General features: G+C 41.0%; 2 protein-coding genes and 2 long non-coding RNA genes across 9 annotated transcripts; 2 read left to right on the top strand and 2 right to left on the bottom strand.

The window, feature by feature from the left end:
* Window positions 1-11,614: 11,614 nt before the first annotated feature.
* Window positions 11,615-20,817, top strand: LOC141741777 (uncharacterized). Of its 2 annotated transcripts, none has more exons than XR_012586468.1 (3): window positions 11,615-12,302; window positions 13,905-14,002; window positions 18,382-20,817. It is a non-coding gene; the product is annotated as an uncharacterized LOC141741777 (long non-coding RNA). The 2 variants fall into 2 exon arrangements; XR_012586467.1 differs by having other exon boundaries at window positions 11,615-12,796.
* Window positions 20,818-26,906: 6,089 nt separating this feature from the next.
* On the bottom strand, window positions 26,907-29,366 carry HSBP1 (heat shock factor binding protein 1). The gene is made up of 4 exons (XM_074582818.1): window positions 29,259-29,366; window positions 28,355-28,421; window positions 28,044-28,163; window positions 26,907-27,167 (listed from the first exon to the last, which is right to left on the bottom strand). The coding sequence occupies exons 1-3, from the start codon at window positions 29,301-29,303 to the stop codon at window positions 28,045-28,047; spliced, it is 231 nt and encodes a 76-aa protein (XP_074438919.1). The 5' UTR covers window positions 29,304-29,366; the 3' UTR covers window positions 26,907-27,167; window position 28,044.
* LOC141741774 (uncharacterized) lies at window positions 28,815-124,678 on the top strand. 4 transcript variants are annotated; one of them, XR_012586458.1, is made up of 3 exons: window positions 28,815-28,889; window positions 57,607-57,686; window positions 124,562-124,678. It is a non-coding gene; the product is annotated as an uncharacterized LOC141741774 (long non-coding RNA). The 4 variants fall into 4 exon arrangements; XR_012586456.1 differs by lacking the exon at window positions 124,562-124,678 and adding an exon at window positions 65,103-65,227; XR_012586455.1 differs by lacking the exons at window positions 28,815-28,889; window positions 124,562-124,678 and adding exons at window positions 53,767-53,791; window positions 65,026-65,142.
* KCNG4 (potassium voltage-gated channel modifier subfamily G member 4) lies at window positions 64,149-84,226 on the bottom strand. 2 transcript variants are annotated; one of them, XM_074582815.1, is made up of 3 exons: window positions 83,848-84,226; window positions 82,162-82,961; window positions 64,149-65,694 (listed from the first exon to the last, which is right to left on the bottom strand). In XM_074582815.1, exons 2-3 carry the CDS (start codon window positions 82,909-82,911, stop codon window positions 64,909-64,911), a joined length of 1,536 nt encoding a protein of 511 aa, XP_074438916.1. In that variant the 5' UTR covers window positions 82,912-82,961; window positions 83,848-84,226; the 3' UTR covers window positions 64,149-64,908. The 2 variants fall into 2 exon arrangements, with proteins under 2 accessions (XP_074438916.1, XP_074438918.1); XM_074582817.1 differs by lacking the exon at window positions 83,848-84,226 and adding an exon at window positions 83,393-83,480.
* Window positions 124,679-144,179: the final 19,501 nt, after the last annotated feature.

The raw sequence follows: 144,179 nt of genomic DNA, 5'->3' as shown, positions 1-144,179 counted from the left end.
ATATTTCCAGCACGCTGAAAATGAATAGCAATACAGCTTGAAGTAACGAGAACTTGCATTTTTTTTGGGAAGGGGGGAATAATTATAGCAGAAATTGTGGAGGTTAATCTTTAAATAGAACCATCTTGCTACAGATCTGTGAGCAAGTGAGGGGCAATAGTATAGAAAAGGAGTGGTAAAAATCTGGGAAGATCTGTTTTTTCATCCAATTTGGTATTCTTAACAGTGACAGCTGATGTTTGAACGCATTTATATTGAGTATATCACTAATGTTCAGGATGTTACATGGGATAATAGATGGAGAAGGACCTGAGCAAAGTTGCACCCATGTGTACTCCCATTCTGAATGTGGAAAAATATTCCAGAAAAAATAGTGAAAGTTCAGGCAGATGTATACAAGAAAATTCACAGTAGATATGTGATGGCTCATAAGAGATGGAGCAGAAGTGCGATGAAAGAGGTGAAAATGAGAAGTATGGTTTTCAGCTTTCTAGTCAGGTTGTATGGCAGACGCTTTCTCTCTTTCCCCTTAATTAAGTACAAACAGGGTAGTATTTGTCCATCTCTTGCAGGTGAGAGATGCCTGTAAACAAACCAGAAGGGGGAAAGACAGTGAGATGTTCCTGCATTTAGAGTAGAATATCAGCAATAAGGACTGTGTATTTTTACAGTCCTTTAGGTAAGGAAAGATGATGGACAGCTGATAGTGATCTGTGATTCATTTTTTCCAGCAAGCTGCTTTTGTACTTCTGTATAACTTCTCCGCGGATTTCTATCTACCGAAATGGAGAAAAGACAAATTTAGTTCCAAATTCATATACTACTATATGGATTTTTCAAATATATATCAGATATCATTAATATATATGTTGGGGGTTTTTTTAATACTGGATATTTCCTATATGATCTATCTCTTTCAGCAGAAATACCAAGTTACTTAATAAATCTTATAGCTGTAGCAACTTGGTGTTTTGGCATCATGAGTTTGACAACAACAGATTTAATCTGTTGCACAACAACACTGTGAAGAAAAGAGAAAATCCAAAGAATAATGGGTTGATCTCGCTTTAAATGGTGATTTAAAATTCCTGAAATCGTTTAGGAACAAAGGAACTAAAAGTTATTACTGAGGCAAGTGTTCTCGTTTAAAAAGCAAGAACTTGCTTTGTCCGTGAAAGTGACTCATGCTTGTCATTGCTGTAGGAGCTGCAGGGCTGAGTGAAAGAAGATGACACCACCCAAGGCACTTAAATGTTGTCTTTCCAGGCTATTGAAGCGAACGTCTGAGAAAGATAAGAGTGATCCCAAGAATAAAGTACTGAACGGAGAGCCAAGGGGCATCACTTCATTTCCCAGCCCCGATACAGTTTTCCTCAAGTGTCTCACGCAAATCACTTAATGTCAGTATCTATTTCCCTCTCTGTAGATTTGCAATAGTACTTTTCCACCTTATTTTGGTGGTGGTTTAATTTCTGAAGATGTTAACTGTAGCAGGATAAAGCATACAATAGAGGAAAAATATTTTAATAAATGACAATTCACCACTAAGGGTCATGATGAAACATTATGGCCTTAAGGGATTTTCTGGGGGAAGAAGTACACTTTATTCTTCAAATCTTTAAGAATATGTTGACAAGTTTGAAACTGAAAGGTATAACTCAACTGAAATCAGGGGAGCTATACTAAGAATTGATTTATTCAAATTGTTTGAAAAATGAGATACTTCTGGAGTAGTGGCCGAAAGATTAGGAAATACTGCAAAATTCAGATCCAAGGCACATAGCACAGGAACAGTGAAATAATATTTGAGCTTACTGAAAGTGGGTGGTGAGATCCTCACCTAATAACCTGATAGGTGAAAGACTAAATTAGTTGGTTGATAATGACGTGAATTTGTGTTGAAAGGATATATGCCTTGTGGGCTGTGTAGGATTGTCCGGTGGTGAAAAATAGCCTGTTTCAGCTTTAATATGCTTTTGGATGTCTGGAAATCTGTGGTGTTAATGGGAACTGCTGAAGCAGAAAGCGTTATGTATTTGCTTTATTTTTCTACCTTTTGCTTATGTTTGAAGATTCACAAATTCATGGCCTTTAAGAATGCCTCTTTGGGGGGCAGGGGAAACAACTTATGTTTCCAAATATGCCATTTCTGTTTCTACCTTATCTCTTGAAATGTTGTCAGCATGCTTTCTTTCTCTTCTGTGGCCTCTCTGCTATTGTCATGTGGGGAGCAGAGACTGAATCGTGTGCCCGTGTTAAGCTGCAGGCAGAATACCTTTTGACAAAACCGCGTCCAGCAAACTTCACAGGCAGTTTTAACAAGGCTTCTGGAACTGATAGGACTGTGAAGTTAGCCACTGTGACAGCAATTTATAAGCTGTGAATAGAACACTGTGCTGATTATATTGATTTTGAAACCTACCACCAAGGCTGCTATTCATTGACGTTCTTGTTGGCAGTGTGTCATGGAAGCTCCATCTATGTTAAAAGTGAGATGTATTAATACTGGACTTGTCAGATTTGTCTGGACTCAAATCCAGACAGTGCAGGCTTCAAAGGTACCATCCAGAAGATGCCCTATGTCCTGGGCAGTTTGGACTTTTCTGAGTTGTTTTTACTGTAATCCGCATGCCTCCTCTAAAATATTTTCTCTCTGGGTCTTATCTGGAGTTTGCTAAATGCAGCTAGTAGAGGAGTCATAGAGTCTGATTAGTCATTTTCTTGCCTGTGAATATCCATTTTCTCCAGTTGACAGTTGTGTGTAGACTCTAGGATTGTTCTTTGCCCATGGAGGGTGTTCTTAAAATGTAATGGGGACAAAACGTTTGGGTTGAAGTCGGCTGTAAGCATCTGGCCTGTGTTTAGCACAAGTGATGGCAGCTACACTTGGGTTTGCAAAGTAGGGCACTCTGCAAGGCTCTGGGCCCTATGGCTTAAGTACTTCCCACAGCCCACCAGAAACTGCCAGCAACGACATAAAGATGAAATGAATTGAAAAGTCTTGACAAAAACCTTGGGGGGCTGGCACACTCCCTCGCCTCCCTGTAATAAGGAAAGTCTTTAAGTTTTTTAATTGCTTCTGTTTTTTTTTTCTCCTTGGTGGAGACATTTTTTTCCCCAAGTGACTACAATGGTAGTTCATTTGTCATTTTTCCTTTCCCAAACCCATGTGACTTTGTTGTCCTTAATTTTATTTAATTGATTATAACTAATTGACTCTCAGTTCAGGGAATAGAAGTTTCTGAGCCTGTTGGTCTGGTCTTAATTTATTTTTGGTGAAATTTTTTTCTTCCAGCCCAGGACTGAGGTACAAGGTTATTTCTTAACAAGAAAAAAAAAAAAAAAAAAAGGCAAAATTTTAGTAAGAAAGGCAGCCTGGGCTTCACTATATATCCACGATAAGGTTGGCTGAAGTGGTTGACAAAGGGCTTAAAGAAGGTGGCAATGAGGGTTCAGGTGAATGCAAGAGATGCCTCACTCTTGGCGCTGCCACAGATTCAGTCTCTGGCCTTGGAAGTCACTTGAAGCTTACCTTAATAGCCCTTAACATTTCTGTCTGCTTTTGATTTCACTACGCCTCAAATGCAAGCACAACGAGATCTCCTGCGAATCAAGCTTTTGGATATCTATCTCCATAAACATATATGTTCCCTTCTTTCTGCAGTGTGCGTATATTGTATTGAAATCTAGGAACAAGGCACAGTTGCGTATTCCAGTGCACAGTCTCCACAGTACGATGGTTGTTTTGCTCTTTTAAAAGGGAAGGAAAACAGATTTCCTTGGCAGTGAAAATAATTCCATTTCAATCTCTGTTATGTAGATAATGGTATTTATTTTCTTATATAAAATACTTGGAGATCCTTGAGAGAAAATGTTGCTTATTTGATAGATGCATTTAAAAATGAAACACTATCTGAATAATACTGATTCATGAGGCTTCATAATGCAGCTGCTTCCTTTCCTGGTTCCTTGGGAGTAATCCCGCCTTCTCCCTGGAGAATAGGCAGAGGTGGTGCTCTTTGCACACCAGAGTCCCTCATGAGTATCCCAGGAAAGATTATGTGATGACTGAGGGAATTGCTAAACATGGTCTTCATGTTTTTCTTTCCCTTCCCCACACAATTTCTGCCATATTTTCTGCTCTGGGTTTTAGAGAAGGACTCCAAGTAGTCCCTTGATCCTGAATAGATCTTGATCAAACTGCTGGCAAAATTGTTTATTTTTGCTATTTTATGGTTTGTGTGTATATACTCGCAAGGGGTGAGGGGCATTTCTCAATGGCACAGTGCTATTTCCATTAATCTGTCTGCCTCCTTATGCCTTCCTTGCTGCTGCTTCGTGATTATTACACGGGCTTCCTCTGTGAATTAAGAACAAAATGTGCAGGAATCCTTGCTCTACCATGAAAGCCAAAGGAATCTTAAAGAAACTTTTTTTTGGTCCAGAAGTTGTGCTTTACCCAAGAGCACCATCTTCTGGATGTCGTGTCTCTCCATTTCTGGGAGTACTGCGGTTGAGTTAAATTCTGCTTGAAGGGGAAGATCGCTATGGAGAAGCAAAAGCTTGTAAACCTCTGCCTAGTGGGAGACTCGCTGTCATTTTCTATTTAGCAAATGCAAATCTCTCTCTGGACTATTTTCACTTGCTTTCTTGCTTTTGCAGGCACGGCCTTCTGACCTGTTCCATTAGTGGCAGAGCTGGGGAGGGTCTTCAGAATTCCTTGCATTTCTTGTCCAGCTTTGGGTACTTCTCTGCGTGGTCCTGCTACTCATTATGTTCTTGCAGTGAGTTCCCTCTTCTGGGCTCTTATTTAGTTGTTCCGGCCTTAATTTCATTCTGGGATGCTTTCTGACCGTTAAAATCTCTGTATCTTGACCAAATGGCACGTCCCTCTGAAACACTCTGAACATCCGAAGAAGAAATTGTCTTAAGGACCTCATTTTGATCCAATATGAAATTATATCATTGACCTGAGATTTGGGAGAGATTTGTGGATGGAACCGATGCTGGTTTGGGTCAAAGAAAACCTTATGTAAAAGCCTGTCTTTAAAAACTAAGTGTATATAACCATGATTGACAAAAGAATCGCTTTCAATTCAATGCTCTCTTCTGCCTGTGCCTTAGCAAAAACAAGCGGAAACATAGTGAAGTCTTTAAATGTGAAAAGGGCCCAACTGACAATCAGATTAAGACCAAATTTAAATTCATTTCCGTTCATAGATGCACTCATTTTACAGGCACTACTTTAAACTTTTTTTCTACTGTTCCATTACAATTTGAAAGATAAAGTCATAACTGGGAAGAAGTTCATCACGACAATCCTATCACTTGGCTGGCATCTTGGACAGACAAGATACAGGGATCTATCACATACGTCGTGGCCATGTGCTCTGGCTAAAACAAAAATGAAAAAATCATTGCAATGAAATGTGCAAGATGGAGACAAGAAGATATCTCTGACCTCATTTTGCACTGTTTTGCTGTTTCATGAGTCACTTAAACCAGGGGAGATTTTACTTACTACGAGAAACTTTGGAATTGCAAGGGTGGTTAAGCATGGAAGAGATTTCCTTGGGGGTGGTGAAGTCCTTATCCTTAGAGGCTTTCAAGAACAGATTAGAGAAACGTCTGTCAAGAATAGTTTGTGTAGCTGAGCCTGCCTTAGGCAGGAAGATAGACTGAATGACCTTTGAGGTTCTCTTCCAGCCCTATTTTGATGATTAATCCTCAGAGGGAGTGCATATACTCAGTGCTACATTTGATCTGAGCTAGGATGTAAGCACACTGGTTGGTAGTGCGAAGCAAACGCTCTGGCTGAACATCACTCATAAATTTTGCTTCAAGTGTCTGTATTGCAGAATGGGGAGCTGGTTTTATTTGTCTGAATGGAAGAGCCTTACGGGTGAGGTGGCTGAACTCCCTGGGACGCTCTCTGTCATAATTGGATGGTGTTAACCTCTACCGGAGGCAGGAGTATGCCCCTTCTTCGTACCCTGATTGATCATGGGAGATTCTGCTAAACTCTCTCAGCTACTTGCTGTTTTAATCAAAAAGATGGTCAATTCATATTCATGCCAGTAAAATCTTTATTCACCCCGTGTTACTGATCCTGATACAGATACTGCATGTTGCACTAGCAAGGCTAAATAAGACTGAGCTCTTCAGGGCGTGTGTCTTACTAGGTAAATCTAGAAAATTTGGCATGGCAAGCCCTCCGGGCAGCTTTTTTGAAGCCTTTGGACACTATTACAAGCACATAATATCACACAGGAAGTGATAAAATGGAGAATTCCTTTTGGAAACACTTGGAGACCTCCATTGCTGCAGTTATCACTCCCTGTCACTGCTGACTGACGCAGCTGCAGAGACGGAGTTACAAGTAATCTCATCACATGAGAAACCCACTGAAGTATTTTCAAAGTGCCTTTTCAAAGCATACTGCTTTCCATCTTGCTCTTACTAAAAATGCTTCCACCAAAGTATCTGAATAAAGTCAATAAGAACGTAATGCATCCCTCCCTTTTGTATTTTTCCCTTGACAAACCAAGATTTCACTAGAATGAGTCTGGAAGAATAGTGCTCAAGTTTAACATGGAAAACATTGTTCAGTAGGACTCACTTTGGGTCTTACACATTGTAAATGAGGTCATGCATTCAAAAGGAAACAAAATGCTAAAGTTTACCAGGTAGGATTTGTATTACGCTCTTGACAGGCGCTATTTATGCCTCAGTAAAAAAGTTTCTTGCAGATTAAAGTTACAGTAACTGCTACAACCAGTCTCTGGATGTGTTTTTAAGCTGCATAAAGTACTGCTCAATATCCTTTAATTATAGCAGAGATTCAGATTTTATTTAAAGAACATGTCTGTATGTGAATGCGATGCAAGAGTTGCAAATCCATTATTTACACCAGGGACAGGGGTTTTCTGTCATTGCTTTTTAAGCCAATGTGGTCTGGTCCCTGAGTTGCAGCTCAGTAAGTGCAGCTGACACCATCTGGTAGCTCTGTGCCGATCCCAGACCTGCGTGAAAGCCACGAGCAGAGGTTTAAAATTGTGATGGTTTCATTTATTTTAGCAAATGCCCTTTTGAGACATTGAAGCTGCAGAGTGCAGTTTTCTGAGAAACCTCCTAATACGCTTCTGTTCAGTGCTTAGCAGCAGCTCTGTAGATCTATGCCCTACTCAACACTATATGCAAGTGCGAAAAAAAATGAAGATAATTCAAATTTGCAATATGTGGGTCTGAAGGTTGAGCACCCACCAGTAGGAGTGTCTGGGCTTAGATCATTAGAATAGCAGCATCTCAGTTTCATAATAATTGAAATGTATTCCAGTTTGAAAAGGCAGGAGTGACTGTTACTTAAATTCATGTTTGGATCCTGAACCTCTCGGAAGCCCTGGAGATATTTGGAGGTAGATTTAGCCTACACCAGACCTCTGAAGTGTTTGAAAATGGAAGTTTCAAGTCATCTTGAAATCTCTTTTCCCTAACCCTATTAATTTTCCTTTAGGGAGCAAAGAATTTGGAAAAATATGGAGTTACCAGAAGTCAGAGAGGATTGGTCAACTCTCAACCTGGCAAGGATTTTGTCTAAACATTGTGAAGCCTGGAGGTCTAAGGAAATGAAGTTATGACAGCAAGAAGTTTTCTGCCTTTCATTGACAAGCTATCCCTTGAGGGAAAAGGGTTAAGGACCATCAGGTGAACTTGTATCCTTAACAGATCTGTTGTCTGTGATGGTGTAAAGAAAGGGTGGAAACCTTCTTTGGGGCAAGAGGAGTGAACTACAGGAACGCCAAGTGTAAATGAGGGGCTACTTGCACTGATTTTGTTCTGTTGTGAGCAGAACTGAAGAGACACTGACCTGCCTTACTGCCATGTCTCCTTGGTGAGTCGGCAGAGGAGCTTCATTCTGTAGGCTGTCCAGACAGGACCTTTCATGAGTGCTAAATTTGCATTTCGTTACAAAATGTTCTCTCCATATTATTTTTGAGTATGCAATTACATGGCAAGCATACTTGTGTTTCTCTTGATGAGAGTGTTTACAAGACCAGCATTTGTGATGCTTTTAAATCTGAGACTATTTAGTCTTCTAATTTTAGAGCTGGTTCTCTCTTCTACGCAAACCTGGTGCTACCAATTGTAAATTGGCCTCAGCTTCAACTTACAGAATTTAAAACAAATTATGAGATCAATTTTAAAAAATAAGGAAATATTCTCTTCCCCTAAGTTATCTTTCTTGCACACCTGTTCTTCCCTGTAGACTCCCATTAGTAGTAAGCACATTGTAGATTAAAGCTCCTCACAAGGTCCCAGTTTCCCCTGAAGGATGTTATATATGGGAATGTACAAACAGTGTTCCCTCCAGTAAGGATTTCAATCAGCAGACCATAAAATTTTGCCCGTAAAAATGGGCACATTTTTGTGTGACTGATACCCTGTGAGAGTCTTGTACTGAATAACAAGGTTCAGTGGTCTGCAGACCTCAAACTTTGCTGCTGGCCCTCAACAGAAATGGTTGGCAGCACTGAAGAACGGGGAGCTCTCTGGTCATCAATAAGAAATAACAAGCCTTTGCACTTCTGGGCTGTGGCTGTGTCCACGGTGTGGTGAGGTGAACTTGCGTGTGGAAGCTGCTGTCAGGATTCACCTGATCTATTTCTGAACCACTCGATGTGCAGAAGCTGGGGACACAGAGAGAGAGGTTAAAGACTCGATGCAGAATGTCAGACCTTTTCTTTGTGTTTGTTCTTTTGCCAAAACAAATTTAGTGCTGGAGAAATCTGTCAGCTTCCAGTGCTGGAGAAATACGTCTTCTCTAGCTACAGCTGTTACGGGAGGATCTTCTTGCTCTCGTTTTCTTACCAGGTAGGTGTCTCTCTCAGGTCTTGGTTTTAATGAGGTTTCTTGCTCCAGAGAGATACCACGAAAGGCTATTGGGCTGAACCTCTTCACACCAGATTACACATGAGTAATTCACGCCCTGTAGCATTCATCCACATCCCCACCAAGGTTGTTGCCCAACTGAACTTTTTCCAAGCTAACTTTTTTCCCCCTCTTCTTGTTCTGTCTTCTCCTCTGTCTCACTCCCTTCTTGAAAAGTCACCTGTCTGTATGAACTGCCTCTTCCATTAAGTTCCATGGGGAACATTGACTGCTGCTGCGGACATCTTGTGTGATCCACTAATGAGAAGCAGGTTACTGCTGAACGTGCAAGCTTTGAATTCTGTTTTAGGGTCAGAAGCGATTTTGGCGAGGGAGAATTCTTAGCAGTATTGCTAATGCCTCTTAATCATAAACCTCACAGCAACAGGTCAGCGGGGACCAACTCTGGGACCTTCCATGCAGAAAGTGCTGGCTTCTATCAACTAAAATAGAAATATTTCTGGTAAAGGCCTACTGCTTCTGTTAGCTCTCCTCTGTTCTGGAACAAGAACATATAATATTGTAATCTTGAGCACAGCAGCTCTGAACGTGAGAGAGGCTGGTAATGGGAGACACGTCTTTGTTCATGTCAAATTTCTGAAGAGATAATTGGCAGATTATTGCTTTGCTCTGTCATCGTTCATTTCTTAGCAGTCTGCAGTGTTAAAAATATACTAAAGCCATTCCCGAGTTTCCTGTGAGGATGTTTCCATTTGTGACCTGTCACACCTCAGTGGAGGAGAATCTTTGGCTCTGTGTCTTTACTACCCACAATGCACCTCACCCTGCAGAAAATCTGTCTGCCCACGTGTTGCTTTTTCTCATTTTTAGATTAGTGTCTCAATATGGTGCATCTTCTTGAAACAAACCTTGCATGATTGTAAAGGTGAAGCATGTATAGGAACATAAAATTTTTTTAGAGTGGGTCAGTTTATGACGAGAAAATAGAGGCTTCCTATCCCTCCAGCACAGGACTAGCAGCAAAGCTAGCTCTTTTGACTTTGTCAGTGACCTGCTGAGTGACTTTATCCAGCAAGGACACCAATTAGCAGCAGTTTAGTCCAATGGGATTAGCTAGAGACTGCTAAATTCCTGTCATGTATGCCTCTGAAAGGCCAGCACCAGCCTGTCCTTGCTGGATTGGGTATGAACGGGTATATGAAAGGTGAACTATTCTATATTCTATTACTTATCCCCTTGGGCCACGCAGTCTTCCTCTGTAAAGCTGAACTTTAAATATGATAGTTATTAAGGCTTGTCCAGGCTTGAGATTTAGCTCATATAAATTCTGACAGGAACAAATGACTCTAAATTGTGACCAAACCTTTCCTTCTTCCCGTTCCCTTGCCCTTCCGTCTCTGCTGTTTGAAGAGGAAATGGACTCAGAATAGCTCAGGAAGACAAACACCTGCTTTAAAACAGAGTTTTCCAGTTCCCTTGTTAATTTAAAAATTTACTGCAAGGTGCTGTGCTACAGTTGAAAGCAACGTGGTTGTGACAGATACTTTTCTATTTTAAAATTGTCTTTTAGAGCAGGTAACAAGTGAAGGGGAGTGGAGCATGTCAAGCTGCATGCGGGGCTCAGTGGAGGAGACGACATGGTGGAATTCAGTTTCCTGGGTAAAAGCTCTATCAGATAACACAAGAAATTGTTGATGCAAAGCAGGTAGACTAAGACAAATCACTAATACATATTAGGAACCAGCTAGATCTGGGAGTTAGGACACTAGGCGCGAGGGACTTTGGGAATTATTTCTGACCATGCTAACAAAGGGCATATCACCTCCCCGCTTTGTCCCTGTTCTGCTCCGCCTTTTTTATTCCTGTTCATGTGGCAAGCATCAAAGAGCAGTGACTGTGAGTACTGCAAAATTGGATTAATGTAAGGTCTGACTTCAAATCAACCGATTGACTCAAACTCACGTCAGAGAGCTGCGATCTGTTCTTTCATTTTGAGTGAAACAATATATTCAGAATGGCAAAAGCAAGGGCAGGGGTGGGAGCCTGCTGACACTGGTTTTTGGAGTAGAAGGGGTCACTGACTAACACCCCAGCCCATCCCAACTCTTCTTTTGTAGGGAAGCAGCAATCACCAGTCAGACTTTTCATGGATCCGGCACAGGCGAAGTTGGCAGGAAGCCCATGGCCATTTTGTTCCTCACAGCAGTCTGCTGCTCAAGGCAACTGCCTGCTTTGCCTCTACCTAGAGCTGGCTGTGAAAATACACCGCTGTTAAAGACAGCCCGCATAGCACATTTGTCAGTTCAATTAAATTAGCTTAAAAAGATCTCTTATGTTAAATAGATGCAGCTTTCTTACATATTCAAGGACTGTGTTTCAAGGACTGTGTGTACAGCATGTAGCCTGCCAGGGCTCTGATCTCATTGGGGTTCTTGAAGCAGTATCGGGAGCTGACTACATACAGTCTTACTTAGGTTGAAACAACATGTCCTTTGACTTAAGATAATGGTACTCTGCAAAGCTGCATGAGCCTGCTATTAGTCGATGGTCCCTGTAAAAATACTCAGTGATGGTGCAGAGGGAAAGAGGATAAAACCAAACTGTCTTGTGCCAAGTGATAAAACCTTTTGCATATGGTTATACTACTATCCTTTGCCCTTATAATGCCTTTCACAGAAGGATCTTGAGACATTTTCCAGACGTTAGTTAATTAATCTCCATAACATCCCTGTGAATTAGGTGACTTATCTACTATTTTACAGACGGGTGAACTGAGGCGCATAGAGGTTAAGTGTCTTTCCTGAAGTTAAACAGTGAATTAGAGGGAAATGCTAGGATAAAAGGAGGGGCCACAATTCTGTTTAACAGCGCTGTTCTCTCACCAACACTGTGGTTACCCAAGAAAGCTACGTCTCTGTCTACACCGTGTCCTGCTTAAAAGGAAAGTGGTTAAGTTCAAATATTTCTGTGGGTGTTTGCAAAACATTAGCTCATTAGTAAGTATTTTACTTGTAATTTAAATACATGACATGGATTCTGGGGTACTAAGTGAAAGATCGTACTATGTAAAATAGTGGTTTCTTATTTGAAGCCAATTAAATGCTTCTCACAGGGGAATAAAATTGAGTTTAAAGACACCAACGGCATGTGTATGTTTTGCCAAAAAAGCACTAACACCTCAAAGTGAAATGTATATTTTTGAATGACTTCCAAGTTTGGCAATATAGGCTCTGTTGTACCTTAAAGAAATTGATTTTCTGCAAATGTTCAGCAGATATTTTTTTTTTATCTTACTTTTCTTTTTCTTCATCAGAAAAGGGAACTACTGAATTGCTTCATATTCAAGCAGACATTCTGGAAGTTTGAGAATACATCTTCTATGTTTGCAACTTTTGACAACCTGGGAAAAGGAGGTAGGTATTCAATACCTGTCCCACATGGTATAGCCTGTCCAAATCAATATATACAACAGTAAGGCCAGCAGTCTTGTAGAGCACTGCAGTTACAGTTGCCACCTGTTTTTTGGCAAGTACCATATTTGCTGGCATAAAGCCCATTCATCTTTGAAATGCTCCAGCTGCTGCTGATCTGTTCTATTTTAATAAGGTGTTTAAAAATCTCCAGCTGTTTATGAAGAACTAGCGCAAAGGAGATGATCTATTTGACAGGCAGAACGTGAGTATGGGCCTCACAAATACTCCGTTGTGACTTTGGTGATTAATATTGACATGTTGAATTTGGCAGCTCTTACCGAAGCAATCTACTGCCAGATGGTGAAAGAATGGAGGGAGGCTGGAAGGAGGCAGAGGGACTTTCCACCTGCTGCTGCGCAGTCAGTAGTCACAGTGGCTGGCACAACTAAGGATGAAGAGGAGCTGGAAGGCAGTACTGCTACATGATGAGATGGGTGGGATTCATGTTCTGGTCCTGCATCCCATCTTTTGTCCATGACGAACCTAGGATAGGTCATCAGTTCTTCTCCCACAAGGGAAACGAGCATCCGTGGCCTCATTCCAACCGCAACAAATTACCTTTGTTCTTCCAATTAATTTAGCCTTCTGCTTAGTGTGCAGCAAATGTATAATTAGCTCTAGAAAGACAGAAATGTTATTTCAAAAAACTGCTTGAAATATCCCAAAGAGGCATTCCAGCAGGCTTTACCCAGTGTTTCTTTATCTCCATTCCCACTTTAATTACCAATGAGACTCCTTGTTTAATACTCTTTTATGGAGCTCTTCTTTCCTTCTCTGCTGCTATCAGAAAGTTGCTGATGTGGAAAAAACATGGAAAGTGTCATGAGAAGAATCATGGCAGAATGAGTTCATTTTGAAAAATCACTATTCAAATCTAAAATTAGAACTTGGGGTTTTTTGGTCCGAAACACTAAAACACTGAAAGACGGGAATGAATTCTCAGCAGAAGGATGCCTAGTCTGCTGTTCTTTCCTCTTTTTGCTTGGGGAGATGGGAGAAGCATCATGGGTGGAACATAATTTCTCTTGACCATATATTCTCTTGTACAAGTGGAACATTGCAGGCATAAAAGTACAGCATAAATTTGACTTTCACTGTAATCAGAAATTGGGCTTATCCTGTGTTTGTCAAACAAGTGAATTCACTTGAAAACCAAGTGAATATATGAGGAGGGAAGGCTGTTATTTTTATCCAAAAGTGAGATAACAGTGTGATCTGTGGCTTTCATCTGTGGATTCCCTGTCGCACCATCCCTAAAGTCACGGGTCTTTAATATTCTGAACTGTCACCTGAGCTGGGGGGAGGAGGAGGAGGACATCAGTAATGCACCCATCCATCCCACCTCACTCAAGGTGCCAGCCCTCAGGAACAAAAAGATTTGTTTCCTCAAACCATTCTGATTCTGCCTCATTGAAGTGAGTTGTTTCTGACTTGTGCTGTGATAATGAAAGAGAATAAGGTTTTTGCAGAGAAAAACAGAGATGCTACAGGTTCTTGTTTTGCTTGGAAGAAGTTTGAAATCTTCTGTATCTATTTTTGTAGGAGAAAGTGGGACAGAAATGCTGCTTCCTATTTGGTAACCAACGGAATCTCATTGCTAAGTTTCTGACCCATTTCACTTTTCAGTCACCAAATTTACGGTAAGTAAAATACCTTCTGGTTATTGTACTGCTTGCGTTCAATTTTGCAGCACCATCCCACCCCCATTATATCCCTAAAATGCTGTACATATGTGTCCACATGGTTTTATCCGTAGTTGATATGCAGCCTTTGTACTGGGTTGGAATACTGTTATCAGCAGTGATTTAAGATGTGAAGTATACTGTTCTGTCCAGTTTTAACACCATGAGGAATTTGGTTGCAGTCTGACCCCGAACCAGAGGTCACGTTCACAGAGGTGCTACTATTGAAATGTGTCTGTCTATCTCTCTTAGACTGAGGTCAGCAAATTACTTCCCTTAGCAAAAAAAAGAGCTGCAAAAAAAAGGAAGCACACCATGAAGGAGACTGGCTGTGAAAAACTGCAGGGACTATGTTTTCATCTGCTTAATTATGTAACTTGTAAAGTGCCTCCCCTAAGCCTAAGCAAAATATCTTTGACATCTTTCAAGGTGTCTCTTCATGCCCAGTGGATTACCAAGTGTCATACTTACACATCCAGAAATCATCCAGCACAGCCTGGAATACAATTCACTGCTGGGCTGGGAAGCGGCACTGAAATGACCAAGGAGTTTAGGACAGGAAATGAATGATGCCATTATGCCCAATTTCAACTTCACGGGAATTTTGGGAGGCAGATTGTCAATACCCAATCTACAACTGGGTCATTGGGCTATCAAGCCTGGAGTTGAAAAGCACCCTGGATCCTGCCATCTGTTAAGGCCTATCAGTGGCACTTACTGCCACGGTATCTGAGCATCTAATGGCTACAAGGAGTAAGGATCTCAGCTGTACTTCTCCTCCAGAACCTGATTCTTTCCTTAACGCTGCGCTGAAGCGTGGCTTCATTACAGGGGGTAGAGTGCCATCTACTGAGTCAGGCTGACAATATGTTTTTGTACCTTCCTCAAAAAAGTGAAACGATCTTGTACATTTATCGATTTATCCTGGTGCTCTCTGCTGACTATTCATTTAAGATAGCACACTCTGCTCCTTCAGTTCGGTCTGAGTCCTCCTTATATGTTCTGTCTAGAGCTGAATACACTAACGATAAATAACAGACAATAACTTAGCATCAGTAGTACAGAATAGTCACACAAGCAATTTTGAAATCACATTATTCCAACCGCTTTCCTGTGTGGTTTTGTGTCATTTCGAAGGCTATTTGACAGGTTTCATAGAAATTGTCTAATCTTTATCCAAATCACATATAATTCCATCAGCTTTAAGCTCTTTTGTGGCTGTATAGCTCTTGAACTCTCAGCTGTTTTGGAACAATTATTGAACATGCCACTTACTCGAGAGCTTCCCAGTTATGCTGACAAACATACACAGAATGCGGCTCTTCTGAGAGAGGAAGGGAATATGGGATCTATTTGATGGGCCAGAATCCTACACTAAATAGAGATTGATTCTTAACTCAAACAAACGTTGAGGTTTTCTATAGCTAATGAGTTAAATTGTACTGTCCTGGGTGTTTTTAAAGGGTATACACATCTGTCATCTAAAGGGGAAAATGGATAAGATTTGCTCTTCTCATGTAACCTGGGAGGTTTGCTATCCCATGAGCTCTAGGTTCGACAGTTGTAAATGCTTTAGTGATGCTTCGCTCCTTCCCTTCAGGCAATAAATCTGTTCCTGCTCTTTGGAACAGGAAAACAGGGGATTGTTCTTGCTGTCATCATGAGGCTCTGACCCCAGTGTAACAACACAGATTTGTAGGTTGTTGAACTATCTTGCTAAAGGCTGTGGAGACAAGGAAGTTTGGCTCTGAAGCTTACCAAAATTCAGGGGCTAGGTTCGGTCTGGCCTTTGTGTTTGCTTACTGATGTGATCTCTTCAGAAGCTAATCAGTTCCAACAACTATACCTGAAAAGTGGAAGAATCAAAGCGGTGGCTGAAGTAGAAGATTTATGTATTTTCCATTCCAGCCAGCTACGTGGACTCTCAAAAACCTGGACTACTTCCACACTGAAGCAACACTTCAGCTGTAATAAGCTCCTGTAATGGAAATATAGCAACAGTCCGAAGACGTCCGCTCAGAAAAAAAACACGTTTCTGCTACTGAACCTATAAAGTATTTCCTCTCTTAGCAAGATTTTTGCCACTGAGTTGACAATTCAGCTCTACGCACTAGAGAACAGTGGGAATCTAATCAGTTGACATTACCATAAGACTAGGATTTAACAAATGGTCACTGTAGCAAGTAAGATGGGCTGAAGTTTAAATAGCAATAGATATTTGGTGAAGATTAGGTGATTTTTAGTCATGGATCCAAATTCCTTAGTTAAATAAAAATTCTAGTGACATTTGTGCAATAATTCTGAGGAATTATACTGTGTGTATTTAGTTTGTGATAAAGCTGAACCTGTAGGATCTCCTCCTACATAAGCAAAAAAGCCTTGTTTATCATAAAAAAGTTGACTTGCTTGACCTGTTCTCACTGTTTCTGGTCTTCCACCTTGGCGTGCATCATCCAAAGCCCAAAGAATTACAAGTTGAGCATCATCCTTGAGGCTGGTCTAAAAGTATGGTCAAGTGGGATTGCTCCAGATTCACAAAAACCTCACTGAAATTTCTACCACTGAGCATCTGTAAGAACAGTTAAACTAAATCTGTGGAGCAGACAGAGAGATAGCTGACTTCTCAAGGTACTTTCTACCATTTTCTCTGCTTCTAAAGACAGAGTCATAGAAAACAGAGCTAGAAAAACCTTGATATGGTACAACTGTAGTTAGCAGTTCCAATTTCCCATTTAACAGAAACAGTCTTTTAAGTCGACTTGTGTTGCGTGGCACATAGCCTTTCCCATCTTTAAAGTAAATTTCCAATAATTGTATATTTATGCTATGTTGTGAGTGTGTGTTCACCCATCACCTTGGAGTTGGAGATACTGTTCACAGTACCCTGAGGTGAAGCATATATCATTGGTGTCCTTGCGGTGAGGGCATGCGCCCTCGACCCTTTCTCCCTCTGAGAGCTGAAACTCCCTGTTTATCTCCAAATAACAATTTTTCTACTCCAACTCAGTTAATACATGCTAACCTTAGTGTAAACATTTTTTCATAGATAAATTCCCTGGGGAAAACTTTCTGCATGACTTTTGTGGAGTTACTTAGCTGTAATCATGCAGAATTCTCTGGGTTTCAAGCCGTGTGCCTCCTGCAGAGGTGTTCTGCCTGCTAATGATAGGCACTCAAGCTGTTCATTTTGTTTAGGCAAGGGCACTTGAAGGACAACTCTACTTTTACCATCCCTTCCTATCTTGTACAAGAGAAACTGCAGAACTTTTGCAAAGTGTCACAGTCCTTTGCTTGATGAACCTTCCTCAGAAAATATATGGGTATGGCTATCAAGACCGAGGCACTTGTTTCTGTGGTTTTTAAGAGGTTGCTATAGGGAGACATTTCCATCCTTTGCTGAGACAAGCTGTAAAACAGTAAGAAAAAGACCAACTGATACCAAAATGAAAGCTTTGTGTCCTCAGAATAAAGATTCATTACACAAACACCAGGCAGATCTTTAAGAACAAATTTGGAATGTGCAGTGAAAGTAACTGTTCACTTAGTTCCAGGCAAAGCTGTCTCTTTCATATTATTGGCTCCTTTTTATAGGAATCAGGCTTATTTAGCAGGGTTTTTGAGACAGCCCTGTTGCAGACATAGAAAAGGTTGCTACGGTTTTTGCTGTGCCACTATTGAAGCGTTGCACTACACTTCTGCCTTCTCCAAGGCAGGCACCAGCCCTGTAAATCCCAGTTCCAGTGCAATTCCCTCTGCTACCTGAAATGACAACTGCCCTGTGGGTAACTGGCACTGGATCGTATCTAGACGTTCATTTGAAGGGGCAGAGACCTGCATTTATGTCAGCTGGTTTTTGGGACATGGATACATGTGCTCTGACCTGCCCCCATCTCTCCGTGCCTTCTGCGAAGGGCGCAAGTACGTGTTATACCCTTCTGCTAGACAAACGCTTAGCCTGAGATGCTTGGGAATGCATATTCCAGTAGTGGACTATATTTATACACAATATGTCTTGAGCAAGAAAAGGTAATGAATCACTTTACCGGCTGCATGCATGCAATTAATAAAGCATTAATAATACAGGGGATGGTAGCCCCTGTGTTAACGTTGCCTGCTGGCTAAATTGCTATAAATAAGTTCCTCCTCAAATTTCACTCATGTCTTTGCCAATGCTCGGAATACAAAACCATTTATCCTGCAACAGTGACTCTGTCTCCTTGTTTGCCTGGCGTGTTGTTTCCTTTAGTAGGGAATGAATGGAACTCGCGGCCGTGTTAGAGGTTTCAAAACACACCGTGTGCTTCAGTGATCCAGAGCCCCTAATATCTTCATTGCAGGGTTGTACACAGTGAAACAAAGTCAGCGCAGAGAATAGAGGAAAGTTTGCAGAAGCTGGAGGTGCAGGTAATGCAAAGAGGAAAATGAGCAAATAGCTGCTGGCACCTTCAGACTCAGCTATCTGGATCCCGAGATTTCTGCAGCACGGTGTGAGGTAACTGCTTGCTCTCCCTGCCCGGAGAGGCAGGCTGTTTGTCTGTGTAACAGTTCAGTTTGAAAAGATTTAGTTGATGCCTGATAATTTTAGCATTCATGGCAGGAATGACTGCACCTCCGTACTCCCTGTAGAGCTCTGCATTCACCTGTTATTGATGTCAAATAATAATTCTGTCCAGGTATAAAACATGGGGTTCCAGTGAGGAAAACCTGCAGGAAAAGGCAGCGAGGTGAGTACGTTTGGGTGTTAAACATGGCTGAGAGAGATTTCAAATTCTAATCGTGACTTTTCCTGAAGTATTTGTTCTGCCCTATCAGCTAATACAGCAATGGTGCATGTATCAACATCCTGAAATTGAAACAGAGATCAAGGGTATAGGGTATAAATTGGTTTTACAGCATAACGTTAAATAATCAAACCATGCTGGAGCAGCCTCTGTGACAAAATGACTTACATTTTTGGTGCTGCTTTTTAAATGTGATTATGCATTTTAATTGTTTAACTTCAGTCTGTGGAGTAGTTTCAAAGATGTTTCAAAATAACCTATGGCATGAAAAGCCTCCTGATTTTTAAATACGCCTCAGGTTCAATAAATTTGTTTTTAATTTTGTGTGACGTGTGAAACAGCGACTTTGTTCAGTGCTTTCAGGGGGTGGAGCAGGATTTCCTAAAACACACTGGATCAACAAGGCTACAAATTTGTAAGGATGGTAGAAATTTCCATTCTCTTTGTTGTCTTGTATCAGTGGAAGAACACAGAGCTCCTATAAATTTCACGGTGTTTGGAAGAAGAGGACACTTCTCCTAGTCCAAGCCTTAGAAAGAACAACACTGGGACGTAAAGGGTCTCCAAATAAAGATTCAAAGGTGACTGGTTTGTCTTCCTCCTCTCCTTCTCAGCCATTCGTCTCGTTATCTGCATGAAGCAGAACCCATCCCCAGTTCCAGGTGGCGCAACCGAATGCAGAACCAGTTACAAACCTCCGTGAATGCACTTCAGCAGTGGCCGTGTCCCCTCCCATGGACAGGAGGCAGGAGCGGGTTAATCTGGAATCACGTCTCACAGGCTCAATGGTGTGTGAAAACTGAGATTTAAATCTGCACTTTATTTGTTTTTGCTCCCAACTACTCGGAGAGCAGAAAATCATAATTTATAGTGCCAGTTGTCAGTATTTATAACCAAATCCTTGCTTCAAACACTGGAAAGATGATTAAAAAAAAAAAAAAGCAGATGGTGTTATTCTGCTAAACATTGTTTACTGTTGCCTGTTGTTTTGGAAGTGCTCAAAATGGAATTTAAACAAAAGCTTTATTGTGCAAGTGACAGACCTTTCCTTCAAGAGCTTCAATTTAGTACATTTCTTGCTAATGAGTGACGCTAATAATCTAGCTCGTCAATCACCTTGGATCCCAAACAGTGTCTTTAGTGGAGATGTGGGGTGAAAAGCCTTGAGCATGTCTGGGATCTCTGTGAAGCAATTAAAACTTCATGGTCATATTCGTTTCCACAGTCCAGTAAAGTCTTAAACTGCTCTCTTGATTTGTATTTAATGGTCCTGAACTGAAAGAAAAACAATGTTAATGTGAAGACCTTGTATGAAAATAAAATTAAGAACATTTAAAACAAGATTATCAATGGTACCCCAATCGTGTCCTCCGCTGCCACCTGCAACACTCAAAGAATTGAAGAGCTCTTGCTTATGGATTCTGTACTGGTTCTGAATACATTTTTTATTAAAATGTTCAGTTAAAAAGGTGAGAATTGGGGCTACTCATGAAGAGCAGCACAATTCTGTACCTTCTCATACAACAGAGTAGCACTAATAATTTGGAAAAAGGACTTGCAAAAAAATTTCCAGAGCAGTGAATCCTGTTCAGGGATCTGTGGTTAATTGTCTTTTAAGATGCACCCAATTCTCAGTTGCATGGTACACTTGTCGAATTTATTAAAATGACACATCTATTTGTAACCCTCTGATAAGAACCTGATTAAATTTTTTGCCTGACTTGTCGGAGATCCCAATGATGTCCCTTCTAATAAATGTCGATTGCATTTGTCATTAATTTTAACATTTGCAGTCCCATTAATTTTCTAAGAAGATTTGGTCTGATTTATAATATGTTTTGTGTGTCAATAGCAGGAGGGCTGGCTTCAGTGAAAAAAGTGTAAGGTTTTTGTTTGTTTTTTCCCCCCTTGTGTCACATGAACGTTTATTAACAATCACTCTTTCGGCTGTTGGAACTAGGTATTTTTTTTTAAGATAATAACATGGCTGAGGTCCTGTAGTTGTGTTTCTCAGCATGAACTTAGGTGAGCAAGCACTCAGGTTGTTTTATCTTTGCTGACCAGTCATTAAAAATTTACTGCTCTATAGGGCCAGGAAAAAATTCAAATACTTTTTACTAAAAGATCTGGTGATGAGCCTTGAAGGGTCGTCTTTCTGGGACTTCACGAGTGAACAAAATCCTTACAGAATCAATTTGCCCTTCTGGGCCCCAGATACTTAACTATTGCAGAGCTCTTTGATTATTAGGTTTTTTTATTGCCTTCTAGCTCTAAAGAATAATTTTCAGAGTGAACATGTTTTGAAGAGAGGATTTGGCTGAGGTTCTGCCTTTTACAGCCTGAGTTGGGCACCTGTTGTATGATACAAAACTTCTGTTTGATAGTAGTTGGCAAACTAAGTGGATTGTTGTTCTGCTGTTGAGCAGCCTCTTGGGAAGCTGACGAATGCTCCTTCGTTATTGCCGCTGGGATGTGTTGTGTGTCAGGTCTTAAAGTTGGTCTCTTTTTCCTCTGTGTTACCAGTTGCTTTAATTTTCCCAAACTACACAATGTCTGTCCTGGATGTACTTGGCCTACAGACTTCTCAAAGTGCATGTAAAAATAAACAAACAAACAAAAACTTCCTGTAAACCTTCCTGCGTTGCTCCCGAGGAGCTGATGTTTCTGTGCCAGTGGATAGAGAACTGCTGAATTCAGGGATTTCCTCCAGTGTGCTGGTGCAGGCTGAAATGCAAAAAGCTTCCCTAGTACGCTTCAGAGACAGGGATCTGGTCTTCACAACCAAACAGGTCTGCAACACAAATAAGCAAAGTATTTATTAGAACTGCGTGGGAATCAGAAACTTTTATCCTTTGGGAAATTCATATTCTTAGAGAGGGAGGAATTGGAGTGAGGTGGAATGTTACAAGTGAAAACTGAAGTGCCCTGCAGGTGAATTACTTTAAGTAGGGCGACTGAAAATGTCAGTTGGCAGAATACCGGGCACGTCTTTTCAAGTAATCCACCTACTCTTGCGTGCCCATGAGATGGCATTTGGACAGACATTTCTCCCCTTGACCCCTACATGTAACAGAATGCTATGCTGCATCAAAACTTGGGACGCCTTTCTCTGAAGACAAGCACACTATGCAGCATGAGTTTTAAATGTGATCGAAACTCTAAAGGGAATTCAGGTGTGAAGAAGCAGATCCTTATTTTGCAAGTACACCTGCCTGCCTGTTTTGGGAGACGGGCAAGTGCTGCAGAGTCTGTCTCGAGTGTTTTTGCAGGTTGCTTAAGAAAGATTTAAATCTAAGGCCTGGCGTAGCCACTGATCTGCTGTGAAGCATGAAGTAATTTTTCTCACCTCTTTTGCCTCCACTTCTCAGGTAGCCCTTTGCCTGTTTTCTCCATTGTGGCCATAAAAGGATGGAATATTTTGCTGTATTTTCCATATCAGTATGGGGGCTTGCACAAAAGGGTCATGGGTCGTCCATCCAAACTTGTCATATGAACACCTATGAATCTAAAACTTGAGAAACACTTAACTCCATCACTTCTCCAGTTGCTATTTCGAACAGCATTTAATCTCTCGAGCAAGGATTGTATATGCTACAGCTTTGTAAACTGAAGAAATTTTTACACATGTATCTAACTCCAAGAGCTTCATAAATAAAATTGTCAGGTCTGTAGCAAAATGACATAAAAGAACACTTTCTATTAATAGATGTGCTTTTTCCAGAGAGACAATTCCGGTTTAACCTTCTCTCAGCGTGCTTCTGAGATGTAAAGTTTCTATTCCCATGCCTGGTTTTCCTAATGACCTAATTTCATTAACTCTCCATTGGAGTCAGAAAAAAAAATCTGCGCGAGCATCAGGTCTTTTCAAAACAGTGTGAGGCTTAAAGCTCAGGAAGGGATTTGCGCATCCTATTAACTTTCTTAATTGTAAACAAAGCTTCAGTGTCTTGTGTAATAACCACGTTTCAAAACAGCATGTGGCTCATTAAAGTCCTAACATCTGAACACGTATATTAAAGGTAACCAAATAATTAATCTGCGTAGTCTTCCTTCTATTAGTGAGAGTGTGCCCACTAGAAGGCAGTATCAGCTAGAGAGTTATAATCTTGAGAAAAAGTAAAAAGCTTCATTAAATAATTCCACGTGAATGCCTCCAGGGAATCTGCAGACCCCGGTGTCATTTTAAAGAAAGGATGGACAGTGTCTCTGGCCTCGGTTACAGGTATTTCACTGCAAAACCGTATGGAATCAAAATTATTTTCTTTTTGAAGGCACAGTGTCTGACTTTCTTGAGGTTTCAAGTTTGGAGGAAGAACGGCTGAGTGACTTCAGCACTCCCCCGGGGCTGGGTCTCTTACTGGTTTCCCCAGTAATCTCAGGCACACCAATTCCCAGTGCCTCATTCCATCTGAGGAAAGGAGCCAACGGTGCTTTATTGGGAGTGTTGAGATAATAAGTCTAGAGGAGGCCAGATAACATGAATTTGCACGAGTGTTCCCTGTCTCCACTGACAACAACAGAACGTGACAATTGCAAGACAGAGTCCAAGTAATCCCTCTGGAGCTCGGTCCCAAAGCAGGCAGCGACGCAAGCCGTGGTCTGAGCCAGGCGTCTGGGAGACCGGGGTTCACTGCAGGGAAGGGAGGGCTTCGAAACTACCTCTTGCAGAGAGCGAGTGTCGGAGTTTAGTGTGTCTCTGGCCTATAACCAGCTTCATTTAGAGCATGGACCAGGTGGTATTAGTTGAAGAGCTATCTGTGCGCAGTCTTATTTACCATACGTTGTCTTTAGGGCAGAGATTAAATGAAAAATCCTCTTAAGGATACCGTAATTCTGGATCACTTATCAGTGGGCCTAAGTGTTTCAAAACATGGGTTTATTGTAACACTATTCCTCTGTACTGAGAGAGCATCAGTCCTGCTATATAGGAATTAAGACACCAGATGAGATGAGACAGGAGTTTCAAATTTATTTCTGTTGCCCAGTGTGGAACGTGTAGGGCACACAGCTCCTGTCATCCTCAGCTTGTTTCTGGGTTCTCAGGTCTTAAGTCTGGCCTTCAGCAAACAATACTGCTATTAATGATTGGCTATGAAAACTGTGGCTGAAGACTTCATGGTGTCACTCAAAATTCCTGTCATAGACAAAAAAAATGTTTCTATTTGCTGTTCCTAATGTAGATCTTTTGCGAAAGAGCATCTAAACATAGCAGTTACATGGACAGTTTGGAAACAATGGCTTCTTCCTCAGGGAAGTTCCCTCAGGGGTTGAAAAGGATGGTGGTGATGGAAATTTGGAGTAGAAGTGGTGAGAGCAGAAACAATGGAGAGCTTTGAAGAACTTAGGAGCAGGGCGGGTGCTCTTTCTCCTCCATCCGCAGCTGTTCTTCCTTTTCCCCATAAATGCAGGACCCGCAGACTCTTCTTGTTCTGCGCAATTCCATACCTCGTGCTCACTTACAGAAAGTGGCTTTGCTGGCCCCTTACTCGCTGCTTGGGCTAGGACAGGAAAGAATGAAGGAAGCAGCAAGCTCAAGAGAGTGCGTTTTCCATCTGTCTCACCTCTTATTCTACCAGGAACCCTTTCCCCTCTTGCAGGTAGGCAGGAGGCAGAGAGCAGCCACCCACCCGCGCTCGCTCACGGGCAGAGCAGACCGTTTTGCTGTGCTGATGAATTACAGCAGGTCTGCTCCCAGTTACACCAGCTTTGAACTGCAAAGTGGAAAGTGCAGCGTCCACCACGCCTGCTCGTACAAGGAAATCAGAGTAGGGTGCATTTAATCCGTAACAGTTTGTGACAATAAACCGGAGGAGGCAAATACGTCAACGATGAAATCCGGGCGTATGTTTCCACGATGACAGGTAGCAGAAAATTTCTTAAAGCAGAAAGTGCTTCTATAGACTTTGGCACAAATAACTGAAAAATGCAAGCTGCAGCCCTTAACAAAACACAGCACTACAGTTTGATTTAAATGAATAAATGGCAGTTTTCTTTATATTCCAATATGGAAGTCAGTCCCTATTCATGAACTTGATCCTCACTTTTTTTTTTCTTTGCAAGTGAGGCAGCCCAGTGGAAAGGACAACTATTTGTCACATGTGAACCAGCAGATTCGGAAAAAAAACACCCCAAACCAAAAAAACCCACCCCTAATCTTTTGTAAAGTGTTATCAAATCCATATAAAGTAACACTTACGAAGAATCATCTTCTGCTTTGCCTTATGTATTAAACTAAGTGCACTTTAGGAAATTGTGGCCAGAAGGGATTCTACTTTGGCTTGCATGTGCTGTTTCTATGTAGAGTCTCTATCACTGGTTCAGAGTAGGAACAAAAAACGTTTCTCAAAAATATGGAGTATTTAAAGAGCTACAAGTAATTCCTCTCTCTCTGAAAGGCTTGTTTTGAATTGAATTGTTACTTTTCAAAATCAGTTAAGTGTTAAATTAACGAGGGAAAAACGATCCCTACTGAAAAGTGCTTAGAATCTTAAAGCCGAAATAATTTTCCATTAAGCTATCCTGACAAAATAAACTTCAGGAAAGCAGGCTGCTACTGCTGTATATAGGACAGTGCAAGCAAATTCAAGAACGACCATTTCTCCTACAGGAGGAAGACGACCATTTATAGTTGTATAAACATCACACAAAATGATCCTCCACTTCCATACGCTTTCCGATGGGATTTGGTCTATATTGTAATTACCTAGTAAAATACAGATTTGACAGGGCATGAATTGTGTTCACCCTCTTATTATACAAAACACACCTGTAATCTAGACTATATTCTATAAGCAGCAGCTGTGCTGAAGTCTTTCTACAACTTATAACTAAATACAATCTCACATACAATGATATACTTACGCTAGACTTTGCTTTAATATATATGACCTGACTATTTGTTACCACATAATAGTTTATTAGATTTTTTCAAAGTGACATTACAAAGAGCCTAAGGCTGGTGTTACAAGGTATATTGATACATCTCCTGTGTTCACAAAATTCCCCTATTATTATGAGCTTTTATTACAATTTCCCCATGGTGTTGAAAAATGACCTGTCATATTGCCTTCATAATACACAGGTGCTAATTTGGTGTCATTCAAAGAGCAGTCTTAAGTGTGGTCCACACAGAACTGCTGACTGCCACTACTCCTTTCGTAAATTTGTACTTCAAGGTGGAGGAGCATTGCAGTGATTGTCAGTAATATCCGACATGGGTCATTTTTCTTCACAAGGGACGTAGTACAGACTGTTCTAAATATACTTTTCATTGCCAAAATACTCTAATGTAACCCGTTAAACTCCAGGGCCATAAATGTGCATGTGATTATAAAAGCAAACATCTTTCTAAACCAAATACTTTGATGAGTTAGGGCTAGCTGTTATTCAAAGAGAAGCAAGGCTTTACAATTCTACCCGGGATCTCTCCGTTTGTGTTACTCGGTATATCACTGCTTTGTTAGCAAACTGTTCAGCACAATGAGCCAGGGATTTAAACAGAAAGACCACATTGACACAACCGCAATCCCATCCCTATTCTGTCCAGTATCACTATTTTAACCATAATTATTGTTCAAAGGTGATGCTAAATGACACATTGTCAGTTTCAAAGTAAAGTTTTACAGTATTAAAAAACTTAAATCCCATAGTGAGATTTTTCATAGTTAATAGTTCCTTGTCTGTCTAAATATAACAGATTTGAATGGCAGTGGTCGCTGACCTGTAGCACAGGTGTCTCTAATGTTAAATCTCTATTTCTGGTTTATGTTCTAGGAACACACAGGTGAGGTAATACCAAGAGTAGGAGATACGATTTTGACGTTCAGCGTCTTATGTTTCCAAAATCACCTTATTACATTCATAAGAAAACAACACATAGTCCTCAAATGGTCGAGTGACTGATGCTTAGAGCTAGGATTAATGCCAAGTTTCAATCTTGTGCTTCACTCCACAAAGTTACGTAGGACAAGTTAAGATTTCCATTGAATGGGAGTCACTAGATGTGTAGCTATCAAAAATGAAACGTCTGGAAAAAGTACAAGGAAGGGAAAAAAGTGACTTCACAAAAAAAATACACCCAGTTGTTGATATCTCTAAGATCTGTGTTTTAATAACACAACTAATTGATCCTCGTAACAAGAATTCAAAAAGTGAAATTACAGTACACAAATCAAAATATAAACTAACCTATTCCTAACTATACAATATACATTAGGAATGCAAGCTCTGTAACAATATAAAAATGCTTTTACACACAGTAGTTGCAAAAAGCTGTTATGTAATTCCAAGGATTTGTAGAAAAAAAAAAAATCTTCCAGGATTCATCTTAAGTTATTGGCAACCTGTTGTGGAAAAATAATTAGAACAAAAATGTTACTGAGAAGAATTAAGAGTATCATGCTCATCAGAAATTTTCATTTGTGGGGTTCACACTAAGGGAACTGACACAGGGGACAATGAAGCCCATAGTAATTTGTATTTCTGTCAAAGTATTGCAAAATATAGGTACCTTAACAAGCAAGACGTATACCCCTTTCAAACGCACATGCCTACTATACAGGCTGCATAGTATTCTAAACGTGAATTCTAGAGTTTCAAGCTTAAGAGAGGCTGAGACATATCTTACTTAAAAAAACCTAAACAAATTCAAAAATATTTTAAAAAAATATTTACTCTAACATGTTACATCTGGTAGTTTCTTTACCAGTTGCCTTCCATGGATTACAAAAATCAAATTCTACACAAACTGAAGCTATGGAAACCAGAGCAGACGTTGGTAACGTGCGTGAGGTTACAGTCCTTTTCAGAAGGTTCAAACACGGTAAGAGAAGGGAAGAGAAGAGCTCGCTTTGCTACTGCTTTTTTTCCCTATCTCTTCTCCTTCCCATACTGCAAAGACAGTCATTATTTCTGATCTCACTAAGAGTACCAGAGTGAGTAACAGAGGATGAATATAGCTATTGCACTTCCTCAAAGCTAACTAGACGTGAAGTAAATACCTCTCCTCCCAATATTGCTGAAGAAAACATCCTTGCTGAAGAGGCTAGTAGGAACCTGCTGAGGGGAGCTTTTAAAGCTTCTCGTATTATAATGTACACAGCTGCTCTGAATTAATTTCAGACTACCTCACAAATCAAAGGAAAAAGTCCATCTACTTAAAGTCAGTAATTTCAAGTGACCTCAGGATTTGTTTCAAGGCTAGCAAGCAATTGTCTCACTTTAACTCTTGTTAGTAGCAGGGGTCTTGTTCTCGCCTTCCAATTCTTCCACTCCCGCCTGCGTCATCAGGTCTGCTATGTTCTTCTCCAGGTCATCTATGCGACAGCTCATGTCATCAAGTTCACTGGAGTTAAGGAACATGACTGCAATCCAGTAGTGGCTGGGGTTTTTTCATTTGTTTTTCATTACATCTTTGCTCAAACTCTTATGGTCACTTTAAATTCAACTTACAAATCCCACTGGTAAACATACTTTAAAATCCTTATGATTCTGTAGCGTATAGCACCTATCTGACTTTAAAAAAGGATATTTCTTCCAATTATTTGGTCAGACATGGTTTGAAATTTGTCCTGCATTTGCTGAAGCAATGTCTGCACCTATTAGAAAGGAAAAAGAAAGAAGTCTGTTTTGTTTTCATTGAAGAGGTTGTTACAGTATTTAATCTCATGTAATGAGGTAAGTACAATGTTTTCTTTCATTGCTGAGCTCAACTGTGCACAAACTCTGCAGTGTAATTCCATATTTAAGTAACATATTTTCACATGTACATATATATGTACACACAAGAGAATTGAGGCTCACAGTAAACAATTTTAAGATCTAGAAAATGCCTGTGTTCCACAACCAGGACTAAACCCCCAACAGCTGCTTCCAGCATCCTACGCTAATCATGTGATAACACTTTTTTTCGATATCAGAACAACAGCTTTCCTCTCCGTGCTCCCAAACTCTTGCTCTTAACCGCATCCCTCCCAGAAGGACAACTCCTCCTTAGGCAGGGATACCCAGCTGCCCTGGCTGCCAGCACGGCCAGCCGGGGAGCCGGCGCTCGCTGAGCACTTCAGGTGAGTGAGCGGCCTTAGCGCTGCGATGGAACGCGGGGCTGGAACCGCGCTCCGACCCGAGCCGCCCCCGAGGGACCCGTCAAAAGCAGCTCCGCAGCGGGGGCTATTTATCGTGACACCGGGTGAAAAAGGCCGAGGCGACACCGCAAGCCCAGCAGCCCCTGCAGCAGCGGGTCACCCCGGCTCGGCCGCGCCGAGCCCCAGGAGGTAACGCCAGGGCCCGGGAACGGGGCGAGGCCGGAGGCTTTACCCGCTTCTGCCGGGCCTCTCCTTAGGGAGGCCGCGGCCCGCCCGCCCCGCGCTCTGCAGCCGCCCCGCTGGGCGCTCCCCGCTCCCCCTGAGGCGGTGGGCGCGGTGCCGGCGCCTCACCACGGCGGTGAGGTCCTGCACGGTCTTCGGGTCGGTCTCGGCCATGGCGGGCTCGGCTCTCAGCTCCCGGCTCCCCGGCAGCCCCGCTTCCGGGCCGCGCCCCGTCACTTCCACCGCCGCGCCTCTCGCGAGAGGAGACGGCCCCGGGGCATTCTGGGAAGCGTAGTCCGCGGCCCCTGAGGGGCCATGGCGGGCGGCGGGGAGCGATGGCAGGGAAATCGTCGCAGGCCCCGAGCGCGGGCTGCCCGCGCCCCTTCGCACCGCCGCGGGAGCCCACCCACACCTCGCCGCAGGCAGCTCACCCGGCTGCCGGCCTCTTCCCCCTCCGCTGCCCTCACGGGTGTTGTTGGCTCCCGCTGGCTGCGGGATGTGAAAAGTAAGGAGCTTGTGGGCCTCCCCTGTGCTTGCTAACCCAGTGTATGAGGTGAAGTCGCATATAAACTGAGCACTGGCACAGCTGTATGAGAGGGGAAGGCATTAAAACATATTTTTTGCCCCTGAGCATTAAGCTTGCATGTAATCTTACGCTTAGAATCGTAGAATGGTTTAGGTTGGAAGGGACCTTAAAGATCATCTACTTCCAACCCCCCTGCCCTGGGCAGGGACACCTCCCACCAGAGCAGGTTGCTCCAAGCCCCATCCAGCCTGGCCTTGAACACTTCCAGGGATGGGGCATCCACAGCTTCTCTGGGCAACTTGGGCCAGCATCTCACCACCCTCACAATGAAAAATTTCTTCCTAATATCTAATCTAAATCTTCCTCCTTCCTGTTTGAAGCCATTACCCCGTATTCTATCACTACGTGCCCTTGTAAAAAGTCCCTCCCCAGCTTTCATGTAGGCCCCCTTCAGATACTGGAAGGTTGCTATAAGGTCTCTCCGGAGCCTTGCCTTCTCCAGGCTGCACAACCCCAATTCTCTCAGCCTGTCCTCACAGGAGAGGTGCTCCAGCCTCTGATCACCTCCGCGGCCTCTGGACTCACTCCAACAGGTCCATGTCCTTCTGATGTTGGGGGCCCCAGAGCTGGACGCAGTACTCCAGGTGGGGTCTCATAAGAGCAGATAGAGGGGCAGAATCCCCTCCCTCACCCTGCTGGCCACGCTGCTTTTGATGCAGCCCAGGATGCGGTTGGCTTTTTGGGCTGCGAGTGCACATTGCTGGGTCATGTTGAGCTTCTCATCCACCAACACCTCCAAGTCCTTCTCCTCAGGGCTGCTCTCAATCCATTCTCTGCCCAGCCTGTACATGTGGTTGGCATTGCCCTGACCTACGTGCAGGAACAAAAGCTTTCCTCGCATAGAGATTTAATAGTTTTGCTGGTGCTCTTAAAAAATAATTTTGCAAGTTGGGGAGATTACAAATGTATTTTTCTAGCCTGAGAAGTGGTGCTGTCTGAAGAGGCCCTTTTTATGGTTTAATTTAGAAGGGAATGAGCAACTAAGCCCCACCAACAAACATTTGCAGGTCATCTGGCTTCAGCGAGGGGCTCGCTGTAGGAAGGGCAGCATTACGGATTAGCGCTGGGAGTTGGGAATGTTATATAAGTGGATTGATGATTAAAGGGAATACATTATTGTGGCATATTGTATTCATGAAAGAAAGTACCAATAACAAAGTTGCATGCATTAGATTAAATTCATGTCAGGCACAGATTAGTGACATGGTCTTTAAGATACTGTGAAGCTTCATAGACTGGATTTCTGTGCTGAGAATGGACGCAGCATAAGCATTTCCTAAGTGTAAGTTTGTAAGCTTTTTAGACCAAAACTACTCATTTGTAGTTTTTGTTTGTGAAGTGAGTTGATGTTTACACAGCTTGGTTATTGTATACTGAGATAAGATCTAAACTGAAGTTAGCAAAAACATTCATATATGAATTTGTAAACATAGAACGTTTCCCAATAGCAGCAGATGAGTCTCAAACATCTCATTTTGCCTGAAAGCTGATACAATGCGCTGCCACACTCTGCCTTATCCCATAACTAGTAACAAATGTGGGATGCAGGGTGGTTGCATTATTAATGTGCCTTTTGGAGCAATGCAGTAGTAATAAAAAAACTACTTAGTGCCAGTTTGTTGTCTGTTTGAAAGTAAATATGGCTTCTAGTTCTGAAAAATGCTAAGAAATTAACTCCCATTTGTTTGTTTGATGTGTTTACGAAAGGTGGTTGTTTTTATGACTGCTATTTGAATCACATAAACTGTTGTTTTGAAAATGTCATCGTATCTGGTCTCGTGGTGGATGTCAAAATGCAGATCTCTCAGCTCCCCTGAATGCTGGTGTGAGTCTCATGGCAGGTGATGGTGCTCACAGGGTCGGGCTGTGGCTGCTGCCTGCCTGCTCCAGACACCAAAGGATGTGGCATAGCAGTGTCCGCCGACTGTGCCATCCCTGGCATGCATTTGAACGTATGGCTGTACAGGGCGAGGACGCGGTGCTTGCTGACATGGACTATCTCCGGTGTGCACCATGCGTTGCTCGCTCAGGCAATTGCGGCTTTCTGCCTTCTCGCTCCGAGCTGAGGGTGATCTTTATTCTATTACGTCTATTTCTTCTGGTAAAACTAAATTGCTGTGTCCTGTTATCTTAGTATTTGCTGTTCTTAGGGAGTGCAGAAAAGAGGGGGAGCTCTCAGGAAGCTGCTTGACACGTGAAGCTATTGGAAGCCATTTCTGTCTCTTCTAGCCTGACCAGGGTGTCAAGGCTACAGCCCATAGGCTAGATGCCTGCCAGGAGAAGACATATGGTCCAAAGCCCTCTCTCTGCAGCAGCCCTCCAGGTTTCAGCAGGTGACAAGGCACATGCTTTTATTGGTTCTCCATCATTTAGTGAGAAAAAATGAGATTTGCCCGATTCCCCAGCTTTTTTCTTGTAGATGGTTTTGTTGCACCTTGACCTTGAGAATGAGACGTTACTGATTTGACTTCACCACTTTGTGACCGTACTGTTACCAACTGTGGCAAGTTTAGATAAGGCATTTTGTAGGTTCAGCTGGTGCCTCCCCTGACTCAGACATCCCAATACCGCGTTCCATCTTAGGGCATGGACAAGCCCTAGATGGTTTTGACATATCACTTAAAATGCGTGTCCACTAAAGTGGTGTAACAGTCCTTGTTATGCAGGGAGACAGATTAGACTAACAAAATGAATCCTTGGGCCATTAAGATTTTTAGCAAGTGTCAAATAGCTGCACACTTGTTCTCATAACTTCGGGAATTTTCTTTGATGGCAGGATAAAACATTTTCGTTATTCATTTGTTTCCTAGCATGGCATAGTTAAACAATGACTGACTTAAAATTTGCAGGGTTTTATCTCCTTTTTGAGACTGGACTGAAAGAAAATGCTATGCAAGGAGGACTGGTAGGATTAATGATCCTTTCACACTAATGTTCAGAGATTACTGAAATGGATGGAGCTGTAGAAAGCTGAATTCTCTTGCTAGCTTTTTACTGACAAAGTCTTAATTTAAAGTATACAGAGGAGGAGGACCTTAAAATTTGAAAAAGGGCCTTTTTCAAGGGAATTTCAAGGGAAATTTACAAAGGTTTATTTAAAAGCAGTTAGTGAAACTTCTTTATAATGCAGTGATGTGTAATTCCAAAGCAGAATAACTGGACCTCATATAGCAGTAAGTCATGGTCAGGCTTTGTACAAAGCAGGCACATTTTCAGTTTTCCAGAGAACTCAAAATGAACTTTGCATTTGTGAAAACATGATAGAGATTTCTGGTACCGGTGTCTCTTGATCTGATTCACTTCCTGTTTCCTTTAATGACGTAGGATTAGGGCTCAATTCTCATCAAGTAAACCACTTGAAAAAGAAGCTGTTAATTTAACAGCTTATTTTTTGTGCCGGTTAATGCCAAAATCACTGTAGGTAGTTAATGCTGCAGAATTAATTCTATATTTGTTGTTAGGCCTCCTTTCCAGTAATGATAATACAGGGATTGGGAGGCATCTAATGAAATGTAAGTTTAAAAAGGCAGAATAAAATTTCACAAAGGCGATTTTTGCAAGGACAATTGTTTTTACAAAAGACCCTGTTCTTACCAACAACACTGTTGTGGATTCTGTACTGACCTCAAAGAGTTGTGGTCCTATGTTTACATTTTTTATAAATAGCAGCTCTTCCAGAGCACCGTGTTCCTGGTAGAATTCCAGTGCATTAGCTCAGTGGTAACAGTTTAGAAAAGATTATAATATTATGTCTGTGTGTTCTGTGAGGCAATAAATAGCAACTGTACTTTAATTGCTTATTTGGGCTCCCTGATGACTTTCAGATAATTGCGGTAGTTCTGAATATTATTCGTACAATGACTGTGCACTCAAAACTGTTGCAACTGTTCTTGCCTGCTCCCTCATTTGAGTGTGCTGAATTTATGGATTTTGGGATATTCAGCACGTAAAATCACAGATACATTTTTTGTATCTGAGCCAAAGACTTACGATGAAATCTTGAGAATGACATTTTAATATCTCGGTTGCAGCCTGACTTGCTCGTGGCAGAAATTCTTGAGAAAATATAAAAATATAACAAATAGCACTCATTTATTACTTCCAGAGGAATAACACTCCTCAGAGGCTGTCAAATATACATGAGGTCAGGACATAATAAACAAAGAACTGTACTTAGAAAACAACTGTCAAGGGAAAAGTAAATGTTCAATATAATGACTCGTGAATATTTAACTGCGTAAAGCACAAATTATGGAAACAGCAAAACCAGGTCTAGAATAAATGTGAAAGTGATTTGTATCAAAACAGAAACAATTCACTGTGCTTTTTTTCAGATTATTCCTCAGCAACTAAAACAAATAGCGTTTGTATGAGTAGTTCTCACATGAAGTTAACTCCTGTTTCAAAATGAAATTATTTTTGTGGTAGTTATTCCCCTCTGGTAATTCATCCTATATTTTGCATTTTCAGTCCTTGATTAGCTTGCTGTGACCCGCCGTCGGAACTGATCAAGGAGTACTTCCCTGGGCGCTTCAGATATTTTGGGCCACATGAGGGAAGAGAAAGACAAGCAGGGATTCAGTAAGAGTAGACAGATTTCATTTTAGAAGGTTGGACCAGAGGAAGGTGAGAAAGGTAAGAGGTGGAGATACGAGGGATATTATCATCTTTCGTACATTATCCTTTCACTGTCTCCTTCTCACGCTCCTACTTCATTCTTGTACATAGACACTTCAGAATGTTGCTTCCTTAGCATTGATACTAAACCCTCTGTGACTGAGAGAAGAAAAGCTTTTGTAGCCTATACTTCCTGAAGGGAAAAGCTTGCTGATGGTCAATGACCATAAAGCCAGTAGCTGTTTCCAGTGGCCTGGTGCTAGCTGCTTTGTAATTGACAGTGATGTATGGTATTGCTTACTGGCAGCTCTGGGGCCAGGACAACAGGAACTGTGCTCAGGGACCAACCTATAAGAGGACAATGAAGGGACTGTAAGATTATACTTCATTATGTTTAGTGGAACCAGCGGTTCTGTAAGGAAAAGGACAAGTCATATGTACAAAGCCAGACATTTTACTAGTAGAAAAGTCAACTAAATAAAAATACTCTCATTGTTGACAGGTGAGCCTTAAAAGAAACTACTAAGATATGTTTTGCTTCACACAGCTAACTGTGCTCTGGTAGATTCAGCCTTTGGAGATGTTGGTCAGAGGCCACGATCAGCACGTGTACAAAAACATGTACATGGTCCATATGATCAGCATGTATACAGTTCATTTAGTAGCAGTCCATTAAATGCAATAATTAAATTCACTAAGAGAAATGTATGATTGTCCAAGAGCAAAGAAGTGTAGTAACTTTATAAAGCTATTTGAATTTTGGTATTTTATATGTGGGGACAATTTAAATTGTTGCCCACTTAGCGTGAAATACCAGCTAATTTTTCTGTGTAGAATCACAGAGTCTAACTTAAGTGGAAGGGAATGAGCTCTCTGGATGCCCAGGACCTTACAGGTAAAATGTTAATGTATAGATAAGAATCTTTCATCATAGCTATGTGCAGTGTGGACCGTGCACCAAAATGAAATATTTTCTTCTCACAAACATTGACATTTATGATCTATAAATGCAGGCCTTCCTTTTTAGAAACTTAAGTCCATTTTCACCTTCAATTATAAGCATTCCAGAGGGCATCTCATTAAGGCTTCTGAAAACAGCAAGCATCCCACAGATATGAGGAATAATGTCATTGTGCTAATTAAATGTAAGTGATTGGATATTTCAATCAATTAATTGGTAGGAACGTTGGCTGAAATTTTCTGTGCCAAAAGGAGATTTGCACTGCAGAAAGAGAGAAGTTCTTAATGGCCATTCAGTTTCTTCTCCAGGTAGTGATGCCAGTGAAGCGTTTTGTACCTTGCTGGGTCTAGCCGTGGTGCGGGTATTTGTTCGTGATGTTTTTTAGTACAGATCACTACCTCTCTTAAAGTCACTGGTGTGCTGCTTTCAGAGGTGCTTGAGTGGCTGTTGTCACTGTAACCTAGAAGTTGCAAGGCCCCAGCGAGGTATGAAACTTGCGTCCAGGATCGTTGGAAGGAGTCTTCCTTTGTCCTGAATTCTGGCATTTCCTGGTGATGCACCTTCAGCGCATAGACAGATGAAGCCGTTTTGTAGATTGTACTGCAGGGAGAAGAATTATCTTTTAACCACAAAGAGATAGATTTATGCATCAAGAGACATTTCGGTGCTTTATCCGCAAACATTGGATTTATATTACAGTGTTGCTGCTGAGTGCTCAAGGGTAGAGGTCAAACTATCATCTGACCCACTTCAGTGAAAATTTGTTGGTTTTGAAGATGTAGCCAAATTGTTTTGAACTTGACTTTGAGCATGCAGTCTTACTGTTCATGCTCCCAAATTAAGCAAAGGATAGTCAGTAAGTGCTAAATAATGTATTTAGTTTTGCAGTAGTGTTTCTGAGCTAGAGGAACTGGAATTACACTTGGGCAGCAGGCTAGTTTACTTCCAGCTTTAAATTGAAATCATATCAAGTAGAGCAACTGAATGCTGTTTTTGCAGTCTTTGCATTTTAAGTCTAATCAGTCAAGCCAGGGAATTACTCGAAGGTTCACAAGGGTATTGCACAATGAGGTTATTTTATGGTTTAACTCATAGACAGATAAGCCTGTGTCTTTACAGTTTTATTCTGTTAATTAGCCCTGTGTACTTTGCAAAAAAAAAGAATGTCTACTAAGAGTCTGATTCTGCAAGTTACTGATTATCCCCAGCTGTCACATGGAATTGTGGGTGCTGAGCACTCCAGGACATTGCAGGATTGAACCACGTTTCTTCTCCAGGGCTAGGTCATTGTCACACAGAAGGTGACAAAAACACAGCCTGCAAAACTGCAGTCATTTCCCTGGGGAAGACACTGTAGGTTATAGAGTTTGACAGACACTACTTACATGTTGGCCAGTTTCTGGTTTAAATACTAAAAGTGCTCTAAGAGACGTTTGGGCTACAAATGAGGTGATAATATTTAATCTCAGCTGGAAAGTTTCAAGAGAAAAAAATAAATTTAATACAATTTTATAACAGCGACCTCATTAAAGGACACAAAATATGTTGATTTGTGTAAAAATCCTGTGTGGGGCATGGGAAGATAATTGCTTTGGGGCTTACAGACTGCAGTGGTGTGAGGGGGGAATTTCCACCCAACGATTATTGAGGCTTGAGTGCTGTAAACTGTATCTGAACAATGACTATAATACATGGTAAGATTATTTCACTTTTTTTTCCTTGAAAATTGTTATCATTGTTAATTGTTAGAGTTTTCTGAGAGACATCAATAGTGTTATTCTCGTGTCTTCTAACTCCATTCATTACATTTGTCATTCTATTAAAAGAACTTCTCTGCTCTAATGATTATACATTTTTCTTTGAATTACAGCTGTTGTCTCTGTTTGATATATCTCCATGTACAACTGGTTTGCTGAAGTCGTCATTTCTTTCCACAAAGATAATATAATGATTTATTTCCCAGTTTTAGTTTTTTGTGCACAGCAATGAAATGTTCCTTTATTTTATTCCTTGCCTTCTTCTGGATGAGCGGTTAAGTTTGGGTCTTACCTTTTGAATGTTAACAATGTGCCCAGACTTAGTTGAAAATTTAAAGAATGACATTTCCTTTAATATTTTTTAAAGAATTCATTGGCATTTCTGTTGCTTTGAATAGACAAAGCTGGATATATTTAATTAAAAATATTTCATATGTGGAGGAGAATAGATAATTATTCTCAATGTCTGCTCCATTAAGATGTTTTTTTCTCTCTGTTATTGATCCAAAAGAAGTTTGGCAAATCAATCACAAATTTACAACTACATATCCTACACTAAAATTAAGGCCAGTTGAAATTTTTCCTCATTGAAATTTGAAATCTTTCCTTCCAACTCCAACTCTATAAAGCCAGGAGAAAGGCATCATTTGTAAATGGACAGCAGTGCCACCTGGAAAATAAATGGACAACCGTGGAAGCCAGCAGGGAAGCCAGACCAGAAAAGGGGGCAATTACATGGTTGTGCAGCCACTCTGAATAACGGCGTAATTATAAAGGCTTTGCAGAATATGTAAATCTATAACACTGCACATCTTGGGGCAGTGATAGCCAATTCCTGCTCTGGCTGAATCTGATGTTAAATTCCCATAGATTCCAGCATGACCACAATTAGGTCAATGCTGAGCTCTTTTGCAAAATCTACCCACCAAGGAATGAATAAAACCAGCATTTGTTTGTTCAGTATCATGATAGGAAAGGAACGGTTTTCAAACTGCAACATCCAGGCAAATATGGGTCTACATTTAGCTTCCCAAATTACCCATTAGAATGACTTCTTCATTTCCTGCCCAAACTGTGCACCAGTAATTCTCATCACACAAAAATCTGCATTTGTCTTATCTGTTGTGGGTAGGCTGTGATATTCCCCTGTTTGCCACATGAATATAACTGCTTTAGTATACACTGTTCTTTAAATGTTAGCAACCTTAAGAGTAATGCCTGCAGTTCTCTGCAATTGTCCATGTGCTAAAAGAGTTTTTGAGGATGGACAATAAAAAAGTTGTTGTTTATCATGTTTATCATCCTTTTCCTAATTTTGGGCCATGTTGTTAGCAATTCAGCGTGATGCATAAGCAATATCATCCTTTTCCTAATTTTGGGCCATGTTGTTAGCAATTCAGCGTGATGCATAAGCAATAAATACTATTCTGTGCCTCAGATCTAGACAGCTGGTTCCCCAGATTTTGGGCAGAACTGTTTTACAACCTGTTTGCTTGGCATACAGCAGTTCCCTGCTAAATTATTCACTTAGTTCTGTGGCCAACAAGACTGGATGCTTGTGACATGGCAAGTGAAATTCAATCACTACATCTGATGTAAACAAACTCTCAAGACTTGTCTCTTTCAGGAATAGCGCTTTTGATAACGTGATCATCTTCTCCCAGTCTGTCCTTAGCACTCCCAAGGGTGACATTAATAAAGTGAAGGCAAGATCCTCATCACTTAATGGTAGTGTGCTTCCTGCCCTTAGGCCAGTTTACATCAGATTGGGGTGAGAAGGAGTAGGAATGAGAAAAAGATAAGGCAGTTTGCTCACAGGAATCCACACCAGAAATCACTGAAGTAAAAGGGGTCTCTCCAGTAACCCTGGTGGGATTTGGGGCTCACAGGGATCCATTTCAACAGATGGTGGGGCAGAAGGACACAACACATTCATGCACATGAACATAATATTTTTTTAGTAAAATATGTCTTGTTTGGGGGAAATCACATAGGTTCTGGAGACTGATTTTGGATTTTTGAGTCCTCAGGTTGATGGCACTGGACACTAACCCTATCAGTTGCCCCAGTGTGGGAGATTGATTTATTTTTTCAGCTGTACAGAGGGAGGTTGAGGAATGGTGGAGTGTAAAAGACAGGCGTACTTCTGTTGCCCCTGACACAGGAAGGGAAGATTGTGTGTTTAAAAAATGGCAAAATGGTACTGTAAAATGTAAGCCTTGAGATTTAGATTTCCTGAAGTTCTAAATGTGGTGTGGAAGCCACAAATGTGCCACATTTGTTTACCACACAGCAAAAACTGATAGCACAAAGGAGACTGGATTTTTCTTTTCCCTTCTAATACTGGGGAAAAAAAGCATCATTTGTTTTAGTCCCTTCGCTTCTTCGGGAAAAGATTTAAGTGTCTTCAGTAGAAAAAATACAGAAAATTGTCACAGACAAACTCAAAACACCACTAGTGAAAAATAAGTACTTCTTCAAGCACATCATAACTGGCAATAGGAAGTGCTTAAAAGAAAAAAATAATTCTGCTTTAATTATAGGCGATATCTCATATCAGCATAACATTCCTAGATTGTCTCTTTTTTGGGCCCCTTGCCTTTATTTGCAGGAGAAATGAAAACTTGTCGCCATTTTCCTGAGCCTGCCTGTGACAATCCATATACTAGATCAGATGATGGAGGAGGGTTTGTAGGAAAGACTGCAGCTGGCAGATCTGTTCCCTTTAAAGGCGCTCCTTTGAGAACACGAGCTGGGCCGAAAGCGTGCACCCCTTGTTGCCATGCAACAGTCAGACAGAACCCCAGGTACCAGACACAGCTCATCCATCATTTCATGATTTTTCAATATCCTTTTCAAACGTGGCTACCAGAACTGCACGCAGTCTTGCAGTCTCTGCCTCAGCTGTGCTGTAAAATAACTTTCTTCCTCCTACTTATTAGTCCCACACGCATACATTTAAAGATCCTGTTAGCCTTTTATGCTACCACACCTCATCAATTTATCTCTTAGTTTCAGATTATGTCAATGTTGTCTGCCTCTGTTCATCATAATGCAACAAGGTCTCCTCATGTGAACATAACAGCAGATCAATCCTAACATTGGACTTATGTCTCTGCTAAGATAAATAAAGCTTTCGATGCAGGGAAAGCAGTTAACACGTGTCTGTGAATAAATGTCCACTGATCCAAATTCCGTCTGTTTCTAAGTGAGCATTTCCTATGGGAAGCTGTGTTCTTCATGCTGGATTCGGTGTGGTGTTGTATCTGGGACACAGTGCTAGGAATATGTTCTAGGGATATTTTGTTGCCAGATACAGTGGAGGCCAGATTTTAGCATCTTGATCTGTTTTCCTCTTATATCGGTAATTTGAGTGACTAATATTGAAAAGAACAAGTTCTTTCTTTATGTTGTTATAAACTGTGTAAAGATGTTCAGAGCATGTGATAAATGAGAGTTACACTTGACTGCATGTGAGAGAACATATCTGCTCTTGGGTCTCAAAATGCTGCCCATTTTTAGACTGCATTGTTAGTACGTGATGATTTTCAGTTCTTGGATGCAATACATTTCCATATATTTCCTTTCATATTCAATAGTGGGTGCTTATTTATGCAGTAAAATGCATAACAATATACAATATCAAGCTATAAAAGTGTATGCAGGACTACTGCTATAATTTCCTGTTGCGCGAATATACTTTTGTCTAGCTCTGTGCAAAAATGCAAAGCCTATGCCAAGCAAAAGGCTGTTGAAAGGATCATAGAGTCATAACCCATTTGGAAGATACAACCAGCAAGTTTAAGAACAAATGAAATTAAACTTTAACAGCACCCTAATTGCATGGCAGTAAAATTCAACTCTTATAATTCTGGTTGCATCATCTTAGAAATGCTTTAACTCTATGTTAAGCTGTAGAAGAAATCCATTAGAAGCATAACCTGAAAGGGACATGAGGAGGTCATCTTTCAGTTCCCTGCCCTAAGGCTACGCAGGCTGAAAAACTTCAAGCGATGTATTGTTTCAAAAATTGTATGTACATGCATGACTGCCAAGGGAAGAGTTAAGGTTATATACTATAAGTTTCCTACTTTCAGATGTCAAAATACATCTGGGTCAGTCACGCATAGTCATGTAAGTAAGAAAAGATGGAAACTGAGAGGAGTTATATTTTGAAAATAAATTGGAACTGGAAAACAATCCTAGAAAAAATGTGATAAATACTTATGAATCGATACTTGTCAACATGTTATTTGTGAACATTGTGATTTCATTATTCAGCCAGCCATGAATAAAACTCCATCTAAAGCTAGTGATTATTTTCCTGCACTTTCCATAATCAAAGACTGTTGAAATTAAACTAGTGCAGAGTTAATAATTTACGCTGGCTGTTTTAGCTATCACTTCTGTTCAGATCTGCACCTGTAGTGTCTAGGGAACACAAAGAGTAGTAGACTTGGAGCACCTGTAATTATGACTGCAAATTACTAAATTGACCTTGCCAGAAAAGAATGGAGCAAAAGTTCCCTTGTTAATTAATTTTCTCAAATTTTCTCAATACACTTTTGTAACTTGTGCGTATAGTTTGGAGGTAGACCAGATAAAGAAATGCAGGCACTTAAGATGTGCACTTAGGGTGGTAAATGATGGATAAAGTACTCTTAGCAATTTGGACATTGCATTTTTACATATACTAATCTGAGGAATACCACAATTATTAGGTGCTAATGTTTTAAGAAAATTGGCTAAAGTGTTCTCAAAATGTTAAAAAATGATGGCAATTAGAAAGGACTTACTTGCTCATTACAGTCTGCAAGTGAGGGTTCTGCTCCGGTGGCAAGGAACTTGTGGAATATTCTTGTTTGAGTTGGTTGATCTTGGAATAGAGCAATTGCCCTTACTTGCCACGGTCTTGCAGATCACAACGCAGGTTTGAAAGCAGCATCTGTGGATAATACCTGTACTTCTGTGGGAAGCTGCTACCCACAATCTTACAACATACCTGCAGCATGCATGCCTGCCAAAGGCAAGGGTAATCCATCAGTGCGTTGCCACCACTATTGATGTAGTCTGAGCTGCAGTTTGACTTGAAAGATGAAGAGGAAATTAAGCATAACAGAGTGATAATAGAATGATCAATGCTGCTTGCTGCAGACTTTGCATGTGCATTGAAAAGGAAGATATTTTGTCAATGCTAGCCACAGATGTGTAAATGAGGTGATAAGTCTTATCTGAAATACAAAGCTAAATAGAAGTGACTAGTATGGTAGAGTTAACATTGGCGCTTTACTAAGAAGGCAAGAAAAACAAGAAGGATGAAATGGTGTCCTAAACTCTCAAGAAAGCATAGATAGTTCTGGTGGTTGTCATGAAATTCCTTTTTTTTTCAGTATTTAAATCATGCTTCTGTTTTCTCTCATAAACATTGAGTGTAAAGAAGGAATTAGTGGAGAAGTCATTTTCCTCCAGCACTTGGGTAGCCTGGGTTGTGAAGCAGAAACCTGTTGTCATAAAAACTCTTTGTTGTTATTAAAAGACTGCTTTCAATGGCAATAAAGTCACCAGTCAGGGACAAAATTTTTCTCTTCAATGAAATATTCTATAGAAGGAGTCTTCATTCAACAGCGAAATTTGTGCTGAGTATCACGGGCCTCAGATTCATCGAATATGAAGCCTTTTGGTCACCAGAGTGTTCCTGAATATTTATCTGTAGAGGAATAAATTTGTGAGTGTCTCGCCTTAGGAATAGTCCACAGTAAATAGGATTGGTCCCTGTAGCAGGCGTATTTGCAAAATTCTGTTTGTGTAATGCCATTTTGAATTTTTTATCATGTTAATAGTTCCCATAAGGGAAAATGAGACTTCTGAATGTCTGGTTGCTTTTAGGATGTAGCATTTATTATTTATTCTACATGCCGTTATTGACGGTTGTTGCTAAAGAGATATCCTCATCCTCATGGGTTTCAGTGCTTTTATAGAATGTCAAGTTCTCAGGAAATCATTAAGGAAATCATTAGGGATCTTCTATTTCCTGTCCTTCCATGCATGTAAGAGTTTCAGGGTCACCCCAACTATGTTTTTTTCAGCATTCTGACTTGGGGCAAGGACTAAGGGCTGGATTTCCACACCCTGGCCTTTTTTCACAGCCATTGAGGTCCTTATTCACAGCATCCTAATCCACTCTGAAATGTTCTTAGCTACTTTCCTCAATAATATTAGATGATGAACCAGGTAATGGGATTGCCATATCCCAATCATATGCTTTAAAACCTATTGCAGGGTCAAAATTTCATTATTTTAATCTTCCATTGACCACTATATGAACTCTTTCAATTCGCTGTGGCTTTTCTACAAGATTATATTACCTAGCAGTGGCTTGTATGAAATCTTTTTTTAATATCCTCAAACAGTCAATAGCTTTTTAGTACAAGATTTTGTTCTAAAATTCCTTTTCCATGTAGTAAACTTGTATTTCTTGGCATTACTGTCCATTCGAATGCCATGTCATTTGCCTTTGTTTTTCATGTAATGTTAAGCTCAGGTTAAACCCGTTCACTTGTCAGTTGCCACTTAGCTTTAAATCTGTGTAGATACATTCTCACCTCTGCCTTGGTGAGGCCGCACCTGGAGTACTGTGTCCAGTTCTGGGCTCCCCGGTTCAAGAAGGACAGGGAACTGCTGGAGAGGGTGCAGCAAAGGGCTACCAAGATGATTAGGGGACTCGAACACCTCTCTTGTGAAGAAAGACTGAGGGATTTGGGTCTCTTCAGTCTGGAAAAAAGACAGCTGAGGGGGGACCTTATCGACATTTATAAATACTTAAATGGTGGGTGTCAGGAGGATGGGGCCAGGCTCTTCTCAGTGGTGCCCGGGGACAGGACAAGGGGTAACGGGCACAAACTTGAGCATAGGAAGTTCCACCTAAACATGAGGAGGAACTTCTTTGCTGTGAGGGTGGCAGAGCCCTGGCAGAGGCTGCCCAGAGAGGTGGTGGAGTCTCTGTCTCTGGAGACATTCCAAACCCGCCTGGACGCATTCCTGTGCCACCTGCTCTAGGTGACCCTGCTCTGGCAGGGGGGTTGGACTAGATGATCTCCAGAGGTCCCTTCCAACCCTATCATTCTATGATTCTATAGAACTTTTAATTAGTTGAATAGATATTCATAGCGAATCATAGCAGTCTTCTAATCCAGAATGACTGTAGCAGTCTGACCACCACCCGGGCAATTCTAGTTATGGTTTAGATGATGATAGTCATGGCATCATTGTTGGTGCTCTGAAATTGGTGATCTTTATCAAAACAGGAAGTTTTGAAGGAAGCAGAGAATCGAATTGATATTTGGTTAATCATTCGAATATGGAGGCCAATCGCCAGTTTCAGAGATCATTTGAGTTTTAAAAGCCTTGGATGAGTAGGAACTTTTCAGAGAGATTGTGCTTTTCCTAAACTTTTGGTCTTCCTTACAGGACATTCCAGTTGAGCCAATGCTAGTGCAGAGCAACATCTCTTGTCATGATCAGCATAATCTTGTTGATCTTGCCCACACCAGGTGATGTCTTCTGGTAAGTTCTAAGTGCAGCTAGAAATGAGACTCCCTGCCAGACTCCCTCCCAGAGTTCATCTTCTCTCCCACAATGATCATGCCAGTGTGCCCCTGCCTTGCATCAACTGAGATATTCAATCTCTTGTGTTTGTGAAGGATGCGGGCTCCATACCCCTAATTTTTAGCATAACTTCCCCTCTTGAAGCACTGATGGTAGGTAATAAAAATCTTGCAGAGCTGCTCTAACAGTCTCATATCTTAGAAATGAGCAAGAAATCAAGTACAGCAGGAATCACACTAGGTAGATGACATGCTTTAACTGAGCTGAATCCTTGAGGAATTAGTCTGGTGATTATGGGAAGACTACAGCTGAGTGTCTTTTTAAATCAGGTAATTTGAAATTAACTCTCTTTTCCTTATCTGGTTGCTACAGTCCATTGTTCTGAATTTATGGCTCAGGTTGTTATCTGATGTTTAAAACATAGCATTTCCCAGAGTGCGTCCTGATGAGTTTAATGTAATTTCAGACCCTTTCATTCTTGAATGCTACAATTGCAATCAGATTAGGAAGCACGGTGGTTAAAATGAGTTTCCATTGCTAAAAAAGATACTGGTAGATAATTCAGAACTTCTCAAAAGAGAAAAAATATTAAAAGACTAGAAGGCTGAAAGTAATGCATACTGAGAGACTTCCTGTTGTCCAGAGTAAGCATGAACTCCAGCTTCTTCAAGCTGCAGTTCCCTTTGCTTTCCGATAATGTGCCAGAAGTAACATGAATATCTCCCAGATGAAGTGTTGCTTGATAAAATGGATCATAGAAAAGAAATGCAGTGAGAGTTTGCCACTAGTTTGTTCTACTCTGTGCAACTCACCCTGCCTGCCAGGCAAACAGGCAGCAGAGCTATTATCATTCAAATAGCAATGAGATGTGTGATTTAGGTTTTTCAGGTCTCTGCCTTTTATACTCTCATAATAGAAATCATTAGGGATCCACTGAAATGTTTCGTTTTTCATCTTAAATTTAGATGGCTGATGACATTAAGCACTGTTACGGGTCATGATTACTGCCAAGCAGAGTCCTGTTCTGGCTGAGTGAGTATGCATTAACGCAAATAGCTAGATTATTATCCGTCATGGCTGTTGAATAAGGCCAAGTTTTTGTAGCAACAGGGTGGGTATAACAGTATCCAAGAGAAGTGTCTGCCTCTTGCGTCTGAGGATGAATTCAGGATCAAGTCTTCATGCTTTTGCTTGGGTAAACCAAAAGTGTTTGAGCTAATTCAGCCTTTCCAAATTGTACTTTACTGCTTCTGCGTGCTGACTGAGGCCAACTCCTATTTATGCACTGGAGCAGAGTTATTCCCTATGTACCTCAGAAAAGGAAACGGAGAGGCAGCCATCTCTGGAGCTAGACAGTGATGAGGTTACAATGAAATTACACTCCCAACTGCAAACATAGAGAATTATCACATATGATTAAGTGTTTTTCTCTTCCGTCACACAGTTTACGTCCAATCTGTCATGGCAGTCTTGCTTTGGAATTTGAGTGAATCTCAGCCTTTGACTTCCATCCTCACCAGATAGGTTTTTAGCTTGACAGCCAAAAATCAGGTAGCTTACAACATAATTTCACTGTCTTAAGTTCCAAACACAAGGCTTTACAAATTGCACTTTCATTATGTGAAATAAAGCAATTTTTATCCATTGACAGTAGATACAGTGCTTCAGTGCACACTGGATTGATGTATTTGATAGCTTGAAACTAGCTGACTTCAAAACGTACAAGTGCTTGTCCTGATGCATGGTCCTTGTGTCTTTAAGCACTAGCCTGCTCATCTTCCAGAATCACGTAGGTCGCTTTTAAATTCTGAGTTTAGCCATTTTAATCTGAAATGAAATGCACGGGTAGAAGAAGTTAATTTGTTTGTCTTGCTGGTAAACCTTAGGCTTCTGTTGTTATAAGACTGCTTATCAGAAATAATAAATTCATGCACTTTTTTCTTCTGAAACACTGGCAAGCTATAATTATATTATGATTTATTTTACAACCTCAAGACCAGAACCTGAAATATTTACTCAGGCAAAATTAGAAATCAAGGAGAGTAATCAATCATTCACAACTAGGGAACTGCAATTCTTTCTATGTCCGTTTAGTAGACTGAGTACAGAATAAGCCTGTTGTTAGGACCTCTGACAAATGCAAAGAATAGAAGTCAAGTTTCTTGATTTCTGATGCCGTTTCACTCTGAGCCTTATTAATGCACCTGACCCTGAATAACAGCCGTAAACAGTAGTTCAGCCTTTCTACTACCAAGGATACAAGGTATTAGTGGAAATGGTGATAATTTGGGACCCCAATTACCTAGCTAAATGGGAGCACTGGACCAGGCATCCTCCAACTTTACTGTTTCTTTCCATGTGGATATGGCATATTAGTGGGATTTCTCTCACTGGCCAGATCTACTCCAAATGCTACCAGTTGTGTAAGATTGCGTTTGGTTTTTGGGAGAGGGATGCGTTACTGGGTTTTGCCCATGATATTTTCCTCTTCTCCAGGCTATGCTAAGCATTCTTGATGGATAGCTGTCCTACTGTGTGTTTTAAGATCCCAACCAATCACTACAACCTTGGATATAAATAGAAAAACTTCTTATGGCATTTAACTGTATGGAGATACAAAAATAAATTACAAATCAGCAATGTGTTCAGGGTAAAAAACTGCCTACCAAGGAACTGCTAATGTATGGGGAAACAGGCTCATTGGGGGCAGAGCAATTAGTATGTCTCTGGAGATACTTTAAGAATTATCCCTATTTTCAAGCCTGAATCTTCAGGTAACTGTAAATCAGTATGTAGAAAATTATTTTTCATTTCTTGTTTATGTTTAGTAAAAAGATCATAAAAGTCTCCAGATTCTGCTTTCTTTTCATTTCCATCTGTCTCAGGAAAACTAAGAATTGTCAGTATAATGCTAATGTAATACGCAAAATGTAATGTGTAACACACATGACATTAATAGTCAATTTTGCAGCTTCTTTCTTCAATTTAGCCTAGAATAATAAAATACGATGGAATCGTCGACAACCAAAATAATTATTCAATGGAAATTTAAGTAACTGAGCAGGCAGGTAGCCGTACCCGAACTGCAGAATGAGGTCAGCTGCTGAGATATGTCATCACTGTTTAGTAATTTCGATAGGTGCTTCGGGTTCATTTTGTAGCCTGTTAAAAATGAGACATCATTGTGTCATCTTTCTTGTCCCTTAGAAATGAACTGCACAGAGGCAGTCTTACACAGTTCATTTAAGAAATTATTAGCTGAATCTGTTAGAGGTTGGTTTTATTTATTTCAGTAGAGTTATGCTGCTTTACATCAGCTGAGGATATGATAGTTATTTCCTTGGATCTCCCACAAATCATTACAAATACAGTATTTTGGGAATACATACCTGTGAATGGGAATAAAATTTTCCGACTGTGTGATTTTTGAGGTATGTTGTGTGTGGAAGGACTCTAGGTTCTGCCTGTCAAATATATGCAGGTGTGTTTTGGCCAAAACCCCCTGGAAATGATGCTGTTCGTATCTTTGGTTTCAAAGTAGAACATTCACTGAAATTAGAATGATGCTTGTAAAATTGATCAGATCTTCTGCTTTCTGATTTTGGGTCTGTTAGGAAATTTATTTTCCAGTGGGGAAAAAAAAACCAACTCAGCCATTATATTCAGGCTACAGGAGCTATTAATCCTCCAAAATGGCTGTTTGCAAACAGTAATATCTGGTAAGTTCTTCCTTACAGCTTTTTTCAGCTGACCTGCACAGAATACGGGTATAGATGCGCTCATCCCTTACGCTTTTACAGATGCTGCTCTGGCAAGCGTCAGTGCAGCAGTGGCCATCAAAAGAGGAAAATTTGCCAGATCTGCCTGCCAGTATGAGCTAAATCCTCTCACTGTGGATCTCGTGTAGTTCGTCCTTGCCTCTCTCTCTCTAAGATCATTAGGGAGCCATAGAAGAGCGGATAACTAGCCGTGAGTGACTTGCAGCAGATGTTAAATATTGTAATGCTGGTAGCAGTTAATTTTTTGCTGTGAGATCTGAAACTCTAGCAACTATTTTCATTACTGAATTACTGGTTATTCTAATTATAAGGGATTGGATAGAGAAACTTGTGGGAACAGAACAAGCTAGTAAGTGAATATATGATCTGATTAATAAACATTCCATACTAGCCCTTAGCCTGGAGTATCCTGAGTTTAAAGCTAGCTCGTCCTCTCACTTGTTTGTGCAATGATGCTTAACACACGGGCCTCGGTGAACCTATGAATCAGTAAGAGGCCTCCCATGTGTTCACTGAACGCTGATTTGGTTCATGTTTCCTGAGACAGGTACAAGGCAGCATTAAGTCAGGTACCATAAGTTGGGTAGGTAGGAGACGGAGAGCAAAACAAAAGTCCCAGTCTTGCTGCTGCCAATTCCTTAGCAGATCACTGCATCCATGTCAGAACTTCCTTGGAGGCAAAAAGTGCCCTCTACCAACTGCTGGGTCCAGACCTTGCCACGGGAAAGATCTGACCCTGGAGCAGATGAGCAGGAACTTCCTAGGTGACCTTTCCAGCTGTCTGGGAGTCACTCCCACTGAGGTGCCTTTGATCCCAAGGAGGGGCATGAACCGATGCATCACTGTTAAGATAACTAATTTTAGCGGCTTCATCTGTTTAATTGGGACTCTCAGCAGAACATGACTGCAGAGGGAGCCTGGAGGAAATTAAGAGATCACTCGAGTGTGAATTGCAAATGTTTTAAAGCTTCACTCTCCCCTGGATGAATCCTCCCAGGAGCTGCCATTCCTGGCCAGTCTCCTGCACTTGGATGGGAGGTTTCTTCCAGTGTAGGAGAATATTTAATAGAAGTATACACAAGATCTACTTAATATGTAGTGTTTCTCTGTCATACAGCACGATACTAAGTATTTTCCAAAGCTACTGAAGATAGTTGAACATTTCAAAGGCAATTTTAGACCATTTTCATAATTTTCTGCATGAGTGCTAAACTCCCAGATTTTTTGTTGATAGCTGTCAAAGTTCTCTTAAATATTAAAAATCTCTTTAAAATGTCCAGATACTAAGCCACCTTTGAAAATCTTAAGTATTGTGTAGGGGACATATCAGTTGCGCTGTTTGTGTCTTGTGTTACCAAGAACTGTATCTATTGTTGTTATCTTTTACCTGTTTATCAGAGTCCTGAATGCCACTGATACTTCCAGTGGAGAACTTGGTGACAGGGGCTACTGAAAATGTAATACTTAAATATACAACGAAAACCTAATGTAGAATTGTATTACGAAGTTGCTCTAAATTCACTGTCTTTCTCATATCAAAAATTAACATTATTTAAATATCACACTAAATGAAAATTTATCTGTTCTGTTGTTCTTTTGAAGAATGTGACATTGGTGCCCAGTCAAGAACTGGATATAACCTTTTCCAAGAACATGTCGTTAGTACATTGTTTCTACATTTAGAAACAGAGTGCCTGGAATATAGCCTGGAATAATTTGATTTCAGGTTTTGCATTATATAGCCTGAAATAATTTGTTTTCAGGTGTTGCATCCCAAACTTGGATTGTTATTCTCCTTTAAAATAATTAAAGGTTGGTAGCAGGCGCAGTTATGCGAGAGTGACAATATCCTTTGTGGTAAAGGATTTTTGGTAGAACACAATGCGTCAAACTGATCTCATTCTCTTACAAGATGATCCTACAGCTGATAAGTCAGTGACAAGAACCTGAAATATGCTTTATACTGTGCATTCGAGTTAAAATAAATGTTGAATTTGCCATCAGTTTTCTTTAAAATATGCATAAACACTTTTCACAGCATTTTGTTTGTCAGTGGTTTGCTGAATACCTCGTCAAACTTTGCGGCAGCCTGATGTGTCAGCCTTTCCCAGTTGTGCCGAACTGACCATCAGTGCAACAAAAGAGAAGAGAGTTGCCTGATTTATAGAAAAAATTAATTATTGTTAGTGCTAAGCTGTGAAAAAAATGAACAGCACTGGTGCTTCCTGATCCCTAATATTCTGTACTACACCGTTGTTGGAGGCTGCATTCCTCTGGGAGAGGTGGATGTTAAGAAAAACTTTGTCTATGAGACAGCAAGTGGGAAGCCAGCTTTTGAGAACCTGCAAGCTGTGAATTCTTTTTCCTGAGAAAGAAACAAAGGATTTTGTCCTACTTTTCTAGAGATTAGCTTTTGTTTAATCTTCCAATCTTCTGGCATACAGAATCACTGACTACTCTAATAACAACATACTAGTTAATCCTCATGAAACATGTAGTGATAATTCAGCCTAAGAAACAATTCATGTTTTACTGCTGCCAGCTAAAAGCTTATGTGAAAATTTCTGCTGTTACAGAAAAAAAAAAAAAGAAATGTAATTTTTTTTTCTTTAAGTGGACTCTCTAATCACAGTATTCTCAGCTATTTCAGGCAGCCTCATCATAGATGGTCAGTTCTTACCGGGTTTCATTTTATATTCTCCTAGAGCAGACCAAAGGTTCCACCCTTCCACTTTGTCAGTAAACAAGTAAGAAAAGAAAACCTGTTAATTACAGGTGGTGTTTATGCCTAAAGATCTGATCAAGCTTCACATAAATCAGCAATTTTGATTATCTTGGAAAGAAAAATAGCTGTTTGGTAAAAAAGAAAAAAATAATCTATAAATAGGAAAAATCTGCAAAATGTCATTAAGGTTTTTTGTGGATATGAGGAAGAAGTATTTTTTTGAAAAAAGGACAGTTTGAGACAAAAATATTATATAAACAATGTATCTTAAAGACATTTCAGCAGTATTATGCTAGTTCAAAAGATATATATTCCTAATCTGCCACTTTTTGCTTATTTTCTGCATAAAAAAGTCTTCCTAAAACTCCAGATTCCACAGCAGCAATCATACAAGCTGGCAAAAAGATAACTTTAAGTAAATTTAAAAACTATCATCAGCCCGACAGCAAAATGTCTGCTCAGGCTGAGATGTTCGCTTTCAGCTGCTCTTCGTGGACCTGCTGTGCTGCTTCGTGCTTAGTGTGTGAAACTTGAACAGCTGAGGGGCTTTTTCAGTTCATTAATATGGAAGGAGAAGAGAAGCAGAGAACTGGGTCAGGATTGAGCTTTGAAACTTTAAGTCAGTCAAGTCAGGTGTCAGCGTCAGTTATCAGCTGGAATTTGTGAAAATCTTGTGTGCCGCTCTCCCAGGATTTGAATCTTCACACCTTGTCAATAACATAATTAATGATTTTGCACTGTTCCTGAAGTGGGGAACATCTCCCTGTTAAATAGTACTATTGAACATGCTGCTTCTACTGTTCATCTTCCTGCGTATTTACTGCTGTCATGCGGGAGGGGAAATGGTCACTTTTTTAGTGGTGGGAACATGCCACACAAAATACAGGCTTGCCAGAACCCCACAGACAAGTCAGTAGTACAGTGAAAATCAGCGAGACCTAGTGGTGACAAGCTTTAGGACCACATGTAAACCACATTTCAAAATGTGTTTTTATGGCAGTGAGACAGCTCTCCTACATTGTACGTGTTCCAGCCCAGTTCCCTCTGCATGGACTTGCCTTCTTAGCCTTGTCCACTGTGCTTCATTTTTCTCTTCTTAATTTGCCTCCTTCAGATCTTCCCACTGACTCACTAGCACATCCTTCTCAGACATTTTAAAAATAGATGGCTGAAAATAAGAACATTACATAAAAATATGGAACCACTAAGACACGTGGAAAACGTTCGTAATAAATCACTTTCCCTCCTTTACCTTTTGCAAGGTGCCTTTCCTTTTATTTTTGGGAACTCTTGAGCAGACATCTAAATTCTCCCTACAGATAATACACTCAGTATGCAATGTTGCTGGACCGACAGACAATTGGCGATGGGTAACCCTGGGTCAGACTTTGATTCGATCATTTCAGTGGCTTGATGTGAAGGAAACGTGTATAGGCCAGACGGGATGATCAAAGTCATGGTTTTGGGCTTCCAGCTCAATGGAACCACATTTGTAGGTGGCATCAATATGACATGGTACAGTAATAATCACTGTTTTCAAGAATAATTGTTTTAAGAATTTTATGCTGTACTTCTAATAGCATTGGATATCACTACTCAGTGTAAAAGAAAAGTCAAAAATATAGCAATTACAGGTTAAATAAATTTAATGTAATATACAAACATGGTAAAGGAATTCAAATCTTTTAAACATGGCATTTAATCTTTTGCCAATATAAAGACGTGAGTTCATTTTCAATATTCCCTATTTTCCTATTGCTCTTACATTACTCACTTGAATTCTCTTTTGGTTTTGCTGTTCAATTTTTTAATCTGGCTTACTTGTGTTTAATTTCAACAGAGATTTACCTGCAGAGAAAAGGCTGAGGTCTAAAGATCAATTCATTTTGTTATGTTTTCTTCCCACCCACCTTTTCAAGTTTCAGAGGGATAAGGAGTAATTGGTTTGCCTTTCTGTGTGCTTGCACACATTGTATTTGCATTTGTAAATGACAAAATACTAGCTTGTTTTTTAATACTTCTGTAATTTGGTCCACTCGCTCTGATACATTAAAAAAAGAAGTAATTTGTTTCACCAGGAGCTCCCAGGTAGCTTTTGAGCTATTAGTTGGAGCTTCTATTCTGGAAAGGTGCACATCAGTAACCAACTCCATTTACTACTTGCAGTGTGAATCGGCTGGGAAGGAGGACTGGTCCTGAGACATCTCCGTGATGGATGCCTCTGAACTGTGAAAGCAGCTAGTATGAAGTCTGTGACAAAACCCACTGTCTTTTTTTAATAGGGGCAAAAAAGCTGAAAGTGAATTTCTCAGAGAGCGCATAACACAGCATTCCTTTGCTGCACGATGCCCTGGGAAGCTTATTCTGTCATTTTTCCTCTCTAAGGATATTATCTTCCACATAAAGATACGTGCTTGGATGAGTGCCAGCTACAGCTTTTCCCTTTCTCTTTTCCCGTTTGGTCACTTGCAGGACTTTACAAAGAGATGTAGAGCCACAGGAAGTGAAGAAACATCTCTCTGTTAATTAATCAGGCTGGGGGATGAGGGCCAGCTGGGGATCATTATAAATTGCTAGAAACAGCAGCAGTTTAGGCCTTATGGAAAAGCCTTATGGTCAGCCAGAAGGAAAGGTATCTTCTTTTCTGTAGAGAATTCAGGCTGGAAGAAATAAGGGGAGGGGTGCGTGTGCATGTTTCTCTATCAGTCTTTAAACTTTGAACTAGTTTCTCACGCATTACTTATTGGTTGTAGGGTTTCATGTATCCCTTCTGAGTGCTGGAGGAAAACATTACACGTAATTTCTCTATACGGCATCTCTGCTGACATAAACTGAGGGGTTTAATTAAGTTTGGGCTTGAATGTATTGAAGGTAGAGGAAAAGCAAGCTTGAAGTCCAGTATGCTGAGATCTGCCAATACCTTTATCTCTGTAGCAGACCAGAACTCATGTTCCTTCAAAGCCTATTTATAACACTTCTTTTTAGTAGGAGCCCTGGGCTGAGTAATTTGCCTGATGCCACTCGGGTGGTAGTGTGACTAGCTGCTGTATTCTGGGGTTAAATCATGCTTTTGGCAATGAGGTGTTCCCCTGAACCGTGTCACTCTATCTACTCTAAGCTAACCCCCTACATGTACAGTTAAGGCAAACACCAGAGGCAGCTGGTTTTCTTTGGGTTGCTTGTAATATATGGAATAATCATATCTGACTCTGAATACTCATGCTGACTCTTTAATTCCTTTTTTTCTTCCCTTAACACTAGAATACTTTCCTGCCCTCTGGGTAAACCTGAATAAAACTTAATGTCAATTTGCAGTCTTCTTGCCTTTATGCTAAGCTAGCCAAGATATTTTACTGTTAATGTCACAGCTCTCAGAACCTCAAGGCAATGCAGCACCTGTAGAGTCTCAAGCCTAGTGAATGATGTCTATAGTTAGGAATGACTGCAATGGTCTGCTGAGCTTAGAAATGTGTTCAGCATTACATGAATGTCTGTTATTTTCTCATGCAAAGTGTCTTGAAGATTTGTTGTAGCTGACACTGCTTCTGCTGGGGACAGTGCAGACCAAGGCTCGGTTAAAAGGAGATTACAGAAGGGGATACGTGAAGACAAAAGCATGGCAAAGATCCCTAGGGGATTCTGGGCAGGTGGTGTAAATCTGAGTATTTAGAACACAAAAGGATGGGATTAGTAACTGAGGAAGAAACTAGAAGAGCTCATGTTGTATTTGTTACAGTGGGCAGAAAGTCCTTCGAGTCAACTGGAAATTACTGTAGTAAGGAGATTAGTCTGCAGAAGGAATCTGACAGCTTTTGAGTTGCACGAGATGCACGCATGAAAGCAGGGGAGGGATAAGAAGGGCACTGAGGAGGAGTATGCAGCAGCTAAAGGCAGCCATAAGAGTCACTGCTGTGTGCGTTTCATAATGAAAACCTTTCAGCAAGGCTTCTAGAGAGGCTAGAGTGGTATCTTCAGTGTCTGTGTCCATGGGTGAACTGCTTGTATATGTCCTGGAGCAATCGTCTGTTGGGCAGCAGTGCAGGAAGAAGGAAGGAATACCCCATGCTTAGTTTTCCCCTAGGGAGGAAGAGAAGCCTGGCTGCAAGAAGGAGGGAGGTCTTGCACTGACGTTGGTTTGAATGAAGAAGCTGTGGTAGCCCTGTTTGTTATCTGTTATCATGACTCACCTCAGAGGCAGGATGCATTGGAGAGTACAGTTGGTAACCATAAAAAGCTGACAGCCACAAACAGCATTGTGGTGATGTGTCTAATGTATAGAGATACAGAGTAATTTTTTATACAATAGAAAATAAAGTAACATGGGTATAGATTATAAATTCCATCCTCCCAGAAGAGCTTCTAGCTCTATCAGGAGAGGACCCATCCACCTGAGCACTGAGTCAGGTGCTCCTTTACCTTGCTAAGTAGTGCAGGTGCCACTAGATGGGTGTCAGACAGAAGGCGTGAGGACCTCTGGGAGCGTGTCCACCGCAGATCAGGCTTCGATGCAGGGCCTTTACGAAGTGGATTTGGAGATGGGGAGAGACTTCATCATGCTGAATTGTGTTTTTGTACTGCAAGTTGTCATTGTTAATTATAAACAAACTGATGCTTTGGCTTGGAAAGCATAACTCAGGGGCAGGTTGCTCATGGTCTGCTATGGGGTTTCATAGGCTGGAGGCATCTCTATGAGCTGCCAGTGTTAGTGTGTCAGGTTAAATGAACTCTGATTTGGTAGTTCATATGTTTAGAAGACAGAAGGTCCCAGACAGAGAGAGCTGAATCACTGGAGAAATTTCCTTTTTTCAACTTAGTGTTACAATTTGTATAACGGCATTAGAAGTGTATCTTAAAGCTGCCTTGTGATACTACAAAGTGTTTGTCTCAGAAGGCAGCAACAAAATGGAGAAGATGTTAAATAAGAAGGGGACCAGCACAGTGACTTACTGTGAGGGTCCTGTTTGGCCCCTAGTCTTGGGCTCGAATCTGGCTGGAACAGAGCTGGAATGCAGCCCCTGAAGAGTGAACACATCATCCCTCCATGTGTGCTTCGCTTCCTTGATGGACTGGAACAGTGGGAGAAAATCCTGAATGCTGCTGTCTTAATATTGGCTCAGCACCAAATCGGTGTTCCTGCAGATTCAGTTACACTCATCTGGACGTTTGGTGCATATGTTGATAAGATTCTTCTTGAATAATTTCTTCATTCAGTAAAAGTACACCAAGTGACTGGGTTGGGAGGGAGGCCAATGCATTGTTACAAAGATACACTTCACTCCTCAGATGTGCAATTGCGGGTCACAGCTGGGGAGATGTTAGCTTAAAAACGGTCTGCCATGGCAGAGCATATTTACTGATTCTCCTAAAGCCTAGGAATAAAAATTGGATTGCCCCTGTGCAGCACAAAAGGCATGAACAGAAAGAAAGAGGAAACTGTATCTGTTGCAACCAGCGAGCTGTGGAAATTGGAGTCAATTCTTATGGTCAAACCCCCAGGTTTCCCATGGAAACCTCTATTAGTACTTGTTCCTCTAGACGTGCTTCCCTGCTATCTTATAAGACCCAGTCATGCAAGTTTCCCATGCGTAATTTTTGGCAGGGTTAAGCTCTGAGTGCAGTCTTCAGCTTAGAAGACACTTGACTTACCCACCACATCTTGGAAGAGGAAAACTTCTAAAACTAATATAAGCTTGATTATTCAACAGAAAAGCGGTTAGGAGAAATGAGTGCTATTGCTGTCTTGTTATGTTTAGGGTGCTCCAAGACATTTTGGCTGGTGGTTCTTGCTCTCTGAATAAAATGAGAGAATCACATAAATATTGGCAGTCTTCAGTGCTGCTTTTTAGCCAGAGTTGAGCAAGCAAGCAGCTATGGCTGTGCCAGCTTTTCTCTCACATGGGCATGCCCTTAAGGAGCAGGTTCAGCACCTCCTTGTAGTTATATTGGAGTATATTCTGTCCCATGCACAGAAACACAGCAGTTGTCTAATAGTGGTTTACAGGTTGGGACGTTCCCTGCTATTAGAGACCCTTTGGTAGCCCCTCTTCTCTGTTGGAAACAGAATGAATCAAGAATCACATCCCTGTTCTTCCAGTTTCCCACCCAGAATCAGCCATGCTGGAAATCTTTGAAGGTCTTATGAAACTCCCTCTCTTTTGGAAATGAAGGTGTTTGGGAGCGTTTGCTGTAGCCGTTTCAGAGAGTGTGTGGTCAGTGTTTTTTAGGAAGATCAACATGTGTGTAAAACTACAGCATGCGGTGGTAGGAGTGTAGATAAGGATGGAAATACAAAGGCTTGTGTTTGTGTCCGGGTTTGCAGTTCTTGTCAACAGGTTGCGGGGATCACAGTCCAACAAAATTTGTGAAGCCTGAAGCATTGATCAGAGTTGGTGGTAAAAGGAGGTTGATCTCTTCAGCTTTCTGATGAAGACTTTTTTTACATTTTAGAATCACTGGATGAAGGAAGAGAATGACAGTGGACATATTACAGCAATGTAGAAGTGCTTACAGCCTTATTCTCAAATGTGGTAAGTTGGATTAAGTCTATGGATTTTAAGAGTGATACTGATTTATACCACATCTAGGCTGCTTTTCTTTTCTATTTTTTGGGTTTTTTTTGGTATCCCAAGCTGAACCACAGAAGCAGGCAGCATGAAACGCAGAGGTCTTTTCTAAAACCAGTCAGAATCTGTATTACTTCAATGAAATAAAGTATAGTCAAGTATAAAATTTAACTACCTTATCGTAATATTTAGTTGCACTACTTAGAGTTTGCAGTATACTGGGTGATTCAGATTCTCTAGACTTTCACAAAGCCAGAGGCACTTAGCAGCTCACAGGAATTATCTGACAACCTGCAAAAATGGGCCTTTAATTTGCTGTTATTTCAACAAACAGTGATTAAGGACCAGCAAACATACTATTTTGTGCTGCTGACATATTTTGCGCTTTTGGGAGAAAATGTGAAATAGATTTATCTTTTGTTCTGTGTGAGGTTGCCTCCGATGTTCTTGCTCTTGAAATGTATTTCTGTGATTTTTTTTTTTTAATGCCACTTGCGTGATAACTCTGAGGAATGGATCATTGGTTACAGTTTTATTGAGAAATGCAAAATTCTGTAGACAAAATGCAGTTTTAAATTCTGTTAGAACGCTTCACAAGCTCTGAATGGCATAACTCTATTTGACCTTCAGTTTCCCTTAGGTATCTTTGTATCAGTATGAAATTAGTTTAATTTGTTTAAGCATGCACACTTACACCTTAATGAGCTGACAGAATTATCTTTATCGACTCTGGAAAGGACTGTACTAAATCCTACTGACTGCAAGCACCATTAAGGTATGAACCTATGTCTCAGAGTTGGAACTACAGATAGAGCTGGTTTCAACCTCTATGATTTCACTCTCTCTTTCCTAAAAATACCCTGTAAAAACATAGTAATTGTGCTGTATAAGTCTATTCATGGACCTTTGCGGAACTGCGTAATAATTTTTTTCTTTAATCATGAGTAGCTCATAGCTTTTTTGTCTCTGAAGCTTTGAAATTTCCCGGAGTTTCTTGTCTTTGAGCTGATATGATTTTTGTGAAGTTCTCATGTAAAAATCTTTCAGAGGTAGAACAGCTTTAACTAATTTGGTGCGGAACTAGGCAGTTAGGAAAGCTTCAGGATAGCAAGGTGAAAATAAAACATCAGGGTAACAAAAACTTACATAATTTGGAGAAGTAGATCCTCAAGACACAAAGTTTTACGATTGTTCTGGTGAGGATATTTCAAGAACAGTGATTTGCAAGTGAAATCTTAATTAGAAAATTTTAACAGGTATTTTCTTAAAAGACAGTGTAATACACTTCAAGGACAGTACAAGACCTGTTGATTGAAGGACATAAAGCGCTTCCTTTGTTTTATTAGTATGCACTGTTCACGTGTGCAATCCAGTTATCTTTAGTATTTGTCACACTGTACCTTTAAGGTTATGAATCTTAGTAAGAAAAATCTTTAACGAGATGGCTTTTTATATAGGAAATGAGCAATTTCTGATGTGAGGTTCCAAAGTGGTCAGGTGAAAACAAAAGAAACTGTGAAAATAGGAATGTACTTGGTCCGTGTCCTGTCTGTGTGGGAGGTGATGTGGACTTGGATGGGAGTTAAAGGCAAACGGGGGAACATCGGCAAATGGTCATGCTGTTTGTCTGAAATCAAGTGAAACATCATTGGATTATCACAGAGGCATTGTGAGGGCTTCTTTGCCTTTCATGGTCAATATAAATTGTACCTTATCTGCTTTAACTTTAAGCAGAAGAAAAACTCTGTATCGCTCCATTTGTTCTTACTGGGAATAGTCACATTTTCTTGAAAGCTGATGAAAAGAAATTATTTTGAAGAAGCCGAGATAAAACCTGTTGACTCGTAGTTAGTGTCTGACTGACTAATATTTGGCTGAATGCTAGAACTAGCAAGTGGGAAATTTGGGAAGATATTATGACTTTATTATATGCATGTATGGAGTTCTATGCGAATACATTAAGTCCTAAAGGTTTTTTTAAACAAAATTGTCAGGTATGAAGCAGTAGACCTTCTCATTTCAGATTTAAAATTTGAAGTGTTGTTTCAGGGTGATTAAGTTTTATTACTTACTTATGGGACTCACTAGTGGTGATATAACACACTATAACTTTCAGTCCTTCTCGTTTAGAAATATGCATGATTTTTACAGCTGGTGTAGTTATGGCAGGAATCAAATATGGAAATAATGGAATTCGAGTTGGATTTTTATCCCTCTTGCTGAATCTACTGTAATATTCTGCTAAGGTGCTCCTTAAACGCTTGGTGCTGGTGATCCAAGCCTGCAATTTTTACATGAGTTTTTTCCTTGGTACTATTCTGAATAGAGACCTCTCTTACAGTGAACTAGTTTTGGGACAGATTATTTTCAACTCTAAGTGACCTCATAGTGATCAGATGCTGGCATAAGGAAACTACTGGAACACTAAGCTTTGGGGAAAACAAGTTTTAGAGAACTAGCTTCTATTGGAAGTAAAATGGCAAAGGCAGGAGCACAGGGGGAAGGGAAGCACCTTAGTTCCTTCACTTCATCGTCTTTTCTTTGTATCATTTTAGTCATCCAGGGGAAAAAAAAAACCAAACCAATTAGAATAACCTACAGCATTAGGTTTTGTCTTAATATTGTAAATTTTCTCAAACTAGTCGGGGAGGTCTGCAGACCTTGAGCTGAATGGTGACATCCTGTAAGGAGAGAGGGAGTAATCAGCGCAGTCTCTGTGCTTTGCCTGCTGGGAAAATCCAGTTTAATAGCCCATGTCAGAGGCCAGCAGAGAATCCAGTGCATATTGAGTACCTGATATATTCCCAACCTTGTCCTGTTTTTTAGGGGTTTGCCAGGTATTGCGGCATGGCTAGGACTGGAGGAAGTGGGGAAAGCCCCATTTAGCTTGGATAAGCTGTTGCTACAGAAGCAAAATAGTTCACAGGAAGGAATTTAATACTTTCAGTAAAATGTCCTAGAATACCTAGCATTTTACCATGCAGTAATCAGATTCCATTTAGGAAACCTGAGTATTATATCAACCTTTTGTCAGGTTTAACTTTAACATGTGGCTAATAAATTATTACTCGCAGAAGTAAAAACTTTCTAACACTTCTTCAGGGAACGTGCTGTACTTTTCATTTCCTTGATCTTTTAGGTTTTCATCATTCTTTATCGATTACTGCAATGCATTAAAATAATCTTCTGAAAAAAAAAAAGGGGGAAAATATCTTTCATTAGAAATAAAATCAGAGGGGGCATGCTGAGTGTAATTTATATCAGCAGATATATACTTAATTGTTCAAAATAACTGCAGAATACTTGCTGGGTATGTTTGAAATAAAAATGTTGACCAATAAAAGTTTTAAGGAGTTCTTCTATAATTTATGCATAGGAAAAAAAAAGTGAACAGGATATTCACTTAGTGAATTCTTTTGCAATTTACCCCTAAAATAATGTACTAGTCCCCCCAATGAATTTATATGACTTAAATAATAAACTGCGTAACTTTAATTATATTATGAATGCTAGTGACTGGATGCAAACTTCAGATTTCCAAAGACAGGTGAAAAGCAAATTTCAGGAGATCTAACAGTAGGTTGAAATAATAAAATACTAAACCTATGAAGCTAATGAGAGTTCATTACTGAAATAATAATGTGTCCATTTTATGTAATGCTTCTCTACCAGCGGACCTAATGAAAGTCAACGAGGAGAAACAGCTGGAGAATAGCCAGCAGGTACGAGGGCTACAGTGAGACTTTGAAACAATCTGCAGAATCCCTGAAAGAATGAGATTTAGGTCAAAGCAGAGGTCTTAGCCCCTCAATACTATTTCAACATCATAGAAAATTTGCATTTAGGCTGTGATCAAAACCCATTCACTGTGTTTTGGTTCCAAGTCACACCAGTAATTGGAGTGGTCCTGTATTGCATTTCTGTGTGATTCTGTCACTTTGTCTGGTGTCCCTAGCTGGTTTGCAGAGTCAGGATGTCTATCAACTTCCCCAAACAAAATGGGGGGGAGTTTTGTGGGTCCCTTCATTATACAATAAAGTTGTTGCTATATCAGAGTAGCAATTAGAAGCTTAAAAAGAGATGTAATGCATTGGTGAGGGCTGAACAACATGGTTTCCCCTGGATAATGGGTGCTGTTCCTCTGATGATTCTAGGCTTTAGATTCAGGAAAGGGCTTTGAACTAAGAGAAGCTGAATGCCAGGCACCTAAACTGCTCTTTTAATTAAGTCTGGTTACCAAATGATATGATCTTGGCAACAACACTATCTGCTAATTGTAACTGCTTGTTCTGAATTTGTTACTCAGTTGAGTTACAGAGGAACTAAATGTTCCTCTCAACATATTTTTTTCCCTCCCTAGTAACACAATGAATCACGAAGGACATTTTCTATGAAAGCTGGTGCAGCCCAGACCCAGCTATACGAAGAGATTTTAGAAACAAATATATGTTGTAGTCCCGATTCTGCTGAAAGTGCAAGCACTTGCTTCACTGTTTAAACAGTGGTGATTTTTTTGTTTGTTTTATCTCCATGTTTCAGCACTTTCTTACATTGCATTTTGGAAGAACTTACGCTAGCTTAAATGCTTGACTGAGTCAAGGTTTGGATTGCTGTGAATTTGGAGGCATGTTATGTCCACAACCCCACCTACATCACAGAACCTGTTGGACGCTAAGCTGTTATAAGTACTTGGGTGGTAAAAGTGCCGATATTTTCCAGGTATCTACATGTTTAGAGCAATGTGGCTGGGCTAATTTTCTGTGCGACCATGTTAGAATCATAGAATCATTTAGATTGGAAAAGACCTTTAAGATTATCAAGTCCAACTGTGAACCTAGCACTAAGTCCACCACTGAACCATGTCCCTCAGCACCACATCTGCCTGTCTTTTACAGATCTCCAGGGATGGTGACTCAACCACTTCCCTGGGCAGCCTGTTCCAATGCTTGACAAACCTTTTGGTGAAGAAATATTTCCTAATATCCAATCTAAACCTCCCCTGGTGCAACTTGGGGCTGTTTCCTCTTGTGCTATTGCTTGTTACTCCTGAACTAGCAAGAAAACTGTTAATTAGAAAAAGCACTACCTAACTGTTTTTATTTCCAAAGAGTGTGTCAGTGGGGAGAAACACCTTTTTAAAGACGTGGCTAATCTGCATCAGGATGTTTTCTAGCAGGGATCAGCCAGCATGGAGCAAGCACTGTCTTTGACTCTGCCAGACCAGAGGGGCAGAAGCGGACTGTGCTGAGTATTGTTTTTCCTAAGAAACTGGGATAACTGTAAAGAAATACAGACTCTCCCAAAGAAATGCAGGTGGCATCACCATGTGTAGGACCCTGGAGAGGTCTGGGTCATGGTCCAGATTGGGGTTGGATTTTGTCTGGTTTACCATCTAAGTAGTCCTACTGTAGAGAATTGCTGGCAAAAAAAGAAATGCTAATTGCAAAAAATAAAAAATCATATGGACCTATCATAAGCCAGCAGAAGTTCCACCCTTTATTTGGCAAATATAAATGCCTGTCATCCAGTGTCGACTCGTTACAATTATGTTGGAACATCCCATCTATAATCCACTACAGTTTCTCTGGTTTAAATCATAGAGTCAATAGCAAGATAAATCCAAGAGATTAATTTGAGTTACGTGATCCACATTGTGCCAACAACTGTGTTTTTCTGTACTTAAGCTATGCAGTGCAGTGACGATAGTATCTAAAAACTGAAGCTCCCAAATGCCTGCATGAAGTTGCATAACCCTGCAAGTGCCTGTGTTTGTACGTCCACGTGGGAGACAGGTCACAATGCCTGGAAGCACCCTCGGGGCTCCAAGAATGGTGCCCACTGAAAACTGGAGCGAACGGTCAATTCACTGAGCTTTGCTCCATTACAAGGTCATGGGGACCTCAGTAGGATATAAGAAATGGAATACTGAAAGCTGCAAATCTGATTAAAAAAATAATTTAGGCCTTGATTAATCATAGTACTTGAATACGTGCCCAAAATTCAGCGTGTCAAAGTTCCGTGGGTATCAACAGGGCTGCTTACAAACTGAGGAGCTGTGTGCTGATGCAGGCCTTAAACACACAGGTGTTTGCACAGACCCGGCCTTCGTGTCTTGGTATCGGTTTTCACTAACTGTGTTCACAGCATCTAAAAGGTCAAATTGTGAAAGATCATCTAGACTATCCCATAAAGCAGCATTGTTGACTTCTGTGTAGTGCTATTGCTTTCTTCTGGCTATACTTTGATATCCCAAAAGGGACATCACTCCCACTGCCTCTCTGGCAATCATTTGCTTCATTCTTTACTATTTATATGTTTGGATACTTCTGAGCTCTCATCTCATTTTCAATAAGTCTGTTTTTTTAATCTCTCTTCCAGAGAAGCCATCACCATTCAGTAAAAAAGATAACACCAACTCTTTTTAATATGGTTGATAAGCTTGGGGTTTTTTATTCCTCATTTGTTATTTTAAATAAGTATATGAAAAAAGTTTGAAAACTTTTGCTGTCTAGTATGAAATGTTTACAGTTTGCAGGACGCAACTGCATTTCAAGCAAATTCTCTTGCAAACACTATTTTATACAATAACAGTGCAATTTGTTATTTATAGATCGATCATCTGGCTACGGGCAAACTTTGAAAGCTTTCACATACAATGCTTTTATTTTAAGCTTATTAGTGGCTTTAGATACAGAATCCAGATTTGTATCGAGGCTTCTTCTGTATGCCTGGTGGATGAGCATCGTATAAACAACACTGGTGCGTAGCCCTGAAAGAATCCATTCTAGTGCTTGGCTCAAGATGTTAATTGCAAGAACAGTGGAAACTCAAAGGCAAATAAAATAACAAGTGCATTTGTGCCAACAGAAGCTGGTTTTTTTGTTACTCATTCAATATTAGGTACTCAGCAAGATACATGACTGGCAGAGACAAAGTTTATTCTTATTAGTCGTAGAGAAGAATGAATATTTATTATTGAATAAACTCTGACTTTTGACATTCTCAAAACCTCCAGCTTCATAGTGATGTGTTGGAGCTAGCTGTGTTGGCTTGACTGCTTAGTATACCTATGCTGGCAGAGAAAAATAGCATCGTAACCTATGTTGTTGCTTTGCTTTGTGTATTATGGTGACATACGTATGTGTATATTTCTATTCCTGTTCTTGGGAACTTTTTACAACTAGGCTTAGTTCCCTGTGTAAATGTATTTGATTGGTGATGCTTGCTCCTCCAGGATCAAGCTGTCTGTCTCATTGAAGGTATCGCTTTCACCAGAGTGATTGGCATTTTTTGCTCTGTTTAGCCGAGACTGCAGTCGTTCATGTTCCTTTCTCAACTCTGAGTAGGAATGGGAGAAAGTGTGGAATATTGATGTTGCAGGAAAAGACATGATGAGAATCCCACTGAGGATGCTGCTCAAAGCCACCATCTGGCCTGGGACGCTCCGTGGTACCATATCTCCGTACCCCACAGTGGTCATTGAAATGATAGCCCACCAGTAAGAAGCAGGTATGCTTGTAAATTCAAGCACCTTCCCAGATTCGTTCTCGGCGAGATAGACCAAAGGAGAAAACAGAGTGACAGCCACACATAAGAAGAGTAAAAGCAGGCCAAATTCCCGTGTGCATCTCCGAACTGTGAGGCCCAAAGTCTGCAAGCCCAAGGAATGTCGGGCAAGGCGCATTACATACAAGATCCTCAAGGCACGTAAAACCCGTAGCACCAAACCAACCTTCTCCAAATATGTGTTGCTGCTTGGCCTGTCTTCCTCCTCATTTGAGTCATCCTCCGAGAAAATGAGGGAGACGTAATAGGGTGAAATAGCCAAGAAGTCAATGATATTTAGGGGTCCTTTGAAGAACTGACACTTGCTCCTTGCCTGAATGAATCGGAGGCAGAACTCCAGGGAAAACCAAGCCACACAGATGGTCTCTATGACGAAGATGTAATAGCACTTCTGGGAACACTCGCCCTGACACAAGACAAAAAGAGAATTAAATAAAAGAACAGTCTGTGAACCAGCATCCAAAAACACTAAGGAAAAGCAATATGTATCTGCTTGAGTCACTGGTATTGGACATGAAGAAATGCCAGCTAGCGAGTAGCCGTATGGCAGCCATCTTTCAGTGGTGTATAGATGATACTGAGCGCATGAAATATCTGAATGAACAGATACATCTACCTGCTTATTTTTATTACATTGCTTCTTCCAGTCTAAATGAATGAAACTCAGATCTGTATAAAGTCTTGGCATGCAGCCTGTAAGTCCCAAATAAGTCCCACTTTCTGCTCTCAAAAAGAAATTAATTTAAACTTGACTGGTTTATAAGCCTGTGCAAAAATCAGTTTCTCTTCAAAAGAAAGATTAATGTTTGAATGTCTCTGTAAACTTCTGGTGCTGTTCAATGTATGGTGCTTTCACAAATGCTGCTTACTCTGGTGTAATTAAAAGTGGTTCAGAGATACTCATTAAGTCATCTGGATCCTTAGCTCAGTTATGCCATATATCAATCTTGTTTCTTTCTGTGCATGCAAATGTTTTAATCTAAAGGAAAATAAATACCCTCTCAGTAGGTGAAACTTGCCTTGAAGAATCCTCTCCCAGTATAGAGGCCACATGCTACAAGCAATACCTTCTCGGTTTTGTTATCAAAGGAATTGCTTTAGTTGAACTACTTTGTATTCCCTTTTTTTTTTTTAATTTTCCTGAGCTAAGCTTAAAAATGAAACTTCTTTCGGCCTATTCCAGTGAAAAAAGGAGGCAAATGTAAATTAACGCATAATTATTTGGGTGAGCAAGAGACTACATTGAGCTTTGTCCTTTAGTGATGGGCAGCCACTAGGCTACGTCCATCCAAAGAGTGAGCTAACAGGTTTTAATGCTGGTTTTTTGCTTTTAAACATTGCGAGTAAGCCTATTGAAGAATGGCACCTAACAGGTACTTGTGTGGTATTTTCAGCGGCACACTGCTGTTTACATGAAGTTCTTGCATCAGCACAAATATTTGGATTACAGTTCTAATCCAAAACCAGGTCAAGTGAACTGGAGTCCTGCATGGACTTTGGCTGACTTTGAAGCAGCCTGGTGTGCTTTTCTTTGCTGAGCACATTATCAAAACACCGGTGCATATCAAGTGTACAGGGTTTGAATTTTTGGTAAAAATGAGAAATCTCAGCTGTAATTGGGAACCAGAGAAAGGGATTGACGACAAGTATTGCAACTCTCTGAAATTCCAGCCTGGACTCAGAATACGAGTTGTCACTGCATGTTCCAGAAAACCCAAATGTAGAAGACAGTAGTTTCATTTTAGATTTTTAAGCTGCTTGGAAATTAATATTTAGCAAATAGCTCTTTCCAGCAACAACTTTGGTACATGAAGGCTTAGCAAGGTTAAAGAGTCGTCTTCTCCTTGCTGAACATGGACTTGCATCTCTGAGATGTTCACAACTGCAGACAATCAAGCAGAATTAGGGACAATGAAGGAGGATCTGTGCAGAGAAAGAACCTCCTTTTGGGAGGAGAGAGTGTCCATGTGTAATTCAGGAATAACTGCAGACCCTTGATTCGTGAAAGGCTTTTTTTGTAACCTCTGCAGAATGAAGTCAAGGCTGCTGTATGTATCTTTCCTGATAGCCTGTCTCTGAAATTAAGCAATTTACAGGAACAGTTCCTGATACAGTGTTGTTCATTCTCAGCCAAATTTCACAAGCGATATTGATTAAAAACACCACAGGAAACACATATCCCTACTGCTAATTGAACTTACTACCAATGTTCAGTTATCCTCCACACTGCAATGTGAAGTTGGTTATTTAGAGTGTCCCTTGTGATAGAATTACTGCTCTTCTTGGGAGTAACAAGTCTTTTTGTTCAGGCAGTGTTTGTATCGTTGGCTGGCTGAGTTCCTCAGGTAAAATGTTAACATATCCCGTATGTATATGCTTTACCGTGTCTAACCCTCAGAACAATTTAGCTGTGTAGCACTGTTTGGGGATTTTTCCTCTTTCAGTAGGCTGGCAATAGACTGTCAAGATCATAATTTATCTCTTCAAGTAAACATCGCAAAAGGTAGTGAAGACTTGGCTCTGCTAGAGTTATGTGTACAGGGTCAGGTTATAGCTCCATTTGAAGTCATTGCCACGGCAGTGCCTGGAGTGCATTGATGTCTGCAGAGCTGCTGACTTGGCTTGATGAGATTGCTTGCAATCAGCAGTTGTGTTATGCAGTGTTCACTTTTTCTGAGTTGTAAATTATTTCAATAGTGCAGCCTAGACTCTGCGCAGACCTGCCTATGGTCACTGTGGTGATGCGGCCTGTGAATTATTCATTGTTCCCATGAAGATTTATTTTATTTTTTGTTAACGGGGCTGAATTTCCAGTACATCGGTTACTTGTTTGCCTTCATACATTTACAGGTGACGTTGCTCTCATCATGCAGCTTTCACTATTCCTTCCTTGGAAAGTACAAGAAAATAAATTTTGTTTGCTGGAAGCTTTAACTGTTGAGATCTAGGGTGTCTTTTGAATTGAGTGTGAAATTTCAAGGTGTAGCATTGTAAGGGCTGGTTGGGAGATTTTTTTTCTTCTTGCCACCCTTGGTTGCCTCAGTATTCCCTATAGAAAGTTACATATATTTAGAGAAAGCAATTTGTGCAGTCAGCTTCCTAAATGTGTATTTCACTTTTCAGAAGAACATCCTTCAAATCAAACTCTTCAGGAACGTTACTGTGCATTTTATTTTTCCTTTGTGCATAGTTGTGGATGTAAAGGATGGCGAGTTCTCCCCTGTTAGCACACTTTGTCTTTTTTATGTACTTTGCAAAAGACGTTTCAGAAATTTTTGCATGTGATTCAAACCACGATCCCTTTTTCTCCTGCAGCAAACAAAAGAGTGACAATATCACAATCTATGACACTGTGACTAATGCAGAGAATTTTGTGCTTCATTTTTTTGGGGAGAGGCAGAAAAAAGAAGGATGTGTTTGCTTCAGACATGCCTACGCTACGTGAAAGCACGCAGCAAAACCAGCCCTGTGTCTCTCAGAGGGAACTGATTTATACATTCAGCACAGTCGTTCTGTATGGAGGTGACTAACTCAAGCCCTAGAAATAATGCAGCTGGGCTACCATCTCGCAGCAGGGCAATTTCACTCCATTACATAGTGTAGATGTGCAGTGATTTAGTGAATCCATATACAACATCTGCCAGAAACTTCCGAGCGTCTTTCTCTGCCTGTCGGCTTATTTCTCTGTCACCAGTGTCTGGAAAGGGAGTGTAAGACCCTGGCTCTATGGGATTTAGTGAGAATATGCTCATTGATTTCGCATTGGGAGAAAAATTTCATCCAGTGAATTTATATGTGCATTTTTTATATATTAGAAATATTTGTGTATATTATGTAATGTATGCGACATGGTTTATATGGAATATCCCTCTCTAATGTCAGTCTTTTGGAAGATTCTTGATCATTTTGAACATCCTGTTCAAAAGCAGCAAATATTGGAATTATAAGAGGGAAAAGAGGAACTATTAAACACCAAAGACAATTTCTGTCTCTCCCGGTATTTTTGATGATTTTAGACCTCAGAGTGCTTTATGTTCCACTTACAACTGTTGTCCAAAGAGCAGGCAGAATAACACACTGACTTCAAACACTGTGTTCTTACCAAAAATATGGATGTCTCTACATCAGTGGTAGATTTCAAATTTGCTGCTGTCACCAAATTCCCATTAGATGTTAGTTACTTTTCAGTGAACTGGCAAATTATAGGCCAAATACTCTGATCCGTGAAAGGGTTTTTTGCATAAATGGCCAATAGAGGATTTTCTGTGCCGCAAAAAATTCTATAGATTTCCTCTTTCTGAACAAAGCAAACACATTTGGGAAATTCTTGTGATCAGTGCCTGCCAACACAAAACACAACAAATGACTCCCTCTTTTGATCTCACCATTAACTAGAGCAGAATTCTGAGCTTTTGTTTTCACATCTTTGAGTCAAGTTTGTCACTGACTTCATTTTCCTCCTGACTGCGTTTTTGCATCCAAAGTACCATGGTGCAGGAGAACGTATGAAAGCCCCAAGTCAGTATGGTGTTGACTGTGAATACGAGGGGAAGATGAGGTTTTATTTATAACTGACCACAACATATTTTGGGTGGGCTTTTTCAACAAAACCCTCTGACATGTTTTACACTGCCGTAGTGTCAATCCGTACTCAAACTTTCATCAGCTCTGACAGGAGAACAGTTATCAAAAAGCCAGTGGTGAGTGAATATCTAACTCTTTATACTTTATTCATCCTGCAGATTTACTTTTGAACAATGCAAGTATTTATAAGAATTTATGGAACTTGCCTCTAGCTGAAATTCTACAATGTATGATATAAGTGTAATAAAATGAGTGCCTGGTATTGATTGTAGATATGAAAAGAGCATTTGGCTCAACAATGAGCGAAACAATATTTTATATGTAAAAGATATATACTCAGTCTGATGCCTGAAATATTGAGTGATTTCTTAAATTTATAAATCACCTCAAAGAAACAAAGTGGCTCTTTCAAACTTCTGTACCACCAGGGATAACAAGCAGTTCATGCTTCCTTTTCATTATTGCCTTCCGCTGTATAAGGTGATGGCTTATTTTCTGGGTTCTCTTATGCATTGGAATGTTTATAGTGTTACAGTAAAATTGCTCATTTTAGGATACTCCTATTAACTTCTCTTTAGATATGAAAAAATAGACTCAAAATATAAGAACGGCAGTACTGAGTCCAGTTATCCCAGTGCCCTCTTCCAATAGCCTGAGAAAACAGATGCCCAAGGCAAATCTCCCGGGTTCTGTTTTCCACTCCAGAGCTTCCTGAGCTGAAGGTGGTGTTCATGTAAGCGAACTGAATTGCTTGTCTGCCGCCTATCGCCTGGAGACTCACCCTTTTGCTTTCAACTTGTTTCCCATTAGATCCATCTGATGCCCCTGAGCGCTGTCACTGAAGGGACTCTGGCTACTTGGTTGAAATTTACTCGTTTCCTGCCATTTGCGATTTTGTAGACATCTGTTGCAGCTGCTGTTGTAGCTTGTTTCCATCCTGAGGAATTCTGCCTGCCTTACTCCTTGCGTGAAGTCATTCCACCCTCGTTGCGTTTCTCTAGCAACAAGAGGTTGAGGTTTTGAGGTGTAAGGGACTGGGACTGCAGCTTTAAAGTGTGGGTGAACTGTAGGTTTTATACAGTCAAATGGATATATTTTCATAATGAAGAATTCGATAAATTTTGCTTTTTATTGTGCGTTCCTTACAAAAGTTCAAGCATGTTGAATCTATGTAGGGACAATGCTTGGAATGTAATATTTCTAATAGTGAGAAATTGTGTGACTCTGGTAAGTGTCACTGCAGCTTTCTTGCAGTACTTTTTTTTTTTAATGGATCTGAGGTTCAGGAGTTCAGCATCTCTGAGCCTGGGACTGGCCAGGGCAACATGTGGCAGCTAAATCTCAGACCTCAATTGCACAGGTGAGCTTACAGAAGAGTAATGTATTCACTAACTGAATTCAAGCTAAATGAACTTAAGATATGTGCCACTCACAAGATAAATAAGATAAATTTCCTGGCAAAGTGCCCTCTTAGTTTACCAGGAAACATTAGTTAAGGCATAATGACATCCAGGATAATAAACCAAACCAGATCTCAGAGTTATGCTGCACTAACCTACCTTACAAGAAATGTAAATCTCATCTAGTGAAAATAATATCTTTACATGCATCAATAATTGTAGCAATGCCCAGGGAGACTGCATCAGAATTTCCCCTGCGGAATATATATCTTGTCTATCCACCTTGTTTTTCAGATACAAATCGCTATTTTACATTTTCTAGACAAGGAAAAAATTTATTATTTATAGATGACTGGATGAGAACACCAAGAACTATTCTTATGCCTTCAGCATCTGCTCTGAGTTGACCATTTGTGTCCCACTTGCTTGTACTCTAAGACACTTTATAATTGAAATACACTAAGGAAAACTTTTTCTGAATCGTTACCTGATCTGCCAATTAATTTCCTACTGCCAAAGATTTACCCCAGTACCTTTTGCAGTGGATATTTATCCTTTAGTCCACTGTGAGGTGTTTTTTTTTTTTTTCATAAAAGCTGAAGCAAACACAGAACAGAGTGAAAACTTACATTTTGCACCTTGCACACTTTGCTATGATCCTCTTATAAAATTGTTGGAGGGTTCTGAGTGTTTGAACCCGAGTCTGTCTGGCCTCTTAGCAGCTGAAGGCTGTGCTGCACATTGAGGGAAAGGATGCCAGGTTTTACCTCTGGTCTCCTCACCAGTATCAACTGGAACAGATCGGTTCTTTCTAATCCTCTGCAGAGCACTGTGGAAATCAGTGGCACGATATTGAATGGCAAGGCAGTGGCTGACTACTTGCCGACAGGCTGGCAAAATTTGGCGCTTTTCAAAAAAAGGGATATTATATCCCTGCCTGCTCTATATTGTGGCCATGGACTCTTCATGTTTTGTTACTGATTCTTAACAAAAAAATGCCTCAAACAAATCCTTTTTAAGCAATTTCTGGAGTATAAAAAAGGGGACTGAAATGACCTGAAAACATCAGAGGCAGGCATGAAAAGTTTCTCTTAAGCTGCAGAAAAAGGGGGGAAAAACCCTGTTATTCCTTTTATATTGGAAGTGCGGTGCTCCAGCTATATTGGGGTGGGAATAGGACAGGTAGCACTTTTCTGCCCTTGCTTTGGTGTGACTGGCTGGACTTCTGTGGAAGTCACTGGCAGCAATCTGAACCAGTTTTCTATGCTGTGTAACAAACAGTATCTAAATAAAGTGGAATCTGAGGTGCAAGACAGGCAAACGGGCAGCCTTTCTCATGATCTCCTGTCTGTGCTTGACAGTTAACACTGGGTGTCATGATGTTAGTGATTTTAAGTGTTTCCTGCGTCAAATAATCTATTTCCTAGTTAAATGGTGAAAGGTGTACCAATGCTTTCAGAACACTTTGCTAGTAAGTACTGCTAGATCTGTATATGGGTTATTTCAGAATCACATCATACCTACAGAGGTTAATATTTTCAAAGCCTTAGAGTGGAAATCTACATCAGCACTATGTATATATGTTGCTTATACAGCACATACTTATGAGAAAAGCATTATTTATGAAGCTAAGTTGATAGAAGTCCTTGAACACAGCTAGAAGTCATGATTGAACCACTGTATGCAAACTCTGTTATTCCCAGGGTATGTTTATGGAAAGCAGCTGGCTCATCATCATAAAACAAATGAGCAATGGACAGAAAGGATCTGAAGCCTCCTCCCAGCTAGATCCACCCTAGATGCCGTAGTGACTGCTTCCGAGTAAAGGCTCTTTTGGTGTTCAGTCACCCATACTAAAGAGTCTCAAAACAAAGCAGGGAAGGCATTCATAAAGCAATATGTTTGACTGTTCTTGATTCAGACTCCTATTGGGGTCCTAAAGGAGAGTTTCCTTAAACAGGATCTGTACCTGCTTAGCACTGCAGTCTGCAGCTGGCTTCCAGAACATCGTCTTTCACACCAGAAACGTGCCTGGCTGATGCGAGGTCACAATCCACATCTGCTAAACTTACTCTGGCACGTCCAGAATTTATTTGACACAGTCAAGTACAGCCCATTACCTCTCAGATCCTTCTCTCTGATCCACACACTGTTCTGTGGACCGAGGCCAGTGCCCACTGAAGTGGTGGCAGATGGGATCAGTCTGTATTGTGGCTGTCGACCTGCCTTCTGCCTGCTTGTGCTGTCCAACACTTAGTGGAGGGGCTTATCTCAGCAAGACTGCTCTTCTTGCAGGCTGGCCTTTTGGCCCGCTCAGAAGAAAAACATTCCGCCCTCTATGTAGAGGATTTAGAAGCAAAACTCGCAGGAATTTTCCTCTCTAAGCCCAAGGTTGATATGTCCCGGGCAGGGTGCTGTTTTCCAGCCTTTTGCACATCTTAGGGTTATACGTGGGCACTGCATCCTGGTCTACAGTTTCTCCCCAAGCAATTCCCTCTGTGGAAAAAACTACAAGTTAACACAATAGTGAAAAAACAACCTTTAGTTCTTGCTCTTGCCTGCTCACAAATCCAAGGCGGTGCATCTCCAGGGTGAGCCTACAAGTCTAGAGAGGACTGAGGGTTTAGAGAGTAGCGAGGCAGATCAAGACTGAGATACCTAACCAGCTCCTGGCTGTTCTTATCCCAGTTCACAGCAGGAAATGAGCTGATGCAGGGGAGAAATCCCTTTTGGCTGTAAAATGATGATTCAGTTAGTAAGTGTTGTGCCAATCTGCGCTCCCTGCATACCTGGAGCCGTGGGATCCAGCTGCAGTGCTGCAGGTACTGCTGAATCACTGCCACCGCATTGCCGCTATTATTTGAATAATTAAACCGTGCTCTGCTGAATCAAATGATGGTTAGGGAGAAGTTGAAAACCCTATGCTGTGGATCACTTCAGTACTTGGATTTATGGTTACAGACTGATGCAATAAAATCAAAAGGTTTAGAGCCTGCTGAGAAAGAGACTGTAACCTGATTTACAGAATGATGAGCTTTTTAAAGGAGTGCTGCGTACTCTGATCACAGAATGATTTCCCACTCGCTTTGCTTTATGGGAAATAAGCCTGGACTTATAAAAACAATTACTACAACTGGTACATTTGTGGAAACTAAACTAATATTGGGATTATATTAATGTGGACATTAGAAAGAACATAGAAGGAAATTATTATCTCTGTATCCAACACATAATTATGTCCTCTGGGGCAGAAGTGTAACTAAAATAAAATATTTCAATTAACTTTTAAGCTCGGGTCCTTATTCTGCAAACACCGTGAGAATCAGTCTAAAGAATCTGAGTTTGATTTAAACCAATTGGTGACCCCGGAGTGTTTGTGTTAGGAGAAAGATGGGGACGTGTTATCTTTTTCTTGTTTTTCTAGGAAGAAATTTAACAGACTTCATTTTGTAACTGTGAAGAACAAGGTGGTCAAAATGACAAGGTATTTATCTGGGACTTGGGAGGATGACCTTCAATTTCCAGTTTTGCTGCTAGTCAAATAATTTGCCCTGTTACTGTTTCCTCTCTGCTTCTTTCCTCACTGCACTGTAAGTTCTTCAGAGCAGAAACTACTTGATATTGTACGTGTGTAGTACGGGGCGTACAGCGGAGTCACAAATACAGTGAACCTTTTATAAGGGAAAATGCTAGCGCTAACAGGAGGTGCTAACCACAACATTTGCAGTTCATAGCCCTGATGCTGCAATGAAATTAGCAATTAGATTTGCTGAGAATTAAAATACCAGCTTGTGAATTTGCCTGCAGCACTAGACTGAGAAGTCCTCAAAGATTTCCATCATATTCAAAGAGCACTTTCTGAAACACATACAAATTTGTGTGGTTGTTTATTTTTAATACTAGTTGCGTTATTGCTACAAATTTGGAGGATGCATTGATTTCAAATAGCGTTTCCCAAAAACTGAGTGCCTCCCTCCGAGGAAATACCCATCTTCCCAGAGAAGGCATTTATTAAGTAATCATCTGTGCCGAACCCTTTGAGATGAGTGAAGTGAGGAAAGCAAACAGGATTTTTTCCCTTTGTAGGTATTACAAACTTGAAAGCAGCAAAAGGGAAAAGAAAGCCTGATTCCCGGTGAGGAACACGTGTGCTGGCACACTGAATAGCGGTTGATTGACTGCCCGCTGCAGAGCAGCTGGAACAGCTGGGTGTCCCCCCAGGATAGCGTGCAAAGCCAGGAGACTTAGTGCTGTTGGGATCCAGCCAAAACTGGATGAACATAAGGCAAACTAATAATGTCTAATTGTGCTTTCTGAACACTGGACCTTGTACTGGCAAAGCCAGCTTTTGAAAACCATGCAGAATCCATTTACTCACTGAAGTGGAGTGTCCAAGCTTTCTAAAGAAAATTGTTTTCTGTGGCAGCGAGGGTAAGCCAAGACACAGATGTTCGCCAGCGGCTGCCCCCCCGCTGGTGCCCCTCTTTGGTTGTGCAGAGCAGGGCTTAAGCAATGTGAACTTCATCGATGTTGTACGTATTAGGTTTAATGCTGAAATACATAATTCTGTTTGTGGATACTTGGAAAACAGTTACTTATAATGTGAAACTATGAAATCAGAGTTGTAACGTAATGGTGCAATTTCAAGGTCAAAGCTTTTGACATTACTCAATAGGTATGCAAACCTCAAAAAAAGACAGATCCCATAAAGCAATAATTTATATGTATATCAAAGTCCTAGGCTTGAATATTCTGCTTTCTGATGTTTCACAGCTTCTTATTTCTTCTGTCTTTCTTGAATTGCTATTAATTTAACTAATTCAATCCACAAAGCAAATAAGTTTTCTGGAGTCTACTGTGCCGAGTACGCCTAGGAGACTGGGAGCTTTTTGGTGCTTCAGTGAAGCACATTTTCCTACTTTAAAATGCTACAGTACTTTCATTGCTGATCGAAGTGGTTAGGGGAAATCAGAATTGTACTAGATGACTAGATAATTTAGGAGAGTGAGTGTCTGCGGTAAGTGTTCTGATAAGAACCCAGAAAAATGTACTGAGCAGATGCAATAACACCAAAGCACATCCAGCTTTATTTTGTTCTAAGTAATTTCAAGTCTTACGTGTATACCGATATATTTATAGATAAGCACGTATGCATATGCCTTTATAGTCTTACACTTTTAAATGAGCATTACAAGTGTTCTGAAAGTCAGGATTTCATTAATCTCTTTGCAATAGAGCAAGTCACTCTGGGCCATGCTTTGTGTGATGTATGCTTGTGTTAGAAAGTGAGTTTGAGCACCAAATTACTGTGAAATATTCCTGCTTTTCAGGTATATTCTGAATAGTGCCCCACTTCATTAGTAGTGCTTTGAACTAGTCATTGAAAAAGGTATTTTTCAGCAGCAATCATTTTGCCCTGGTTAATCAGCTAGAAAATTCTTTTTTGATCAATATTTAGACTCCCTTATTTAAAAGCTATAAAATGGTAGCCCACAGTATCTGTCAAAATCTAGCTGTCATGTTCCATTTACCAAAGGTGATTGCGTCTAACAGTTGGCCAAATTACACTTTGATGAAGAGTCTTGTCTTTGCAGACTATGTGAGCAGCACAACTAGGTTTACACCCCTCTCACTGACGCTCTCCGTATGTTTATCTCCTCCAGGCACTCCCAAGTCGTTTGAGTTTCCCTTTAATAAGTGCCCTACAGATACTTCATGTTATCTCCAGGTTATGGGCAGGGTTGGAGCTTTATGTTTGAATGTTTTTATAATGGATTTAATGGCTTGAATACTGAGGATATACCTCTTGCAAGCAGATCTTCACATACTGAACTGGCTAGATACAAGTCAACGTGAATTTTTATAATTAATGCGTTTAGCTGTGGCAGCGGTAACCCCGATGAAACAAATAGCTTGTTTGATTTTCTTTCTCTTCACAATAAGATCAATAAATTGTTTTTTCCCCTATAAAGTAAAATTACTCCAATTCTAAGGAAAATGTGTTTTGTGGCAGTTTCCTCTAGTGTACAAGCCAAATAGGCTGGTTTTAGTATCATACAGACAACATCGGCAACATCAAACACTGAAAAACATAATTCAGGGCCTCCAGAATAATGATGTAGAATGAAAAACATAATTTAAAAATAGTTCTATATATTAGGTGCTGGGTTGTTTTCCTCTGTTCATGTTTTCTGGACTCTTAGTGCAACCAGGCACTACAAACTTACTCTTTTAAAAGGAATTAGATTTTCAAATGATCAAACAACTCCAGGAATGGGAACTTTAAAAAAGTGAATATTCTATGTTTCAAGATAAAATCATTAGATCTGACAATACCGGTTGCAGCTTATGTCGGTTATGTTTCATTAGGTTATATACAATACATAAAACAATTACAAGCTTCTCAAGGTCAGTTATGAGCAAATACAGAAATCAGTAGTAGCAAGGTCTGACCACTCACTGATCACTGGAGAGAAGAGGGAGAACAGAAAATAGGGATTTCCTTCTCTCTTAAACCACACTTAGATGTGGTTTGTTGGGGGCCTTCTACATTGGAAGAAAAGGATTTGGTTGTTACTGGTGCTGAGGGACAGGGAATGGAAATGTCTGGAGTTTTTTTTTTTTTTTCTTCTTTCCCCTCCCTGACCTTAATTTCCTTGCCTTCCTGAAGAAAAGACCTTGCTCTACCCTTTCTGCTGAGTCATTTCTCTAGAGGACGCCAATTTTAGGGACTCATTAAAAGAAGTATCTCTTCCTAAAGAAAATCCCGAGAGGGATTTAAAGCGTTCTCCCTGTCCAAGCTCTTCTGCGGTGGTTTTTATTCCCTGGTTCTCTGGTGTAATGATGTTTATTCTTCTGGGTTAGATGTGCTGAACAGTGACTATTTCAGTTACACCTCTTGGATCCTGACTGTAACTCTCATGTGGGACTGGGACTTTCAGGGAACTTTGATGTGACTTCTGCCTTGTCTCTAGTGGGATAATCTTAATTCCTTCGTTTGAGGCAAGTGCTGGTAGATTTTGTCGCTTCAGCTTTCTTACCTTATATCATAGAATCGTAGAATGGTTTGGGTTGGAAGAGGCCTTAAAGATCATCTAGTTCCACCCCTCCTGCCAGGGGCAGGGACACCTCCCACTAGACCAGGTTGCTCAAAGCCCCATCCAGCCTGATATGTGTGGTCTCTGATTCAGATTTGCGGTTCTCTCAGACTACTCAATAACAAACAGAGTTCCTCACCTCCAAATATGCCTTTTTTTCTATCTGTACATACACATGTGCCTTTAACTATATTTTGGTGGTACTAAGTTTGCTTTCTTACTGAAGACAGTTTGGTCTCCATAAAGAACAGATGCAAATATCCTAGGTAAGGATTATTGCCATTGGAGGATGTGGCATTTCAGTTGTTTTATGCCCAAATAACATAATTTGTTGCTAATGAGTCCTCTTTCCTTAGCATCGTGTATGATAAATACTTTTGATATCTGTTTCACGGTCAGACTTAAACTTGAGATCCCTAGAGCTACATTTACTGCTCTAGAGTTTTCCTGAACTTCTGGCTTCCTTCGCTTGAGGCTGTTCCCTCTGAGTTGGGGTTCATGGCAGGCGCTTATGTGGTATACAGTTACAGAATTGTTTGCCCGTCTATCTGTGGTTTTCTTTCATATCTCTAACGAGGAGGTTCCTAAATGTCATTTGACATATTCTGGAGTGTGTGCATGTTTCTTTATTTCACTTTCAGCTGTATTCCTATCTTTAAGCTAACCCTCCCCTCCCTTTTCTGCTGCCCATAGAGATGGCTCCTTCCCTCCCCTCTGGTTGCCAGGGTGACTGGGCTTCCCTGAAGCGGATGCTCTTGCCTTGGCTCCTTGCCATCCCTCTCCCGGAGACTGGAGTTTTCACTTTCCCTCGGATGGTGAGGTCTCCTGGTTGCTCTTCTGCCTGCCCAAGCAGCTATTCTCCCTTCTAAGCAGACCTGGTTTAGCAACTGATGAAAGGACAAGTGATTTCATGTGCCTGCAGGGTGGGATCAGCCAAGCCTCTGTGTGAAGTGGAAGTCACCTTGTATTATTTTTTTTTTTCTTTTTTTTGACTCTGATACTTCTCCTTGAGCTGGAGTCCAACCAGTTCTCACTCTCTTAATGTGGCTGTGATGGTGAGAAAAAGGACCCTAGAGTGGTACATATGCAGCAGAGGTAAAGCCTTTATTATTTGTATTTCAGAATGGATAAATTCCATTTCCAGTGTTAGTGACATTGGGAAATGGATCCTTGCAGTACTAGTAAGCACATTTACACATGGAGGTTTTGCCAGGCTTTAACTCAGAAATTAATAAACCTCAGGTCAGGGCATCTTTGAATTCAGGTGTGGAATTACAGATGTTTAGAAACTTTATTGAAGGAATTTGGCTGTTTTTTGTTGCTGAGCAAACAGATGTTGTGTGATCTTTATGTTTAGCCCAAAGAGCCAAAAATTCAGATTCTGCATGCCTGTCGCGTGTTGGTGGTGAATGTGGCCCCATTTTGGAATCACTTTCAGAGGTCGGCCAGGGAACAATTTTGAGTTACAAATCAACATAGAGTTGCAGTTTGCCTGAGTATGACTCAGCCGCAACCAAGAAGAAGTATTTTTAGTCAATTAAGTTCTCTGAGTTATTTGTCCAGTTCTAGCCAAAATGTTCTTTTGAGATCCCAGTGAAAAAATCTTAGGTGTTGCAGGCTAAGAATTTAGGGATGGAAATTGAGGGAATTTTTCCATCCCTAGGGAAAAACTTCCATCCCTAGGAAGGGAAAACCTACTATTTAGTAGTTCATATTCTCTGCTTTTCCACAAGGCATGAGTATTTGCTCTAGTGTATTCCCTTGTGTTTTCTCTGGCATAATTTTAAATGATTCAAATGATAGGACTTTTAATACTCTCTTCTGTGCTTGTGGGACACAATGACAAAGTGCATTAGACTGGTGCTGTAAGTATAAATTGTGTAATGTTTCCAAATATTTGGACAAATGTGGTCCTTTGCTCAGGTTCATTCTTCATCCTCTCCTCTGCACTGTAAACATTCCATCTTTTGAGCTGGTTTCAATCCAGTTTACTTGTTTTAAAGCAGTGATACATATGCAGATCCCGAAGCGGTAATGTCATCTGTGTTTTATAGGAAATCCAGGAAGAGCAGCTACACTGCAGCTACCAGATAGACTTACAAGCCTCAACATGCTTCCCTTTTTAACATACGGTTAATTATTTTTAAAACACACAACATATTACATCTAGCTGAGCTCTGAAACATTATGTGCTTGTTCTTTTGCATGAAAAGTATTTATAATATCTTTTTCTGCAGTGGTTGGGAAATTAAGATAAATGCATCAGGCTACTTCCATTAACAAAGTTAGTAGGAAGCACTTGCTAGAGCAGAGTTTGTAATGTTTTTACATCTAGCTGTAAGAAGGATGTTCTATATTTAAAGCACTTCCTTGGAAGAAGCATTGGAACAGCGTTACGGTTTTTCCTGCCAAAAGTAATAGCTGTGGAAGGCTGCAACAGCACCAGACTTATTACTGAAAGGTAATGGTCTTCCTATGCAAATGTAAGTTAATATTCAAGGGGTTAAATGGAACAGGGAATGATCTTAATTTTCGGCTTTCTGTGCAGCCCTTAGTTTTATTCAAAGACATCAAATATCATGACATATCTTCACCATGAGTGTGCTGCTTTGACTACTGCTTGAGCAATAAATTACATACAGGTCTTTGTATTGTGCATACCACGCTGTGCTCTAAATGTAAACATTGCTTTATTCATCAATATGCAATACTCTGAGGAGTGTCTTCTCTTATAGCACTGGTTGGGGCAGGGAATTTATTTGACCTGGATTTCCTCAACACTTTTGGAAGGGCAGTTTGCAAATGAAGTGCAGGATTCATTAAAGAGATTAGTTACAGTTATTTGATGAATTTGGACATTACTACATCTGAAATAACTTTGGATTGTTACTTTCCTCTGTTTTATTATTAGAATAATAAATCTTTACAATGCTGAAATATTCACAACGATGTTATAGAGAAGATTCTTCATGTATGATACAGGCTTGATTTCCTTGCCCTGAATTAATGTGGATGACTTACTTGAAAAGTGTTTAACTGCAGGTAGCAGTTCAGCTAGTATTTGGCATTGCTTCTACAATACGTACATATATATGTGGGCAAATACGGAATTCTATTAGCATGGAATTACGATTTCTGGAGGTGCAGCTTTTAAGTTTCAGTATCTGCGAAAATACTTCATCTGTTTCTCATCCTTTAATCTTTATGCAACTATTGAAATGTAACATTATAACATTAGAAAAATTAATGAGTATTTCTTCCTCTTTAAAGATTGGACTGTATTATCACAAGGGAAGGTACCCAGCTATTTTAAAAGTAAAGATGTCAGAGGAAAATATTTCTGTAGCTGATGTGTCCAAATGAGAGACTGCTGGTCACTAGAGAGTAAAGCACGTTGAAGAGAAAACGCCACAATGTCAGTTTGAGAGTCTCGGTGCTAACAAGTTAATAAAGTTACACTACCAACTGCTTCTTAAGAAGGAAAAACAATGCTGTGTTAGAGAGCTGCAGTAGCTGTTCTGTCCAGAAGCTCTTTGCTGTATTTTACCTAACAATTAGTAAAATCCTTTGTTCACGTTATTCTTAATTTACTATAATTTTGAAAATGACAGAACTAATTTAAGCCATTGTTGCATTTTCTGTTATAGACAGTTTCATTACCAGTGACAGTTTTGAACCTCATTGCTATGGATTTTCTGTATCTTTTTTTATCTTTTTAATGATGTATGCCTAGCAAGACAGACACATTTCTTTTAATTCTATAGTTAGACCAATTAAAAAGAACTGACTTACCCTGTCTTCTTCAGCTCTTAAGTCTGGCATTGTGCTAACACAAAGGCTTATAGCTGTGGTGGCCACAAAGAGAATGGAGAGACAAGCAAAGACTTTGCCTGGGAGTCCTGACTGGGGATTTTCTACCATATCTCTGAGTCTGTTCATAAACTGTCCAAATTTGGTTTTCTCATCCAACACACACATAGCTTCTTTGCTCTTCCGAAGTTCCTCTTCTTTGCGTACCTCAGCCAACTCCTGGAGTTTTTGAAATAGTTTTCGAAAGCAGCAGTTCTCCAGGTTGGATTCCTCAATTCCCCAGTATCTCAGCTCCTCCTGAAAAGACAAGGCACACATGTCTCTTAAGAGCATCAGCTTCCCTGCTGCTAGAAAGCTGACAATCATCCCAAAAGCATTGGGGTTCCTGTCAAAGAAGAACTCATGGGTGTCTTCATCGTAATCATCACACAGCTGAATTATTTCTTCATAGCTGCTGCAAAACTTAAGTTTGCTCAGTCTGGTCAGGGGAAATTCCTCTAAAGTACTCCAAGGTAGCAGGTACTTGATGCCTCCAACATTTATCATGATCTCTCTCTTTAGATCGACTGCAGAGACTTGATCAGGACGGTAAATCCTCCTGGCTCTTTGGTAATGGACCCCTTTGACAGAAGGGGTTTCAACGGAGACAGGAAAGAAGTGGCTTAAGGAATTACAAGAAGTGTAGCTAATGTTACTATAGTCTTGATCACTGCCTCCGGAGAGAATAGGCATCTCTAAGAGTTCTCACTGGGACATCCGAAATGGCATCAGGGCAGGGTTATCTGTCAGCCAAAAGATATGGGAAGGAGGAGAAAACATAGTAGAGGTTATTGCAAGAGATAAGGTGTTTCAGCCTACTTTCCTAAATCGCAAAATTAATGAGCGTGTGTTTTGTAAGTAAAAGTCACCTCTATGCTTCTTCCTGAAATCTGCAGCCTGTGAATGCGATTTGCTTTGCAGCCTCATTGGTTGTCTGGCAACACACAGACACAGAGGAGAGCTAAAGCCTCATTCATAATTATCGCGAAGGGTCGGATGCCTGCAAATCCAAATGTGAACAGATTGGTCTCTTCTCCCAGCGTATCTCGGTCATCATTAGATCTTTGTATTTTCCGGTGCTTGTCGCTTTGCTTTCTTATTTCTATAAACCCTTAAATACACGCTAACTCAACTAAGCTGCTTAATAGTTATTAGAGTGAGAGTGGTCAATTACCTGCCATCAGCTGGATGCAAAGTTCCTAATTGCTTTAAGTTGAAAGCTCGGATTGCAATTCCTCTTCCTTTCACTGCACGCCTGTTCTGCCTGCCTCTCAGGGGTATTGCAAGGATTAGCCAGTAGATGTTTGTAAAATGCCTTAAGAGGTAAAGTGCTGTGTAAATGGTGACTATTCTTATCAACTCAGTCTCATGTCACTGCAAATTACGGAGAAGATGTAAGGACCATTTGCCCACCCTGGAGAAAACTTTGTTGCACAGACAGAAAGCGAAGTATTTTATCAGCTTGGGGTGGGGGGAAAGCAATTGAAAGACACCCTCCCCTTCCACTTCCCCCTTTCAGGATCAACCCCCTTTTTTTTTTGTTCATAATCTCTAAAGATTCAAAGGCATTTATTAGCCCGAGTCCGTGAACTGCAAAAATTGCAGGGAAAGTTCCCCGAAGTTACTTACCACCGCGCCACGGGCTGCTGCCCGGTGCCTGGCTTCCCCGCAGGTGAAGTACACATGCCGCAAACTGATCAGCTCTCCTCTGAGTTACCATCCAGCAGAAAGACCTGGGGATATTTTACAGTATTGATTACATGAAAAATCACTATAGCACTCTGGAGATCACAGTCTCTTTCCTCTTTCTCTCCTCCTTTCTGGGAAGGAGAAAATATTCGTATGTGTTCATGTAATATATGTTGTACTGATAGATCCTTTGCAAAGGAGACAGTGTCCTAAGTGGCAGCTCCTCTTCTGGACTCCTGGGGCTTCCTTGTGAAATCTGCTGAGTGAGAGCTGGTGGATCCTGCCCTCTCCCTGTCTCTCATCTGTTTCCCTTGGGACTGTCACTGTGGTCCTGGAAGAGGAGGGGAGAGGGAAGGGGGAAGGGCTTAGAAATAATCTCTCCAGCATCCCTCCGTCTATTCAGCAGGCAGCACGCAGCAACTGGGTAAGAACATGGAGTACAAGGACAGTCTCCGACTAATGAGGTTTAATAATAAGTAAATTCTGGCAAACCTACTTAATAAAACAATTTCAGTGTCTATTAACTCCTTCCATTGTAGTCATACCACAGTTCCTTGCTCTGGAGACACCAGTCAAATTCCTCAGGAGCAGTTTCCATGTCCTGCATCCCTCTCAAAACTGGGATTTGCTCTTAAATATCCCTGGATGGAGAGGGAAGTTTGTTGGGTCCATGAATGCTGGGTCTCAGCATTCCTTTGGCTATTAGGGAAGTGCTTTTCTCTTGTAAAAGAAAGGGTCTCTGGCTTGCAAAGAATAGGTGCTGAGCCTTCTCTTCCAGATCTGCAGTGCTTTTCCAACAGCCAAGAACCTTTTCCTCTCTTTTTTACAGATGATGGGAAATCAAACATAATCCTTTTCTCACTTTTCTCATACATGGCTGTAGCGGGGTGAGCTTGCTGTAATGCTTTTGGGTTCTGTACTGCCAGTAGGTCTTGGGCTGCCTCAGTCTAAAATTGGGATGACGTGGGTTTGACCCATATTCGACTTGCTTGGCCTTAGTCAGAGGGTTCAAGAAATCTAAGATCAGATCCTACTGACCCTCTGTGGTGCTCCCAAATGCAGTAAGAAATGCCTTAGCTTACAGCTGAAAGCACTGAAGCTGAATCCTATTATTAGAGAGGGGAGTGAATCTGTAGGATTTACATGTCCCATTGCGAGTATGAAGGTTGCGTGAAGAAGTGGTATGAGCTTAAATGGCAGAGCTGTTTTTCTGACATTTGCACAGTGAGTAGAAGGTGCAGGTGATGCCCTTTTCTGGCTCTGTGCTACTCACAGAGTAATGTGTGCGGGACTTGTGCGCTGCTGAATTGACGCACCTTGGAAGCGGATGCTGCAAGCTGTTTATCAGCGCTGAGCAATGCTATGGCACAACCTAGGACGGGAAGCCTTTGCTAATTGGACTTTTTGGCACATCTCTCTTGGCCCACGTGGTGCCCAGAAGATTAACTTCTTATCAGGCTTCACCACTGGGGTTTTCACTCAAGTCCTAATTATGCCATCCACAGAGAAAGACCAGATAGATGCCTGAAGGCAACTGAGTTCTGGGAGCATAGCTCAAAATCACTTAAATCCTACCACCTTTGTGCAAGATGCAGTTTGCTCTGCCTATCAGTCTTCCTTATGGACTGTTTTTGCAAAGCAAAAGCAAGCCTATTCTAATTAACTTTGGGTGGATTGTTTCACAAAAGGATAAAAATCAATTAGCGTTTCCTTCTTACATTGTGATGCCCTTGTGTGGTGTTGTTAAAGGTTATATTTCTGAAACCAGCTGACAAGAAGGTGCATAAGTCCAAAAGAATGAGTAAATATTGTACATAATTGAGTAGTTGGAGTGTTATACTTATTTATCAAGAAATACATGTATTTTAATGTTTAAGACTTCGACTTCAATACCAGGCACCCTAACATTTGCGTTATTGGTATCTGCAGCCGTGTGTGTAGCTAGATCAGGACCTCACTGCCAGCTAGAACCGTAAAACTATCTGTCAGTCAGTCCTTAAGAATCCAAGTGCAAGGTTCTCCATCTGGGTCGGGGCAATCCCAAGCACCGATATAGGCTGGGCAGTGACTGGTTTGAGAGCAGCCCTGAAGAAAAGGACTTGGGGGTGCTGGTGGACAAGAGGCTCAACATGAGCCGTCAGTGTGCACTAGCAGCCCAGAAAGGCAATCGAATCCTGGGCTGCATCAGGAGAAGTGTGGCCAGCGGGTCGAGGGAGGTGATTCTTCCCCTCTACTCCACTCTCGTGAGACCCCACCTGGAGTACTGCGTCCAGTTCTGGAGCCCCTACTACAAGAGAGATATGGACATGCTGGAACGTGTCCAGAGAAGGGCCACAAGGATGATCCGAGGGCTGGAGCACCTCTCCTATGAGGACAGACTGAGAGAGTTGGGGTTGTTCAGTCTGGAGAAAAGAAGGCTCCGAGGAGACCTCATAGTGGCCTACCAGTATCTTAAGGGGGCCTACAAGAAAGCTGGGGAGGGACTTTTTAGGATGTCGGGTAATGGTAGGACTAGAGGGAATGGATTAAAACTAGAGATGGGTCGATTCAGACTGGACGTTAGGAAGAAGTTCTTCACCATGAGGGTGGTGAGACACTGGAACAGGTTGCCCAGAGAGATGGTGGAAGCCCCATCCCTGGAAGTTCTTAAGGCCAGGCTGGACGGGGCTCTGAGCAACCTGGTCTAGGTGTCTAGATGTGTCTAGGTGTCCTGTCTAGGTGTCCCTGCCCATGGCAGGGGGGTTGGAACTAGATGGTCGTTAAGGTCCCTTCCAACCCTGACAATTCTATGATTCTATAAATCCTGTATTTTGTGTCTGAGGAAGCCAGGCCCTGAACCCAGCTCTGAAGGTCTTAAACATGTAACTTACCCCCAAACTGTCCTCCCACTCTGGCCAGTCTCTGCCTTCTGCTCTCCTGGGCCCTACCACCGTGTCTGTATGAGATCCTCCTTAATAGTGGAGTATCTAAAACTATTAGTGCTGACACCACAAAACTGAAGTCTCTCCCCAGGTGGGAAAGGCGTATTCCTGACTCAATTCTAACCTCTGCTGACTTGTTCTTTCACTTTTTTTTTTTTTTTTTTGTTCTTCATAATTACTGCTGTAGTCTTCCTGTTGAATTCCCTTTGGATTTGCCCTATTTAGTATGAAGTTCATAATCTTTTTTCTCTTTTTCTGTTCTTTATTTCCCTTACAGTTTCTGGAATTGCTCTCTCCGTGCTCCTTAGCCATCTGGTCATATCAACTTCTTTTACATGCCCTTTATGCTTTAAATGCAGTTTCTATATGCTTCATTTATTTGTTGACATAAATTACATTCCTGTCTCCTCCCTGTTGTTTCCCCCCTTTTCTTGTTTTGCCATTTTACTGTAATTTGGTTTAGACCTGCCTTTCGTATCCCCTTTGTACGAGAAGGGCAACATGCCATTGCTGAGAAGAAAGCAGAGCAGAAGAGGTAGTTCTTACCCAGATGGCTCCAGGGACAAAGCAGTTGCACACCGTTGCACAGTGTTGTACTCTCTCAGCTGGTCCTGTGTAGGCCAAGGTTAAAGCTTCAATCTAGGCTGTATGGTATTTGATGGTAAAATTCTTACTGAATTCAAATTCAAATACACACATCGGAGATCTCCTAGGCTGGCTTGAAACCTTGGGGTATGACGGTGCAGTCATCATCATGCCCCTGTGACATGCAGAGAAGAGTCTGGTGAGAGACGCCCATTACGGTGAGCAGATTTTTCATAGATAGTTCAATAATGAAATCATTCACAGGGCTAGTATTTAGATATTAATAATAGTTAAATGCTGTAGAAAATGGGAAAGCCAGTGAATATCACTGGCTTTAATATCTTGCTTACCTGTGATTTCATCTCCTGTACTTTGTTCTCTGCAATTACGCCAGAATCCTGTATCAAGCAGCAGATACATACCAGAATATAGATATATAGGAGCAAGCATGTTTTTCACAACGCACATAATAAAACTGTAGAATTTATTGGCACATGATGCTGTGGTGGCCAAAAGAGTAAGGTATTCAGAAAAGGACTGAGCAAATTTATGCAAGGAAAGTCCACCAGCTAGATCCAACGTCTGGCATGGAAAGTCAGTAACCCACACATTCTGGTAAAATATCTCCCTGTTGCCCAGCCATATATGTGCTTTCCCTGTTCTGATTTTTCCTAGATTTTTGATAGATGATGTACAGGGGGACTGCACAGACCCTGGTGTGACCCTGTGGAGACATTCTTATCCTGAGAAATCTGAGGAGGGTGGCCTAGGCTCTACTAGTTTGGTCAGGCATTTCTGGGTTGATCGTGCACTACTTACCTGACAGTATTTCTCTGTCAGAAGAGCAAAAAAGAGCTGAAGAAAAAAATTCTGATTATATAGGTATGTGCATGTGTATATATTCAAGACTAATGATGTCTGTCTATAATGGGCAATCTCACAAAGGGGTAGACTGTACACTCTGAAATTGTATGGGCTGGCAATGGTCTTCCAATCATTCTGCAGGGAGCAGGAATGCAATTTAACAAAGGCACTGTTGTCAATCTTCCTTCCCAACTGGGCTTTTTGTAACGCTTAAATATAATACAAAGATAATTACTTTGCCTGGTATCTATAACAGAAGACGCATTTCAGGCTTTTAAAGTCAGAGAGAAAACAAAAGTGTAAATCAAAATAATTATTTAAGGAAATATGAACGCACTGAAAAAGAGAATGAAAATGCACTGAAAAATAAGAACGAAAGTAAGTAATTTTGAAAACCTGTACTGTCTTCGTTCATTGGTGTAGAAATTAGCCCAGTGTTGAATCTTCAGTTGGTGCAATTTCATCACAAAATTATTGTGTGTTGTTTCTTTTGCCAGTTGAGTATACACCTTTGTCTGGCAGGGCTAATTCTTCTCTAAGCCTCAGCCAATGCATGGACCTGGCCTTTCCCAGCTTCTTTATGTTTGTGCCATGTGAACTCTTATGATAAATAAAATAATTTTTCATGTATTTGCAAAACAATTGACATGGGATTGAAAAGAGCATTTTAACACTCAAAAATTAGTTTAAATGCTTCCGTTGTGTTCACAGGTGGTTAACACTTCTGGAAGTAACTGGATTTAGATAGCTTTGTTACATGGAAATTCAACATCTTTTCAGATCCTTTTATTACGCATTGGGCATAAAGAATAGCTTAGCCTTCTTTTCTGAGTTTAATTATGACATTACACATTGCAAGGTAAAATTTCAGGATTTATGCCAACATTTTTTTCAGTCTAGCAATGTTAGCTTCATGTTCCTGTTTATTTCCCCATAATTTGTCTTTATGGAGCAACAGAAATACCCTTTCTTGCCAAATGCCTAGTTTTTATGGATAATTAAATTGACAGTAAAGGGCTAGATTCACCTCTTCATTATTCAAGTCTTACCGAGTTGCAGCATTATTGATTCCAGTAGAATAATGCTGCAGTCACCCAGGAACGTGGTAAATCAGGCAATGGGCACCCTTGATTTGTTAAGCACTTTTGTAATATATTGCTAGTTCATCCCAGCCCTTAGAAACCCCAGTTGTGATCCATGCTCCTGTTGTGCCACAAATTGTCTTGGAATACTGAGTCACGTATTGTTGGTGGTGTTTTATTCCGTATTTCCATTCTTGTCTTTGTAAAAGGTTTTTTTCTTTTTTCTCTGTTGAGTTTGATGAAAGCCCAAAGGGGGGCCACTTCTCATTAGGTGAAATACCCCTAAAGCAAATGAACTATTCAGGGCATTTATTTGCTATGTAAATGTAAATAAGGTTCATGTTATGTAACACACAAATTTCTGTGTCCTTTCACTCTTCTACATGCATGAAGACTGAACCGAGGAATTAGCTTCAGATAAGTCCCCCAAAGTTTTCTGTGCTCATTTCCTCTGAACTATCTAGAAAATTATACCTGTTAAGGAAACTAATTTCAGGTGGATAATCGTTCCTATGTTCATCCAAATAAATTTTGCATAAGGGCTGAATCACTTAGGTTTAAAAGGTTTTAGGGGATTAAAATGTTGTGTGGCATGGGCAGAGGAAACAGCTGAATGCCACGGCTTAAAGCTGAGTGCTATTATCTCTCCACATAGCAAGAGACTGATTAAGTGAGAGATGCCCAGGTAATGTGAGAGTCATGCTTTAGAGGAAGACAATCCCAAGTCTTTCACAACCTGATCTGGAGAATAATTCCCTCCTGATTGCAGTTCTGGTGATCAGTCTCACTCTGAGCACCACACACAAGTTGAGGATTTGAAAAAATTTTTCTACCATCTCTGAGCACTGGACATGCCAAAACTTTCCATGGGAAACATACGCAACCTTCCCTTCCTTGAGTCCATCTCGAAGGGCATGTCTGTCTTAACTGTATGCACATCAGGAAAAAAATGTGGTTGGCGTTTTTGACCTCCCTGAGAGCCCAGTAACTGAGAGGCCCCGATGATAATCAGCATGAGGCTGTTGCTGATAAACGGAAGTTTTCTTCATGAGGACAAACTTTTTTTCTCTCTTACTCTGCAGGCAGATTTGGACTGTGCGTTTTGATGTTTCTATCCAAGTTGAAAACATCTTGACAATGTAGAACCTTTGGAGAGATAAAAATTGGAAGTGATATAAATATTTTTCTTACCAAGTGCTTTTCATTTCCAAATTCCAAAGCATTTATGAGTAATGCCATTTTCATGACTGGTATTAAAAGAGTTATTTCAGCGATCCACCGCAGGATCATTGAAATACCAGAAATACCCAATATATAGTATTGAGTACAGCTATAATGTCTACTATTTCTGAAAACTGTCTAAAGCCTGATATTCAACTGCCGTTTGAGCGCTGAGGTGGTGGGTTTTTTTACCCTTTTCATGCCTTTCTACAGTCAGTAACAAGAGACATCATTAAGAAAGAGAAGTCTTTGCTTCAAAGTGAAGCTATCTGAAGGGTATCTGCACCGGGATAGGTAACACAGCAATTGTGTCTCTGCCACCATCCATTAGGGAAAGATAACAAAATTTCAGAATTTGAAGAGGGAAATGGGCAGAAGAAAGTGTTGCAAATTTTCTGGGAAGAAAAACCAAAGAAACACTTAACCAGATGTTTCAAGTAGCATGGACGCTGCTGTTACGTGCTGAGGAGAATGCTCACTCGGGGAGTATGTGTAAGTACCATTGATTCGTGAGATCACAGGGTAGTGGGTATCTATCTCTGTACCTAAACACACATCTGACTTACTGTGCACATGAAAATGTCTGCCATTGGTCGATGCAGCATTGAAGGAGAAAAGGTAATATCGTGGTTACAATCCAGAAGTTATTTGTTTATCTCTTACCATTGTAAAAATCTTTCTTTGTCATTCCAGACATATCACTTAATATCTCTGTGCCTTGATTTCCTAGTCATAAATCAAATAAATATAACTACTGTGGTCTTGTAAGGAGAACTCTGTTTATGATACTAAGATATGGCAGCAAGCTCCCATTCGGGGAGAAGGACAGGAGGAATTAAAAAGTTGATCTTCATCTAACTATGCTGGAGAAGACTGTTTTTAATAGGTGGATAAGGTACTAGTAAGACTGATCATCTAAAGTTACATAGCTCAAGAATAAAATACAGCAATGCTTTCAGTTTTCAAATAGAAAGCAGAAATGGTGTTAAAATTATATTAGCTACTGTGACGAACTGCCAGATGAAAATGTGAATTGCTAAGCAGGTGAGGTGGGTTTGAATGCTGGATGTTGTTGACTTTTTTTTCCCTCTCCTGTTAGGATTTATTTCTTGAATCATTTAAAACTAGTGAAGGCAGGTCTGAGAATTTTTTATAGTTGTTACTGGTGAGATTGATTACTTCATCTTGTTTTTTCTAACACCATACTGTTCAAACGAATTACCATACAAATCCAGTTCTCCATTTATGATGCATTAAATGTCAAAAAAAAAAAAGAATCATTCCATTTATATTTCTTACCAAGTCTTGAGACCTTGTGTTAAAAAGCAATATACGTAAAAGACATTGCCGTGCATATAGTACCACCCAGTCGTTAAAAAGTACCCGTAAGCCCTTCTTAATAACTTAGCTCGTTCCTCATTGAGATCTGCATCTATTTTAATCAATGAAATGTTAGCCTCATTCAGGCTAAAATACAAAGATACTATGATTTGATCATACTAGTATGAAACTAGTAAAAAGAGACTATGTGCATGCATTGTAAACCTGGGGGAGGATCCCCATCCACTGGACTCTGAATAGCTGTTTCACTTTTCCATTTGAGAGGAAAGAAGAGAATTTTTCCTCCTTGTGCTGGTTCTGAGAGTTCCAACCTCTGCTTTTAAAAGCCCACCTTTGGTGGGCTTGGTGAACCCTTGGTGAGAAACAAACCAAGGTCTTCCCTCAAACCCCCTCATCAGACCCCTCTTTCAATCCATCTGACAACACCTACTATTTGCAAGTTCCTATTTCAAAGGTGAATTAAGAGCTGCAGAGCCATTTTCAAAAGTAAGCCCTTGCTTTTCACTTTCCTCCCTTCAAACTCTTTGCCCGTTTGTTTGGAAAATCTCATTAGCAACCCAGGGACAGACCCCTCTCAGCATACAGGGCTGCAAGGCTTCAGCAGTGAAAAGCTTCAGTACTGCAAAACCTAAAGGATTGCTCAAGTTCCTGTCCTGCTGTCAGTAGGTAAGTATTTTCCTCTTTTCCCTCATCTCTGGCTGCTTCTTCAGCCCTTTGTATAGGGAAACTTTTGGATTGCTGTAAGGTACAGTAGAGAGCTGGCTTGGCAGGCAACGGCACAAGGATCAGGAAGGTACAAATGCCCCTTGTTGAGTGTCCCCACCTAAAGCTGACGTTCTGGGCCATTACCTTTTGCAGACTGGTCCCTCTGTTCTCAATCTGTATTCCCTACCTCCTCCTAGCCCACAAAGTCAGGAGTGCTGAAGTACTGGAGGGGAAAAATAATCAGAAAGTGTTTCATTCACTGTAATCTTAAAATTATCAGCATACTGATTCGGAAAAGGTGGGACTCTGAGCGGCCGGGCAACGAACGGATGTGTGATTCACATTTATAGCCTAGCTTTTGTTGTAAACACTACAAAGATGCATTAATTAATGATAAAATCAAGGGAAATGCCTGGCGGGATAGATAGACAGAGACGGAGCTAGAGAGATTAGAGAAAATGGTAGGCAGTAATAAAATTAGGCTGAACTTGGGGAAAAACAGACTAATATGTCCACTAAAGGGGACGAATCGAAAGGAAAACAGCCATAAAGTAGGAAGAGAGATGAGTGCAATGAAAAGCAAGCGTCTGGAAAGCAGAAATGCTGTTTGGTTTTATAAAATGATGGGGTAGCATAAAGCAAAACATAAAGTTACTCCATTCGTGTAGCCCATCCACCAAACTAATCAAAAGATACCTGTAGAGATATTTAAAAAGATGATGCTGTGGGTCATGGATTAAATGGAAGTAGCATTAAGGTTTTGGTTCCTGTGGCTTTGGATTTCATTGTTTGAAAAAGATTTGCAGAATTTGAAAGGAGAGAGGTTGGCAAAGTCATTTAAACACCTGAAAAATTTGTCTTAGGAAGAAAAGGCAAAAAAAATAAGAAGAATTTAAAATATTTCAGTGTCATGACAACCATCCACAGTTGTTGAATGGGGGTTAACATGAAGAGAAAGGAAATACTGCTTTGAATGATTCAGGTAAAGACACAAAATTTCCGTCTGACTGCTTGGGCTAGACAATAGAAAGTATCTTAAATAAAAAGGTCACTTAGGTTCCTGAAGGGAGGGGAGCTTTTCCAGTGAAGCTGGTCTTCTACCCAGAGGTTTTGTCCTGCCGGGAGGTGTTAGCAGCCAGCGCCTGGTCTGGATGAGTGCAAGCCCTTGGTGTAAGCAGGAGAGAACATTGTTTGAGAGAATGATTTTTACTCTTGGCTCAATTAAGGGTAAGATACACTGCTGTAAACTGTAAAATTAATCATCCTGAAGGGCTGGTCAGGCAGAGAGGAGGTGCTGGAAAATGCCAGTATCCCCCAGTCCTTCACTGAGGTGCCTCCTGAAGCTGTGCGGAGAGGAGGTAGCCGTGTTGGGTATTCCCCCAGTATTGGACCTCCCCATGCTGCGGAGAGGTAAGTTGTGTGGGAACCCAGACACCCCCTACTCCCTATTAAGCAGTAGAAACACCAGTCAGAGCGTTTTCACATTCACTGCTCTCATTTGTGCTTTAAACCTCTTATGTGGAGCTTAAATGACAGATACTCCTGTTTCCGCAGCGCTTTCTTCCTGGTCCCTTTCAATAATTCATATTCATCTACACCTCATTCCTGTGCTCCTTTTCATTGCTCCTTTGATAATTAAACAACAGGACATGAAAGGTATGCGAGATGCTGAGATATTCTCGTGGCTCAAAATACACCTGACGTTTGAGTGAGGTAACTTAATTACCACTTGGTCTCCTATTGCTTGCTTGGGAAATAACCAGGCAGTTGTGTTACACATAAATGAATGGCAGCAAGTGAGAGAGAAAAGAGAATTTGAAGGCTGGTTGTGGCTGTAATATTTCTTCATGTTTTGAAGTCAGAATTCATGTAGTTCATTTTAACCATTTCGCGTGGAAAAACACAATAAACATGTCTCCATGCACACCTTTTCTTGATGTAAGCAGAAATTATCATCATATTTAGTTGAAGTGGTTTTACCCTCAGTAAAAATTCCTTGGTTTAGACGTGGGCTGCAGAAATTTTAAGTCCCTGGTAATTTTGCATTAGTGCATACATTTTGTTCACAGACTGTGCCCTGGACGAATTCTGTCTCCAAGATGCTGTTTAAAACTTCTCTTTTTAACAGTGTCATAGAAGGACTTAAGTAAATGGCAGCACTTAGCTTAGATCCATCTCACTTAACAAATGAGACTAATTTGAAATGTATTCATTCCACAGTGTTTATTTGGCTAGCAGAAGACAAGAAACTACTTAGAGGGTGATAGAGATCTCAGGCTGACTTTCTCCTGTTGCTTGCCCTTCTCTACTGGATATATAGCTGGCCAAAAGGGACTGTCTGTCAACCTTAACAACCTTAGTTAGGTAACTAAACTCAACAGATGAGTCCAGGCTTTGTGGTTTGTTGATTTTCCTTCTAGTGATATTTAATCTGCTGAAGGGATTAGAAATATGAAAAGATTTGGATCAGAATGAAATGCCCAAATTGTCATAAGCTTGTAAAGTAATACAGGCAGCAGCAGAGGTATCTGCAAGCTTTCTCTAGTATCGCTCTTGATGGGCTCCTGCAACTCCCTGGTTTCTGATCATATACCTAATGAGTTTTCATAATCCTCCATGCTCTGGTTGCTGCTGTGATTTGTTGGTGCTGCCATTTTTTACTGCTGCTGCAGTAATTGTCCTTTTTAGAGGAACTTTCACCAGCCTGTTTTTCTCTCAGGGGTCATGTCAGTGTATCAGTCCACGTCGATGGAACCAGGGAATATAGTCCATCTTTTTATTCATTAGGTGACAGGAGAGTGTATTATTGCTGGTATTCTCCTCTGAGCCCCACTGATCATATGCTACTGCAAAAGCTTGTAAAATCAATGCAGGTACTTACGCCTTTCATCTGTAAATGCATCAGCAGATAAAAACAGAGAGAGTACTTGAGGTGATGCGATCTAAACCCAAGATTAGCGGAGGGCGTCAGTTGAAAGCACACAGATGACTAAGGAAAAGATTGTCCTGCTTTACTCAGCACCTCCGATGCCCTACTTGAACGCGGAGGCAGAACTGCTGGAACTGACAGTGCTGCTCTCCTCCAGCTTTGGGGAAGCAATCCTGCCAGCAGAAAAGCAGCTCAGTCATCTTCCTTTTGGTGCATTGTCAACAGAATTGGTCACTAAGTTCAGGCAAAGTTCAGTGATGAATGAAAGCTAAAAGGGACACAAGGGCACGGAGGGCATAGCTCAGGCTACAAGTTCTTCGTTGCCGATGATACGAGAGTGGAAGAACTAAAGCTGATTGGAAAAATCGAAAGTGGCATAATGTTTTCCTAGGTTTAGGATGAGATCTTAATTTTAAGAAACAGCTTTGTGAAGCTTTGTATTCCAACATATTTTGGCTGGCTGCAGGGTTTTGGAAGGACTACTAGATTCCAGATTCACACGCTGGTAGGGCTGATAATTATTTTACTGTTACAGAAGCATTATTATTTTCATGTAAACTGATATTATCTCATAATTTATATTCCAACTCTAAGCAAGAAGTGTTTCAGGGTATTGGAATACAACCACCTTTGCAGTGTGTCCACCTTGCCATGTACTTTCTGGGATGTTTCTACTATATTATGGCTTTGATTTCCAGCAAATCCCAGTGTTTCGTTACATGAATATTGACTAGAAATCAATGCTGGCTCTCTGGTATCTGAGACAAGATTGTTTTTGCTATTACTAGGTCATTAGTGGTGTTGCAGCAGAGCTTAAGAATCCAAGGAAAAGACTTTAACACCCTCTTGTTTGGTAAAAACACAGGACAAACAGATGGTTGGTGTCTCAGAAAGCTCACCCTTGAAATAAATGCAACAGACTAAGCCAGACTCTGTGGGCTTGTTTGGACTTCAGTATCGTATGAAAACATTTACCGTTTTCAAGGCAAAAATTTGGTCTCTGGTTTCACTGACTCTTGAGTGAATTCCCATAATTGTCATTAATTGGCCAATTGCCCGATACGTATAATTTAAGGTCCAAATCCTGTTCACCTCTGTCCCAGGATTGTTCTGTTCATTTCAGTCATGCTGGCTGCTGTCCTGTTAATTATGAGTAGAAAATGTTCATATGGACACGACAAGCAAAATCTGTCAGCACTTATTCGAGAAAAAGAAGGACCATATGTTTTCAGGCCAAGGCCAAAGCGGAATGTTTTAGACTCCAGTAAAGTAATGCTGAGCTGTAGATCACATGCATAGAAGTCTGGAGAGAAGTTGTTAGTATCATTCATATCTTCAACTTTAAATTCACTTCAGGCAGTAAAAGAGTCTTTGGCTGATATTAGCACATCTTAAGCTAATGAGTCCTTTGAATTGTAGTCCCTTCCAGAATCTGTTTTCAATTGACTTAATTGGCTAATGGTTATATGTTTGAACATCATCCTTTAATAATAAATTCCACTGATAATTCTGTGCTTGTGTGAAGCTCTGTCCTGTTAGATTCACACCCTGTATCTCTTCTAAGGTGTCTGTAGTCAGAGCAGATTGCAATTATGTAGTCAGAAGCTATACTCCTTCATAAAAGATTCAGTAGTCTTCAGAATACCTTGTTTTAAAAATATTTTCATTTCATTACATTTACAGCTCTAATAAAAAGTTATACGCAAGTCTTAGTGTTTGTTCAATAAGTGTTTTGATTTTATATGCCCACTATACGGAAGCTGGAGTGAATTTGTTATAAGAGGCACACTCTTCTGGTTGGAGATGCAATATGGAGATGCAAGCATTCCCATATCCTTGTATTTCCATTAAATTCAAGGTTTTAAAAATCAATTTTTAATTACTGATCCCAAGCATGCCCAGAATACAGAATGCTGCTTTACTAGTGGCCCTTCTAGTGGTGTTGGCGTAGCAAAGGGCTTGTGCCCACCTCGCCCAGCCCCACTGCTCTGCACGTTCCTGAATTCAAGATTGTCCTTTATTGTGCCCTTCAGAGGACAAGGTTGTGGGGAACATGTCACAATATCAGCAAATCTCTTTCTTCATTTCTCCAGATATACTTGGCTACAGTTGCATTTGTTTAGGCTGATTTAAAGACGAAAATAGCACCTACCCATCCTTTTGATTTTACTAAGAGTTATATCAGCTTTTAGTATGAATGTGGACTCTTCAAAAATACAGTCTCATGACTAACTCATTTAAGATGCTATATTCATGAGAAAGCCCCCAAAAGTGCCTTTTGGCTTATTATTAACATTTTCAAGACATTACTCATAAAAAGCAGGGGGGTTTTTATTATTATGTTTGATCATTTTAATGCATAAACCATAACCTCCTCAGTTAGTTGCCTCACAGTTCAATACATAATTGACAGGAAAGTGATTTTATTGCTATTTCTTGTAGCATTTGTTTCAAATAAAAGACAAGAGAAAAAAAAGCCAAATCCATTTGTGGATACATTCGCTTTGAGAATACATGAGACTATTCCCATGGTTTCATCTTCTTAAAGCAGTTGCATGCTCTGCTGTTTATTTGTCCTGTTGGGTGGGTTCAAGGAAACCTAATTTTAATCCTTCTGTGCTTAATCTATGCCATAGCTTTTTTGACGATATCAAATAACATGTTTGGGCTTAACCTCATTTTTGCTTCCCGAGGCTTCTGCTCCCCCAGGCGTGCACTTAAATGAAGATCTGACCCTTTGTGCTTCGGCTTCCCATCTGTAGACTGATGATGTTTCTTCTCTCAGTCGATTTAAAGCCTTTGGGAGATGATCTATCACTCAGCGTTTGTCTACACAAGACCTAGTACATAAGGGCCTAGTTCTATTCAGAAACTCTAGGAGCTCCTCAACAAAGAAATAATAAGGAAATAAGTTTTGGAGGAACCTCTGTAATATTTATGAAAAGAAAAGAGGGGGACTCGGTACCTCTGAACTTGTCCAAGACAACAGTACAATAAAACAATTAAAGCGATATACAGTGACTTCAATCCAAACAACATAAAACAATCAGGTATTAGGAAGGTTTGCTTTTGACATACATCGAAAAATGCATGATAAAATTCGGTGCAGCAGCACTCACCCTGCAGTCCAACATTGTTTTACTGTGTAAGTCGCACTTTACTTCTCCCACATCAGACTCTCTCCATAGTGCAGCAGGAAATACTGGATTTACACTAGTGACACCAGTATTTGTTTTTTACACTAGTGTTCACTGCTGAATCTTTCCCTTCTCCGTGCTGGTAGGTAGTACACTCATTTTAAGGAATTCATGCTGCATGAATAGATGGACTGCAGTTTGATCAGAGACTGAACTCTCGCACGAACTAGCTGCAGAACGACAGTTAACGTTCTTCGTTTAAACAAGCCAGTTTCACAAATCTTGTAAAAGGGTGATTTTTCTGGAGTCCTGGGATCTCGTCCTTGAATTTGTATTCCATATTGTTCTTCCAGATCAATATTTGTGTTGTACTAATGCTGGATGTGGAAATGATAGGGATTAAAAATATTTTCTTTTTTCTCAGCCTGCTTTAGGGAATAAACTTTCAGTGCCTTTGATATCCTGGCAGTTAGAATTTAGGTTTTTAAGGGACATAAATGCTTTAATACCTGTATGAGTAATGAATAACTCCACTTGTGTATTTGAAGTTGCAGGGTCTGGAGTGTCTGGCCGACGCTGGACGTAAAATGAAGGCACGTATTGATGGATAGGGAACAATGACTTTTTGCTTGGGTATTTCTGGATTTGAGATGTTAATTTCTTGGTCACTTCTCTCTGTATTTCAAATGTTTTTGTCTAATGCTGATTAACATGACCTTTTATTTTTGCCTATTCAATTGTCGTCTTACCTAGACCGAAATACAGATACAGGATTTCTCCAGTTTCTGACTTTGTCTGACACCTCGTACATGGGAGCAAGTTATGCTGTGACTTTTTGGAATAATTTCCAGTTGTAACTTCATTTCTGCATCTGATTTTATCTCCTCAAGAGCAAAACTATTATATTCCATGGGATTACACCAGTTAAAAGAGATTTAAGCGAATAGAAAATCATGCCAGGGATGTTGAAATGCATTTATTGCACTGAAACGTTTTGATTAAACGGCATAATTAATGTTTTTAAAAAATTGTTCACTTATGCAAAATGATATTATTGCAAAATAAATGGAGTAATCACATTTATGAATGAACCTTTATCGTCTGTATTTCTGCCTTTAATGCTGTTATTGGTAGCATCTAAAGAGGATGCTACTGTCAATCTTAATATTTTTCATTGCTTCATCCTTTTGCAGTTTTGTTCCACTGTTGCCAATCTTATTGTTTTTAAGGAAAAGTTGTTTCTTATTTATCTGTTATTAAAGTTGATTCTGGGTCATTTGACCCATGACAGACACTCTGCTCTTTCAGAGGGGGAAAGTTGGGCTCCTAAAATTACCTAATCCAGTGAATTATCCAGCAGGAACCAAGTGGGAATGCTTCCAAAGCGCTGGGGGGCAATCAGCCGCTGAGCCGCACCAGCCGCCCACACTGGGGTTATGCCAGCAGTGGGTAGGTACCTGCTCTGGCAAGAGTTAGCTCTCGTCTCTTTGGCGAGCAGCTAGAAGAGTGGTCAGAAAGTTGGCGTCACCTCAAACAACTGTTAAAACATCCTATTCTGTGAATTTGTCATTTTTGTTTGGAATCAGTAGAGCTATGTGACAGGAATAGTTTTCTTCATTGGTAGGTCTTGGGTTTGCTCAATCTTTGGAACTGTTCTCCTCTGACATTTAACGAAGGAAAATATCTCTCTTCCCAAAGGCTGTTTATCCTTCTTTTAAGATACAGTCCTCCTGCTGTCAAATATCTTATTAATGGTTGAATCAAACAGCAGTGGTTTGATTAAGGTCTTCTCTTGGGTCATGAGCAGCGAGAGATCATCATTAAAACTAGTGACTCAGTCATGGAAAGAGTCATTCCAGGAGCGGAGGTTTAGAAGTCTGTCAGCAAAGAGCCCATCTCTTCAGTGGTATCGTGTTTGTTTTGAAATCGGCCTGTTTGGTGTTGTTTGCCCAGCAGATGATCTTGCTCTTATGCCTTGCCCTTGTGTCCCTCCCCCCTGCCTTTGTGTCCCTTAACAATGCTGAAACCTGAGGCCGGAGCTTCCTTCACACCCTGTCAGAGCGACAGCATCGCCTGGTGTCAGATCACGGACGCTTGGTTTGCAGGAGAGAAGCACTGGGTTTTGGTAACAGTCACAAAATATATCCAAAGAAAACATGTAAAGAAGCATTTTGTTAGAAATGAAAGTATTTTCCTGCATGGGCAAGGATCAGTTATTTACTGAGAGGGGAATATGACAAATGCTCATATTTATGTCATTTCAAAAGCATTTTATTTTCATGCAGTGTGTATGCAGAAGATGATGTATAAAGAGCATTTCCTCACAGCCGTCTTTGTATGGATCGCTTTCATGCATGTTTTATAAGAATTGTTGTTTACCTCTACTGTGTAACACTGCATGTTAATTGTTATTCTTAATTGTTATTGCTTGTGTGAGACATATTTGTATGTGGGTGTAAATAAATATACATATGCGCACCCACTGTAGGATATAGATATGTTACAAATGATGAATGATATTATCATTCCTGATTTTGAGAAATGCAGCAGGCAAAATCACTGCTGTCTCCTTTAAGAAACCTTCGGGCTCTCACTAGACAGGAATGGAGAGTTTTCTCTTTAACATTGCTGCAGGACTGAGTTGCAAAATGCAGAAATAATTTTCTGCATAACATTTCAGTGTTACAATTTCCTGTAAAGATATTTAGCATACTTCACAACATTTTCTATTTCAATACAATTCTTTTGAGAGAGTTAAGGCTCTTTTATTCACTAGAGAGATCAGGGGGAAGTTATTTAAATGGCTGATTGATTATTTGCACCAGCTTCTCTGGTGCTGACAATCAAAAGGGTTGTACTGACTGGGGGCTCGGAGCTCACGAGCAGCAGATTTCAGGCTTGGTCCTAATTTTGTCCTTTCAACTTCCATGTTCAAGGAAGAGTTCAAAGTTCCTTGCAAAATTACAGCTGAACTTGACTAGTTTAGACAGGCTAGCAAAACACCAGGCACTGCATTTGGTGAGGCTAAGGCTCGCAGTGCTAATATTAATGTCTCATTCAGTAATTATCTTATGAAACAGGCAGATTAAGCACTCATATGGCCACACAGATGCAGAGCACTGTCATGTGGGTGACATTGGCAGATTGTACTCATATTAAGCATTATGTACAAGGAAAGGTGAGGGGAGAGATTAGTGTCACGTGGCTCCTCACCCTTTTTGCCTTCCTGTGTTAGTATCTCTGGGGCAGAGTTGGGAAGGGTTTTTAAAATTGCCTAGAAAGCGCTAATTAAACAAACTGACTGCGTAAAAGCTAAAGCTTATCTGTGATAGAAAAGGAAGAGAGATTGCTGTCTAGAAATGACATTATTCCAGTCCAAGTTGTTCATGTGGATCCATTATCACAGGATCTGAGTATCTCGCCAGCTTTAATACAAGTACCGTTGCAATCTCAGGAAGGGAAAGGAACTCTTATCCCAACTTTTTCTACAGAGGATAGAGGTGCAGAGGTTGCACCTTTTCTTGCCTACTGGAGTGACCTCTGGTGCACTCCAGGATCCTCATCCCCTCACTACACTATCCAGACCGTGAACCCTGTGTAGAACATGTACCTCCTGCACACGCAGGTTTGCTTCCTCAGGAGCCATGGTGTGAGGAGGAGTCCCCCCACATTTCCAGACCTTGCTGCAGCGCAGCCAGAGGCAATACTCGGGTGAAGGAATGTGGAAGTGCTCCTGCAGCCTGTGCAATAGGCAGAGCCAGGGTAAGAATGATACCGTTACTGAAAATGAGACTGAGGTGTGGGGGGGGGATGGATGGTGGATGATGGAATTACAGTCCTAAAAACCCACACTCAGTTTCCATCCCTGTATGGAGGTAGCTGCCCTCTGTAGCTACTTGAGTTCTGAAGTCTCCCAAGGAGCTCAGTGCTTTGTTTCAGCTTCCTCACCCTGTGCCAAAGTCCACCAGGGATGCAGAGATGAGATGCAGCTTCCACATGCCTCTCTGCAGAGCATTTCTGGGTTCAAAACATGCATGTGACCCATCCAGTTCAAACCCATCACAAGGTGTAAGGGTGGGAATCGCTTTCCCCCCCCCTGTTTGGTTGTGTGTTGTTGTTTATGCTAACTAGCTGTGCTGAGAAAAAAAGCCATGCCTGATGGTTCAGGTTCCTGCCATCAAGTTTCAGTAGGGTCAGAGTTGAACATGTCGCTGCTTGCCACAATCGGAGTTGCTTTTCAGGATACTACTTATCCCATCAGCTTTTCCGAAGATCAGTCTGTTGTTTGGCAAAAGCTGATTTCCTGCCTACTCCCTCCTGGCCAGAGCAAATTCAGTTCCAGCAGACCAAATTAAGCAAAAGAAGAAAAAGCTTCATGTAGGCAATGAGTAGTGTTCACCCCGGTGCAAAGGGCAGTCTGCCCTCCTCGCCGCAGCCCTTTGCTCACACCGAGTGCATGGGTGCTCTCGTACAATATGGGTGCAAATGTGAAGCACGTGGCGCCACAGGGGTGTGCGGAGAAAAAAAATTACCATATTCAAAGTAACTGTGTCTATATAGGTATTTTATACATTTTATAATGTTGTCTAAGTGTTGTACTCTAAACATTTCTTAAAATACACGGGTTTTTAAATTGCTAAATATTTAGATTTAAGAGTTTGTAATGAAATCTCCAAGAGCCATATATCATGTTCATATAAAATCTTAAAAATGAAATGATCTCTGAAATTTCATAACTTGGGGCAATTTGCCCTCAGTGAGTTCAAATGCTAAGAACTGTATTTCTAAACCATTCTGGAAAATTACTTACTCTTGATTAATTCTTCCCTACGAGCTCTGAATTCTTGTTCCTGATCAGAGCACAATGAGTAATAGTACAAATTTTGGGTATTGCAATAAAGTGACCTGGTGCTGTGGTTGCGGTTGTATCAAGGTGAATAAAACCTTGAAGACCTAAAGGACTGAAGTACCTCATATACCCCAGGATTACAGAAAAGAGAATGGGAGAAAGAAATAAGGAACAAAAAATTGTATTCAAAGACCTAATGTTGGAGCAAAGCCTTTCAAATGCAACCTATATATTAATTCAGCATCACTCACGTGGCTGGAAATGGAAGAAATGCTCCATTTATTTTGAATGCTTTGGGTTTGCATTTGGAAGTCAAACTGCCAAGATTAAACTAGCCTTTTATTTGCTTAGCTTTTTTGTGTCTTTATGTTTTCAGAGTCGGATAAACTTTATTACTTTAGTTTTAATAACATATCTGGAAGATGTTTGGTCATGTGTTTCCTATATTCAGCATACCAACGTTTTTTCATGGATTTGTGGATAATTCTGGCTCATGTGTTTCTGGAAAACATAAAGGCTGACCAGTAAAAATCAAGTATGAGAGGGAATCTGGATGTCTCAGTTAATAAGTATGTAAAGAGAAGAGGCAATTTTGGACTCAACCTAGTGGTTCTTAAAACAAATTTCATAAAGTAAGTGTTCCTTGTTAAAAGGTCAGCGCATCGAGACTTGAGAATATCATTCGTTGTTGAGAGGGGAGCCGTTCCCTTCATAAGCAAGAACTCCCTTAGTTGAGACCCTGCAAGTTCTCTCTGGTTTGAAGCCTTCTCCTGGGACATGGCAACCACCAGTGCCTGGCTTGGAAGTTCCCATCAAGGAGGGCTTTTTGTATCTGGAGTCTCCAGTAGTATCTGTTTTTAATGCCTTGTTTCACACCTCTCTTCCCCCTCTCTACTTTATGTGACTAAGTTGTTAAAAAAAACAGAAAACTATCTCACCTGAGGATCTATAGCTTCATATTTTCAATAGGTCTGCCCTGTAGTCAAACCCAAATGCAACTGGCCCGCTGCCTATTTTTGAGTTTAACTGATGCCTTCCATCCCCACGTTTGGATATTCCAAGAAAGAAAAGTATGTGTTGTTAATAAAATACAGCAGGCCTCTGGCATATGACTGTATGACCCTGGAGTTTGAAGAGCTCTAGAATCAAATCTGAGTCTAAATTTTAAATCTAACCCTTAAGGTCTATAAAATGAGCTGACCCTGACCCTTAGTTCTCTGCGTGCCACTGTACAGTGAGAAAGGTGATTTCTTATTGTCATGCCTTTGTAATATATTCATCTCTGTTTCATAGGGAATGCTTTATCACCATTAGACTAAAGCTGTTATTTCCTAAATGCTCACCTGTGTTTGCTGAACGCACTTTTTTTTTCCTGTTTAGCTTTTTATATGTTTTTTGCATATGTTAGAACTCTCTTTTTTTCCTCTCTTTTTTGGTGAAGATAGAATTATCCAGGCCAGCAGGGTGGAGGAATTTAAATATTTAGTATCATGAATATTTTAATATCTTCAGGATTATATTTGAGTCTGAAAAGAATGAAAAGGAACATGTACTTCTGCCCATCTCTCAGACTGTCCGGAGCCTGGGTCCAGCAGCAACAGACTTGCTTAGCAAAATAATCACAACATTTTAGAGATTATTCTATTAGGTCTGTTATGTTTGTTTAACAGTAAGGAGTTTTAGTGTGCAAGCCTTTGTGTCTAGGATTATGTGACAATGTGTATGTCACATATGTGAGTGCGTTACGTATATGTGTATTTTTAAAAGCGTAAGCCCACTAAAGCCAATGGAAAACTTCGACTTCAGGACCACTGAGAAACTGGAGAAACTGGTCCCTACCAGGGACCTCTGTGGAGGTGCCTTGAGCACGTTGTGGTCACCACAGGTGTAAGCCAGCACCTCCAGGACCCTGCGCTGCATCCGCATTATCCAGCACTAATCAAAACAAAAAAACATTTTAAGGAATTTTAAAACATTCCCAGTGGTTTTTTTATTATGTAGCTTTTGTAGCTGTCTCTCTTTAAGACTCCAGAAAAATTGGTCACAGGTTTTAAATTGTAAAACAAATTCAATAACTTCTGTATTACAAAAACGTATCATCTGGTATATTATCATTTTGAGGGCTAGAAGCAACTTAATTGCTGTGTGGTCCACTAGAAGTTCTCTGCTCATCTAAAGCTGTTGTTCAACCCAAGAAGGACTGCAATAATGAGACACTTCAGAGACAGGCTGTTGTTCCAAGCGTGGATATTAGTCAAGCTGCCAGCCTCTTCAGTGGGGTTTTCTGAGCCTTCAGAGGAGAAGCAAATTTTACTGGTGTGTTTATTCTGATTTATAGTGCTCAGAGATTTCTACTGATGCTGGCAGTCTCAGGAACAGCAGAATAGTGAGCAAGACAGAAGTTAATTAGTTTAATTACTCTGTTTGCCAAGTTCAGCAAACTGGTACAACTGTCATATCTTGCTATAAGTGACATGATGAAACACATTCTGGTCTGAATTCAGAGTTCTGAGCAGCATTGCAGTCCATTTATGTAGTAACTATAATAATCTTTGTAATAACATAGGCATATGTTTTATTTCTTGGTGCTAATTTTTGTTTGAAATCAGGCGAAGGGGTTATATTTTTAACCGTTATTGTCTGCCTAAGAAAACATCTGTAAAGGAAAAAGGAAAAGTAGATGTAGAAGGAAACTCTAGCTTCATAAGCAGGGAACAGGACAACCTGTGACTGCCCCGTGAAGTACTGAACCTGCTCAGTTACAGCCTGTGTCTTTAAAGGGCACTGAGCTGTCTTCAGGTTACTTGCTAGCTTCTGCTGACCCGTATTGGATGCAGAGCTGGTCTCTAGATTGGTTTGCTGTATACCTGACACTGGCAACAGAGCGCTCATTAAGCAAAAAGAAACTAATCCTTACCTGTCTCTGTGTCTGACATGTTCTTCTGACGGTTCTCTGCCATAATTAAATATAAAAGCATTTGTTTCAATGAGGAGGAATAATAAGGGTGCCCAGGCATTCATTTGCAGTTCAGGGTATCCACAGGCAACACTTCACTGAAGTTTTGAATGGCATTGTGTGACTACAGCTTACTCTAAGAAGTATAATTACATCTGATACCTGATTATGCCACTCTCTTACCTGTCAACAGGCTTCTGCAGAGCGTGAGTCAGCCAACATGTTTCATCTCAAACATGGTATTCTTGCAGCATACTAGAATTTAAATACTTAAAATACAGAGTGAGTGACAGTCTCTGAGCATTAGTACTGTTTGAGCATCCATACTGCTCTGTCCTTAATAACTTTCCATTAAGAAAGACCAGCTGAGCTGCATTAACAGAGCAGTGACATGCATGTCTCTATAACCCTGTGCGTACCTGAGGACCAGAGGGAGTTTTACAACCAAAGCGATCTATAGTGTCTATTCGGACCCGTGTAACAGGGTCAAAACCCTGATCCCGTTGGTCTCTTGTCAATTCCCACTAGCTTGTGGCCACCCAAAGCATTCACTCCTCTCACTGGGGGTTTGCTCAGTGGTTAATTTTCTCACTGCGATAAATCTCCCATTGGATTTTGTTGTCTCTATTCGTGTATTATATAAAAACCAAATAATGAAATAGTAAAACAGAACGAAAGAAGCAGGTAGATCAAGAGTACATTGTCTGCTCCAAATAAAAAGAATAATTGGTTTTTTCCCACCTCCTTCTTTGGCTGACTTTATAAAATAAATGAGATAATGGAGCAAAACGAAATACCTAGATTATAATTCAGCCTGACGTGAGTACCTCAGAGGGACGGAAGAAGCGGAATGTGATAAATTTTGAACCACCAGCAGTCTGGCAAGTACCCAGTTCATAAACTACACACTGGGAAAAAATACTCATGCTGGGGGGAAACGTGCGTGTACTGTAGTTGTTTTCATTAGGAGCGGGGGAGAGTGTGACTGTGGAGGTTTATAAACATCAGGTGGGACTGAAGGTTATTTGTGGATTGGAATAAGTAGGAGATAAGTCTCATTGTAAAGCATTTTAGTTTTAGACTGTCCTACAGACCTCTGAGTACCTAACAGTTCGGTTTTACTACAACCATTTTTGTTGAGAAACTGAGGGAGGATGTACTTAGTGCTGCACTTTACATGAATTACTTCCTTGAGGAACCCAGGAATACTTAACGCAACCCATCTATCCCCTGTTGCTGAGTGAGACACTCCTTGGGAGAAATACTGTTGCCTTTGAGCAGCCGCAGAATCGTCTTTGCCTAGAGGGACTGTAGGAATCTTCCAGCGACACTTAACACAGAGTAATAAAAAATAGGGAGGGAGAAAATTTCTAGAGGCCACATAATCCTGATCCCAAAGCAGGCTTAAACTGTTTCTGTCCCATTTCTAACAGATACTTGCCTAAGTTGATCCCCTTGCTGCCCATTCCCCCATTCTTGCCATAATGTCCCTTGTTGATCCATTCCTGTGATCCCGGTGCTGGACTCTCTAACAGCAGAAAGACAGGTTTGGGGTTTTTTCCTACTTTTCAAACTCCTTTCTGCAATTCAAGCCCGCTTTTTCTTGCCCATTGCCAGTGGATGTGGAAAACTGCACAGAGAAGAGCAAAATCAGCTCGTGTAGCTTCAGGTCGTTATAACTTCTTTTAGCGTCTGCACCGAACATTTCCAGTTTCACTCTTTCCTTGTAAGTGATGTTTTCCAGCTTTCCCATCAGCTTTATTGCTCTCTTATTTCAAGAGATACGCTATAATATTCTTTACACCCCTGGGCTACAGTGTATTTTTTTTCCCCACAGGTACCAAAATAGTTCAGGTTGTAAAGATGGGAACTTGTGTTGCTGTGCAGCACCTCGTGTGCCAGTCTGATAGGGGCCCGCAACCAGCAAACCAGAGCTTTATCCTTCACTTTTGGAAATAATGGAAATCTTGGTACCAAGTTAGGAAAGGCTCAAACCCTTGAGGATCTTTGCATAGCGTTTGCAACAACGCAGGCAACCCAGTAATGTGCTGAGCCTGCAAAGCAGAGACTGGCTTGCATGTAATGTATTACTGCGGTTAGGAATAAATGTAATAATTTTTGAACACAGTATAACTGGCAGGAAAACGCCTGGCTTGTAAATGATCTTTATAAAATTAACTGACCCCAGTCCAATTGAGAATGGATGTTGTGACTGTAGCTGGAAGCAGTCTCAGGGGTGCTCTTACTTCTCACTTTCCCGGCCTCGAAGACATTAACCTGCGCATTGTTGCCAAGTATCGTGTATGGAAGACAACGTAAAGCGCCATTCATTCATTTCATATGTCAACACAACTGTAACGTGAGCACTGGAGCAAGATTTAGAGTCATCATTTCTAGAAATATAGCAGAGGAATTTAACTTCTAAAGCTTTTCATTTAAAGCGTACGATTTTTAGAGTGAATATGAGTTAAAACCAGCCGAGGATTTCAGAAATTAGAAACCAGAGTTTCATGCAAATAACTTCTGTAGATGTCACTCCGCATCAAGGTACCTAATGCACATTTTAGTCCCATCGGATTACTAAAAGAAATTGGACTAACATGCCAGATAACAATCTTAGCGTCATGGAGTTACTATCTCACCCTACTGCAGTGTTTTATACTATCAATGCAATATATTGATATTTTTGAGGAAGAAGAGAAATCTCATAACACCTTTGTTATTTGCAGGCAAAAAAATATTCTTTCCACGTGTAAACCTTGTACTGCCTCCAGCAGTACATGGTAGGAACAGTTCACGTGTAGAGTATGACGTGGTTTCCCAGAGAAAGGAAATACTTCAGTGAGCTGAAGATGCAAGTTAAATGCAAGGTGAAAGGCAGCAATAAGGAGCATCAACAACACACACAGTCCTGCCTTGCAAAGTTGAGCCGCTTCACGAGATGGCTGCTCTTACTCCTAGAGCTCAGCAGCTTTGCAAAGATCCCAACTGACCCCCGCTATGTGCACAGAAAGATACAAATATCATGGCAGCAACTTTTTGTCTGATTCTTCTTAAGTTTAGGATATGAAAATTATCCAAATGTGTTTACTTCTAGTAATACATCAGAGAATAGGTTATTCTTGTAATATAACTGTGTTGGAAATAGAGATATTTTTACTTAATCATGGAATAAACCCTGGCAGCCACAATTTTGGATTTTTTTTCTGCAGAGGTGTTAAAAGGTTTTGTGAAAAAACCTGTTACTGACCAGAGATGCTAAATCACAAAGCTAAGGCAGGGCTGAAATTATTTTTCTGTCATTTTTATTTCAATAATATGAACGTTAGGAGAAAATTTGGCTCTAGGCCTCTATTTAATGAGAGGTACCAAGGCATTAAGACCTTGACAGTTGATTGCCGGTCTAGATATTTTTACTTTTTATGTATACCCATCTACAGCCTTTCATCTAGACATTTAGATGGAAGAAGCCCCTAATATCCCTTTATATGTTTACTGTCATTCGTTGCTACGTGTATAATACCACTTCTTTGTATAAAGTCAATTGGTTGTTATGTCATGGAGCAGAATGCGTCCGCTCATCACCAATGCTGATAGAAATGTCCCTCACTATTAAATTAAAAATACCTGATTCTATCGTAATCTGTCTAGACCAGTGACTTTCATCCTTTTGTTGTCTGCTGCATCATGACATTTTTCACATCTTTCCACAATTTCATCTCCATTTTAGGTATGAGCAGCAGCACACATGGCAACCAGAAATAGCCTGATTGTCTTCCAGCAAAACGTCAGTCACCCGATAAAGCTAATAAAAAGCCCAATACCTCACTTTTCCCGCACTGCAGTTTCCATCTCACACGTCAGGAGAATGTACGTCCAAGGTTGTAGGACTGGCCATCTGTTCTGCTTACACAGTGCTGGTACTTGGGAGTACTGAATTACTCAGATGCTCTAATTTTTGTAGACATCTGGAACTGGTGGCCATCTATTAAAACGAAAATGCAACAGCATAGAAAAAAGGAAATTGTGCTGAGTGCCCTCCCCATGGGATCACGAGAAATTGCAGGACCAGCATTTCCTTGTGTCATCTATCTGCCTGGTGGTATGATAAACATGCAGCGTAGTCGCTGTGGTATTTTTTTTTATAACAAAGAAATTTTTTCTCCAATAGTCTGCCTCAAGGCATCTTCTCAACATTTCAAATATATTAAAAGTTATATTTAATTCTAGGGAAAGTAAATATAAAGCCAGAGGGGATGACATCAAAGTTAGTAGGTCTTACTAGTTTGTTTTCTTAATGATACCGTAAAGCACATGATGAAGTAGTAGAAGACGATCAAGAGACTGATGAGTGCAGAAAGTTAGTAAAATCAAACTGAGTGACCTAAATTGCATACAGACAAATGTGTCAGGTTGTCAAAGCCTTTATAGTGAAAGCACTATAAATACATTTTAGCATTGTAGTATTAATTGGTACAAAGGAACCCCAAAGGTGTTTTGACGCATAAGGCAGTTCTGTATTTCATGTGGATTAGTGAGCCAAGGGGACTTTGGCCTGTCCCAGTAGTCCAAGGAAGATTTCATGTGTTGCGTGACATGATAATTGAGCTGCCAGCTCTCCTCTGCCCAGCTCCGCTGGGATCAGCTCTCCCTGGGCTGGAACAGAAACCGATGTTTGCGAATACGGAAATCTCTGCTCACAGAGACTCAAAGCGGATCTTTGGTGAGGAGTGAAGGAGCAGACAACTGGTGTGGAATTACCACAAAACACATTCCTCAACAGTCATCCAGTCAGTGCTTCATTTGGAAATACGGCAGAAAGAGGGCCCTCAGAGTAAGGTGCTATTTAATGCAAGTGCAAAATCAGGATGGCAGAAGTGGGTACAGCAGCAAGATGACTAATAACTCTTCATTAATTGCAGCTTCGGTAGACACAGTGTGTTGCAGGAGCACGCACAGACACTCGTGCAATAAGCAATCAGCGCGGTCCCTTGTCCCATCTCACTTGATGTCACAGTTTCCTGGGGAATCGAGCATCTGCCGTGGGCACTTACTGGACAAAATTGTTATCCCTTGCATGTCTGCGCAATGTCATGTTTGCACTCTCACAAGGGCGTTCACGCTAGAGAGCACTGGATTTTAAATATGGAATGAACATACTAAACAAGTACATTTTTTCAGTATTGAAACTGAAAATTTCAGTGTTTCAATTCCCTGTTCAGTGCTTGAGACGATGATCAAAATCATCTACAATTGCTTTTCTTTCTAATACAGAATTTGTTTCTGTTTGACTGCGTAGGCAAGTAGAGAGGGAATTTTGTTGGAGAAGTTTGGAGATCAATTACCTTAAATTCAGTCTTGCTGGGATATTTCCAGCAGCTCTGCTTTAGGAATGCACTTGTTCATGTACTTAAATTTAAGTCAGCAAGTCAAACGAGCCAACAGGATTTCTTATGGATGGAGCAGGTGTTTAACAATAGTATTGCCAACACCTGCTGTTAAATTACAAATTAAGCTTCCTAAACGATTACTGGTTTATAAAAAAATGAAGATATTATCTTTCTTGTACCTCCTGTTTGGTTCTGAAAGGCATATTTAGGCTACATTTTTAATCTTTTCATTGCAACCATGAAGTCTTACTATTGAATTTCTTTTTTTAAATTATTATTTCTTATTTACTACGGGCTAAAACTCAGAACTACCAACTTGCTGGACCTGAAACTTAGAGAGGAAAGCCCCAAAGAGTGGAAAATAAAATTGAAAATACTGTCCACATGGCTCCACCACACGTAACTGTTACTTGGGAAGACAAACACCATCACTCCATATCTCCTTCCTCCCTCCCACCCCCCTTCCTTTTTCTTCCCCAGCTTGATGAGCTGAGTGTGATGCCCCGTGGTATGGAGTAGCCCTTTGGTCAGTTGGGGTCGGCCGTCCTGGCTGTGTCCCCTCCCAACTTCTTATGGCTCCCCAGCCTACTCACTAGTGGGGCGATGTGAGGAGCAGAAAAGGCCTTGACTACTTAGCAATCACTGAAACCATCAGTGTTTTAACAACGCTCTATTCATCCCAAGACCACTATACCAGCTGCTAGTAAGAAAGTCAACTCTACCCCAACTGAAACCATGACAAGCGGCGATGGCTTTAGCTGAAACGTGTTCACACAAAGTTACCTCCCACGGAGGGAACTTGAACACGTGGGTAGTAACCTGTGAGACCTCAAGAAGTGACATTTTGTGTTTCAGAACTGGCATTTCTTCAACTGCATTGCTGTGCAGAGCAAATGTTTACACAGGAGCTTGTGAACCTCACCCTTTATGAGAAACATTGCTTGTGGGGTTTGTTAAAATAATCATATTAGAAGTTCATGTCCAGTCTTTTCTGTGAATTACCATAATTCTATTGCTTCAGGTTTAAATATTAACTGTTGTAAAGTAATACAGGCTATCTCTATCTACTGCAGGATATTATTCCTAACAGTGCAAATTCGAAGTGAGTTATCACTTGCTTTACTTAAGGAGATGCTTGTTCACATGTATATGAGATGTTCATGTATATATTAAATGTTCAGTTGAATTTTCTGGCTTTATTGTAGCAAAGTAGTTAAGTACTGGCCTAATGTTCATTATGTGAGTTGTTTCTTGGGCGTTGCTGCTACCGCATGTGTTTAACCACGCACTCACATGCTTTGCTGGATCCGGACTAAGGCGCTCAGTGCCTTTGAAGACTGAGCCCTCAGTGAGCAAGCCACAGATGGCAATTTGTGCCAGAATACATGGGTTTATTATTTAGCATCTCAGATGGCTATTTAATTTGTTACCACTTTTGGCTGGAAAACTGGCTGTTAATGAAATCAAACGCCTGCTTTCTGTCAGGCCCAAGGCATTTATTTTCATTACTGTGGTTGCCTCAAACAAACTAGAGGACGGGTGTTGGAATTAACATCTTTGGAGATCTGTATGTCCATCTGGTGCGTCAGTTTGGAATAAATGATTTCTTCATTGTGGAAACAGGGTCTGATGCATCCTTCAGGAGGTGTGTGAGCAGGATACTCGGTGACAGTCAGTGGCAAAGCTGCCTGTCGGAGGACTACAAGATTTAACTCGGTTTGAAAGGATCTTAAGGGAGTGAGGAGTCCAGGAGGCACTGAAATTAAATGGAACTTTTCACCCTCAGTTTCTCTGGTTATAATTTTTAGCTGTGTTTTCAAATTTCACAGTGTGTTTGTTTCTCAAGGCTGTTGTCCCTCACAGTCCTCGGTGGGATTGCCCACCGCTGGCTCCTGGCTTCCCTCCTGCTTCCCAGCACACAACAGCAGGACTCTCATCCCTCCTGCTTTCTTCCTGGCTCCAGCTGCAGGGATTTGAAAAACAAAAGCAGCTGGAGGGACTGGGGAGTATTGCAGGGCACCTGCAGCTGAAGACAAAGGAGAAAGAGAAAGATAAAGATGACAGAAAATGAAAGAAAAGAGAGTAAAATGAGAAGAGGAGGAGGGGAAAAAAAAATCCCATGGGATAGAGAGAAACACAGGGAAAAAAATAACATTAAAAGTGTTTGAGGGATGCAGTAACCTTTGTGGAACATCTTTTCCATAAGGCACTAAGTCTTGCTGATCAGGGAATGAAAATCAAGACAAGGGAGACAAAACCTCTTAAAATATTTGTTATTTCTTAGATGAAAATGTAATTCTGTGACATTATGCTAAATAACCCAATTAAAAAGTATTAAAAAAATTATTTTGGATAGAAACAGGGGAGAGATCTGCTAATGTTTGCCTAAAGCTGCAAAAGCCTACAGCCATCTAGGTTCAACAAGGCAACGTCACAAAATAAAAGCCAAAAAAGCAGGCAGGAGATGGGGAGGAAGGTAGATGTTAACACAAAGTCAGTGGTGGCCAGAAGAAAACATTTTCAATTGGTTTCTTTAGGGAACAGTGTCTATCAGTGCCAGGTATCTGCTGCGCAGGCACCGACCTCCCTCCCTTTGCCTGGAGGACAGCTGGAGCCTATGTTTGTCACAAGATATTAAGGATCAAACCTGTATCAGCCTGTCCCAGGCCCTTGCACTGAAGATTAGTTGCATTTTTTTTTGATTTTTCCTTCCGTCCAAACACGATGGAGGCTGTGGACAGATGAATGTGCTTTTCTCACTCAGAGCAGTGACTATAAGGCAGGGGCGGACAACACGACGAATGCCAGTTTGTGTGTAAATGTGAACAGCAGAAGTATCTGCTCATCTATTGTTTCACATGCTTATCTAGAAGAGAGGGAAAGTTACCTAGGTAAGTCCCGTCTGTTGGCCCTGGTGGCTGAATGTTTTATCTGTGGGAAGCCGTCTCTTGTTTCCAAGTGTCATGGACAAATGTAATAGCCCCAGACTTGTAAAATAGTGAACTGGGATGAGATTTGGCTTCATTAAGCTCTTGAGAGCTTTGTTACTTGTTTCAGCAAGACGAGACTTCAGAGTCTTGGGCTGAAATGCTCATCGTGTCTGCTAAGATCACCTTCAATTCTCTTCTTGTACTCATGATCGGGAAGAGAGGCAGCTTCTCTCGGGGTGGCCCCGACTTCTGTGGAGAAGGAGGTTGAATTGCACGACGTCACCATTCCTGTATTTAATCACCTACACAAGACAGATGTCTCCCACAGGGTTCGGGGAGCCTGTGCTAGCTAACACAGGGAGGGTTTCTGTAAGGTGACATTTGAAACATGTGAACGTTGTGGTCTGGGTTTCACTGTAGTTAAGAGTAAGTGTGTAGCAGGGAGCAGTGTCTCCATGACTTCCCCAATGGGAAGGAAGAGTGAGTTTGGTATCAAGATGCTGCAGCAGCCTTTCCCAGCATGGAGCTGCCGACCTTGCCTGTGATATGGATGTGCCAGCGTGTGTGCCGCAGGTCAGAGAGCTGTAACATGTGTAAACAGACCTTAATTTGAAAAGAATCAGCCTCTCAAAAGTTAGAAGGAAAAATGTCTTCCTTCCACAACTGATCCCGCTTCGCTACCAAAGCAGTATACAATGAGAGATGAAATAGAGATGAAACACATCTCTGTTGCCCCCAAAATCTTTCTGCAAGACTTGTGCCAACTTTGCATTTCTTTTATCTCTGTCCACAAAGAAGAAAGATTAGACCCGAGCTGGACAAGCCAAGCACTGTGTTATAAATGCCATCAAGCCATTCTGTGCCATCGTTCACTACATTATTGCTATTTGTTGACATGTTCTGTGTAATTTAAGAAACCGACTGGTTTCTCTGACAGTAAAGTCATATGGGTGTCTAGGATTTTCAGTCCTGTACTTGATTATTTCTTTGGTCTACACAGTAAGAGTCCAATCTGTCACTGGATTACGTAAATTTACTTAGCAGAAAGATTTTAAGATTGAAACAACTGTGTGAGAACTGTCTGCTGAAATCCTAAGGTCCGTGAAAGTGAAATTTTGTTGGGGGGGTTGAGTAGTATATTCTGCACAACACAGCCAATACACAAAAAAACAAACAGTAAAGGCAAGTGACTCATTCCGTTCTCTCTTTTCTTATCATGCATGTGTTTTATTTTTAATTCAGTGTATAGATAACAAGGTTTTTTTTAGAAGACAGTTTGCCGAGGAGTTTCTCTGGGGGTTGTTTTTCTTTTTACAGTGTAATGCCCACGATTACTTTTTTATGTCTGTCATTGACAAAAGTCACTGGAAAATGAAAACACTGGGATCCAGAACGAATGTTTGAGGCTGAACTGAACTGCTGGGGAAAATCTTTGGCCAGTCAGGGCAAAGAGTCTTCCATAACCCCAGAAGTGGTCTATGGTGCTGCTTGTGCTCTTGCCAGTGAGTTTCAGTGGGCTTGGAGCCTGACTGGGAAGGTCAGGAAATATTATGCATTCTCCAAATCCGTAACATTTATAACAGCATATCTGGAAGCAGCCAGAAAAAGCTTCTGATAGATCTTCTATAGTTTATTTTCTTTCACAGTAGAAAAATAAGCAAGAAGATGATACGAAATAGTGTTGTATACGGCAGCTGGGGTTTCTTTTATTTCTATTTCATAGTATGGATTCACAATCCGTGTACTCTTGTCCCCCTCTTAGCTCGGGAAAGTCATTAGCTTCCTCCAAATATGACCCATATCGCCAGGATCCTTTGGAGGAGGAAGTGTAGCAAATAGCACAGATGTTTGTGGGATGACTCCACAGCCAGAGCTTCTCCAAGTACACTCTTGTAGTTACGTGGGAGTGTGTGATGAGCTGTGAGTGACTGCATGAATGTTTTGACCTACCGGGCAATGTGACATCTTCCACTGAGCTCTGGTCTCAGTCTTGCTCTACCTCTGAGTCATTCTATGGATTTTCTTGTTCTTGGAGGTTGTTAGCAGAGGCACAGAAGATGGAAAGGGCAAGACCTCAGCAACAGATGGTGACTTCTTCATTGCAATACGCCCAGGAGTTTAGTAAAGCCAAACTGGATGGTGATGCAGCAGATGTTTATGGCTATTTCTCATTTTAAATCAGATTACAGTGATGTAGTGATTCAGTCCATTAGGGATTGTCCTAAAGTAACAAAGGATATTGTATGTGATAGCTCGTTCAGACAGCACCATAACAACAAGAGTCGTGGCGTCTGCTTCCATCTCTTCCCAAGCCAGACTTGCTAAGCAGGCACTGATTGCACACCCATAATCTCTTGCTGCATTTCATAATTGTTCCAGCCTTTGTTCAAGTGACTTTAAATGCAAAGCATGGGAAAACGTTTTACTTGACCTTTCAAAATTAACCAAATGTTTTAAAAAATGCATGAGTTAAAAAAATTTCCAACTCCGTAATGTAGAGACAGTCAAGGAGAAAGCACCCAGAGCAATCTCGTGGCATTTAGCTGTGTGACTGATTTGCGGTAGCTGGTACGTACACTCCATGGGTTTGAAATCCCTTGCAATCATTGAAACATGATAATGACAAAGGCTGAACTTTCAACCAGAACCACAGGATTTATGAAAAAATATCTCAAATGAATCGTGTATAGAAAGATTGAAGTGCTGGTCTAGAAGTCAAGAGATCAAAGGTCAATCTCCAGTCCTGCTGGCAACCTTTGTTGTATCTTTGCCCAAGTCCTATGAACTATCTGTGATGTAGTTTTAAAACTGTAGATTAAAGTAAAGTGAGGGGTTTTTCCTACTTAGAGTCAAAATGAAAAAATTTGTCATTGAAACCAAATAAAATCTAGAGGAAGTAGTTAAATCGCTGAATGAACTATTTTCATCAAGTGATACTGCATTTTCAGAATTTTCTGGTTTCCTAGGGAACACATTTTTGCAATCACCCAGTCTGTCCGTGTCCCCTGGCTGGCTGGGTGAACCCACCGATTGAGTTAGGAAGATTTCACGGCAGCTCTGGATGGGCAGGCCACGTCCCAAACTTCTGCAAGCTCCTGTCTGTGGCTGGCATCAGCAGCGTGCAGGTCACTGCAGAAATACTTGGTATGACGGAATGGGAGGGGAGGTGTGAAGGGAAGACACAGTATAGGAGTAGGCAAGAAGTCACAGAAATGCTTTCTGTTTTCAATTACAAAAGTCAAACCCAGACACATCTATTTCATGAATGCTTTTGTTTGTGAAGTCCCTCGGTTCTTACACTTCTGACTATCTATTGAGTGGATGTTGTAAGAAAATATTCTCTTTTAGAAAGGCTGTATAGAAAAGATTCCACTTTTTTTTTAGATTGAGGTTTTAGAGAGTACCAGGAAAAGCCAAAAACATTACAGTCGAAATGGGGACAGCTTTTGTCTCTGTAAACTTCCAATTTCCATAAAATAAAATCACGTAGCGGTATTTTCCTTAAATAAACTGTGTGGAATATTTAATATTTGTAAGATTCTTGAGTAGAAACATACGGCTACTTTATTAAACAGATAACACAGGCAGCTGCCCTCCACTGTCCCCTGCCTTCCCCTGGGTATTGCACCGGTAATACAGTGCCGAGGGATGGTAGTTCTCTCTGGCTCTTACTCAAGTTGATTATTTTAATTCAGACACAATAATACAGATAACTGAGTCCGCAGAACTATTGATTCCTAAAGAAATAGGCACCCTGAGAAATTCTTACCTGAAATTAATAGAATTTTTCCTTTGGTAAACGGACAAATTTTTAAAGGAATTTCTTATCTTAGCTTTTAGTGATTTTAAAAATAATTTTCAAAATAAGAAAATTGTTGGTTTTCTAGAAGGCATTAATTTTTCATTTCAATATTTTAGGTAGTATCTCCAGCTCAAAAAATGCAAATGCTTCAAATAGGAACAAAATGTTTTCAAATTACAGGAATGAAACTTTTCGGCAGCACGGAACGGATGACAAGAAATCTGATTTCTGTTCCTTGAAGATTTTCAAAGTGTTGATAGATTGTCCTGATGCACAACATGAAACATTTCCAAAATCTTACAGCTCTTCAGGGAACAGGAAAAATCTTCCCACTCAGTTCTTGTCGCAACGGAGGTATTTCATATTGAACTTTAAAAACATTGACAGATTTCTTCCCTCAGTCAAAGGAAGGCAGTGTGAGTTTATATGTTTCAGAGAAAATTGATATTCTGGCAGACAACATTAATGTCTATGTGTGTATCTTTCAAAATGCAGTTGTCATTCGATGCAATTGTGCTATGAGTCATATCCTGAAGAGTTATATAAGGTTTGGGCTATGATTAAAATTGGGGTTTTTTTTCCAAGGAAAATTTGAATCTAGTGAAAAGTTAAATATATTATTATTATTTGAGATTTAATTGCCACGATTACGGAAAAGCTGAAAGCCCTAAAATTAGGAGCCAAGTTATCTGAGTTCTGTATATTGTATTTATAAATGGATAAATATCAGTGCAAAGAGAGTGAGTGAGTTTAGAGAACAGCTTTTCTGGCCTGAATTTAGTAAACACTGGATTCTGATGATAAATAAGAAAGGTCCCCTTGGTTATGTAAGAAGAAGAGGGAAGCATCTCACCGAATAATCCCGACGGATTATACAGTCCCAGTGAAAGTCCAGTATTAGCCACCAGCCAATAGCTTCACATTTGGAATCGGGAGCCGAAAGTCAGATAGTGGATGGCACTCATTAAAAATAGATCTGCTGAACGGTTAAGACGATTATTGGTCCTGATTTGCAGGATTAGACACAGGGAGCAGTCTGTCAGGCTGTTTCTTCACTTGACTACACAAAAAGCTCCTCCGGGGCTTGGAGAGAAATCGATTATATGGCCAGAATCCTCCAGGGAGGGGAGAGGACAGTGTTTGGGAGGAGGCAAGGAAAGACATCTTCCTTCTGCTCCTCTCACCTTGTGCTCCCTTCCACAGCAATGTTTGAAGCCAGAGCTGAGCACAGAACTGGTCCTGCAGAGATTTATACGGCTTAAACACCATAGATGTAAATTATTAACGGGATCTCCCTGCCTGATGCTGTGAAATCTTTGCAGCTGAATTTATATTGAGTTTATTGGAATTGCGGGTGTAAGAGGAAATTTGCAGGTTCGTTTCTTGGGCAATGTGGATGGCTGAGGGGAAGAACAATCTGGGTACATGAGATACACTGAGAGGTGGATGCAGTTCATAGCTGGAAATGAGACATGTCAGCAGGGCTACCTAGAGTAGTGGCTAGCTGAACAGAAATAGAAGTTTGCAATAATCTGACTGGGAAACCCTTGTTTTGCTTGTTTCTGTTTTTTCTTCATGCTTACTTGCAAAAGCTCCATTTTGCCAGAATACGCTTAGCAAATATTGCAGGGAAGAATAGATTTCCACTCAGGGACAGGAAATTACGCACTTCTTGGGAGTAAACATACAGATTGAATAACCACAGGTATTTATTTCCTGTGAGTCCATTTCCCTTCATTTGCTGGGCCAGTGATAGAACAAACAATTTAAAATAATAAGCACATTCAGAAAAATAGCAACATGTGCTCTCTGCCAGAGAGAAGTCTCATTCATCAAAGGAATTATTTTGCGCAAATCTTGCTAATTTCAATAGGTACAAGGAATTTCTCATCTAACTCTTGTTTTATGTGTTAACCGATGGCAAATGCATATTCTGTTGAATCATTTGAGCCCTGAGCTTTCAACTGGCCATTAATTTAACTGCCGGACAATCAGATCTGTACCTCAGAAATGCAAATTCAGGCGGTTTATTTGGTAATTGCTTCATCAACAGCTCCTGCTGACTTGCTACATGAATTTTGTTTTACCTGGGGTGGTATCATCCATACTTACAGTTCAGACTAACCTTTCGGCTCAAGTGGATATAAAAAATGTACTTTTATACTTGGGTTTTTAATGCTCCCTTCTGTGGCTTGGACAAAATATTTAAAGATCCTTTTCCACCTTCATTCAGATACTCTCTCCTGACAGGTGAGTGTTGCTCAGAACCCCATAGCTGTCAACAACAGTCAGTTCCCCCATCCATCGCAGAAGGAGGTGGATGCGAAGGGGCTCCACATCTCAGCGGTACCCACAATAAAAGAGAAGCCCGCAAACCCAGTTATTGAAGCCATTACAGGCGAGAGCACTTCCTAAAGCCTAATGGCTGCACACAGAGGGCCATTTGGAGACAATCTCACTCGGTGCTTTCCCTGTAAATAATAATAAGATACAATGGATCTGTGGGAATTAAGTTCTTAGGAGGCGGTGATGTCATCTCTGCAGATTCAGGCCACCATTCACTTGCTTTGGGGAAACATTTTTATAGTTATATAATATTCCTCAATCCACATTCCGGATCGGCTTTGTTCCATCAGGCTTTTCCCATTACTCTAATAACTTCTGTCCCCAGCTTCACAAGTTTATTTGAAATATGCAAATGGATTAAAAAAATAAAAAGGAAAAGAAAAAAAGCCAGGGAAGCCAGCATCTTCTACACCATGATCGTTGCTCACATGGATATAAATAATAGGGGCTGTTTAACTGAGGGCAGCTTATTTCTTAGCTGCAGAAATATTAATGCCCTCCCTGTTATCTAATTCAGCATAATGTAAGGGGATTTAGTGAAGATTAAGAGAGAAAGTGGGAGAAGGATTTATATTCTTTTGGGCCACAGTTGTGCTCCCAGGAGTTTTGGCATCACTTCCATTAGAAGAGGTGATTACTCTCTGAGGAGTTAAAAAGAATTGGAAAGAGAGGCGTGCTCTTAGACTGGAGTGAAAAAGTCCTGCGGAAAAAAGAAGCAATTGTTCAAGTTTCAGATTCCCTGCCCTGCTGCTGCAGGGAAACATCTTTGTTCTCAGACCTGGATCCTGACAAAGGCCGGCACACCGACAGCACGTTGTTTTTAACAGCTCTGTTCCTCTGCTTGAACAGAAACAGGCTCTGCAGAGATTCACTCCCTCTGGGTCGTACAGCCTGGCCAGACAGTGACAGAGTACAATTCCGTAATATAATAATATCGAATCAGTAAAATTATATATACAGCTCCTTAGGGTTCTCCAGGTTCTGGGAAAGAGAGAGGCTGTAACACGTACAGGTTATATATTCAACATTCCCCGAGTGAATGGATTAAGGTTTATGAATATCTATCAATTTTATACAGGCAGAAACTTTATACATATACATGGGGGAGCTTTCTCAGAAGTACGTTTCTATTTGTCCTGAACAGTTTGATGTGATTTGTGGTGTATCTAAGGATCGGGTCCCCAGATTTCCCATGGCAGTCAAGAATCCAAGGAGTTCCACATACCAGAGTGGCTCTTTCTAGTAACAACATGAAATATTCGAATAACATTTGCTTGGCTGCTCATCAGTCTCAGAGCATAAAGTATCACCTTGGTTTCTGAAGGTTGCATGTTTCCAGAAGCGTTTTGGAGAAGTGAGATGAGTCTTTTCAGACCTATTCTTGATGAGTATTTCTTAAGCAGGAAAAGGCTTATACAAGGTCAAGCACTGCTCCGTGGGTTTAGCGAGGTTTCAGCTGATGCCAGTCACAGACTGGTAAATGGAGTGGGAGCCTGATTGTGTTAAACAGCCTACGCAGTTTCCTTTAGCATCACTGACAGCATCTCCGATTGTGTGTAAAATGCAAAGTCGACTGTTTTTCCCCATGGATGTGACATTGGTAGGTATGCACAATTATACCTTGATGAGGATGAAAATACGATACCTTCAGGGCAGAATTAAGGCTATTTATGACATTTGATCTTACGGTTATGCTGAATGTCATTGCTTATTTTGGTTTTCACTGAGCAAAAGCAGGTTAGAAACTCAATACTTCTTGTTCTTGGCTGTATAGTGAAATGAATGCCATCTTTCCACACCCCCACAGGTATTGCAAAGGATGTTTGAAGGGCAGTAACACTCTTAAAATGTGAATTTTCTCTGAGGAAGACTGCCTATACAGTCATCCTTTTGCATCCTGTGAGTCTGAAAGTCTGTGAATGTCTGTCCTTCCCGGGACTGCAGCAGACTTGTGGCCGTGGTCCGTTATCTTGGTCATTCTTGACCAGGGATCATGAACATTAGCTGTTTTGAAGCAGGTGATCCATCCAGATCACTGGGTTTTACAGCCTACTCATTTTTATTGCTTATTATTCTAAGCAAAAGTAGTAGTCCCCTGGGAAGTGAAAGAAAAAATAGTCCTGGATAAAATAAATATAGCTGTAACTATGCTGGTCGCTCGTTTGCATTCACAAATGGAAACTATTGTATTTTGTGAAAGTGAAGGTTGTAGCCATTCTCCGGTCAGCTTAATCCAGACAGTGATCCCATAATCCATGTTACATTTACTAGCTTCCCCTTCTAATCGGTTTGGAGTCAGCATGATTTCTTCCAAATGTTAATGAAAACCAGGGAGCACTTACTCAGGAGAGCAAATGGAAATAAAATCCACATTTCCAGCCATTATTACAGCTAGTGTCTGACTTTGGTTTTATGTCACAGCATTATGTCGAGCTCAGCTTCCAGCCTTTGTTCTTTCCTGACCAAGAAAATTCTTGTTTAGGAAGTCAAAGAAACAGCTTCCTATGGAATCCTCAAATAGAAACAAATTTGGTTTTTTTGTATTTTTTTTTCCAAGAAAGAGGAAAATTACATTCTGAAATTCCTCTGTTTAGTACCCCATTTTCCCTCTTCTTAAACCGCATGCCACATTCTTGTTGGGCTTATCCCATGAGCATCTTTTGTACCAGCCATGCCACCCCACTTTACTGTTACTTATTCCTTCCTCGGTGCATGGACATCCCTGCATGGACCTGCGGAGCCACTGGGTGGATTCTCACCGAAATGCCTTTTTTTGGAACAACCACGAATGTAACTCCAATGCAAAATCTACTTCTGGGTGTGTATTTGTACATTTTTATTGCAGCTCAGTGTCAGAAAACAAGTGAGACGCTGTCTTCTATTCCATTTCTAATACCTGGAGGTCCTCAGAGGGGAGGTCCGGCAGATTCAGTAAATCAAGTGAGAATTCAGTGTTGTGATAAATGAATATAAGGCTCAACTAGCCCTGCTGTCAGGGTAATCCAGTCCATGAGTTGGACTGGGCAGGCATTGGCATTTTGTGCAGCATGGCATTGCAGGGTGTGTGTCTCCACCTTGGTTTCCATGTCTTAAGACCAGAGACACATTTCTGGTGTACTCACAGCTCAGATTTTCTGAGAGGTGCTCGTTTCCCAGGAGCACAACCTCATTTGATTCAGCTGAGGACACTGTCGGCAAGAAAAATGGTCTGTGTTCCTTAACCTGATGGAAGAAAAAAGGTGTTTACTTTTTGACGAATTTCCTCTTGGTATATTTTCCGTCTGAAGGCATGTTCTCGGGTGACTTGTGGTTAATTTGTTGTCTTCTGTAAAGTACCATATGTGAAGTAATCTGACTTTGATCCAATCTGAAATGAGGACCCTAAATCAGGCCTCCATCTCAGTAGTCTGCAGCAGGTTTCTTCAACACCACCTCACTTTAGTCATTCCTGACTGAATTATGTGTGGAGACGCTGAGTTTAATTGTGTTATTCCTGGCAAAGAAGGGGAAAAAAAGCATAGGAAAACTAGTTCTAACAATCCAATTTGTGAATTATAACTGTACACTCTAATCTAATCATGTTTCTCTTTCCCCAGATGTGGAGAATTTTAAGAGTGCCTCATTACTGACCACTAATTAAATCTAATATGAAAGAAATGTTGGATGAAATCCTGCCAGCGTTGAAGCTTCTGGCAGAGCTCCCATTGACTTCAGTGGAACTCAAATTTTACTTATTGGGTTTTGGACTCTTCTGAAGATGATCATCGTAATTATTTATTATCTGGTAGCATCTGGGATCTCCAGTTGAAGCTCAGACCTCGCAGCACTGAGCAGGTAAAGTTTTTCAAATCATTACACTCCATGTGACAAGCAGAAGAGGCTGTTGAATGAAACGGGTAGGCAAGGTGGAAAGAGGTGGGGAGAGGGAGCAGACCTTGAGACTAACAAAGTTTGTCATAACGGTGAATAGTTTATTAGAAAACATAACATAGTGCTTTCCTTTCACCGTGGGTAAAACATTCAGAAGTGCCTGCTTGTAACCAAATTATATATTCCTGGGGCCAGCCAGCCTTCTTTGAAGACAGAGTCTTTTAGGAATATAAGTTTGGGTCTAACGAGAAGAATTATCGGTCCTAAATGAGAAGGGCTCAGTGGTTCATATAAAAGCCAGACATCCTGGGCAATCCTGGTTGGAGTTACATCTCTTGGTGTTATCCACACATAAGGATATGGGGGCTCATGCAAGAGGGATCTATAAAGACATCCATAACACATGTGAGAAAGGAATGATGAATGTGGGGTCTGGCTTGAGGGGGATGATCTGCACAGGCATCTCTAAGAGCTGCGGCAAGCAATATATGTGAAAATCCATTATATTGTTGTGCTCAGATCTGTGATGTTTACAACTGTGTCCTGGCTTGATTGTGACTTTCCTAATTCCTACCTAAAACTCATTTAAGTTCCTCCCGGTTTGTTTTTCTCTTCCCTGTAGCACTCCTTGATCTATGTAGTTCAATTAAAAGGCAGCATGAGGGCAGTATCTACAAGAAGTTGTTTATTTCTGCACTTTGTTGCAAACAGAAGTTCTCTAAGTGCTCAGCTTCTAAACCAACATATTTTCCACTTCTTTTTATTTCTCTCTCCCCTAAGCTGCTAAAACCTTGATTTAAAACTGCAGTGCAGGTTAACAAATGTGTGCCCAAATGCCAGCCTGTTGGTATGAACTGCATTTTCCATTAGTGACAACTCACGTGATGCGTCAGGCTAACAGGGCAGATACAGAGCATAGCAAATTTGGTTTCTTGATTTTCCACTTTGCTCACGGTAGCACTGCAACGAAGGAGATTTTTCCAGCTGTGTTTCACCTTTCTCTTTCATCAGCAGTTGATAGATACTTTCTTGTTTCATCTGTAAGGTTAATTGCAGATGAAAAAAGGACATAATTAGGTCTCTCTTCATGGCACCACAGTGTGTTTGTTGCCTTTGTTGGTTTTTTTATGTGGGTTTCAATATGTCCCTATCAGCTGCTCCCATGTTGTACTCGGAGATGAAGGCCTCAGGCAGAGCCTCCTTGCTGGCTGCATAGGGCAATAAAGGACCTGGGAGAAGAGGAGGAGCATTAGTTTGAAGAGCAGATGTGTTAGGGTAGGACTGACTTTAAGAATATACTTCTTAAGAAGTCCCCACCAGCTCCAAGGAGCCTGTAAGAGGGTATTCCCTTGGTGATGCTGGAAGTCAGACATCTCCCACCAGTAGGTTTCTCCAAGACTTAATAAATATTTTGTTTCATACGAGCTCTTTCTGAAGTGCTTTACCTGTATTTGGTGGACATCACAATGTTTTCCCCGTTTATGCTTTAAATATAATTGAGTGCTGTTTACATTATCAGTTGAAGGGATACGTGTGCCCTCAACCCGTAGTGCTTAGATTGGCTAATTACAAACCTGTTCAGTAATTCCCTTTCATTTGTGCTGGCTGTTTATATCTCTGAAGAAAGATCGCTTACCACGGCGATGTCTGCACCAGTCAGCTGTGGAACATCACTGGGTGATCGTCAGGAGAACAGTCCTTTCATTTCAAGTGTAGTGTGTCTGCTCCATGGGGAAGGGTAACGGCTGCCGTAGAAATTTATCCTAAGTAGTTGTTTATGGTATTATGTTAACGCAGCAGCTGTAACCGCTATAGGGACACTGCTTCTGTCTATCGTTGAAATGTGGATAGATTTTTCTTTTAACGTAGGGGAGGCATGTGAGTTTCTGTGAGAAGTCCTTTGTCTTAAGCAGTTGATCTATCCAGCCGATGTTAAGAGGTCTCCTAATGTCTGTGTAGTGTCTTCTATTCACAAATGGATACTCAGTGGTAAAAATGGCAGTACATCTATATCAGGTTATACACTTAGAAGAACCAGTATGCAATAAAAATAAAAAATCCCATTGCCTTTCATCTTTCCTATTTTCTTCTGTAGAACATGTGGTTTATGTCTGTGGAGACAAATCTGAATCAGAGGAATGTGAAAGTCAGTGGAAAGCTTCTAGCTGACATTAATCAATGCTGTAAAAGGCAGAAAAATAGATGGTGTCCCAGGTACCCAAGTAGTGCAGCAAAACAGGAACCGATCTGTAGAGCTGAGCTGGGGCTAAGGACTCAGATGTTGGTGAGGACTCAGTCACCACACTATGGGACTTTATGGATCAGTGGCCATCTGGAAACAGGGGTTCTCAGGTAGCTCCTTAATCTCAGTTTGCACATCCATATGTTTTCACAAGTCATTACCTGGGCAACTGTAGTCAAGCAGCAAAGACTGTACATCTTCTTCCTCCTATTAAGAAAGCATCATATGCATTAATATTGCAATATCTTCACTTAGAAAACCTCTTTATTTTGATTGGGACAGTTGCATTCTTAAAAAAATGACTAAGACACTCTTAAATGTCTCAGCAAAGACATCTCCCAGTCTAATTATAAAGTGGGTCTGAGCCCCAGGCCAGTCCCAGTTTGCAGTGCCGTGCCATGCTTTCAGAAGGTGGAGGATCATTGTATTCTGGAGCAAGGCTGTTTCTCTTGTGACATTTTCTGCACAATAGAAACACTCATCCTTTCAAGTTAAATCAACAGTTGTAGCAAAATGTCTAATAGAATTGCAGTCAGATTCTCAATTGCCTTAAAAGAAGAGAAGATGCTGTGACATTTGAGGATGACACTAACAGCATCACGAAAATAAATTAAATGAATGTTATCTATTTTTCTGCGTGGCTTTTAGAGTCTTTAGAATGTTTTTTGGATTGTTACTGCTGACTAGCATTAACAAAGTACCAAACATCTATTTCTATGTAATTCATCTTTTGCAACGTTTGATAGTAATGGAAGAGTCAATTGTAACAGGAAATGGAAGAAATAAAGCATCAGAAAAGATAGGATACTATCAAATAAGAAAGTAAACAAGTTTCTGAAATTAGAAAATGTGAGTTTGCAGCTTCCAGTACCTTACTCAAACGGGTGCGATAATGCTGTGTGGGCTTACAAGAGATTTAACTATTGCTGTTAAGTTTCAAAGAGCTGGTGTAAATAGATTGAATTTCTAAACAAAATCAGACCCCAAAATGAATACTTCCTTCTATATTCATCTCCAAATGGCAAATTTCTGCAGAAGGTTTGAGTCCTGACTTCCAGGCCCCCACTGCAGAAGCTTATGGTTTACACTTGCACAAGGCAAGCCTGGGGTTGAGTTTAAAGTTGAGTCTCAGAGCAGGTGAATTTTGGGGAGTTTAAGAATTTATTCTGAACTTTGTCTAACAATCTAGGATACCCTGAAAAAAAGGAGGAAAATATGTGGTTTGACTTATGGAAAGGATTAAAAGCTAGAGACGACATAAATAATGGGCAGTTGTTTTGAGGGAGAGTTCAATTCTCCAGCGCTGTTCTCAGTCTGCAGTGGCAGAGTTAAAGAATTTCAGTGGTCGCCTTTGACTAAAAAGGATACATAAGCCCTTGCTCTTGTTCATTTTTCAGACCATGACACCATGGAGGTACTACAGCATCCCTGGGATGGTGTAGGCCACATTTGTGCCTGTCTGGATGTGCCTTCCATGTGTTCAACAGCAATACAATCAGGAGCTCAAGCAAACAGGGTATGATGCTAAGATCCCCTCTCAGCTCACTAATCCAAACTGCAATGGTCGTTCTTGCCCCATTTTATACATGATAGTATAATGCAACACTTCTCAGCTTTTGATGAGGTCTCAGAAGTCCCTGAATGAAGTCCCAGCGAAGGGACAGCCTGTATGATCAAGGCACAACAGTCCCCAGAAAGAGCCTGTTTGTGGAATCGCTGCATTAAAATTAGCTCAGCTCAGTCCTTCCGTGAGGAATTACAGGACCTTATTTGCAGCATCTGTCGAAATAATTGCACCTCTCAGTGATTTTTATCCCTCTATTCCTTGTTTTAAATATATTAATTAATTAAATGGCTCAGCTTATTTCAACGTGGCCCTGAACTGAAATAAGCAGTACATCATACTCATTATCCTCTGAGCATATTGCTTTGAACTCGCACAAATTAAAAGGCTTTCTGTCTGCTCATCCTCTTTCTTTGTGCCTTTTCTATTTCTCTACTTATTCTTGTTACGGAGGCGATACCGTAAGTTGAAAGGCCGAATGTTACTGTTGAGTTGTAGGTGACAGGAAAGCACCAGCACACCAGAGGGCCAGAATTGCAGGGCTGTGGGCACACGAGGTGTCCAGAGGTTCGGTGTTTTGGAAATAGGTGCGGTTTTCCATCTGGAGACAGAGGAATGGTACAGATTGGGACAAGTCAGGGAATTGAGCAACCTGGTCTAGTGGGTGGTGTCCCTGCCCACGTCAGGGGGGTTGGAACTAGATGATGTTTAAGGTCCCAACCCAAACCATTCTATGATTCTATAATTCTTTTATATAGGACTGAAGAACTAAGCTACTAAATGGAGGCATCAGGCTGGGAGGCAAGAAGGGGTGGAGGGAGCACAGAGTGACACTCTTTGCTGGGAGGGGCGGGATGGGGAGGGCCGGGATGGGGAGGGAGCAGGGCTGTTAGCCAGGGTGATGTGGGCACACATGGCAGAACAGCAGGACCTGCAGAAGCTCACCCAGTGCCGCTCCTCAACATCTCTGCTGAAACCACTCAGCGGGAAAAGGCAGATGAACACAATTGAAATCATCTGCAAAGAAACAGCAATTGAGGGATATTTTAATGCAGTAGTTTTAATGGCTTCCCTTTTCCTGCTAGGGAAATGTGTAACTAATTAAGTCTATGACATTCATTTAACTCAAACAATAAAAAGTGCTTCATGTCATCAGAGGTATTTACTAAACATACATTTTCCTGATGGGGGGAGGGGAGAGTTTGTAGATGAAAGAGGAAAATACCTGTTTATCACCTTTCTGGATTTCAGATAAAGCTGTTGTTGACTCTGATTAGGACTAGTGGCATTGATTAGGATTAGTGTCTGCAATAGCAGGACTTTGAAACTAGGAACTAATACTTATTTTAAGGTGAGGACTCATGTTTAAAACTAGTCAAGGGAATAACTCCTGTACATCCACCACCAGATCTTGGATAAGTGTGTGCTGACTTGCTCTGTATCTCATTTGCACCATGCCAAGAGACCTCAACGTGCTGCAGGACTGAGCAGGAGGAGAGCTGGGATTGCCCAGCGCTGTAAAGCAAGTAATCTGTTACTCGTTCCTATAGTGACATTTTACGTGAGGGCTCGGTACAAAATTACAGAAAAAAAACGCTGTAGTATGAAGTCCTGGAAGTCTCAGAATAAACAGTCTCAACTGGTAACCTGAAAATTACAGCAGAGTCTGGGGTTGAGCAGGGATTGTCTCATTAAACACTGAGAACAAAAAGGTCCTGCACAACTCTCTAACCCAGCCTCCCTTTGCATCATCCCTCCCTGGCGCGGCTTTGAAACACCTTTGCAGCCAGAATAACTCACAGCATCATCTCTGTGCAGAGGAGCTGCCGACTCTCAGGTCTTGTTTTGCTTTAAAGCAGAATCTTCTGTGCCACTTGTTGCCACCTAGTACTGATAATGCCAGTCTTTCACCGGTGCAAGGGAATTGTCGTGACTTTGCAGAGGGAGGCAGCTGTTTGCCACGGAGCCAGCGGAAAGCCGGGCACTGCCGGTGTTTGCCCTTAAGACAGTCCCTGCCTTTGTACAAAGCCGAGGAATTTGCTTGGTGTCTCCTTGCATTGCAAGGCAAGTGTGCCAAGAATTTGACACCTACACTTCACTGCTGGCCCCCATCACATACCTCCTGGCAAATCTCGTCATGTGCACTTCACTGCTGGCCCCCATCGCATACCTCCCGGCAAATCTCGTCATGTCTAGTCATGCAGAGTGGCAGGGGACCCTTGAGCACATGTTTTGCTTAGTCTGCCCATTTAGCTTTGGTGCTCAGCACTACCTGATTTATGTCTGGTTTCCCAGCAGAATCTGTTGTGTCTAATTGGAGATTATTCAGTGTCACAACAGCAACCAAATCTGACAGTTCAGCTGAGCACTGAAGTAATGAGTTAAATAATGCACCTTGGAAAAGTTAATCCTTAAAAATCTGTTAGACATACCTTGTTTTCCAGGTCAAAGCAGAACTATATTTAACCTTTTAGAGGAATTCGAGAATTTGGGGATGGGGGACAAACAGAGGACAGAGCAGTTATTCTGTGGAGTGTGCAATCTCATCCCATGGTGCAAAACAGATTTGCTCCTATCGTGGAAGACGCAACAAAAATTGGATTTTGTTTCCCTTCCCCCAGATCTTGTCCCAGCAGATGACAGCCAGACACAGAAATAAAACAAAGTACCATATTGAAGAGATATTAAATCTTGCTGCCAACAATTGGCTTCATTTTTCTAGTTATTGATTGCTGTCAAGGTCCTGTCTGGGGAAGGATACAGAATCCTGGGTTATGACAGCTCATAGAAACACTGAATCTTCAAATTCTTACTCTGAGCACATTTCAATCTTGCCACTTAAATTCTCACACAAACAGTTACTTTATTCCCTAGATCAAGCGGTCCAGGTAGGCACTAAGTTATACCCTATCTCCTCTGGGCAAGAGGGCAGGCTGATGGAAATGTCCTGCTGGTCGGGCCATTTCATCTGAAGTTACGCTACTGAGAGCACGTGCCTGCAACTCTTTTATGCGAGGAGCAGCATGTCACATGCCTACAGCAGAGACACTCAAACAGATCGGGAGACTGAAAGCCAGCTTTTTTCTTTACTCTTTGATTTCAACAGCAACCACAGAGCGCCACACAGTTTACCACCTAATTCCCTAAACTCTTTGGATTGTGCTATGCCATATATGTTGTACAGATGTGAATACAAAAACCGTTCCATCCTCTCCCATCTGGAATCACTTCTGCCTAACCACTTCTCCCAGGAGGTTAAAGGAACCCATTTTCTCCAAGGAGATGAAAGAAGTTGGCAGCAAACTACTCAGGCCAGTAGTTGTAGCAGTTTCGGGGGTTTGTCTGAAGCAGTCACAGGACAGCAACGAAATTCCTGCGTTCCCCAGTCCTCGCTGCTAGCCAACAGGCAGAGTCTCTTTACCAAATGTAGGGAATCTTTCATAGATTGAAACCTCGTTCATTGTTTTCTTACATTTTTTCCCTTTTTCTCCATCTATTTCACACGTGGAGACACAAGCTAGCCCAGTGTACAACTGTTTCATCGTCAAGTCTGCTGCACAGCAGATTGAATTTGCCTTGTGGTTCATCTGAAGTCCGGCAGATCTCCTTTGTGTGTTTCATGGTCCAAGATCCCAAACCAGCGAAACCCTACAGCCCATCTGTGAATTTAAGCATATGAGCCCTCTTTCCATGGGACTCATTCACTTAAGGTTAAGCATGTGCTTAAAACCTTTTGCAAACAAAATGCTCTGCTTTTATACACTTACAAGTGACCTTCACTTAAAGATTACTGAAATGTTCTGGGCTTGTAATTTGCTTTTTTTTTTTTTTTTTTTTTTTCTTGGTATTGCTTTAGGATAGTGAAAAATGCCTACAATCTTCATATGAAGAGGTGGAGGCCCTTTGGCATTTATGTGTGATGGAGGCATAAGGACCTAAGGTGCGGCATTAGTTCAAAAGGCAAGGCAAGGACACTGAGTTTTTGAGAAAGCTGGAAGAAATCGTGTGTGGCAGAGTGTCCCCTCTTTGGCTCCATGAGGGTACAGGTTCATTTTCTCTTTCTGTGGCTCAGCCTAAGTTCAAGGGAAGATATGTGGCCAAGAGAGAGACCTGAGGTGCAGGAAAGCATGAGGACTTGAGGGAGGATGTCACCAAGTGTCAAAGTAACACGGAACTTGTGGTTGCAAGCAAAACAGATTGTTTTTCCCAACAGTATTTGGGGAAGGTCCATTTTGGGGATCTAATATATACCCCGGGTTCCAGGAAGCAGCTTTACCACAAAAACAACTTTTAACAGAGGTAAAGGCTCTGAACAAACTCGAGGTCTACTAGGCTCAGCTCCCTCCCATAATTAACAGCAGAAACGCAGTTTCTCTTCCAGATCTGAGCTATTTGCCCACGTGGCAAGGAGAAGAACTAGAGAGACCATGTAACATTACCATCCGGTGGTCAACATCGTAAGAATGTGTCTGCCAACTAATTTGACCAAACTTTTTCTTGATTGCAAAACAAAGCTGAAGGGCTGTCATGCCTGGTGAAATTGGTGTCCTGGTACATTTTTATAAAAATGCCTTTTTTGCTTTGGGTTGCTATATTTAGCCAAGCGTATCCTGCAAGCTATATTTGAGTGTCATTCACACTGGAAAATAGTCTTGTGAGGTCAGTAGCCAAACACAGAAAGGAACCGTCCTCAAAAGTATTCTTCTGGACTCTGCACATCCTCTCTCGTCAATGGAAGTACTCCCATTTTGGTGCAAATCATTTATCTGGTAAATGGCAAATGTCAAGGTAAAATATTGTGAAAGGAGTAAGAGGAAACTGTGCCTAGTTTTCCTCCTCTTTTGCACTCTTTTGTAGCCTTGTTGAAAGCTGGAAGTTTCTCCAAAATGTGTTTCCTCCGAATAAACTGCATGTTTATTTATGATTTCTGATGAGAGTCTAAGCCACTGATAGCTTTGATTTGCATGTTTATTTGGGTTTTTGCAAGAAAAATACAAAGCAGTTGCTTGTGTGAATCTGAAATCTATTACAAGCGTCCCAATTCTTGACTAGGGGGTGTGCGTTGAAATACTTTGTCTGAAAAATTAATTGCTCCTTTTAATCTTTTCAACCTGCCAGGAAAAAGAAAAGAAAAAGAAGAAGGGAAAAAAGCAAAATGAAAAGACAAGTAACAAACCACTTTTTGATTCAAGTGGGACTGAGGGAAATCGAAACTGATGTGGCAAAAATCTGGGCTGGTGTTTGTGGGATCTGCAACCTGAGAAAGCTGAGGGAGATGATCTCAAGGGGACATCTTTGATTTAGGTCCTAGGGCTGAGGGCATAAAGGGATCTCGCTGCTAACATAAAGTTAGGAATGAGCAGGGATTTTATATCATTTTGATGATATTGATAAAGTCATTTTGACTTCTTGGGCCAGTGACTTTAATTGCTGGAGTTAGACAGCCCAGAGGGCTATGCTAACGCAGTGCCTTCAACATCGATCCAACCCTGAAGCTTCAAAGCCCAGGTCTAACCTCCCTGTCATCTCCTGTGCCTGCGCTTCCATATTTATTCACTGCACAGAGCTAAATGGCACTGTAGCTCTGAGGAATCAGGAGATTTGTGTGTGTTGCCATTGAGAATACGTTTGGTATTTAATCTTCAGCCCATAAAAGTTGCAACCCGTACTTCTAAAATACACTTACAGAAGCTGAACTGATTGAGCCATCACCGCTGCACGTTGCTGGAAAGGAAGGGAGGCAAGTTGCCATGTTTTTTCAACCCTTTCCATGAATAGCCTTTGCTTTGATGTTTCAGATGTCCTTAACATCGATCAACAGTTACAGCCCTCAATAGTTTATTCAGTAAGCTGGTGTTTGTAAATAAAGCAGAGATTTTAATCCAGTGTAGCAAAAGGTCAGTTTGAAAAGAAGGAATGATTTACACATGTAGCCCGTCTCTGCTCTCACAGAAGAACTGGGCAGCCCCTCAGGCTGTAAAAGTCACAAATCTTTTTGTTTGGTTGTTTTTTTCCACAAAATCAGAAAAAATTTAATTTCATTAGATTGTGACATACTGCTATGCTACCAAGGAAGCCACAGTGGGGAGGAATTTCTGGCAATTTGAGTTCTCTTTTTAGGAAAGCATCTTTTGTAAACCAGTCCCATGGTCTTTATTCACAAACCTTTAAAACTCTAGGAGCCCTCCTCATCCCCACACATCTCTGCCATTGCTCTCAATGACCTCCACGTGGGAGCTGGCTTGTACGCTGAAATACTGTTCTTCCTCAACAATTCCCTGCCAGAGGTGGTGGTCACGGCAAGGGTCCCACAGGGAAAGGTGCCCCTGGCAGCTGCCTTTTCTTTCCCCGAGCCACAAGCTCTTTGCTGACAGTTTTCTAGCTTTTGTGATCTCTGGAATTCATCACTTTCAGCAAAAAAAACAGCATCTGTGCAGGAAACATGTCCTTGGTAGCTCAGCATCGAAGGGCTGCGTACACATAAACCACTGATAACCACAGTAAGCAGCCCAGAGCTTTCCTCCAGGTCTAGCACTGATGACAGGAAAGGGAAATCTCCCATAAATTACAGTTGTGCTTTTAAAAGTTTGTAAGCAAACAGCCATGAATCTCCTTTGTTTTTCACAAAGGCCTGCTTGTGCCGTGTGCCGGATGGCTGTGGTGTGGGCAGGGCAGCCCTTGAGCAATGGAGGGTGCCCTCGTTGAAGGTCTTCTCTGAACGCCACAGCTACGGGGCGTTCTCCCCAAAACCAAATATTGTGAGGAAAAGGGAAATGGCAAACTTTCTTAAACCAGGTTCTTCTTTCTTAAGAAAGAAGTCGAGTTTGCAAGAAGCTGGTTGGTGAGGATGAGCCTGGTGTTTTGCTGACGGATTCAGAAAGGTTTGCATTAGTTTGTAAAGCCGCCTGGGCCAACTGAAGGAGAACCGGGCTCCCTGCATGCTGGTGGCATCTGCCAGCACGTCTGGCCTCTGGCCATAAGTTTTATGCCGGTTATGCCTCCTCCAACTCTGAGTGGCCATAACGTCCTCAAAGCCCATGCGACTGCTGGTGCAGTGGGTACCCAGCACTGCCCCGTCGTTGTCTCCTTCTTGTCCATCTATCAGCAACCATTTTACTGCTAGCTGTGACCGGCGAGGAGTGGCACGGAGCTGCCGTACTCCCGCAGCCTCCTGCAAAAGTGATTTATCCAGCTCTGAAGCATGGGAACTGAAGGGCTGGATCCACACCACGCTGCCTGCATGGATGTTACAGCACAACCCTGTAGCTCTCTTTGCTGTCAAAGAGGAAAATGCTCTAGCGCTGGCTGCTGAGCCCATTTGAAAAAAAAACACCACCATTATTTTAAGCAGTGGTTATTTCATTACTGTGGTAAAGGAGATTGTGGCCATTTAAAGGACCATGATAGAGTCTGTAATATAATTAGATGATCCTGAAAAAGCAATACTGGAATTCAATCACTCTGAGCAATCCACATGTGCTTCCTGAAGGTAATCAATCCCCGTGTCAAAGGAAGCTTATTGTTCTCCGTCCCCCAGGGTCTCCTTCTCCTACAAAGTACAAAGGGCTTTTTTGTCAGGACCAACAAATCTACTTCCACAGCTTAGCTAAAGATAAGAAAACAATGCCCGGACTATCCAAACAATTTGTCTTCTTTAGGCACTTTGCTTTTCTCTTTCTAGGTTTCACTGTTTCCCTGTTTTGGAGATTGCTGACGTACAACTGATAGTACTTTCCCTGGGGTAAGGTTCTGCTGATATTTACACCAGTGTAAAACTGAAAATCAGTGAAAATCATTCTGCATTCAGAATAGGGTACTGAAGGGCAGCATTTACATCCCTAACTTCATGGCTCATGTAGAATTGATAAAAAATTATTAAAAATATAAGCCAGCATCCAAGCTGCTCCTTTGGTGGCCCTAATGTAGAATTAGGCTTTTCATTGTCCCTTCCCACCTGTGTACTGTGAGATTTGATTTGTAAACACTGGCCCAGGATTCAGCATTCGTTCATTAATTCTACCAAGAATGTTCTGTTTTGTAACCAGAAAATTGAATTACTTCCTCTACTTAATGTTAGTACTTTCCACCTTTTGGCTAGGAAATCGAATTATCCATGTTGGTTTTCTTTTTCCACTGCGTAATAATACACAACTCTTCTGTGTTAAAATATATACGACGTCCTTCCAGCAGGGAAAATTCCACCCAATTCATACCTGTCTGAGCTTATTGAGGTTAATAGGAGTTACGTTAGTGAAACTGAAGCCAGAATTGAGTCAGTATCTATCTTCTGTGGAAGGCCTCCAGGGCTCAGACAATCTGGGAGAAGTAAAATGAAGCGTCTGACTCAATGAAACTACCATTAGCTAATGGTTCTCGATTGCAATTGATGCAGTTTTTCTGAAGGGAAAACTTTCCTTAAGAATCACATCTCCCAGCAGCAGTGAGAACCCCAGTAGGCACCCTCCATAAACACGCAGTGCCGCAGCAGTCAGAAGAGATTAACGGCACTTCCCCAAGGCTTCCCAGTGGAATCAATGCTTGCTAATCTTTAGAAAATTACACTAACAAGCTCCAGGCCTGAACTGCAGGAGTTCGGCGCACCAGTCTCTGAAATCACGCACAGGCCATTAATGTATCAAAGATTTAATGAACCAGAAAATCTCTACTAAGCAGAAGCCAGAGGGATGCTTTAAAGTTCCCACCTCTCCTAAGCTGGTCTTGTGACAGACAGTCAACTCCGAAAGCAAAAATGCTCCTTTTGGGACTGATCCAATCTGGGGAGCAGCCCCAGGTCCTCACAAGTATTTAGGCTTTGAAGTCCATGCGTGTGATGATCAGCAGCTCTTGAGGAATCCTGAACTCCAAAATCCTCAAATGGCAAGTTCAGGAAAGACTGCTGGTTGTTGTGCGGTAGATGCTGCGTGTAGTTTCAGGAAAAATCTTTTTTTTCTCCTCTTTCAAACCACCAGGCAGAACTAGAAGGTGTAGCTGGCCAAAACGTGATTGTTAGAGAGGCTGGCAATTTCAATGAAATCTTGCTATAGCCTGCATTGAAAAACTGAAAAGCTTTTTTTTTTCCCTATCAGTCATAAAATCTACTTATTTCCTGAGCAGTGTACTAATTTGCTTGATGCTTATGAGATATATTGCCCATTTTCTACTCTGTTTCCTATTGGGCAGTCTGCAAGGTTATCTAATCTCTAAAAGAAATATGCATCTGTTTCCTTCATGGTCTATGTCTGATTTAAGGTAATTATACTCATATTATACTCCTACGCAACATATCCTAGAGAAAATAAGACCAACTGATTTTTTTTTTTTTTTCTCCAAAGTTATTTTAACTTGCAATCCAAGAGGATCATTCTTTAAAAGGAAGAGCCTGAAAACTTTTGTCTTCAATCGAGGAAGAGATGGGTGAGCCAGCTGTGTATCATGGCCGTGGAACAGGTGCTGATGTCTTTGTGGAATTGTCACCCAAGGGGCTCCTGCCTTTAAAATTCTCCATCCTGATGCACCAGCAATTCGAGCAGCCCGGGGCTGTGAAGGCAGAAATAAGAAAGCTGTTTTTTTTTCAAGGGAGGGGAGAAAGAATGACAAAAAAGCAGAAGGAAAAAGCAAAATGTTGGGGAAAGGACAGAGCGCAGGAGGCAAAGTCTTGGAGCTAATCACATCACCCTGTGGAGGCAGGCAAGGTATCTTCTCTCACTCCTCTGTATTTTGAAACACTTTGACTGCAATTCCCTGCATGTGTTGGCACTGACAACGAATGGCCCGTCAGAGGTTTTTGCTGAGCATCAATAGGCAGACTACCATGTCTCCTCATCAAGAGCCACGTGAATCTGCGTCTTTATGTGTGGTCCTTATATTTGCAGTAATTAAAAAACAAACAAAACAAAACACACGTAACATCTTTATGTTTGTTCTTTGGGGTCAAGTATTTGACTTTCGAATCCCGAGGGGTCAGTTCCTCCAAAACAAAAGGCACTCTGTATCTCCGCTGCCCTGAGGTGGAGTCTCAGTTCCATTTTTGTTCTCAGATGTGGGGCTTTTCTTCATCTCTATCAGCAACCATTGTTTCCATTCTGCAAACCCTGTCGCTTAAAAGACTCAAACAGAGCAACTTTCCCATTCAGACAAAAACAACCAGACATACGTCTTAAGGATTTCTGGTTTCCAGAGCTCCTTGACCCTGTGACCTCACTTCTCAGATTTTATAAGAAATCTTTTGTCTTTTTTTTTCCATATTGCTGATTCTGACATGGGGAAAGGGTAGGTATTAACTTAAATTTGGCTCTGAATTAAAAATGTTGCAGAACCAGCATTTTTTTAATGCAGCCTTTGAACAATTGGAATATTTCCTTGCATAAAATCCTCAATGAAAACTGTGTCTGAAGGCAATATTTGCCCCCCTGTGGAGTGTGAAACCCACAGATTTCAGCACAGATGCTGCAATCCCTGTGCTATGAGAATCAATAGCAATTCCACTTGCAATGGGAACAGGATTTTGTCCTAAAGTACAGTGGTCCCAGAGCAGTTTATCCCAGCTGAGGATCTGCTACTAAGTGGGAAATTTAAAGCAGGAGGGACATAACTTGAAAGGTTAGCACTTGAAAAAATGAATTAGAAATAGTTTCAGGTTCTTCTCTCCCTGTTGTCAGTTTTCTGACTTTACACTTCCCACATTCCTACTTTATAGGGTCAGGGGGTTTCTTTTCTCTGTTGTTTTCTGCAACATACACCCAAACAGCAGGGGCAGTCATAAATGAGAATCAATCCCAAAATATTCCCCATGTCCGAAAAGGGAGGCCAAGCACAGATGGATGAATGTAGAGCCCTCTGATGAAGTTTGGTTTCTATAAAGTAGAACTTCACTCACACTCCGCTGTAAACCCTTACTCCCTACCCTGGGTGGGATTGTATTACATTTCAGAGTGCCCTGACCCAGAGAAGCCCTCAGAGCCTGGAAACACAACCCTGCTCATCCCTGCCTCTTCAGAACACTCATCTGCTGTCAACACTGGTCTGCTGTCAACCATCACTGCTCTTCCAGCCTTTCACTGGTCCCTTTCTACCAGTCCATGACCCCAGCAAGGGTCAAAACTTGCAGACTGGGTAACACAGGATAATTGCAATTCCAAGTGTTAATTGTGCTTTGGGGTGGGGACCATCATTGTGTTCATTTTGTGCAGGAACTGGAACAGAGTCTTGCTCTGCGATGAGACCTCTCCAGTATTGCGCTCATAACTTGCAATGTCAGCAGACAAAACTTTTCCACAGGGACACGTTTTGGGGTGTACCTTGGCACTGCTATCCATTAATTTTCAAGATCCAGGCTGACTGAAACGTAAAAACCATCTGCTTTGATTTAAACCGTTCACATTAATGTTTTTTCTTGCCTTGTTCCGGACCTAGTCGTAAAACCCTCTCTCCGTTTTTCTCCTTTCCTTAAATAGGAGTTTTGTCCCCTCTGAGGAATAGCTGCAGATTCCAGAATTTGCCCTCGTCTCCCGACCTTCATGTCCCACTGCCTCCCAGCGCGGTGGGAGGGAGGCAGCAGGCACCGTACAAGGACAAACAGCAGCAGCCATGGGCCCACTTCGTTCGATGGAAAGGCTCCAGCTGGCTCCAGTGGGAGCTGGAGCAGTCCCATACCGGGAAGGGTAATGATCTAGCCATTTAGCCTGGCATTTGTTAGACCAGAGCAAGTCCAGACATTACTTATGTCCCAAGATATGCAAGGCTAAGGCCAAGATTTCTTGTGGATCTGCAGGCTCAGTGGGGCTCCTTGGGGCCCTTTCCATGTCTCTGTGGTTTTGCCAGTAACCCCTCGTCTTCTGGGCAGTGCATCAGGGCACTCGCTCATCTCTGATCAGGAAGCCCCTCTTCTCATGGTGGCCCCAAACCTCCAATCTGGAAGGAACTAGTTCACAAAGCCCTCAGTCAAAAATATGCTACTGGTGTTTCAGAGAAACCAAAAATTACTCTCTACATCTGTTCTCCACTGAGTGTGGAAATTTAAACCATTTTGAGTTAGTATATAACGAGGAGAGGGTGAAACTGGCTGAAATGTCTCTAGATAAAACTGGTCAGCACGCTCTCAGCCTTTCTATTTGAAATTCCCATTCCAGGAAAATAGAGTTGAAGTCCATAGGATTTTTTTTTTTTCTGAAAATTTGGAAATTGATTCAGTATATTGGCATTTGGGTTTGTGATGTATCCAGCAAAAAGACTTTTATTAAGAGTGAGTATTACTACCTAGAGTATACATGTTTAGGTGGTTACTTTGTAAGTAGTGACAATTTATAATAATTACTCCCCTTTTTTTGGGAAAAGCTGTTAGTTATTCCTGTTTTTTCCATGCTTCCAGAAGCTGCTTTGTTTAATGAATCACTGTTGCGGTAGATGTATGGTGTCTAATGCGTTTGCTTATGTATTCCTGAGACTTCGTGTTTGTCTCAGTAGCCGCTTGGAAACTACTGACTGTGACTCTCACTAATGGGCTGATCTGGCAAATATTCACTTGAAGGAAGTTGCTTATATTCTCAGTTATTATCTGTTCTAATCTCTTAGCAAACAATTATTTGAAAAGCGATCAGGATGATACTGCGTTACGTGTAATTATAAATCTAAGTTGGTGAAGAGGGGGGAAAGCAGCGTGTTTTCTTCCTAAGAGAGAGAGGAAGGCTGTAGGGGCTTGGCTGCTGTGCCAGGTCATGTGTGACCTGCATTTAAGTTATGGAATTTCTGACCTAAATTCCAATGTTTTCTCACGGATATAATGTTGCCTTCCTATAGCATAGACTGCAGGAGTGCTTTATTAGTCTTTCTCCCTTAATTTAAGTAACTTCCTTTTATTGATTCAAACAGCGTTTAAATCTGTTTTTCTCGGTAGTTCTTTAAGAATGAGGAGTTGCTTTGTAATAATTTACAATTATTGTCTATAAGCTGATTATTGAGATGTTTAAATATTCCAATGTAGTTAATAACAGCAGTGTGAAAAACTGCCTATGTGGGAATTCAAGACCACAGCTCCAAAGAAGACCTCTCCTTGAGGCAGCTCAGCAACGAATCCTAAGCTATTAGTTGGGAAGATCCTACTTCAGCCAAGTTTTGCAGCTTGCTTCGTCAACAGTGACACTGAGTTGACTATGGAGAATGAATGGTCCTCTGCTCAAGCAATTGTTGGGAAGATGTTTGAAGGAAGTAGAGAGCTGCCTTGACTGCTGCAGGACTACCCAGTGATCCAGCTGGTAATCATCCAATAAATAGCTATGCAGAGGCTGCTAGATGTTACTCACCCTTTAGAACCTTATGTTCAAATTACTTGATACTTTGATTTGCAAAGGCTGCCTCAGATTTATGGCTGGCAACAAGCTCCCAAAGGAAAGAGCTAGAGGAACGGGAACCTCGATGGAGCTGGATAGGTTTTCTACAAAGCTAATTTGGGAGAAGTGTGATTTTACCCCTTGAGACAAAGACAGGAGGCCTCATATCTGGGGGACCTGCATCCAGAGATGAAGAGACACAACTAATACTTCCGCTATTACATTTCATTTAAAAGTCTGGAAAAGCTCAGCTGTAAATGCCATAACTTTTCAGTCACAGTCTGAAACAGCTGTTTAAGTCTGCACAAAGTAAAGCTGCCCTGCTGCAAACAGCATGTTCTGGGTTTCTTTGGCAGAAGTGTTAAGTTAATTGAGACAGAAAGATTGTAATAACTGCAGGTTTTGCTGAAATGAAGCCCCAGATGAAAGAGATTGTATAGCATTTGTCTTCATTACCTTGTCATGAGAAAGATTTTCCCTCTACATATGCGTACATGCTCAGCAAAATACGGATGTGGGGCTTGCAAACTTCGTTGTCCAAAAAACCTCAAGCAGACTCATTGCTCCAACACTGACTTTCAACATTTCAATGCATCCTCCTTACAAGGACCTTTCCCCTGCCTACAGCTGCTCCAAGGAGCTGTGGGAGGTGTCCTTTGGCTGTCAGCTGAATTTGCCTTGCCGTTTTGTCTCTGAAGGACTTGATGGAATAAGGGATGCTTTGAACCCTCTACTCCAGCTACTGAGTCTCCACTTACTCCCAACACATGGACTTTAGTCTGCATCACTCCTTTGACATAAAGTCTAGAGGGAAAAAACGTACAGAGGAAGAGGCTTTCACTCTGGGTGGAAGAGATGAAGTTCAGAGCACCCAAATGTATGTTGCCAATAAAGGAGCTGGTATTTAACCACACAAGAAGCTATGATTAAATTAATCCACCATTCTCCTTTTTTCAGCTCTTCGGGGGAATTAGATCAAGAGAGTAACAAAGGAATGCCACAGTCTGCCAATAATGTAATTAAGGAGTCAAGCCGCATCTGAGCTTTCTCTTGCCAAAGAGCTCGCTGGATGTAAGTTGGAAAAAAATTCAAATTCAAGACTTTAAAGAGAAGATGGAGAGATATTGTGAAAAAGTATTTGAATATTCAGCTATTCACTTCCTCCAGTTCCCTTAACACTCTCAGAATGCAGAAAATATGAATGATGAAATAATGCAGCTACTTTGCAGCTATGCAGAAAGAAGTGATTTTTTAGGTCTGGTTACACTCAAGAATAAGTTAATGGCTTTGAAAGACAGGTAGACATGGAAGAGGATCTGGAACTCACGCCAAATGAACTGCAAATATTTGTCCCATACTATGACAATGTGGTAAAAGAATGATCCAAACAAACCAGATGTTCTAGTTTGGCCTGGACACTTCTGGAGTGGCCTGATAATAATTTGGAGGGTCTTGGTTTTTCCTTCTCTCTTGCCTAGGATACAGCATTTTCCCTTGCTCCCCATTTTGAAGCACAACAACGGGAACTTCGGCAAACAGGGAGGAAGCAGAGACCTTGGCCTGTTCGACGCCTGAATGAACAGTGGGGTGAGTGTTACTCGTTATATGACTCCATGTGTAGACATGTCTCATAGCCTGATGCAGGGGGCAGGCCCCCCACCTCGACACCTTTTTCAGACCATTCAATGCAGACTGGCAAAACATCTATGATTCCACTGAAAAAAACCAGCACAATGTCCACTGAAACCTAACTGGCCCCTGGGACTAGTGTGTTCAGTGGTCCCTGCGATACTTTGAGAATGTTCTCCTGCTCCTACTAATGAGATACCTATTCCCAGAGGACTTAAGTTGCCATGTTTCAGGCTGGACAAAATATATAACTGCTTGCTCTGTAGAAATGATTTGCGTTGGCACATGTCCGGAATTGCTGGGCACTGGAAATCTCAGAGAAACAAACCCTGAGGTTGCCAAGTGGGGCAAAACTTAAGTGTGAATCTGAACTCAAATGCTGGCAAGCCCTGTACCCGCTCTGTGGGTATTAAGCAGCCTGTATTAGGAAGAGCTATAATGTACCAAGCGGAGACATTTGATGCTGTTGCTCCCTTACTTTTTGAGGGCGCTGGCTAGAGGGGCACAAACAAACACGAAACACGCTGGAGATGAAAGTTTGTGTATGTGTAAACATATATAATTAAATAGACATATATATAAAA

The sequence above is a fragment of the Larus michahellis genome, chromosome 4 (genome assembly GCF_964199755.1).
Source record: "Larus michahellis chromosome 4, bLarMic1.1, whole genome shotgun sequence".
In the NCBI taxonomy this organism is placed as follows: domain Eukaryota; kingdom Metazoa; phylum Chordata; class Aves; order Charadriiformes; family Laridae; genus Larus; species Larus michahellis.
This window is presented reverse-complemented; position numbering and strand designations above follow the sequence as displayed.

What these genes read in the sequence shown, in the direction of transcription:
- HSBP1 (XM_074582818.1), bottom strand. Translation starts at nt 29,303, where the DNA reads ATGGCCGAGACCGACCCGAAGACCGTGCAGGACCTCACCGCCGTG. An exon ending in TGCAGGACCTCACCGCCGTG is followed by an intron (nt 28,422 to 29,258) that starts GTGAGGCGCCGG and finishes CCTTTCTAATAG; the next exon opens with GTGCAGACATTGCTTCAGCA. An exon ending in TGACCAAATAATTGGAAGAA is followed by an intron (nt 28,164 to 28,354) that starts ATATCCTTTTTT and finishes ACTCCAGTGAAC; the next exon opens with TTGATGACATGAGCTGTCGC.
- KCNG4 (XM_074582815.1), bottom strand. Translation starts at nt 82,911, where the DNA reads ATGCCTATTCTCTCCGGAGGCAGTGATCAAGACTATAGTAACATTAGC. An exon ending in TAAGAGCTGAAGAAGACAGG is followed by an intron (nt 65,695 to 82,161) that starts GTAAGTCAGTTC and finishes GTCTTGTGTCAG; the next exon opens with GGCGAGTGTTCCCAGAAGTG.